We start from the raw sequence: 136,219 nt of genomic DNA on the forward strand, positions 1-136,219 counted from the left end.
ATTTCGGTGGCTGGTTAGCCCTTGCCGCAATTGGCGTTCACCGACCGTCCCAGCCCCGTAGGGCCAGGGAACTGCCCCTTAGAGTGTGGCATGCACCGCTCCGAGCACAATGAAAAGAAACGCGGGTTTGCGCGCCAAATAAAACTAGGGTAGGCCTAAACTCCACATTAAGGGGTATAACGCTACATCGCTATTGAGACCCGTCTACAGCTGTCCTTCCGAATAATCGTTTGCGTACATGCGCACAGGTACTCGCGTAATCACCAATTCATGATCCGTGCCTCTGTTATCTGACATACACAGGTAAGCTACCACACAGTGTGAAAGGTTGCTCGACGTAGCTATATATAAAAGAGCCCTTATAATCAAGCAGTTCCATTAAACTAGCGTGGCTTATTATTATAGCTTCTCTGACCCCGAATATATGAGTTCCGGTGCGTTGATTTCCCATTTTAAAGGAGCTACCCGAACTTACAGCTCCTGAAATGTTAGTAATAAGAGGATAGATCGTTGAGCTAATTGGCCAAACATGATAAAACCCATGCAGGACAGGCAACCCCACCGAAGAAACACACACACACACACAACCAGACAGCAGCGTCGTCCTTGTCTGTGTGTGTTTCTTCTGTGTCATTGTCTTCTCTAGCTGTGCGTGCTTCTATTATCCTACCATGTTATGCCGTGCCATGGCGTCACACAATTGGCTGACCAATCAGAGTCCGACCTTGTAACCGGCCAAATTGCACATGCTATAGCTATGCTCTTGGTTATTCGCTTACAACGCCTCTAATATCAATGCTGGATTTTCTGGAGAATGGGGCGCTAAACGTTGTAGCGTCAATATAGTTAACATCGAGTCGCTCTTGTGATGGCGTGCGGTGGCGGGTTTTTTCTGCAATATAATGTAGATGAGAGCGGCATCACTGTTATCACTCTCTCAGCTATCAACCGAGTTTTTGATCACGATTTTCAAATTGTATACAAATGGAGCAGATATTGGACTGACTCCACTACAGGTGCTTTAGCGAAGCTATATGTGCTTTTCTGTTTCCGTAATTTAGAACCATTTTTAGTTCCCCACTTAAATTGAAGCCAACATATTGCGCACTAGACTTCTTGCCGTTTGGGAAGATCAATAGAAAATTTATGTTACATACATGTATTTTCATAACTAATGATAATAATTATTGAAAAGCCTCAGCGAGTCAAGTGCAGACTAGCACTTACTTTCTTCGGGACCGTCAACCTCTTCAGCGAACACGATGGAGGCTGATGGCAGCCCGGAGCCTGTGGGGTAAAAGCGAGATCAGTACATGCTGTTCTTCAACGATGCATCAGGAAACTGAATCGATAGTGCACATTTGTCGTACATGTTCACGGCGTCATTGGGTAGATGAAAATAAATTGTACTCTTCACAGCATTACAAAAAAGGAATTTCGACTTGCTTTCAGGACGGCTTTCAATAACTACGTTTTTCAATAAGCGGGACTATTCATGTTTATGTACGGAACAGACAACGCGCAAGGTCAAAAGTGTTCAAGGAACTTTAATTTGGTAGCAACCTATGCTTAACTTTAACCTTTCTTTTTTGTAATCACGTACTTAAATATAAGAGCGAAAGAGTTCTAGCCAAACTATATCGCGCTCCATTTGTAGCCGATGCGTCCTGCGCACACCTGAATCACGAGACTTTAGAAGGCGTGTAATAATTTGTACTAGTGCCAGCCAGACACAGGTGCTGCTTTGTCTAAAGCGCGGAGCCTGATAGAAAAGGAGACTTTAGCTACGTGGAAAGGCAAAAAAAAAAAAAAAAAAAACAAATCTGTACTCGCACTTTGGTTTCAAATATAACGTGAAATGTATGCTAGCTTTCAGAAAAAAAAACAAAATTCCGGCTATATGCATGATGATGCACTTATCTTAATTCTCCTGATATTAATGCGCTGATAACGAACGAAATTATTCTGATGCTTTCAAGGCATGATTACCCATCCACACGCAAGATAAGGTTCATCTACGTAAAGCCGGTGCTTTTTAAAAGTAAAAATACCGGTTGCAGCAAAAATGCCTTCAGTATAGAGTGAAGCCCAGCATCCGTTCTCAGTTCTTGCAGCGATATTGTGAAGCTTACAAATTAAAGCGGGCATCGAGTGAATGCTAATTTTTTGCACTGATCATTCGGCTTACGTGCACGGTCAAGAAAGCAGGTGCATGAGTGCGCACAGGGACGCTAATAAAAGGATGCCTGAATTGCATCAAACAAGTATAATTTTCCAAGTTGCGAAATAACGAGCGCTTTCTTACGTTGAACTGCAGCAGCCACCTTCGTTGTTAATGTATATTTGTAGGACGCGAGGCAAGTTTCTAAAGTGCAAGCTTTTTAACTATATAGCAGAAAAAAATGCGAATGCAGTGTTCTCAAGTTGTTCTTAAGTCCCGGAATTCAAAATCTTTCACATTAGGCAGTTAGCAGCTTTGAACATTGTATTTGTAACAAAGTGGTTACAGAGACTGCTCCTCTTGTCGCCATTCAGTCGCACAAAACCCACATGATCTTAGTGACCGCTTGGTAGCACATGGACCATTGTCCCCATGGTGTAACACAGCATCATGTGCACTATGGTCACATGATTCCTGTTCATGCAGGAATCAATGCGCAAGTTTCCACCCTTCTACTGCGGCGACAATTAGCCAGGAGTCCACTACCGCTGCGCAGCTATTTCTGAATAAATTAGCTCTGTTATGACCTCGGGATTACAAATGGCATCTGAAAAGTTTTGCCTGACAGTAGAAGCAGCAACTGCCGCAATAAGAGCGCTGTTTTGAAGCGATAGCTCTACCCTCCCAAGTAAGAACCCAGAAAACGACTCGTGTCGTAAATCAGATGTTCAAACTAGCCAAGGTCAAACTCGTGACTTCGTCGTAGGGACAAGTCTAGCTTGGTATAGTGTCCTATGGTCAAGTGGGGCACGACCACATGGCTCACTGACCGTTTATGGCCCCATGATTTGCTGACAGCTTTGCTAAATTATGCGTCCTAATTAATTACTCTCAATTATTTATCGTGATTTAAAACCAAACTTTATGGTACATCACCTACTCATATTCGTTCAAAACATTAAGCTCTGAAAATTGCTGTAGTGGAGTAGTTGCAGGCATGAATTATTCGCAACTACGCAAAAACTGAACTTTATGCTACAGCATAAAGTCATATATATCATTGGAAAGCCTGCATCGTGCAAAATTGCAAAACACTAATTGTGGGCCTTTGTTTCGCCATATGGTGTTGAGAATCTGAACTGTACACATCAAGTCATATCGTTAGGCAGCTTATATAAACTACGATTTCACTACACTAATTGAAGATTAAATACTTACTGTTAATTATTAAGTGTGATTAAACTTTGAACTTTATTTTACAACGTTAGGCCATGTGTCGTTGAAAAGGTTGCGACTAGTATAGTCTGAAAATGTTAATATTCGTACAGCTGTCGCTCGATCTTGGCTGTAACAAAGGTTAAACCTCGAATAGGCGGGCCACCCGCAACTCCGAGAATTCCCATGCACTCAATAAAGTTTTCAATCAATCAATCAATCAATCAATCAATCAATCAATCAATCAATCAATCAATCAATCAATCAATCAATCAATCAATCAATCAATCCATGAGTATTTTTTCGCCTAGGCTGCCCAACATAACATATTAAAAAAGCCTAGCGCGTCAAGTCCTATGAATATGCAGAAAATAAAACTCCCTTGTCTCCGCAGTTGATATTCGGCGACTTGTTTGAGCGACAGACAGTTCGCAAAAACCTGCAACTTTGTCCCGTTGAAAAGCTTTTAATTGCACTTGACGATGTGCCTGTGTGATTTTATTTAAAGCGTGATAGGGACATGCCAAGCACCATAATCATACCGTCCAGCGCCTAGCAGCCTGGAGAGTTGTCGAAGCTGGCCACCGACGCCGTCTAACCAGCAAAGGCCTCTGATGGTGTTTTTGATGTGAAATTATTTGTTTTACCGTTGGCGAAATTACCGCAGAGGAACGACTTTTTGAAAGATTACTTCCAAAAGTGTAACTCACGTCTTTTGAAGAAGTTCGCAAAGCCGCTTTCCTGGACATCTACAAATCCGCCGCTGCTGTTCGCCACCGATGTCGCTGCATTGAAAGCACTGGGCACTGCAGACAACCGCTTAATATTCGTTAATTTGAGTTCGTTGAATCAATTCTCAAGAAAAGCTTTTAATGGCTTGGCGCTGGCTCATTGACCTTTCTTTTGTTTTTGTTTACACGGGCGCTTCTTAAACACACCTATATGTAATATGGTTTGGTTTGGTTTGCTGGGTTTAACGTCCCAAAGCAACTCAGGCTATGAGAGACGTCGTAGTGGAAGACTCCGGAAATTTCGACCACTTGGGGTTCTTTAACGTGCACTGGCATCGCACAGCACACGGGTGCCTTTGCTTTTCGCCTCCATCGAAAAGCGGCCGCCACACAGCCGGGATTCGATCCCGCATCCTTGGGGACAGTAGTCGAGCGCCGTATCCACTGCGCCACCCCGGTTCAATTACTTATTTGCATGAAGCTGATCTGCTGTCAAGCACGCTATTCGTTTTTAAGATTTTAACAAAAATTCTATTTTTTTTTGAAATGCAGAATGGCCACAACAAACTTATGCGAACAAAACGAGCAGTCGAGAAGCCCTGTTCCTAGAGATTGCATCTGATGCAATGAGAAATGTTTTGACACAATAATGAGCCAATAATAGAACGACGTCAACGTGCCTAATATTACCTAACTTTTTAATTCCGGAGCTCCTAGTCTGTCGGTGAACCCTTTTTAATTAAAAAGAAGAGCTTCCCGATAAACGTTTCAGAGAGATTTGATTTCTCCGTCCTCAAGCGTATTTGACGTGAGAAAATACAATGGCGCCCTCACTTGTCAACGGTCGTGTAAGGTGTGAAAGAGGATCACGCGTGCTTCCCTAATGCTGTCTGCCACAGAGCGTTTAGTTTTCCCATCTGAGGCTTTGTGGTGTGATTTATAACTATTAAGCTCATTTTGTTAGGCAACGAAGCGGTTCTCCGAGGGAACGGTCTATCTCAGTGTAACCCCATTAATTTTCTTCGCCCCTGAAATAGTAGAGAGAGCATCACTTGCTAGTCAGGGCACTCAGCACGTTACCGCTGTTCCGGACGACACAGGTGCTCTACCAATAGTTAGAGTTAACACATGAACCCGTTAGTGAATCCCTTTGTGAATATCTACTATACATCGCACATTAAATGCTGTGTGCCATGCCAAGTCATGCCAACGCCGTAGACATCAGATGCAGCCCTAGCGGCCTCGATTCGCGCCGGGAATTCAAGTAGGTGCACTACTTGCTTCTCTGAACTTTTTTTAGAGCAGGCGACTATAGTTATAAGAACGATGGCAAGTTTTAGATGGCACAAACCAATCTCTAAAAGGTTAACTTGTATACATGTGTTTCAGCCATCTCTATGGACGTCGGTTGCTGCTTAATTAACCGTTAAGGGGATCCTCAGGGAACGAAGTCTTGCTTTCTGAGATGTTTGTTTCACAAAAGTCAGTGTTCACTCTTCTTTCGTAATTCAAAAATTAAATAACCAGGAATTTTGCATGTTCTAAACTATCGTATCAAATCGGAGCGCTCATCAACCATTGTTGCATACATGTGGCAATAGGACCCTAAATAGGCAGTGGCACAAGCATAAATAGTATCACCCAGCACAATCAGCGATTCCACATTGCGATGATAACGTTGGCGTTACTGCACATGCGCAGATCTCCTTGAGTGCGCCAGATGGCGCCACGCTGTACAACGGCCCACACACCTGCCGCGTCGCGGGACCGTTTAGCACACGCGCACTGGAGGCGCCCTGTATCAAGTAGCCGTAGGAGATCGCAGATCTCACTATGGTGTAACTCTGTGAGAGCTGGGCTACCAACTCAAGCGATCGGCGTAGCGCGGCAGTAGCGACGTCTTACCCCCGTGACGCAGTGACGTCACACCCCACGTGACACAAAAGCGAGAGGAACTCTCAACTCAAGCGGTCGGCGTGGCGCGGTCGGAGCCGCGGCTCAGATGGCAGGAGCTGCCAACTTGGGTCTGTCGTTTCACATGGGATAGTTATGCCAGAATCAGCCTGCTAGGACCCTGGCATTCACGTTACCCCTATAGGCCACTAAGGCACGTTCATACGGCTTGATCAAAGCGGGGCTTTATATGTGAGCTGAGGAAGAAGAAAAAGAGAAGAGGAAGAACGCTCGGTCACCCGCAGCTAATGCTTTCGCTCAATATTTAGTTCAGCAGCGTTGAACTCATGCAACTTTTTTTTTTCTTGTAGTCCCCGCGAGCTGGCGCTACGGCGACGGAAAATGATCAAACTGCGTAAAGAATGAACTCGCTGTTACGGAAAAGCAATTAGAATTATGCGAACTATGTTTCAAGAAAGGGAAAGTCTTTCCTGTCACTTTTGTTCAGCCACCAAGAACAGTCCCATTATCCCGGATGCAGCACATGATAGACGCTAGCGCCATTAGCTGAAGTTGTGCAACTCGTGTACAGTGTCTAAAAAAAGCCAACATCTCAAACTATTACCACCTTAGTTTAATTCTTGCACTACTGAAATTTATGGTGAAACGGTTCCAGCAGTTAACTCTGCGATATTATCATTCGTCATTGATTAATTGAACGATCGAATAATTGATTACACACTACACAGTTACCAACGCCATGCTTATTTGTACGGCGACAAAGCGAGCAAAAAATCCTAAATACTGATTTTATCATACCTTCGTGAGACTGTGGTTTGTTCGGAGACACAGTGTTCGTTCTACCTCAATGACGACATATTCATTTTATCAAATTCCTTTTGTTATCAGAGCTGTTGTGCCCCTTTCCTTTGTGCCGTCAAGTGTGCTGTTAATATGGACCTAGGAAACTAACTTGCCCAAAACATTGTATTATGAAAAAATTCTGAAAAGGTTGATTATTATGGCCTTTGTGAGAGAATTTGTTATCCGGAGAGGCATAATTCATTCTAAACCTGGGTCCATTATATTTTCACGTTCGTTATACAGCTGCAATGCACCCTTCACAAAACTGAGCTCAGCTTCTATGACAAATATTTACCATCATTTCCTGTGGTGAGTACCAGTAGCAGTGTGGGCACCCATGACAGCTGCACTGGCGGCATTGCGCATACCAAGCGTCTCAGCGGAACACAACCAAGGTCTTGAGAATAGTCACAACTAACCCTTCCTTTGGAGCTAACTAAACGTTTTGTCAGATCCAGCACTACTAAACTTTATAAAATAAAGAAGGATTTTCCTAGCCCATAGCAACAAATTGAGGGCTGTTGCGAGTCTCTCTTCTCCTAGTCAGCAGCTTTTTATTTGCTTTCCAAAATTAATTAGCAAAGGAATATTAGCTGATTTTCAATTATTGGCACGCGGAAGAACGTGTGGACTCGTAAATTTTAGATAGCTTTGAAAACCACTGGATGCGATGGTTCAAGACACGCTTCCCCCACGTTTATTGACTCGACTGAAAAGAAATGCATCGCGACCAGCTGCTGGCGCATATCTCGCCCATTGCGCACAGAAATGCCCATTCGAGGACAGCACTCCAGAGAACAGAGGATCTTGTTATCTGAGATGTGTCCTGGGCAGCGCTACCATATGAAAGGTTTTTTTTATTGTACAGGTTACCGTTTAATAAATTCTATTTAAATGGCAAAGTTTTAATTTTTCCAAGATCGATCAGCGACTGGAATAGGCTGGCCGAAGAAATAGTATCAGTTATGTCCTGATCTTTTTCTGCTACTCTTTAGATATGCTATACACATGATGTACCACCTGTCGCGTTTACATTGTGTGTTTTTCTTGCTGCATATTTCTGACACAAATGATGTTATGCCCCCCCCCCCCCCCTGTAATGCCGCTTGCGGTGCTGTGGGTAATATAATAAAGAAATTAATTAAATATTTTAAACAGTCTATTTCAGTCAGGAGTTATTCAAATCTCTCTAAGCTTCTGCATGAACAATCCATTGATTAGAACAGTAGGTAACTAGATAACTCATTAGTCATTACTGGTCAAATTTTGGAGAATCTTCTCATAAAGGCGTGCTGCTTAGTTGGACACAAAGGAATTAGACAAACGCTGAGGTTGCGCTTAACCTCAGCGTTTGTCTAATTCTTTTGTCCGTGTCAAACTAAGCGGTGCAGCCTTTATGAGAAGATGTTCCAACTAGCCCAGTCCGAAGCACTTCATTTTGGAGAACAGAAAATACTGCAGACTAAGCCAGGCTCTCAACAGACCTCATTTGAATTGACAGGGCAGGCACTCTGCGTTTTCTTTAAAAAAAAAAAAAAGCTTGATTGCACTTAGTTCGGATAACCGGTATACATGAGAGGGAACGATAATCGATATAGTTTCCGTCTCGCACATACCGGATGTATATATGGTCATCGTCCGTCGAAGAGACGAGCTTTTATGTTTGTTGAAGGACAGGTGACTAATCTTCCTGGAAGAAATCTGCGAACGCGGCTTACTCAGATGTCCGAGGTGAGCACAACTTATTGCGATGTACAGGGTCATCCACTTTTAACGTGAACACACGCGCACGTGGCAGTTCTCTTCAGAGCGTCAGTGCCTCCCACCCGACTGTGCTTCGAAGCAAAGTGGCAGCCTATGCGAAGCACCACCTCCACGTCTGTATACCTGCTCTACTTTGCTGCGCAGTGTGGCAGCGTCGGACTCACTGACGATCTGAAGAGAGCGGCCTCGCGCACGAGTGTTCACCGTAAAAGTGGACGACCCTGCACTTATCAAGGTGCCTTGGTGAATTTGCGATCATATGATTGCGCTGATATGATGGACATGGGCGGGACATGTAGTGCGAAGAGAGGATAACCGATGGTCGCTTAGGGTAACAAACTGGATTCCAAGGGAAGGAAAGCGTAGCAGGGGGCGGCAAAAAGTTAGGTGGGCGGATGAGATTAAGAAGTTCGCTGGGGTCAAGTGGATGCACCTAGCACAGAACCGGGTTAAGTGGAGAAATATGGGAGAGGCCTTCGCCCTGCAGTGGGTATATTCAGGCTGATGATGATGATCTTTTAAAAGTGCCCATCAGCCACAATGTGCAAATATCTCTGTGACTCAGGTTAGGTGGGAGATTGTGTCCGGTTTTTATGTCTAACGGTCGTCGTTAACTCTACGGAGTCTCACATTCGCATACTGAGAACAACGATACGGACATGCATGCAACTGATGTTCGTGGGTACTTATAACCACCCAACAACCAAAGGGAACAAGTAAGTAAAAGCGCCAAACATAAAAAGTGTGTAAGGTATGGTCCCTTATTTTTATTCTGTTTTCGTGAATCGGCGTTAAACACCACCACTTCATCACGGAATCATAGACTTGAGCGAGAACAGACTGTCCTTTTTGCTTGGTGTTGACTAGTCGCGTCTCTTATTAAGCTTGTGTCCAATTGTCGCAGTACGCATTATGGTTACAAAAAACTGCGTGCTTAATTATTAGAGATTTCGGCTGTAGGGAAAAGAACACCTCAATAAACGATACTTGCACATACTGCAGTAAGTGCGCAGAGGACTCTTCATCCGGCTTTAAAAAACATCATACAGGTCCCTGTTGCCTCTGCGGCTGTAACGGCACACGAATACTTATTCCGCCAGCACAAGCTTCAGCTTCTTGTTTGTTCGTTTTTGCAGCTAAATGAATTAAGCACCTGTTCGTGTTTTATGTAACGAATGTGGTAGTAATAATGATAGTAGGGTAGTAGTTAAGAGCAGTAGTGACAGAGGGGTGTTAGCAGAAGTGCAGTTGTAGCGCTAACAATACGGATGTAGTGGTAGAAAAGTAGTAGCTAATAGTTGGAAAATAGTAATTTGTAGTGAAGTAGTGGTGGTGAAGTAGGGGTTAGTAGCAGTATAGTAACAGTACGCTGCAACACTTACATGCTCCCGTCGCTGAAGTCGTCGTGGCCACCGTCGTCGGCGCATCCGTTGCTGTTGATTAAAGGAAATGAATGAACGCTCTCTGCCATACAAAACAAACACAAGAGCAAAGCCATAGATACAGGGCTGTGAGTACCATCGTGTAAAAGGTGACACGAATTTAACTGCAGCACAAGAATACAAAGGTACATACAATTATTAAGCCTCAAACAATAGATCGGCGCACAATCGTGATTAGGTTGTATCAAATACGATCAATGTGAGGTTTTAGAAGAGTTGCCTCCCGCCAATGTATTGACACGGGGAGCCGTGTAAATATAACTGTGCACGCACCAGCAGGATTTATCCTACGTCATTTTTTTGCATTTTGTTTTTATTTAAGTATTGACCATTTGTTCACTTTTTTGCACGTTGCTTTGTGGTTGCTTAAATGATATATTTGTATTGGTCACGACACTATAGTTATGGAGGCTATTAGTCCAAATATTTCGTACAAAATGCATAAGAAAATAAAGTGTCTCTTGATTGAGTGATGAAATAAGAGAAGTCAGTCACGAACTTGGAGCGACGACGATCTTGTAGACGATGAAGGTGACTATGGCGACCACGGCCAAGACGAACAGCGAGAGGCCCCCGATGGTCATCAACATCTGCGCATGTTCGGCGGCTTCCGACACCTGCTGGGCCGCAATGCCCGCCGCCCTGCGCGCCCACGAAGCACATAGGGAGATTGTGAGCGGTTATGTGCTGTTGTTGCTTTCAAACGATTGCCGTTGAGTACAGTACGCGGATGCTAGTAGCGTTCTGAGCGCTTCATGTTGTACAATTCAATCGCAAATGGCCTGCCATGCGAACTGTCCTCGGTGCATTGTAGCAATTACGAGGCACCGTTCGTCACGGTTAGTTTACGCTTCAAGTACATTAATTAGCTTTGCTGATAATATTCCTCAGCCATCATTTTTTTGTTCACTTGGAGGCACAGAAACGCAAGAGAAACTCAAGAACCACGCCCCTCACAGCCTCCTTCCATCGTCCTTCCCCAATCTCCTCAGTTCACAGGTGCTTACATCATCATCATCATCATCATCAGCCTGACTATACCCACTGCAGGGCAAAGGCCTCTCCCATATTTCTCCAATTAACCCGGTTCTGCGGTAGCTGCATCCACTCGACCCCTGCGAACTTCTTAATCTCATCCGCCTACCTAACTTTCTGCCGCCCCCTGCTACGGTTTCCTTCCCTTGGAATCCAGTTTGCTACCCCCTAAGCGCGGTTATCCTCTCTTTGCACTACATGTCCAGCCCATGTCCATTTCTTCTTCTTAATTTCCACTAGAATGTCGGTAACTTGAGTTATTTCTCTGACCTACTCTGCATGCTTCCTATCTCTTAACGTTACCCCTTACACCAGGGGTTACCTTATATAACGTCTGCAGCCAAAACATAATAAATCACCCTGACCACACCCAAGTACAGATACATGGCTGCTACAGTGATCGTACGCAGACATCATATTAGAGATATTAAGGCGAAAGCTTTAATGGCTCATGCTGTCGTGAACAAAATGTGTCCCGCTTTTGCGGCGGCTCCGATTGGCCGAGGCGGGATGACGTCATAGGGGTCTTGACAAATCACAGACCGCAACCACAGTAAGCGTGAATGCGTGCCTTATATGGAAATATGCCAATCAATTATCAATTACTAATCGATGTCTAATTCTTAGGCACTAATTATAGCTAATTCATAAATGTCTAATTATTGACTAATGAATTCAGTACTTACCTAATTACCTACTTACTGACTGATTAATGAATTAATTTCTAATTAGTGCCAATTGTGTAGCGGGATGCGGCACTCAGGGATTCGCCTTTCACTACTTTAGTCGCTAAAGTCCCTCGTAATTTTTTCAGCATACAGGAGACGAACCGCAGACGTCTACTGTTTTGCCAGATGCAAGCTGTGAAGTGCATCTGCAGAGGTGGGGCAATGTGCGGCTACTGCGCATGCGCAGAAGGCGACCGCGGTTAACCGTTACGCGCTTACCATAGTATGTATTCGGTATGCTAAATACCTCTATTCCCATTTTCCACACGCCACCTGTGTCATCCCACTGACTCCGCACGTGTGCTGTTTGTGGAATGACTGTGGCGACCCTTATTGCCGTTTCACAATGCACAATTCTTGAACGGACGTGATGACCACTCTACCCAGCTATTTATATTGGTTTTTGTCGTAATTCGTATCTTCTCCTAACTTTGAAGAGTACTGACTTTGGGAAGAGTCTTAATGACCAGAAAGGCTGCGTGTCGTCAATGAGACCAACTTTTAGTTCACTTTTTTTTAGATCACAGTAAACAAGAAGTGAGAGAAAAGTGGAATTTGTTCTCTGCACAAACCGTGGCGATATCGAAGCCGTGAAATGCTATGCTTGACAAGTAAGTCAAAGCAACCCTCCAAGTTCATGTACTGTAAAGAAGTGCAAATAATTTGGTATTAGCGCGTTGATTTTCGATTATGCTCTTTGGACAAAATACTCTAGATTTCGTTTCGCGAAAAGCTTCCTTTTGGCAGCCTTAATTTCTGCTTCGCTGGCAAAAATAATTATCGTTATTGATTACAGATGATAGCTGAGCAAACACTAAAGAGAATTCAACGCGCAGTCAGGGGCATTTTGGTTCTTAACCATCATAATCAATTAACTGATGTGAATACAAGACTTCGATCCCAAGTACAGATGTCAATGGCTTTTATTTGCATGTTCCCTCTGCAGCAGTAGAAATGCAAAGTATGCCTGCGATGAAAAAGTTATTCTATTTCATCCTAGATTTCTGAATTCGTGCTTAGTGACGAAATAGCAGGCACAGAGAGGACAGGAAACAATTAAAAGGTGTTAGTCATGTCCCTTCCTGCAGCCATTTCGCTAGAAATAATAAATTAAGGAAACGAATAACGTCTATCTCGGCAGAACATTTTAATTTTTAATGCAGTTTGGCTCCTTTAAGGCTGCTCATTCTTTCTTTGTTCTTTTAACACACACACACACACAGACACACACACACACACGCACGCACGCACGCACGCACGCGCGCGCGCGCGCACACACACACACACACACACACACACACACACACACACACACACACACACACACACACACACACACACACACACACACACACACACACACACACACACACACACACACACACACACACACACACACACACACACACACACACACACACACACACACACACACACACACACATCATGAGGCACAGCAATAAATATTGTCGCTTGTGTACCCGGAGCGGCTGACGGACTTCCTCTGCACCATCATAGAGTCTGGCGGCTTCTTCTGCTTCCCCAGAGCGCCGTCCTTGTCTCCGCCTGCGTCGTCCTCTTCTTCCTCCTCGTCCTCCTTGTGCTCATCCTCTTTCTTTTCGTCGTCGTCCTCATCATCACCATCCTCATCCTTACTGTCGTCTTCTTCCTTCGACATCTACAGGACATGCATCAGCAACTCATCGGCGTTGACGTCATTATAAAACCGTTTAATTTCTACAGCATGATCTCAACATGCATTGGGGCTTTATAGCAAGTCTTTAAACATCAAACATTAAATAATTTAGCAGCTTCATTTGCCTCTTTTGATGATTATCATGGTGAAAGCAACCTCAGCCGCCAGTCGTCTGACACGTGCACGAATGAGAAAATGTAAATATTGCGGGGAGCAAGCAGGCCTTCACCACATGGTGTGGACCTGCCCACACAATCCTCCAGATGACCCGAATGCAGTGCCAACAATTGAGAGGTGGGAGGTTGCTCTATCTGGCTCTGGACTAGAGGCCCAACGGGCCCTCGTGACACGCGCGCGTATAGCAGCGGCAGCCGCTGGAGCCCCGGACTAGGGACCCCAGCTACACATCCCCCTCCATTATCTCTACTCTATAAAGCTTTTCACTCACTCACTCACTTCTCGGTAGGATCGACGGCCCTCTCCACTGTGAAGATGAGATCAGGCAGTTTGAATTTATTAAAACAAAGATGTCAGTGAACGTTAAACCCCAGGAAATCTTAATTATCTGGAGCCATCCAATACGGTATCGCTCAAATCCCTGCGTCGTTTTCGGGCATTGGAGAGAGGCTACGATGATTTTTAGAGCATTTTGAGTTGATAATCGCATCTGTTTGTCCTTTTCCGGTACAAAAAAGCTGTTTACCAAAATATCAACCACAAGTATTTAAAGAGATCAAGAACTTGGAATCTGAAACCGGAAGTAGGCTTCGACTATACTGTGACGTCACTGCCTGGCAAGTTATGACTTCCCGGATATGGCCACAAATTCTAGCGTATGCGCATTGATTACCTCAACTGACGGCTGGAGTCATTATTTGTCAGAAGTGACCGAAAGGCCAAACTTTTGTTCCGTAGCAAAGGCACACCGCATATAGGTGGCCGTGCATCAAGTGATGTCATTCAAGTGATGGTTGCGGGCACGGTGTACTTACACCGTGGTTGCGGGTGAAGTCTCCCGCTTGAGGCCACTAGCGTGGAAATATCGAAACTTTTACGCTGCAATAAAGCATACAAATGGTGCGAAACTTAGCACAGATTACCAGCAAACTGAGGAGAACGTACAGGGGAACTTTTAATACAATTCGGGGATTGAAAAAACGCGAGAGTTTAAACCCCGTAAAACTAAAAAATGTAATAACAAGGGAAACATACATCATGGTTTGAACCTATGGTCTTCTACAGGGCCAACAGACGAACGCTGTGATTGTACCACTTTCCTGAAAACCACGGAGGAAAAAAAAAAGAAACTAAGTAGGGAGCGCGCGGCAATACCCGTGAAGCCTAGTTAATCTTAAAAAAGAAAAAGGAACGAGGTGGTCCCCACGTGATTAAACCACGTGATAGCGTGCGGGGATCGCCGCCGTGTGGGGCCCGCCGCGCGCAGTAACCTATGCTCGCCACAGTAGACAGCCGCGCGTCGGCGCCACGGCAGACGCGCGCACTTAAACATACCGACATCAAAACATCACATTCACGGGTATTACCGCGCGCTTCCTCCTTAGTTTTTCTTTTTTCTTCATGGTTTTCAGGAAAGTTTCTAAAAGGACTTGGAGAAAACGTTCTCAAAGATCAGAACAAAAGGGTATAGGTTTTGTGCGGCATGGAACGCGATTACGCAATTTCCTTTGTCGGTTTTTCAGTCGGAAGATCGATAGGTTAGAAAACCTACGTGAAATTTGTGACGAAGGCGCTAAAATTTCGTGTTACCTATTGGTGGCGTAAAGATATGCTTTTTGTGCGTCAATTACGCATACATGTGTATATATCCAGCTCACGAAGAGTTTCTCATCAGGCCTTCCCAAAAGATTGCACAATTTATGACACTCCTAGAAGAAAATGCTAGCAATTCCATTGCAATGCACAGACATGTCATAAACCCTTGCTTCATGGCGGGTTAAGTATGGCCTTTTCTGTTTACGAACCAGGCTTACTGACTGCATAACCTTGATGTAGATAGACTGAAGATGTACCACATGTGCTGGAATTTCTAGCTAACGTTACCACGCTTACTTGCGCGGGCGATGAAATAACTGAAAGCAAATGAAAAGTGAGCTTTGTCTTCAGAGTTTCTTAGGGATAGATTGTTGCTGACAGATCTCACTTTCAGCGTTATGGGAAGGAAGCCTATGAATTAGCCTTTGGAGAATACGGCGCGCTCCCTTCTTTGCAGAGAGTCGAATGAAGTGCCTCTTGCACTAGATGCCCGTCTTCTACTCTTGTGCATCGTCGCAGTAATATACTGCTAAGGAAGCGAAGAAGATTGTCATTTTCTTTAATGAAAATGTTCATCGCTGCCAAAGGGAATATGAGCGTGATGAAAGTAACTGCAGGCTTTCATTTGAGAGTGGTAAATGTTCGACCGTAATAAATCGTCTCCTGGGCGACCACAAATTGGGCAGATCTCTAAACCAATACCTCGTCTTTAACAGAACCCCAGAGAATAGACTAAGGGCAGCTCCGCTGATACTTGCGGCAACGTCAGCCAAAATAGAGACAAAGGCGAGCTGCCTCATCCTTCTTACCTTTTCGTCTGGATGAGGCGACGAAGGAACTCGGCGCGACCGCAATGGCCCTTTTCGTTTGATCGCTGAAAAGCTCAGCGTAGCCAGCAGCTGTTGCAAGCTGGCAATCCTTCTTCCTCTTCTGAGAACGTGCTTTGCGAGGAGGGCACGAGACTTTTCTTCTGAAGCCTTCGTGTCACGTCTTAAAGACGAAGTTTTATTTCTCGTCTCTGTTTGGTTTGGTTTGGTTTGATTTGTTGGGTTTAACGTGCCGAAGCGACTGAGGCTATATTACAGACGCCGTAGTGGAGGACTCCGGAAATTTCTACCACCTGGGGTTCTTTACCGTGCACTGACATCGCACAGCACACGGGCGCCTGTATACATACGGCACGTACCCACAGTGGGGCAATGGCCAGGGTTCAGTGTAGGTGGAATTGAATTTTGCACTAACCGTGTACACTCCGGGCCAATGCTTCATCGCACACCATATTGCCGTCGCCACTGATAGTTTTTTTTAGTCGATATTTATTGCCTCAGGGCATCAGTAGGTTATGAGATGGATGAATAAATGATTAAATGAATGGAAAAAGGCTGGCTGATTGTATGAAGTCCAGAAGTGAGCGATGATGAGGTCCCTGCGTCCAAGTGACGTATGAGGCAGGATTGGTTGCTGAAAGGCCAGCTATGCTCAGGTGCCGGATTCGTGTTGGCTTGAGTGCTGGGCAGTCCCACAGCAAGTGGTGGATGTCGGCCTCGACATCTTCGTTGTTACAGATCGGGCATCCTGGGCGAGGATATAAGTGTTGGAAGTATGACCACGTCCTAGTTACAGCTGGTGTAAGGGCAACACCGACCCGGATCCTCCTAAGCGCAACATCCTCTGCACGGGTGAGACCGCGGGGAAGGGATATCGCACACGGAGGGATAAGTGCACGTGTGCGGCGCCGGAGGTGCTTTTTTCTTGACAAAAGGAGGGTAGCGTCATCGACTTCGAGAAGCCGTGGGATTGATGCGTCTTGGTTGACGAGGCAGGTTGCAAAATCAGCTTGACTTTGGGAAGGCAGCAGATCCCGTGGGACCCACTCAATGCGTATTGATTGTGGGATGCGCGCCGCAAGCTGGTGGATGTCCTGGCAAATTTTTGGGCAGCGGCTGACACGTCGGAGCAGACGTACTGCTTGAAGTACGTCAGTGCGGATGACAACGTGGGCTGTAGGGAGCATGGTTATAGAAGTCACGGAGCAGAGTGCCTCCTGAACTGCCACAAGCTCAGCGCAGAAAGATGTAAGTGGTTCCGAAAGCTGAAACGTAGTTGTCTGATTCAGGCTAGGTCTCCGTGGACAGTAGATTGCCGTTTTGGCTTCACAGCCTTGCAGGCTTCCATCTACGTACACTACTATGGAATCTTGAGGCAGGTTAGTATCTTGCTCTTCAAATCTCTGGCGTAGCAACGATGCAGAGTTGGCAGACGTCGGCCTGCGGATGTCAGTTGGCTTGTTGTCTCCTAACTGTATAAATTTCCAGGGAGGGAGAACTGGCGCAAGTGGCTGAAGAATGATGTGTGACGTTGCATACGCCCTCAGTGCTCTCGTGGAATGTGACAAAGTGGCCTTGAGTGCGAGCATCACGACGCTGCTGCACCAGTTCATCGATGGTGTTGAGCTGCGCATTCTCCTGTAACGCTACGACCGGTGTAATTCGTGGGAGGCATGTTATGGTCCTCATAGCTTCTCGATTTACGGTTTCAAGGCGATCCCATTGTGCCCTTGTAAGATGCTGGAACTGGGCCTGATAAACAATACGGGGCTGCAGAACCGCCCTCACTAACTGGCGTGCAACAGACGAGCCAGCGCCACCCGTTTTAGGTGCAATTCTCCTTATTAAACTTATAGTTTCAAGTGCTTGCTTTTTTGCCTGAGAGAGCCAAGCAGTCGCTGATCCTGATTGGTGAATTGTTAAGCCCAGAATTTTCAGGCTCGAACTTTCTTGTATTGGGGTGCCTGATAGAGAGAGACGAATTGGATTTGAGGCAAGTTTACGGAGTCCCCAGTGGTTGGCGACTGACGTGTATGAAGTTTTACACACAGAAAGTTGAAGGCCAATGGAGGATGCGTAATCAGAGGTTACGTCTAATGCTGACTGAAGGGCGGCCTCTTGAGTGAGAAGATCATGGTGAGTGCTCCATACCGTGATATCATCTGCGTACTGCAAAAACTTGATTTCAGGGATATCATGTAAGCGCCACGCCAATGGGATGAAAGTAATATTGAACAACGTCGGAGACGATACTGATCCCTGGGGCACGCCACGTAGTGAAACGAATGAACCAACAGTGTCACCGCTGAGGCGTATTGCAAATTTTCTTCCGTCCAAAAATGATGCGACAAAAGTGCGTACTCTCGGAGGGAGATGAAGCATGTCAATGGCATTCAGGATTGCAGCATGACTGATGTTGTCATATGCCTTTTCAACATCCATTGCTAATATGGTACGTACATTGCGGCTGCGGGTAGATGATAGAACTGCTGATGCCAAGACAGCCAACCCGTCCTCTGTACCTATGTATGGAAGAAATCCAATTTGAGCAGGGTGATAAAAACCGTGCTGTTCAAGCCACCAAGAAAGTCGTGTGGCTAGCATTTTCTCTGCGAGCTTGCAAAGCGTTGATGTTAAGGAGATCGGTCGTAAGTTGGCGAGGTCCGTTGGAGGCTTCCCAGGTTTGGGAATAGGGATCACGACAGCGGTTTTCCAGCTCTCGGGTACGACACCATCAAGCCACACTTTGTTTATGGTGTCTAGTAGTTGAGGAAGTGCAGCACTACTGAGGTTCTTGTAAACCTCATACTGAATTTTGTCCAGGCCGGGCGCTGTTTTCCGTTTCGCATCGTCAATTGCAGCCAGCAGCTCGCACATTGAAAAGGGGCTCGCAATTCCATCAGCGTCGGCAGCAGATGGTAGTTTCCATGCGTCTGCAGGGATACCTGCCAAATTAAGGTTTACAGCTGAAGGAGGCAGTATATCGTATTTTGGGAAAATTTTTCGAGCAGCTTCTTTGGCGAAATCGCCCGGCGACAGATTAGCCGCAAAGCATGCTGTTGCTGCTGCGTCAGTAGAACGACGACCGTGTTCCATTGCACGAAACGTTCGCCAGAGTGAGGCATTCGATGATTTATCAGAAAATTTTTCACACCATGCATGCCACTGGCGTCGCGAGAGATCGCGTTCATATCTCCGAGCCTTCGCGGTAAGATAATTCAGTCGTGTACGTGCCTGCCCCGAAGTAGGGTCTCGCATAGCACCCAGCTCAGCTTGACGGCGGGCTGCCCACAAGTTCAGCAGGCCGAGATCTGGTGCCGGTCGACCTACATCAATCCAGGTAGTAGTCGTAGCGCTGTTTAGTGCTCTCTGTATACGGTAAACAAGGAGTGACGGCGAATCTGAAGACATACTGTCGAGACATGAGCGAAAGCTGTCCCAGTTTATCACAGAACATTTGCGGCGTAAAGGGCGGAGACGGGAGGGATGGAGACCGATGAGGGTAAGGTGGTGATCACTTCCCCAGCAGTCCGGCTCCATGTGCCATGAGGGAGTTCCTGCGCCCAACCACCACGTCAAGTCTGGAGCATAGGCAGCACTACGTATGTGACGCACAGGCCGTGTTGCTGTCCCAGGGTGATTAAGCAGAACAAACAGGGCATCAGTGAAGGCGACCCGCACACGCCTACCACGAGGGCTTGCAGTCGGATACCCCCAATCTGGGTGAGGGGCGTTAAAGTCGCCTCCGACTAAAATTGGGCACCCGGGGTATTGCCGACGAACACTTAATAACCAGCCAAGATTAATACGGGAAGAGGCGCCTCCAGCTGGTCGAACGTAATAAGAAACAAGAACAACGGTTCCTTTCAGAAATTTCGCAGCAACTGCTACTACCTCTTGGTATGATGTGCACCAGTTTTCGAGAGAAAGGCGTACATGAGGAATACGCGTTTCAACATATATCGCCGCCTTTCCCGGGGGAGAAGCAGTCTGCACGCGACGGTCGGTCATTGAAGGAGACACGTAGCCGCTGATGCCAGGAATAGATGGCAAGGCGTTCGTTTCCTGAAGTAACATAGCCCACACCCGAAGTTTGTTGAATCGCAGTCGGGTCTTGAGCTCGGCCACCTTCGTGGAAATGCCTCTACAGTTCCACTGTAGTACACCAGGACGACCGGATTTCGCCATTTTTGCGTGCTAGTCCAAGCGCTGTAGTATCACGGATGTCAGGTTGGACAACTGGTTGACCATATAGCGGAGCAGCGATGTTGCAGAGTTATCATTGGGCGTTGTGGTACTCTGGGAAGAGGCAGCAAATGGCCCTGTTGCGCGGGATGAAGGCGGTTGTGTTGGGAAATTACTAGATTTGGCGGTTACTTCTGCAGCTCGCCGACGTCGAGCAAGCATTTCGCGGTGTTGTCGGAGCTTAGAGACTTCTGCTAAGAGACGATTGATTTGCTCATCCACTACAGCCATGTCGTCGTCTGGTAGATCAGTACGCTGCTCTATTGGCTGTTGTCGACGGCGTTTCTTGAGCACCGTATCATTAGACTTTGTCTTAGCTGGAGGTGCATTCGAAGCTGGCTCAGGAAGCTCTGGCCACTCGTCATCATCATACTGAAGAGCTGCAAAGCGATTGGATGTCTGCACCGGTGTCATGTCCTCTATTGGCCAACGCTTAGTGTTCTGAAGACGAGCCTTCTGCGTTGCCTTTTGCTTTGTCGGACAACTTGGAGATGTTATTTCGTGGTCGTCCGATTTGCAGAGGCCGCATCGGTACTTAACTTTTCCTTCAGACGCACCTTCATCGGCAGTAGCAAAGGGGCAAGATTTGCGCATGTGCCCTGCCCGAAAACAGTTATAACAGTAAACCACACTCGGTTTATACGGCCGTGGCCTTAATATGCAGCCATAGTAGTACAGACAGGCTGGGAGTGTCGGAGGGCCTTGCAAGGTGATCATGCAGGAACGCCCCTTTCCTATGTATCGGACCTGTATGACACGGTGCGTTGGGCAGTACAGCTCACGTTGAAGGGTGGTTTGATCTTCGTTTATGTCGACGTTGTAAACGACGCAACGCTGCAAGTCGGAGCCTTCAACTAGATACACTTGCACAGGCACTGAGATCTCACTTGTGACTGAAATATAACTAAGCGCTTGGACACGTTCCACCGCAGTAAGTGTTGGGAGCCACACAGCTATAGTGTTTGACTTCTTCCTTGCCGTGAAGTCCCGAAAACCTCTGGTTCCGAGACACGCGTCCAAGTTGGCCTGGATGATCCTGTTTGGTATATCGGTGAGGCTTTTGTTGGCTAGAGATTTAATCGCCACCTTATAAGATGACGATCCCGCTGTAGGTGCAACCTGGTTTTCGATACTTAAACAGGAGCGCTTTCCTTGATAGCCACCGCTTGCCGAGGACGAATTCGGTTGATTATCTTCCGAAGGACGCTTGTGAGGGGCACGGGTGCTCGTTGATACGGATGGTGGAGCCGATAGGTCCATTGGAGAGCTTGTCTCCTCAGGTCGCACTGTTGGATGTGCATCTCGTCGTGTTAGCTGAGTGGCCATAGCCGTGCTCCGCCCAGATAACAGTTCACTTACGGGCTGTTGTCCATTTTGGGAAGGCTGAATGCACGCTGGTGCTGAAGAACCGGGAGCACCAAGCTGGACCTGAGGCCGATGGTCAGGTTGAGGTGTCGACGGCAGGGAATTTCGTCCAGCTGAGCGACAACAAACCTACCGATCTTCATCGACCAACCTCATCTTATGCGGCATCGTTCCTTCTTAAAAGGATTACGGGAAAAGATAGCCAGCTGCCCCACGGCTCGATAATCGATGCCAGCATTGACGGATGTGAAACGACAGCTGCACTGTCTCTGCAAGCCTGCACTTAATGAGACATTCAGATATCATTACTCAAAACCTCTTTTCTGCGCTGAGCTGGTTGCTGTGCAAGACGCGCTTCGCTCCGTAGCAGCCATTATCTTGCTGTCTGCAGCCAAAATTCTCATCCGCCCCAACGCCTTTCAAGTAACACGCCTACACCGATGCTTTAGTCGCAGCCCAGAAATGTGCTAGAATATGAATCGTCTGGCGGCTCGCATCCCGCAAGCCATTCGAATTGCGTGGGTCCCACGTGACCTACTCAAGTTCACAAAGCTCTGTAGACTCTGCAACCCGCCAGGCGAATCAACCCTCTTCAATGCCACGGTTCCTCACTATGGATGATGTCAGCCTCCTGCTCAGAAGAAAGGAGTACCTCTGGCACGGCACACTTGCTCTTGTCCCTCCATGTGCGGCAACCCTCCCCAGCCGTATCGCAGAGGAGGGAGCGCTTCGGACGATCCGTGTCGGGGTTGCCCTCACACCAGCTGTGAAGCAGTACAGTGAGGCAGATATTAACCACCTATGGGTGTTCCCGGTGCTGAAGCCGACGAGAATTCGGCTCGTGACAGCAGCGGGTCTCTCGCCAAACAACCCTTCATCTTATATTGCTTGGACGCAGGGGTTCATCATCGTTCCCTCTTGAACCTAATTGGAGCAGCCAACCTTTTTTTCTTTTATTCCTTACCCTTCTTTTTCCTTTTACATATAACATTATGCCCTGAGGCAATAAAAAATGTTGTAGAAATTGAATACATTATCGCTGCTTAGACTATACCATATATAATTTATTAATTATAAATTTGTGTTGGAAAAAAAATGAAAAAATCTTGAGGTGGTAGGGATAGTAATATATAGAAGAAAAAAATAAAAAATGCAAATAAAAATTGTAAATATAATGAAGGCAGAGGTGCTCTAACAAATTTCTTCGGGTCGCCATATTATAGGTATGGAGTAACTCACACACAAGTTTTATGGCATGCCATTTGACGGTTGCATCGAAGGAGAGGAGAAAGGAATTGTAAACGGCAGTCCTAAGCGAGGAAGAGGAATTACCAAATAATTTATTCTCTGACGAGTATACCGCCGATAGTAGAGGATATAATGTTCAATAGTTTCCACGTCATCGCATAACGCAGAGACGAACTTCTTCAATTAAGCAAAGGGTTGACACAAAAAGAGTGCTTTGCGAGCAGGGCAAGAGATCTTTCTTCTGAAGCCGTGTTGTCACGTCATAACACGAATTACTTAAAATAGTCGAAGGAATGAAACAGTCATCGCAGGGATATGAAATGAATATATAAACATTTGCCAAGTACATTCAGAATTTAGTTTTCGGGTTGGGCATGTTCACTCATCGATCACAGTTTGGATGACCTTGTGATATGCATTTCACTATAACAATATTACAAACCAGTAATCGTGGCATTATTACTGGACACCGAAAGTGGATAAAGCACCGGAATTTACGAGAACCCGTATATCGAGTTGCGTTAATTGCTGAAGTGTGCTATCGTCCTGATATGTCTAGGGAATGCTCGCCGCCAGCGGTCAATGCGTTCCAGTTGGAGCTGGGAAGCCGCGGCGGCCCTTTCCCCAATAATAGATGAACGGAGCTCGACCAAATACATCAGGCGTATCGAAGGCCACAGTAAAGATTCGATATAAACCTCTTACTTTCTTCCGCTGTACCTAACACGTGTAATAAGCTATATACTTTTTTTACTGCAAAAACAACATATATACTAAATATATTAAGAGAACTTTGTTGCGAAGTATATATCGCGCAATGCCGCTAACATGCTAACGTCTATTCTGACACTCTGCTCGAATTTTCGTTCGCATTAATACATTTTTAGACAATGTGCCCAGATACGTATGGTTTATTGCACGTCTACTGGAAGCGCGTCGCCGCCAGTCTGCAGATCTATCTAGTATATTCTGCAGATCTATCTAGTATATTTGCCTACATAATAACCTAGGAACGATGTTGGCAGTAGTGAAGTGCCCGTTTGTAAAGTGTCTTAAGAAAGTTTTTCAAGGGCTGAATACAATCCTAGAGAATTGGAAATGCACTACATTACCATTTTCCGTTCGGAAAAGTGCCAGAGAGGGCGTTTCAAACCTGTCCGACTCCTTCGGCGAATGACTCTTGCCACCACACAACTTTCTTGTCGACTCTTCGTTCCTTAATCCAAGATTACAAACCTTGTAAGCCTTATACAATAAGCTATATCCAAAGATCAGACTGGAGCTGCTCTATTTCTTGCTTTACGGCTTGATGCAGGAAAAATCGCAACTACGTGTTCAATATTTCTTCTAAAGAGCGATGGGGAAAAATGACATATAGGCGACTCTCAAGAACATTCACTTGACACCGTATGTGTGTTGGGCACGCCGATTATTTACAAATTCTTGGCCGGCTTTTCACGTGTCGCCTAGTAAGGTCGATTCAAAGCAAATAATATTGCGAGGAATGGATAGAGTAGAACGGCCTAACGAAAATGTTTTTCTTTTTACTTTGATTCAAACAGTACAAACAAAAACAGTTGAATAGGATGGCCTTGAGTCACGAAACGAAAATTGCCGTGGTTTACCTCCGATTAAACCCAGTGCTTCGCGAAAGCTCGTACGCACGGTGCGCACATTTTTGTCGCTCACGTCCATCGTTCATCTGAAGAACGAACGCTTCTGATTTTCATTTACAAATGGTCAAGTAATGACGTCATATGCAGCTACGGTACCATTGTCAGATGGGAGGTTTGGCTCCAGAAGGCGCCGCACCTCAAGGTCTCACATAACCTATCTCCTCGTCATCATTCATACATCATCCCCGGCACGTCCACCTCCTCCCGGATGTCCGAGGGGCGGAGGTTTTTGTTTCGGGATGACGGTCATACCCTGGCAAGGGGGCAGTCGTGTGGTGACACGCACACAGCAGTTACACCAAACACTATGCCAACTGTGTTTATGGACCCCGCTGTGACAGCAGGCCGAACACAGGTAGACCGGACCTTCTGTGGACCTCGGATGTCCTGAAGGACAACTGTAACCCTAAAGTGCTTCATATTGACACTGTTATGGTACGCCCAGAAACCTCGCAAATAATCGGTGGCCTGCTCCACATGCCTATGAACTTTTGCTCGCTGAGGTGACGCTGCTCACGGCTTAGGTGAAACCTGCATGCGTGACGCGCAAAGCGAGCCTGTGGAGTCGACGGCGGCCGAGCGGCGCACTGTTCCACGCAGTTAGACTGCGGAGTTGGTGGCGGCAGCGGCAGCGGCGCAACTCTGACGTTACAGGCAGTGCACCTGTTGCTCGGCGGATGCGCAGTAGCGGCTCCAGTTCCACACGGCGACCTTGGTTTTACACGGCGTAGTGATGCATTCGCTTCAGTGCTGGGCGCGCACTGGGATATCTTCCTCTTGTGTACGCGCAAGGACTATGCTCTTCGTCCTGCAGCTCGCAAACCAAGAAACGGCGGCAGCCGCCATGCCCACGTACGTAGCCGGAACTGCGACTCACAAGCATAGACTTCAAAAGCAACTCTCCCTCCCACATGCTAGACACCCCTTCCCTTTCCTTCCGATCATGCATTTAAAGTAGCAATAGAAACGACCCCCTTTAATATCTGAAAAAGAGCCGGGCTGCATCCGAAACTTGAGCCTCTTCAAATGAAGAGGTCTTAGGGATGTCGCTCCGTTTACTATATTAAAATTGGCACTGCATGAATTTGCTTGAAAGGTGGTGTTGCTAACAGTGTTGCTAATAAATCATTATCAGCCTGACTATACCCACCGCAGGGCGAAGGCCTCTCCCATATTCCTCCAATTACCCCGATCCTGTGCTACCTGCATCCACTTGACCCCTGCGAACTTCTTAACCTCATCCGCCTCTCCTACGCTTTCCTTCCCTTGGAATCCAGTTTGTAACCCTAAGCGACCATCGGTTATCCTCTCTTCGCATTGCATGTCCTGCCCATGCCCATTTCTTCTTCTTGATTTCCACTAGAACGTCAGTACCTCATTGGATAAATTATTGGTTTACGCTATAAACAACAGTGGACCATCAACAGGGCCTTGTTGATGGTCCCAAGTATGTGATGCTACGGAGTGCACACCATGGCAGTGCGAAGGTATCACGCACGCAGTCATATATACGTAAGACAATTTCATAACGCTTTATTTACAAGAACATAACTTACAAAATCAGTCGACAAAATCGGTTCGACATTAAACCGCGCAACAGGAAGACGATTCTGTTCTAAGCATTTTTTTACAACTAAGCAATGTAAATAGTCGATCATTTAGCGGCGCACATTATGTCGCCAGAAAATTTTTGTTGCGAAATAATTTCTATTGACGGCTCATCACATGAACGCAACACGCTTCTTGATGACGTGGGCTTGCTAATAGATTCAATACCGCTGATAACAAACGGCTGCGTTACCGTACTGTTATCAGGCCGGGAAGACTCCATCAACATGTCGCAGATATGTACCCACAAGGCGCATACGTAGTCTCTTGAGCACATCATAAACAAGGAACGTGGTCGTTCAAGACAGGTCGCGTTACTTTCCATGATAAAAAAAAAAACACACAAATTAGGTGTCACCATCGCACAGTCTGCGAATACCACACAACGCTATACTTCTCCAGATGCCTTGCTTGCGCGCCTCCAGCCATAAAGTCTATGGCTCGCATCATGCGACACTGTGATGACGGTTGCGTTGAGGTAACACCTTGAATGAATTGTCAAAGACAGGCTAGTCAGATTGGCTCCCCGGAGGTGACTAGAGTGATTCGTACGACTCCATGGGTGGACAGCTGCAGATCAGGTTGGTATCGCCGTAGATGTCGTCGATGCGACCAACCGTCGGCCATATCTTTGTCTCGGGCGTAACGAACTTCTGCATGAAAGGATGCAAAAGGCAACATTGCACACAAACCCAGCACTGCAATTGCTGCAGAAACGCCGTCTCACCGAATGGCCAGATACAGAGTCAGATGGATGAATATATTAAAAAGGATTGGCCCCATCCCTGCTGCAGCAAGGAAGGTAGGGCAAGACTAAATGCGACGGACTATGGAATCCCAGTATTCTGCACCTATATCATATTTTACCGATTTATCTAGGCGATTTTCTAAGCTTACTACTACATAACGATTGTCTACCTCCTAACTACGTGGCCATGTCTGCTGTGAAGACCTCTCATGTCAAACATATTCGCTCAGCGATTCCTTCACTGTGTCACTGACGTAACTGGCGTCATATATGAAAGCACGTCGTATGAACGCGCCTAAAAAAAAGCGTTGTAAAAAAAGCTCTCACGTGAGCCTCTATGGCTGAGAATAGGCATTTTTTTATTTTATATGCATTAAATGTTACGAAGGCATGTTTCAAGAGAAAATTAATTTACTTCAAGTGCATTTCGTTGTGCAGGAAAGTAGGTTTGGGGTCTATCATCGACGTGCATTGCAAAAAAAGGCTTCTGAAGTACAGGTTCTCCAAAAATTAGCAAGAACCTAATGTTAAATATTCCAACGCAGCAGGTTTGGTTTGGTTTGTACGGTTTAACGTCCCAAAGCAACTCAGGCTTTGAGAGACGCCGTAGAGGAGGGCTCTAGAAATTTCGACCACCTAGGGTTCTTTAACGTGCACTGACATCGCACAGCACAAGGGCGCCTTGATTTTCGCCTCCATCGAACAGCGGCCACCGCGGCCGGGGTGACCGTCAGGCTGGCTCATACAATCATACCAAAAGGTGGCGCGAACGCGATGACAACGGAATTGTATGCATGCATTCATGACCACATCACTCACCGCTGGGAAGGCCGCCTGCTCCCGCGTGTAAGGAAGATCCCACTTGGAGCTGATGACAACTTTTTGGGGATGTGGCGCCATCTATATGTGCAGCGGCAAACAAACGAAAAAAAAAAAGCATCGTTAAACCGGCACTTTTGAAATCACGATGCATGTTCATAGCTAAAATTTCTTATTTATTGCGAAACTATGATGTGCACAGTCACCATGCTTCCTTGATTTATGGCGACAAGGGCAAATTTTGTAATCTTATGCTGTACTGTTTATATCTGAGAGTTTTACTAAACAACACGCTCACCTTGAGGGGGTTGGCCTTCATGTCAAATTTTCCGTTTTCAATGTCCTGAATTTCTTGCCGTATTACTGCAGAGAAGAGAAACAATAATTGGCTGTAAGAGCTTCGAATAGCTTATTGCCGACTGCCACGCATACTGCAATCTTTGTAGGCACGAAAGAGGAGCGACTTAGTAGCGATCACTGCACTTCATTTCACAGGGGTGACGCGACAACGCTGCATGCCTAAAGACAGCCTGAATTTAGAACTAATGTGGACCAAGCCTAACCTTTAAAATGTGTGTCTAGCTATCAGTGCCGACTACAGATTTGGATTCGTTTCCGCTGTGTATCATCTGTCTCGTTCCAGACACCAATGCTGCCATTCACATTTATTAAGCAGATTAATTGAGGCTTAAAGGCAAGCTGAAGAAGACATGTGTTGGGCCATTCAGGGTTTGCAACGCGTGTACCACAGGCAGCGCTTAACGGATTCTCGCACGTGCAAAAGGTCAAGTTGATTTATCCCCTTAAACTGATCCCCTGACCCTTTGACAAATTGCAAACTTCTAAATTTAAAATGTTATCCTTTGAGCGTTTCGCGCTTTCTTTGTGTAACATCACAATAGCCTAACACGGCGAAACAGCAGTTCAAGACGCTGACAGTGGATACTACAGGTTGCCAATACACAACTATACGAGATGTTCCAGGCTGTGCCTGTTATTCGCACTCCAGTGCACGCAGTCCAGAAACTAAACCCAATGAGCGCAGGCTGGTCCCATTGATAGTAAGTTCAAAATGCAAAAGTCATCACCAAGGCAAACTATGGCAAGGATTACGGAGGTCAGCATAGAAGAAGCAAAAGGTGTAAGGAAAGAATGCCCGATTACGTCTTTCCTCTCGGCGTTCTTTTTGTGTTCTGGTTCATGCTGGTCAGCGGTAGTTTCGAGTTGGGGCTGAATGCCGAGAAAAGTACTCACAGATCATGGCGTCGCAGAACCGGTCGAGCTCCTGCTTATCCTCAGATTCCGTAGGCTCTACCATTAGGCACCCGCTGACGGGGAAGGACACCGTAGGCGCGTGGAAGCCTTAGGAGAGGGAAAGACCGAGAAATTAGATTACCGAATGAAATAAACAGTTTCAGCTTTAAATAACAGTGATCATTAAGGTACAGGGTCAATCGGACTTATCGGGAACACGGACACGCGTGGTTGCGTACGTGCGCAGCACCATTGCGCCAAAGCTAGTAGCGAATTCACGTAAGGTGGCGGACGACACGAAGCACCACTTCGAGGCATCAGTACTCGTGCGCCACTCTGCATCGATTCGTGACTGGGTTATGTGCAGTGAGGCAAAGCACGTGCGTGGCCACGCGGAGCCGTGTTCCCGCTAAGTGTAATTGACTCTGTACGCTGGCTAAGGGAAGTACACAGCTGAAATCGCAAAAACGTATTTCGGAAAAGCATTGATCATGCTTTTAGCCATGCAAAAATAGAAACATTTCTTGGCTCACGGAACTCGACCTTCGTCGCACGAAAATAGTTCTAAAATCTGGTTATCCACCTCGGTGCTGGCATCAAAAATTTATAGCTTCAATTACTTAGAGTATTTGGAAGCCATCACAAAACTTCTAAACTGTCGTTCTCTAACTTGCTTCCTGACAAGGCGGCTATTTAAACAGCCCTAAATCATTAAGCATCAAGCCAGGTGGTGACTCCTGGTGGACTAAAAATAAACTATGTTCGGAAGAGCCCGAGAAAATACAAGAAGACTACGATGTAGCCCTTGCGTTTGTACTTTCTCGGTCAAAAGGTTTACCAACTCGCCCAATCGCTGTCATTATGGAACAAGGTACGCCATCTCTAAGCTGCGTCAAGCTTACCAACAACCTCCCCTATACTAAACGACACCTCTTGATACTCGCAATGCTTTTCCCTCTTCGTGGTACGCCTCTGTCACTAACAAAGCATTGGGCACATACCTTACACATTACACACGACGCGAAATTAATTTCATCCCCTTCTCTATACCGGCGGGAGTATCAACTCACGCCAGTTCCTTGACATGTGCTTTTCCCGTCGTGTTCGCACTGAACATATTTATTTCATTTGTATTTTGCTTACATTGCTCAGCACACTGCCCTGCATGTTAAGCACGAAATTATTATCAGAAAACAGAATGGCAGGACGAAGTGAAGCAGTCGAAAATCGAAACATTACCAATCATTCGTTATATTTCGTGCTGCTACTTTTGAGTTCTCGGTAAACATTCTTTTCTCACAATTCAAAGCAGCATTTTTTATGCAAATTTTGTTACTTGTGAGGCTTACTTTAGGTTTGGCTTTTCACCTTCGCCGTCTTCCAAGAGGAAACGCACATTTCTTTGCATACGGACGACTCAAAGCAGAGGTTGAGCCAGTGACTATTTGCTTGGATTACATGTTTTAGTATGTTCATAGGCCTGCTGTGCGAAAAGGTTCGGCATTTCGCATACCGCAGTCCTGTAACCTTTCATTTGCCACACACATATGTCATAGGCCTGCTATACGAAAAGATTCGGCATTCGCATACCGTAGTCCTGTAACCTCTTAGCGATGTCCATGGCTTCCACGCCGGTGGTTTTCTTAAAGTCCCGCATATCCAGGATGAACTCGTGAGCGACGAAGCCTTGGGTAGAAAAAGAAATGAAGAAAAAGGCATTTAGGAAGTGAAAAATAATATCCCTTATTTTTTAATAAAATGTTTTAGGTAATTTTCTGGCCCATGCACATCGCTGCCACTTAACCCTCTCATGTCGAATAATTGATATCTTCAAAAATAAAATGCCAACGCCGGGAGTGACACTATAAGAAACTTTAACCGGATATCAAACAGACGGGATGGAAAACATGTAGACCAATTCGCAACACTGCCATTCTCGACCACATGCTAAACAGATAAGGCAACAGTAAAAGCGTATAAGCTATCGCAAGAATGAATTATATGGCACCGACAAAAACGACGTTCAAAGCACTCAGCGCGGATAACTGTGTCACAACGCATTCATGCACTTTTGTGTCTGTCATCCCGCCTGTTTGACATTCTTGAATAGCTACAACTTTAAGGCTTTTGTAGCAGTAGCTGAATGACCGAACTTAAAGTAAATGCGGTCGCCATCGTCGTGTGGATTCGTAGCCAAGAGTTTCGCATCCAGGCTTCAGGCATGAATACCGTGTGGGGATAGCCTTCGTGCTACGCACAGCGCAGTGCTAAAGTGGTATACCCATGTCAAGCGCGCAAAATAAAGTGCACTTACGGCGAGTGTCACTTACGAAAAGTGCACTCTACCGCTGCTAAACAGCGTAACTTAAGTGCCCTTGCCAAAGTGTGCACTCAGGTCGGAGAGCGTTCACAAAACAGACTTCGAGGGCTGAGCGCGTAGCCTCGCCGGCAAAAATTTCTTCGTCACAAATGTATTATGTAATGAGATATGTATACAAGTTGATTTTACGTGTTTTGTGCGTATTTTCATTTGGTGAAATGTTTTATAATAGCGATGGGCAAAATATCAAATAACAAAAACGTTATGTAACCGAGTACGCAACTTCCACATTATGAGTGGTGCGCCACTGCGGCTACGCCATTTTCAGTTAGGGGGCGGTTGTTATTGTTCGTGGTGTTCGTATATAAGGGGTCTATGAATCATGGCCCGGTGTCAAATTTTAAGCATTTTTTAAATGCTTTACTACTTTAAAAAGCAGTTCCCTGAACTTCGCGCTTGGAGGTTCCAATTTCGTTTTTAAAGCATGTTTTTCAGTTGCTAGTTTCGTACCAACGAGTGCTTATGCGAGTGCACTTCGCTTTCCCGTTTAGCACTGCGTAGCGTAAAGTCTCTTTCAAGCTGCGAAGTGCACTCTCTTTCCCGTTTAGCACTGCGTAGCGTAAAGTCTCTTTCAAGCTGCGAAGTGCACTCCGCAGAAGTGCACTTTAACTTGCACGCTTGACTGGGGCATTAGATATGTGCCATTCCCTACCCTTTCATTGTTCCAATTCCAACACTTCAGGTTCAATTCCAACACTTGGCCACTTGTTTTCTTTCTTCCAGGGGAACCAATAAGTGCAGCGTCACGACTATGACACTTTCCTGTCAAGGTGCCAGCAAACACCGGGTTTTACGTCTTGAGAACTATCGCCTAAAATCCGCTGCGGTGTGGGAAGACCGAAATCAATGATAGAGACAAAAGACACATTTCCGGTTGGGTGGTACCAGGCGGACCAATCAACCTCGAAGTGAGTCGTTCTGGATTGCCAGGACTTGGATTTGAATAACACATTTAAACAAGAGTATTTGATTCGCGGAGGCTGAGAAAAAGTTGGCAGAGGCTTAGCTTGGTTAAGCCCAGTAGGTTGCGAAAGCATCCTTAGCAGTAGGCGGCATCGTAGTCATGCGCACCGCCGTCTCTCACGGACGGCGCGAGTCGGTCGCCGCTTTATACAGCTGTATAAGTCTAGGGGTGTGCGAATATTCGAAATTTTCGAATATCGAATCGAATATCATAATATTCGATTCGTTACACGAATCAAATAGTGGAAATTGAAAATTATTTGAAACTGTTCGAATATCTTCGCAAATTTTCGAATAATTTTCGAATACTTTTCGAATAACTGGCACGAATTAACGTCTAGGTTACCTTCGACCATTCTCGCGAAGGCAGCGTCAGCTCCGAGCAGGCACAGCTTGCTGCCGCAATAAACCTACGCGAGAAGCAGAGATCACCGTTTTAGGGAGCTTACATGATTCAGCGTGGCCGCGACATGGTCTATTCCCATGGAAACATTCTTAAAGATTGGACATATCACGAATCGCGGAGGCAACTTCTCGTAGTCGTGTCATAGTTCACACGTCTCTAATCTGCCGAGAAATTCGCTTTGTGAAATGCACTTTGTTTCACTGCATCTGCACTACTTCTAATGTTCCACCTTTTGGGATATCAAATTTTATCTTTGTGAATGGTCGTTTCTCATAACTGTTGCAACAAGTTTCAGTCCTAGTCATTAAAGGCTCAAATAAAAACTGCAGATTAATCTAGACATGTATCTGCATTTTCTGTGTGATTTCCCCGCAGTGTTAGAGCCTTAATCTAGTCAAGCATTTTAAAAATTTTTAATGACTAGTCTGACAAAGTCTTGTCCTAGTTGATGTGATGTTGTTTGACTGATGCCATGTTGACTGTACTCAATTTCTAGTCGTGCATTCTAGTAGTGCCAGGCTGTACTTCTAGCCAAGTTGCATCTAGTAATTTTATTAACTCCTGCCAACTCCACTTGACTTTACTGAGTGCTATTTTCTTTTGCTTATGGCTCTGTGCAATCTTTTTGCTTTTAAATATTTAGACTTTATCTCGCCTGTAGTCAAGGTTGACGCAGCTGTACATTGTTGTGAACTATATATCAAACAGCATTTTGAATAAAATTGAATTTCAGACACTTTTTAATGTTTTGTAATCAACGTACAAATGATATGAACATAGCTTGCAGAGTATTCAATTCGTATTCGATTCGCTGCTTTCACTATTCGATTCGTATTCGATTCGCTTTTTAGCTACATTATTCGTATTCGATTCGATAGCAAGAGTGCACTATTCGTATTCGATTCGGTTTGGAAAAAGTACTATTCGCACACCCCTAACTGTATAACATCACAAGACCTGTGGAGCTCCTGGCGGAGAGAGCGGGAGTTAGGCCGCCGTTCATGCGCACCGCCGTCTCTCACGGACGGCGCGAGTTAGTCGCCCAGCTTTGAGGCGTGACGTCATAACACCTGTGGCGCTCCTGGCGGAGAGAGCGGGAGTTAGGCCGCCGTTCATGCGCACCGCCGTCTCTGACGGACGGTGCGAGTTGGTCGCCCAGCTTTGCGGCGTGACGTCACACAGAGGTCATGCGAAAGGTAATTTCATGTGCACCGCCGTCGCACCGCAAAGGCTTGAAAGTGAAAGTAGTATTGCTTTCGCAATAAAAACGCTCTCAAGATCGCCGCTTGGGACGTGCTGCATGCTTGCACTGCCGCGGCCGCCCAGTACTACCACCATGCGCAGCGTCGGGGATAACTTACCGTTCTTTCCAAGGTACAACACCTTGTAGTGCTGCTCTAGCCTCTTGCGCATGTAGTTGGCGTTGAGCATGGCCACTTCGGTTGCCTTCCGCAGCCCCTCGGCGCCCATCATCTTGATGTATGCCCACGAGATGGGCAGGATCGCCGACGAGCCCCAAGGGGCAGCGCAAACGGCTCCGAAAGAGCTCTGGCCAGCACCCCCCAAAGACCAAGGGTCCACCACAGGGTGAGAGGGTAGGAATGGAGCCAGGTGAGCCTTCCTGCGAACAATAAGTGAGACGGTGTTTATTGCGAAAGCAATACTACGCCAGGTCCAACCGCTCGTCGCGGGGTCCGTGGCCCGTGGACCCCCCTGCTTAGAAGGAGAAGAAAAAGAGGAAGAAGAACGTCCAGTCACCTGCAGCTAATGCTTTCACTCTATATTCAGTTCAGCAGCGTTAAACCCTTCTCATTTTTTCTACTGGCTGTGCTGTGAATCATACATACATGCCGTTGAAGAATATTATGGACGACACAACCAATGGCATCCATACTTGTAGGATTATCATGTCACTTAAAACACAAGGCGCACAAACTCAGTGAACAAGACGAATACAAAGCACAAGTAGCGACCACGGCAAAGAAGCTCGTGGTTTATTTTCTTTTTTCTTGCACGTTTTGTTCATTCGCTGTGCTTTCGATAAAAAAGCAACTAAATCAAATTTTACTACTCATACAGCTCTAAGATAATCAGCACATGCAGGGACGCACAGAAAAAAAAAGAATGAAATGATATTCGATAACTACCTGCTCCACGCCTGTTTACATGCTCCACACGTTGTAGAGTACTTATCAAACTAGGGATTATTCGCGCCCTTCGTCTATGCAGGGCAGTCTAAAATGTGGGCTGGGTCGGCAGTGAGAAAAAGCACGTGACTATGTGGCTGTTGGCAACGGCGTGGTTTAATTTTTGTTGGAGAGTTTAAGGCTGCTGCGCTTTCTGGGAAAGCGGGTCACTCTTTCCTATGATGCGTGCTCGCACCGTTCAGACAATGCATGACATGGCCTTGTGCTCACTTTCGAGTCGAACGTCACTGTACTAAATGCCGCTACAGTTACCCTATCTAGTTTTAAATAGTATGTGTGAGCGCAGCGTATTTTTTAAAAATCACATTCGGCGGAATAGAGTGACACCGACAGGCGTTAGGTGTGCTCTTATAAAAACACTCAGAGTTCTACAATTGAACATGGACTGCCAGAATACCAGCAATGCTGACGCATGACACGACTTGCCTATGCCTGAGCATATAGCGTGTTGATGACGCCAAATATGATGCGGCTGAGTACCTCTGAGCCGAATAGATGCATATATTCATCGAAGCTATCGGTAACAAAACGAACATGTAGATTTCCATCTCTCCTTCGCCCTTCTGGCATTTTCTCAAAAATACTGCTACATTTCCACCGGATAAAGCGCGGGTCTTTAGTTTGACGTTCTGTTCTCAGCTTCAGGAAAGCTGACCGGCAGATGACACCTTGCTTAGAACAAACATTTGTTTTATCCAAAGTCGTCACAGCCGCCACTCGGTTTGGAGTTCAGGCTCAAAGTCCGAAATGATTCCGAAAAAAAAAAGCCTGCTCACTCACACTCCGATGGGCCCCATACCGGGCCCTCCACCGCCGTGCGGTATGCAGAAGGTCTTGTGCAAGTTCAGATGGGAGACGTCCGAACCGTAGTCTCCTGGCCGGCAGACGCCCACCTGGGCGTTCATGTTTGCCCCATCAAGGTACACTTGGGCGCCTGCCCCGTGCACCAGGTCGCACACGTCGCTATAATGAAAAAGAAAAGGTAAAAAAATGTAATGTTCCCGCTTCATGCACACAGGACTCGCACTTCCGTCTTCACTGTATCAATTAGCATGGTGTAGCTCGATCTTTGGAAAGATAGCTGCTGTTCGAATATTGTGACCATGCTGAGAAAAAGCAAGAGGAAAGGCTGGGGGACACTTATCGATATAGATCGTCTTCGTAGTGTGTATATAAAAACAAAAAACGCGCACGGAGAGCGAGAGCAGACATCACGACGTTCGTGGTAACGCACGTGTTGATCGCCCTCTCTTCGCCCCTAGTGCTTTTGCGCGGTAAAGAGATGTCCATTACGCTGTTCAGAACCAATGTAGCAGCTGTCCACGCTTAGGAGACATTTAGGCCCACCCTTAAGGGACATCGTTATTGGTTCTCGCCTGCGGTTTCCCTTGCAGATTCTCGTTCACGTTAGTGCGCGTCATAACTAGCTTAATCACAACTTGCTCACCAAGGAGTGTTATGAAATTGGTTATGCTACCTTCCTGCGGAGAAAGCGCAAATTGAATGTGACGTGGAGCGCTTCATTCGGCTTACGGTGGACGCACTTTCATGGTCTCAGCTTCTCCGCGTGAACACAGTGGAGAGATGTGAAGGTTGACTTAAATTTTTGTAGTGGTCTTTTGCAGAGGGCCACGAAATTCGGTTTATAGGATTACAAACGATGCCTGTGGGGTACTATTACCCCACTGGTTTACTGTCCTCTTTTCAGTTCTTGTTGATGGTGTCACCAAAATGCTGTTATAATTTTTCTTTATTTTTAGAGCTATATCTATCCGCAACGCAAAAATAGAGTTGCAATTCGTGCCGGCCATTTCACTTTTGTTTAACCTCACGGTCACACCTTCAAAGTCAAACCACAGTAACATCAATTTTTACCCATACCGTTTATATTTGACACTGACCTTTGGCACTGTCCTTCGAACTTGACATTTTTCTTCAACTTCTGACCTTGAGTGACGTCATCTACAAAAACGCTACGTCAAATACTCGCGAGAATCATGACGTCACGTGATCGCATGGTCACTTCGCATAGAGAGGCTGCTGAGCTTCTGCATCGCCAGTCATAGATAAGAAGCCGAACACGTTGGATCGAGACGTTAGCAACGTAGCCAGCTCATGGTGGAATCACAAACACGATGAGCTATCGCTCGACCTTCGTTCAACCAATTTGAACCACGTTTTTCCAACGTTACTCGTTTTTTGTTTGTTCGGAACCTTCGATAAATAATTTGACCACCTACAAAGTTTTCTTCTATTTCGACGCTATAATGGTAAATAACGAAGTCAAACGTAGCGCACATGCAAATAACTAAGAGGCAAAGAAACGCATAGAACCCTGTAGCTTCAACTATTTAGCGTAGCGCAGCTCATAACTCGCGAGCGCCGAGACGTGTGAATTTCAGATTTCGCACCAGATAGTTTCCTCGTAGATCCCATTCGTGGACGGGTAAGTGATCATGATGCAGGCGACCTTGTCTCCATGTTGGTCCAGCTGAAAAGTATGACAACACAGTCTAAGTGCGATGGCCGTTCAAACCGTTTCCGTTTCAAGATGTTTCTTGCGAAGCTAAATAAACAAATCATAAGTAAACAGAACTTGTGATGGTATGGGAGGCAAGAGGTCCAGAAATTTCATTTTACTTCATGCGAAATTGGTAACACTACAGTATTTCTTCAATATTCAAGTGTACATGACAGGTAGCTTCAGCGCTATAGACGCGAGCTCGTGATATTTTGCTTTCATCCGCATAACGCACTAGATACACGGACGAGATTTGAATCTGACAGCGTGCGCGGATCCCTCCTCGTGAAACTCCCTAGCGATCCGCGTTAGCGAGCAATTATATATTGTCTATAACCCTTCTAACTTTAGCCAATAACATCTAATCGCCTCTCTCTGCCGTGGCGTATTGACACCAGAGGTGATGAAACGCTTCCACATCCATCATGCTACATATGTCGTGCTCCATTCGACACATGCGTCGGCCTCTAGTCGCTCGCTTTTTAGCTACTGCAGGTATGGCTCTCCACAGTGGATAGGCAGCGCGCTCACTTCATGGCACAGGAGCCCAAAGTTCTACCCCCAAACGTTCCTCTAATTTACCATTTTTTTTCCCCATCGAAAGTTATTTGCTTCTTTAACGCTTATAATGAATTATTTTCAGTTTTGTCACCTTAAACCTAGCCCGCCTGGAGATTTATTTAAATATAATTTGGCGTTACTCTCTGGGGTGCCCAAATCTATCTCGCTTAAGACAACGCTTGTCTTGAGGCACCAGTGTACACATACTGTCTCTATCGCCGCCTATAGCGCTGGTTTGACCAGCAGCGCAGGCTTGGTAGACACAAATTTGCTTTGCGACTGCCGCATATCGCGACAGTGTTCAAAGTATCTCCATTCTTCCATCCCTCCTCATAATAAAACCTTAATATCACCGTTATCATTACTGCTTGATTACGTTGGGGCCGCAGTCTGTACAGATCAGCAAGGAAACTGCGCTGCGTGCGTTTACATGTTGTGCCCCTTCAGCGTGGAATCCCGCCCGCTAACACACGACGACATTCGGACAGTAATTAAAATGTGAGCAAATTATTATTGTCATGCAATGGAGCTGAAAACAAAATGTCCCTTTTCAGGAGCGGAAACGACGTAAGTTCACTCAAGTCATCATCAAACATGCTATGATCACATAAACGCAGTGCAGCTTTGCAGGGAAATGGGGCTTAGTGGCCCTGGCTTATTTTATTTGATTATTCAACACTCCATTGTGGTACCATACTTCATGACCTCTTGGTGCAGTGGCTGACTAACAGAAATGAAATTAACTGCAGACGACTTAAACCCAATCTGTCGCGAGGATTTTGGCACTTCCCAACAAAGGCCTCCTTAGGGTGACTTTGATGTAATGGTGCAACGACTGCCTCACAAGAGAGCAGCTTGGCTAACATGTCTGGTCTGCTCGATGTGAGCTAGAAAGCTCATCACAGGCACTGCACTGCAAAGAACAGCACCCGGCCAGAAGAAAGCCTGCAACATTGGGGAAAGCCTGTTACTGGGAATGCCCGGTAACCTTAAGGATCAGAACTTGCAGCTGCCTCGCACAATGTGGATTCGCAAGCTACTGCGCTCGGGTAGTCTTCTTTTTCGCTTCTTTTGAGGGACCTAGTCCACGCGTTTTCTATACGACGCCTTTAAGCTGCACCTCGTAATATTCTCTGCAGTCAAAGAGCGATGGAGAAAAAAGTTGCCAGTCTAGCATGAACGTGCTCATACCTTGGCCTTGAGGTGGGCAACGTCTACGCTGCCGTCCTTCTTGATGTTCACCGGGTCGACGGCCATGCCGGCCATGTGAGCGCTCGCCGGATTGGTGCCGTGCGCAGACATGGGAATCAGGCACACCTGAGTGACAGGGACAAAGGTGGAAAAGAAGACAACTCAGTCGGGGCGTCAGACTGCAGACACAGTTGGAACTATAAATAAGCGGAGAAATATTTCGTACTGTGCCGCTGCCACGACATCCTCACTGTTTTACGTACAAGGGTTGTTAAATGCGTCCTTTAAGAACCTCTATCAGGGGGTGGGAACTGTGAGAGCAAGATGCGGCTTCTGCAATCACGTTATTCTCAAGCGTTCTGAAGTCAACCACACAGGCCTAGAAGGCGTCGCCTTTGTCTCGTAGGTTTCACCACTGGCTACGGGCACTTGTTACCTGCTTATAGCACCAGTAAAACTGGTTTGGTTTTGTTTGGTTTGTGGGGTTTAACGTCCCAAATCGACTAAGGCTATGAGAGACGCCGTAGTGGAGGACTACGGAAATTTCGACCACCTGGGGTTCTTCAACGTGCACTGACATCGCACAGCACACGGGCGCCTTGCTTTTCGCCTCCATCGAATAGCTGCCGCCAAGGCCGGGGTTCGATCCCGCATCCTTGGGAACAGTAATCGAGCGCAGTAACCACTGCGCTACCCCGGCGGGGCACCACTAAAACTAAACGGATTGTACTTCAGCTAGCGCGACTCGCGCTTATCATATTCCGTTTCAGTGCCGCAGGCGTGCTTGCCGTTAAGTGCGAGAGTTCGGGCTCGCCCAACGCCCCCCGCTGATGCAGGTAGCGTTGTCAACCATAGCTTTCTTTTCTATGCGAAGAGCGGAATAAAATAACAACGACATATTGCTTATAGTTTGTATCAGAACCCACAACACCAGTGACTTTCCCAAGGCCGGACATAGCGGTCTCGCTCACCTTCCTCTGCTTTTCTCCCTTGAAAGCAAAATACGAAGAGATGACCCTGAGCCCGGCGTACTCCCCTTGCGCGCCACTGCAAGAATAAGAAGAGAAAATAGTAACTTCCGCGGAAGCCAGAAAGAGGTTTACGCACACCCGCATGCAAAGGTGTGTACTTAAAGGCTACATGACATATACTCGGTCAAGACCTTGTTAGCTCGCTGTGGCACCATATACAGAGGGTCTGAGCGCTTAACGTGAAGGGGAAGAGATGCAAACTGCTTGCAACGATAATTTCAGCTTCACCACAGATAAATCAGCCGGGAGCATGGCTTCAGTTTTGGAAGGGCTGTATGGACACACTGCAACGGAGCATCAGCGTTGGTGCCGAATCGCGTCATCGTACACGGACACAGCGCCTAAGCGAGTAAATAAACTGGAGGGTTCCCAGTAGTGTCCCAGTATATGCGAGAAAAGAAGAGTGGCGAACAGCTGGTATGCAATAAGGCATGTGGTAGTACAAAATTGTGAGGAGTTCGACGGCCCAGTGTTGAGTCATGCGAATTCGCCACTAGAGGTTCTCAAACCCAGTTAAGTTACTGTTGGAAAGCGCCACTTTGATGTACTGGGGCCTGCTTCTGACAACTCTGAGCAGTGGAAATGGCAGAGCAGAATGCAAGATGTAGAATCGTGTGAGCTACGAAAATGGATGCACGTAGAGTAGATGTCTTGAATACGCTCGGTGGTGATTGTGAAATCTCATTTGAGATATATGCTACGTAAGGTATTGTCTGTTACTATAGTGTACAGAAGAAGCTGAGTGTGCAGTTATTACCAAAAGTAACCGAACAGCTACGCTGGCCTGAGCAAGCTCGCAGCCGATCAGCTCCCGGTGCCGGCCCGTGGTCTCTGGTTGCGAGCGTAAACCGGGTGACGTAAGCCTCCCCTCTCGCTCTTCCTTCCTTGAAAGTTTATTTAGCGCATAGCATGACAGCCGAAAGATTTAGGGCCTTCGAAGCTCATTCGAGGGCTTATGATTACTTTGGCCAATCTATACTCGTAACCAGACTACACAGGGAAGCGCTAGAGGCGCGAAGCTTCTCTATAGTCGGCTTCTAGTCGGCTTCTCCTCGGCTTCTAGTTGGCTTTGGCCGCTGAAGCGGTTACTTGATATATTTTGCGGAATGCCTGAAAAACTTCATTTCAGAGGTGCTATTGATCACAGCTGATCGATTATAAACAGACAACGGAGAGAAAAAAATACACTCCTTGCTACTCTTTTCCGCAGTGTTGGATTCACTGGATTAACATGTCTATTAAACTGGGCCACGAAGCGCGTATGAACAGGTTGTATGATGTCAAGTTGTAGTCCTTTTCACAAAGGTGCAGAAACGTGCCTAACGAAGCGGATATGGAAGAGAGCTATTCGTAAGCGCTAGGAATAGTTGACGTCCAACGCTCTCGAGCGCTCTACCCAAAGATAAAAAACCAGCTGCCCCGAGGGCCGCGATACGACGTAATAAGCCCTCCAGAAACGATGCGCGAGTTCGCGTTCGCGTATGGCGGGCGAAGCGAATTTCGTGTCGCTCATCAATATGAAGCCAGTCCGGAGGTTGAGCGCAGACCTGTTGGGCTGCAGCGACACCTTGTCGTAGCCGGTGATCTCGCAGAGGTCCCGCTCGAGCTCCTCGAACAGCTGGTGGTAGCCCTTGGCCTGCTCCAGGGGCACGAAAGGGTGGATGTTTGCGAACTCCGGCATCGAGCACGGCTGCATGACGACATAGAGAGGAAAGAAAAAATGATTTGATGCTTGAAACAACAAAGAACAATTAAGGAAGAATTGTTTCATATACCTTTGTGGGACGAAAGAAAAAACTATGTATGTTAAGTATAAATTTTGTTCTTCTGTTGAACTTCCTTTTTATTCATTTCCACCAACGTAACTAATTATTCTTACCAATATTACTTGCTTCTTTACTAAATTTATGGTATATCGCTAATTAATAACATAACGTTTGCCACCGTACCTCTTTGAAAAATGGATGACGGCTTTTATTTTGAACCTGAATTAAGCTGATCTGCTGCAGGTTTGCAAATGGAGCAAGTTGAACATCTTATGAACGAAAAATTTTAAGAAAACGCGCTCGCTTTATCCAAAGAATTTCACACGGACTCTTAGAAAAATGTAAAATCGTACTTCTAACTCTACTTTCATAATACAGCTGCTCCTTTTCCCCATTTATATGGTCCCTGGGATTGCAAGATACATGAAGAAGGCGTCATGGTACTGCACAAAGCGTCTTTGTAACGGTTTATCGGCCACTGAACTCGTTAAATTAAGCACCGCCCAATTTTACTAATGGCATCATATTAAACATACTGTAAAAACTAAGTGCCCTGAGCGCGGCATCGCATCAAATGGGAAGGTCCCCGCATTGGCCCCCACAGACAAATCCCTAACACGGCGATCAAAGCGTGCTCACCATCATTTCTACCGTGCTGTTGAGTTTCATGGTGCAAGAGCCCTGCAAAGAAGAAATGAGAGAGCAAATGTTATAACCACTTATCTCCCTACATGGCCTCAGAGATGGACAATGTTTTAAGAAGCGGTGACGATAGCTTCGTCACAGATGACTCTGTTCTTTCCAGCGTCAATGCACCACCCCCCTAACCGACGCGAATCACATCAAGACAGATGGAAGATTTTCAAAAGCGCCTATTGCCTGGCCCGCATGGTCTTTGTGATTAGGAGCCGCAGGCAACGTTACTTGCGGCAAGAGTTGACTGCACGGTAAGTGCTGAGCGGTTGGTAAACTGTGGCTGGAGATTTCTGTTACGATGTGCGATGGCAACGCAAAACGTTAATTTTTAGTATATGCCACATACGGATGGCGTTGCACAAGAGCGTGATGTGTTTTTTTAAGGCGAAAGCCTTTAACGGCTCATGCTGTCGTGGACAAAATGTGTCCCGCTTTTGCGGCGGCTCTGATTGGCCGAGGCGGGATGATGTCATAGAGATATCGACCAATCACAGAGTACCACCACAGTATGCGCGAATGCGTGCCTTATATGGCCATATGCCAATCAATTACTAATTAATAACTAAATAAGTAATTTATTATTACTAATAAGATACTAATCAATAAACTAATTATTCAATAACCTACTTAATGACTAACTAATCAATTATTTAATGACTAATTTATTACTAATTAGTGTCAGTTGCGTAGCGGAATGCGGCACTCAAGCTTTCGCCTTTGACTACTCTAGTCGCTATAGTCCCTCGTCATTTTTTTAAAGCTGACTGATGCATGCGCAGAAATATACTAGCTTCATAACGGACAAACGTCCATCCTTAAACTTGGGTACCACATTTAGCACCTCATTTAGCACCTCATTTAGCACTCGACGTGTAACACTGGCGAAATATAGTCGCAATTAAAAGATGCTTGCAAGATTATGCAGATTGTTCGGAAAAGGACACTTTTCAAGCATTTTCAATTACCTGCTCTCTTTTCTGTGCTAACAAGAAAAAGAAAACGAAAACCCAGACTCCTATTGATGCAGTGCCTTCCTTCGTGATCAGGATGGACTACACGAAGATATTGGCTTCGAATTTTCAATTTTTTCGCTAAAGTTGGAGCAGCATCAAACAAATTTCGTGATCGCGCTCCATTTTCTACTCTTCCGTCATTTTCGTTCAATTTCGCATAAGGCGACTAACGCAACCATTGGCTTGAACATAGAGAGATACGTTTGACCGCTCTCAGGAAAGAATTCACAGCCCTGCACGAAGGAAGAATGCGAGGCAGGCGTCCTCACCAGGGGGATCATGGAGTGGACGAGAGAAATGTCTTTGTTCTCCAGCTGCTTCATGAAGCGCACGATCTGCGTCTCCGAGTGGTACCTGAAGAAAATAGCGAAAGAAACGAGACAACATTGTGGTTCCCTCGCAGCAGCGGATGGCGCTACTGTTGCTACACACTGTCCTAGGATGCTTTGCTTCTCGCAACCCGTAGTCTGCGCGTTAATAAAAACGAAGTGGGGATAATCATTTGAAAATTAAAAGGAAAAAACAGGGAAAATTAGAGTTGGCATGTATCTTTATAGCACGTGTTCTAATGACGAAGGGGATTCTTATATTCTCCGTATCCGCCAGAAAATACCAAAACGTCTGACAGGACGGTTAAGCTCTGCGAGATCTGTTGTTGGGGTGCTGTCGTTTAAGATATATCGAGGCAATTAAATAACCAGAAAGCAACATATATATAAGTACTGTTATAGAACGTTTAATTTAGCTGTCCGCACATGCCCATTCTTCGACCAAACCTCCTAACTTGGCTGGATAGGGAGTGGCACCCCACTACAGAGACATTCCTAGGGTTACACGTTTATTAGTAACCACCACCGATTGGTAGTGCTATACTCCCCAGAGTACTCTACTTCACGTTTAGTATTCTTTGGATAGTGCTCGTGACAGCACCCTCAGTTCGGCTATTCCGTGAACTCGCCTGCACCTACCTCCTCCCCATGGAAATTTCATCCTCCTATTTTTAGCGCAACCATGCCGCTTACGATCGTGCATTCGTCCGCTCTCATCATCATCATCAACCTGACTATACCCAGTACAGGGCGAAGGCCTCTACCATATTTCTCCACTTAACCCGGTTCTGTGCTAGTTGCATCCACTTGACTCCTGAGAACTTCTTGACCTCATCCGCCCACATAACTTTCTGCCGCCCCCTACTATGCTTTCCTTCTCTTGGAATCCAGTTTGTTACCTTAAGCGACCATCGGTTATCCTCTCTTCGCACTACATGTCCTGCCCATGCCCATTTATTCTTAATTTTCACTGAAATGAAAGTAACTTGAGTTATTTCTCTGACTCACTCTGCACGCTTCCTATCTCTTAATGTTACCCCTACCATTTTTCGTTTCATTGCCCTCTGCTCTCATCATACACTCCTTTTTTCATAATAACTATCCTCTGGTCGGGGATTTCTCCACTATCGCTATACTATCTTCCTTCCAGACTAACCACGGTCCGGCTACGTATTCTTTCGTTATCACCGAACGCTCCTGCTTCCACGGTAACAAACCACACAGGGGTTAGCGTGGCAGCCACGCCCCGGTTGCTACGACGTGCAACCAGGAACCAACGGTCAACAGATCTAGCTGCACAAAATAATCAGGACGATAACGGAACCAGTTGTGCAAAAAAGATGCTATAACGTTTGGATCTATCCCCGATGATTAATTCCATGTCACGCTCTATTGAACGCGTTTACTAAGTGGGTGACGGCGGGGCGATTTCGTTGACGAGTGGTGCTTGCAGGTGGCAGCTAGCTTGCCCACTGTGTTCTCAAACAGGATTCCGATATGACATTTTCTTTGCGCTGCTACAGAATGACGTTCACCCACATGAAACAGTAGGTGGAGGTCATGTGCAGGGCACATTTTCGTGGGTATGGTGGGCGCGGCGCTTGTAAAGGGCAGTGTTAGGTGGGAGCACTGTTCGGAAGGCGGCGAACGTGGTGGAGCTGTCGGTCAAGAACGTCAGTGGGTAGGCGGGTAGGAATCCCTTCAGTTTGGGCGAAAGGTTGTGGAGGGAAAGTCGTCGGTGGGTGGAGCGTTAGAAGGGCAGTGGCTTACAACCAATAAGACTTCACAAAAATATTTTCGGTATTTTCACCAAGTCGCACGCAAAATTGAATTAAACATAACATAGCCTGTATAGAAAGAGGAGGTTGTCCTCAGAACTGACGTGTTGAAGACGGGGTGCGTGAGAAATGGAGTGTTCCTCTTGTGCTCTCCGTACAGCAAGCTCTCCTTGGGCTGCTCGGGCACGTCACTGGCGAGCTGCGCCTGCGTGGACGGATTTCAGAAGCACGTGATTCCTTAAACAATTCCCGTTCATCCACATCAAATAACAGCCCATCATTTTGGTGCAGTCCGCTCCTTTGGTTTGAGTTCGTTGAGCAGAAAAACCGCGGCAAGGTGGAAACAGAGTCCAGATCATATGTATAAGGAAGGAGTTCTATGCCGTCAACAAATAAAAAGAAAAACGAAACAAGGGTTTAACGGAACGCCATCTGGTCGGGTAGTGGCTTAGTAGAAACAGTATTTTTTTGGGTCACTAACCAATTCTCGAAACCTTTAGTTGATGTTTCGCAATCTCTACGCGTTGCTTGTTCACACTGAAGAACCCGCCGAGTAAGATGCAGCATTAAGTAGCTTTGACAAGTCATCGTAACGACTTTGCAACTGTGAAAGTTCAGTGTGAACAAGGAATTGCGGAGGTTTCAGAACATCAGGTAATGTTTTTGACCATTGGTATGTGATTAGGACTCGCTCTGCGAATGGAACAGCTCAGTTGCAAGCACAGAAGATGGCAAGAGCTTGACTTCAGCTTAACACGAACAGAGACTGTTTTACATAGGGAAATAAAATGTGTCCAAGTAAGAAAAGTATATCTGAAGTGCGACAAATGTGCGTCTATCTGCACTTAGCCGGGATATTTCTCATTGAGCCTGTAAGGCAGTTTATCCCTTCATAGGTAACGGGGGCACCAGAGGTACACGCGTTCGTACAGGAAATCGGGCCGCCGCGGTGGATTATATACTGTACAGTGGGTTTCTCAAAAAACAAATAGACATGTTTGTTCAAGAGACACTGCAACTCTTTATTTATCATCCACTGACACGATTTATAATTCTAATGATGGCGCTATTGAGGCCCCAGCTTTCGTTCTTGGTACATTTGGCTGAGGTGATCAAAATAAGTTCTTTTGTATGCAACGCCAGGATGTCGTTAGGTTGTAAAAGAAATCAACAACGCCATGTTGCAGCCTAGGCCTATGCGTGGTAATGTGCCCTAAATGGCCAGTGGCTAAGGCGAGGCTAGCATTAGTGCACACCAACAGGCTAGTGTCCTATAGAAGAGCATATAGCACTGCCCTAATGCTACCATTAGCGCTTTACCTGCTACCATATGTGCTCTATATAATAGAAGGTGACTCAACAGCACAGCAGGCTTCACAAAGAAGCTACAGACCTTAGAGGCATCGTCATCCACTCCCAGAACGTTTCTAAAGATGAAGGCGCGTGTGTTGCGACAGGAGATAAATGAATGACGAATTTTTATTGCGAAAGCAATACTACACCAAGTCTAACCGCTGATCGCTGTGTGCCGTGTCCGTGCCCGTGTAACGTGTCCGGGGTCTCCTGGCAGGAGCTGCCAACTTGGGTCTCACAATTCACATGAGACGGTTATGTCAGAATTAGCCTGCTAGGACCCTGGCATTCACGTTACCCCTTTAGGCCACTAAGGCACGTTCATACTGCTTGGTTAAAGCGGGATTTTATATATAGGCTGGAGGAGGAGGAGGAGGAGGAGGAGCTGAAGAAGAAGGTTTGGTCACCCGCAGCTAATGTTTTCGCTCCATATTCGGTTCAGCAGCATTGGACCCTTCTAATTTTTTTCACTTACCGCCGTCTTCTTGCTGCCGAATATCCAGAGGAGGTCGTCGAGATCCTTCTCCGTCACGGTCTCATCGAGGGAGACACCGACCTGAAACACGGGTGACTAGCAGTGACGCAGCAGTAATGCTGGAAATTCGGCCGAGTGTTCACGTTATGCCGCATTTATGTAGCCTTGCTCCTCGAGAATAATAAGCCATGAGTCGCGACAGTACTGATACACTAGAGGCAAAGGTTCCTAGCAATCATGTTTTGCATTTGCATTAACTCCCCAAGGATCTTACTTCCGAAAGAATGCGGAAATTTGAAGCTTACTGTGCGTTACATTTTCGCCCGTTTGTCACAAAGAACACGATATCGGAATACATAGACACAGCTTAAGCAAAACAGAAATTTGACCTAGTTGGCCCAGCATCATGTAAAAGAAACTCCACACACAAGACATCGGGAAAGAAACACTTGATGCGCCTTGTACAGGGTTTTGAATATTTGGGGGCTGGGATTTAAAACATTCCTATGCAAAATCTACTACACCATTCGAGCTGAAATAACGTTCACAAAGTAGCAAAATATCGTGCACGTTATCTGATAAGTGATTCAACATCGGTACTTGCCTAGATTTTCCGAAATCGAGAAAAAACTGCTTTCGGCGGCGTGCACAATTTTCGCAGAAGAGAGTCGAAAAGCTATTTTAACATGGTGCGTCATCTGTCGGGTAGCGAGGCAAGCGCGCCAACGGCCGGGATGGAGCTTGTCTCACTGCTCGATAGATGACGCATCATGTTAAATTAGCTTTTCAACTCTCTTCTGCGAAAATTGTGCACGCCACCTAGAGCAGTTTTTTCTCGATTTCGAGAAATATAGGCAAGTACCGATGTTGAATCACTTATCAGATAACGTAGACTATATTTTGCTACTTTGTGAACGTTATTTCAGCTCGAATGGGTTAGTAGATTTTGCATAGGAATTTTTTAAATCCCAGCCCCCAAATATTCAAGACCCTGTATTCCTTGTCTTCTCTGCGCTGTTTCTTTCCTAGAGAACAGGACTTCTAGATCATCAATTCTGGACGCACATAAGCCAGGAATCGGAACAAAAAAGCGGCTTGCGAGACGTCACTTGAAGCTTGCGTAATGCGATATTCTGGATATGCGTCAAGCAAAACGCTTAGTAAAAAGACTTTTCGCGAATTCGCAACGATCTGTGACGGAGATTTACGAGCACTGGAGCCGAAAGTGTCAGCGTTGGTCAACGAGCAGGGCACGCCTTTATCAGCGATAAGTTAGGATAAGCATCTTCCCGCGAGTCAACATAAATTCGTGATGCTCTTACCAAAAAGAAGAGATTGTGACCACTTTGCGGTGACTGGAGCTGTAAAGGTACCTCCGAGATCCGCGCAAGACAAAATCGCTGTTGACGCATGTGTTTTGCTTTAGAAATCGGCCGCTGACGGCAACCTGTGTATTTAGGTTTCGGTCTCAATTTAGGTGATCTTGCGTACGAAAACTTTTTGTTTGGTCAGGCTCTCTCGTTGATTCAAACGCGCCACCTTATCATAGAGGGCAATGTTTATCTGGCCCCCGCAGGGAAGCATACCGTGCCATCGACGAAGTACCGCAGGTTGATCTCTTTCTCATCCGCATTCTTCTTGATAGCGTCTTGGGAGCTAGATGGTTTTATTTTGAGGGTGTCGAAGAACCTCGGGTGCTGGACGTGATGACCGGCGCTTGTCACTCCTGGAAAGACACACAGTTTTTTAGGCTAGGCAGATGGCTTTACCAGACAGCAGCGTCGACAATAGAATAAATGGCTCAGCACGGAGTAAAAAACCGCTCCCGAATAAAGCGCGATAGGCATGAAATACCCGTTTTCTTTGCAACAATGCTTAATATATCAGTAGGCTTTATTCGGGGCGTGAAATTCGCATGCGTCAAGTAAATATTTGACGACTGAATGTTTTTTTTCTCGAGTCCTTTCAATACCGGCTTCAGAAACAGAAGAGTGGCTGATGCCACAGAAAAGTGATAGACTGAGCCGAGAAGGCTGCCGTACATTCATATCAAGTACGGATGCACACTTAACTGTGATATACCACAGAAACCATTCGGCTTTTGGAATAGAAACAAAGTGGTAGAAAATAATAATAAGCTATTTTCGAGGCGCTGCCGAATCTCCCGTAGGGATTCACGTAGATAAGTGTCATAAGCATAATATTTAAGCAAATTAGAACACAAACAAAATAAATAAGCCAGTCAACAGGCGACGTTTTGGACACTTCTTGACAAGGCGCCAGCATAGATGTTTAGTCATCTCATCGTCTTTCAGATTTGATCATAATCATCATCAGCCTTCTTGACAAGGCGCCAGAATAGATGTTTAGTCATCTCATCTTCTTTCAGATTTGATCATCATCATAATCATCATCATCATCATCATCATCATCATCAGCCTGACTATACCCACTGCAGGGCGAAGGCATCTCTCATATTCCTCCAATTGACCCGGTCCTGTGCTAGCTGATACTTTAGAACAGATTTGATACTTTTGAACAAAACTGCCATCAACGACAACACTAGCCGTCACACTGTTCCACATCAATGTCGATTTCAAAAAATGCAACAATTCCTGGCAGGTCTTCAGTGCCACTCCACACATCAGCATAGGGAGCGATTTCTATGTATCCCAAAAGACACTGAAAAAGTGAATGGACGGAATGAAGTAGGCAATAAGGCGCACCCCTGGCGAGCAGTACGGTGGCATTGTGCACCCTGGTGGCGATGTCTCGCAGCCCGTGTGGTCCATGGTAGATCGCGTAGAGCGCCGACATGTTAGCAAGCAGCGCTTGCGCAGTGCAGATGTTGCTGGTGGCCTTGTCTCGGCGGATGTGCTGCTCGCGGGTCTGTAGCGCCAAGCGGTAGGCACGACCCCCCGTCGCGTCCCTGAGAAAAGCGCACGGGCACGGGGAAGCACGTTGATAGCGCACTGCCTGGCAATGCCTTTTGCATGCAGGTAAACTATAGGAACACTGAAACCTCGCACTAAAACATGAAAGTTGGAAAAAAAATGCAAGGTGAGCCACCTGGTTCAATTTTCTTTGCCTTGTTTGATTTACCGGCTTCCATTTACGACTCCTCGCTTGCTCTACAATATACACATGCTGAGGTGTTTGCTAAGCCCCGCCAAGTTTACTGGATGATGGCATGCAGTCGTACTGTTCTAAGCCTTCGAAACACTCATATGGTAAGGCCTATGGCTATTTCCAACGCAGCGACCCGCATGAATACGAAAGTGACAACTGTCTAGCGAAGAAGTACATTCGTCGATACAGGCAAAACGGGGACACTTGAGTCTCGCTACAACGAACTCGGTTCCAGACGCGTCAGGAATGAAAACAAAAGTAGTTTCACAGAACCCCTGATATTTGCAGTTGTGTTCTGATTACTGTTGCAACGACGAAGGTCCTCAGCAATCCGTTTCTCGCTATCTCTCATTTTCCGTATAACGTTCTATAGCTATGCTGACGGTCGTAAAGTGTGAGTAAACCAGAAAGTTGATTAAATAGCCGACCCTCCAAGCACTCTACGCAAGGTTATAGAATCAGTGGGCGAGGTTTAAGCAGTGCCTACCTAATGCGACATTGAACACACCATGCAAGAAAAGAGACAAACATTTCTGCTCCGACGACCACGTGTTAAAGCATGCATCAAAACGCATGAGCATGCTTGTTCAAATTACGCCCCCGCCCTGGTGCAGGTGTGCCTCTCGCGCCTTTAAGAACGGAAGCAAATGAACTGCCCAGTGACCGCGCATATAGTTGCTTTTCCTGTCTCTGTACCATCTGTACCTTCCAAAGCTGCGCAGGGACATAGCTCTACAAGTCATGCAGAGATTGACGTGCATCCAATCCGACGTTAGCGGGTGACGTATTCCACTGCACTCGCCTGGTGACGCCCACTACTCGTCCCGGCATGAGGCGCATGAGAGAGTTCCGCACCGCGAAGAAGCCCGCGTGCGGCCCTCCGTAGTTGAGCGGCACGCCCAGTCGCTGGCTGGTGCCGATGGCGATGTCGGCACCCAGCTCGCCCGGAGGCCGCATCACCGTCATCGCCAGCAGATCCGTGGCGCACACCACCAGCGCCTGCGATGAGATAGGTGATTACCGTGCGGCCGGGTACACCTCGAGCCTTCACTTAAACTCCGCCCACACTCATGACCGGCACATATTGTTCCTTCGGTAGAAGGAAGCAGTCCGTTACCAAAGACTCTTAGAACGTGAGATTATCTGGCTACCCGAACAAAAAGCTATCAGAAGAAAACTTATAAGGGTGACAATTTTGGAAACATTACGATGAGGTTACTTAAGACTCTTTAAGAAGGAATGTCCTAGCAATGGTGTTTGCATCTGCATTTCCGTTGAGCATTTGCTTCACTTCCGTTGCTGCATTCAACACATCACTTCACACTCATCAGTGGTTGAGGTAGGCCACAAAAGGTTTTGTGTAAGCCAAAGGGCCACCTTTTAATTTTTCTCTTGTGAGTGGTGCATTGTCTGTCATGCTTCATGGTCATGTGACCCCTGTGAAGTAATAGTTTTATTGACCAATCAGCGAATTTAGTCTCTCACGGCGATGGGTTCCGCCTCTAACCAATAATATGGTGATTATAGCCAGCCCTGTCGGTCAATCAACACTTCCAGTTTAGTGGAAGTCATTGACAGTGACGTCATGACCCTGTCGACATCACAATTTTTGGTCATGTCCGACGACACCGAATTTTCCGCGACAAGAGACCTTTAAAGCTGTCGGGTTAATACGGCCTCTGCAGCTGTGATTAAAGGTCGTTTTGCTGTGCTTCGATTAGGTGCTACACTTCACAGCATTTGTTGTTTTCACTCGCCTGGAGCGCAGAAATTTGAAATGTAATACAGAACGCGACATCAAGATCATACGTTGTGAAGAACAGCGGTCTTGCTTGCTGGGAAAATAACGAAACATTGTGTCGAAAACAACGAAATGTCTTTTGAGGACTTTTCTCTGTGGTACAGTTTTGCTCTCTGTGTGAAATGTATGACGTTTAAATTAACGTAAACTGTACAGAAAGCATCCTGCTATAAAGGAGTACAATACATTTCAACAAGTGACTTGTATCCCTGGAGCAAGGTTTGGGAAGCAGGTGTGATACAAGTTGAAAAAGTGCGTAAACTCTCATTGCTAAGTTTCTCAAGTTTTATGGCCGAGATTAGGGAGTCAAGCGTGCACTTACTACGCAACACACATGACTTCCGTTATGCTTAGATTCGCCTCTAATCGAATGAAGTTTGTTGCTTAGCTCATTCACCCATTAAGACAGCTATTTAGCTCCAAGCTCACGATGTACAATCTTCAAGCAATCTGTGAACGATACATTACTTTTTATTTTGCGACTGGGGTTTTCTCCATCAGGCCGATTACGACATGGCTAGGGGCTTAGCAGAAATTTATTACCTGTCCCTGCACATCTACTCTTCGTGCGTTGCGTATGGTGTATGCGTGTGAAGAAGCGGAATGACAGACATGGAAGCCTTATAACCTCACTGAAAGTGTTGAAAATGCTATGCTGAAAGCGGTTCAAAATAAAAGACGTGATGAACGACCAGATAGCGACGTGCGAAGTGGTATTGCTGTTTAAGACCTAGCCAAAATGAAAATTTTGCATCAGTCGCTGCTAATTCAAGGAGAGGCGGGTCCCAGGCTACCAATATTAGTTTTATTGTTTTGTTTTGTTTTTATTTGCTGGGGTTTAAGTCTCGATGCGATTCAGTCTATGAGAGGCGCCGCAGTGGAGGGCTCTGAAACTTTCCCCCAATTGGGGATCTTCGACGTAGTCTGACATCACACAGCCCACTGGAGGATAGCTTTTCGCCTCCATCGAAAAGTGGCCGCAGCGGCTGGTATCTGATCCCGCATCCTTAGGCCAGCAGTCGAGTGCTCTAACCACTGCATACCGTATGTTTTGTCTTACGTTTCAAGAGAAAAAAAAAAGCGAAAGTTAAAGCTGAGAAAAGTGTTCATGCGTATAGGCGAAGGAAGGGGATAATTAAATAAAGGTTTATAACGCATGTTTAAACAAATTACAAGATTGCACTTAGCTTCACTTAAGAGCTTAACGGCGAGAACCTTCCTCCTCCTCTTCTTCCTCTTCTGTCTCCCTCTTCTCTTCTTCCTCTATCTTGCGTGTTCGTGTACTTATTAAAATCTCATTACTTTCTTTTTCTTTCTTTCTCTTTGTCGTTAGAACCTATTGCGAAGTCCATACCGGGGAAATTATGTTGACGTCTTGCTGGCCCATTTCGAGGGGTCTCGCCGAATCTCACTGACACATCTCGCGAAAACACCTCGTGGAATCTCGCCGATACATCTCGCAGACGCGAGATATTCACCATGAGCCTACAGAAAGGTTTTCGCCTCAATAAAGGGGTTATCACTCTACCGGTGTCAGCCTCAAGTGCGTGCATGTGGTAATGGTCCATGTAGTGGTTAACAGGACACCTGATACTCGTCGTCGACATGGCCGACGGTACAAACGATCAATTACGACGCCTCTCCAGAAGCACAGAAATTCAGCCATGCTGGCAAGACACAATGGGAACTACAAATAGTCCGAAGAGGCATGAACGAATGCAGAAAAAACACTCATAAAACTACCATTACCTTTCAAGAAAACCGCAGAGAACCATACTTATGCTGGCTGCAGCCTTGCGCCTGCCCTCAACAATTTCCTTTGCGCCAATTAGTTTCTTTTTGTTCTTTGAAACTCAGCGCTCATCGTCTCCGTCTAGCTGCACGTACACTTGGTTCTTCGCGGTGTCTACTATGATGAGGTCACTGATGTTGGCTAAATGATGATTGCGGCATTTTGTGAGAACGACGCCATGTGCGAAAATCAGTTTTAACTGCCGATGCTATATTACTTGCTACCGGCTTACCTTTGCGTCGTGACATGCCTTGGCGATGTCCTTGAAGTCCTCCACCGAGCCCTCGGTGTCCGGATATTGGTAAAGGACGCCACATACGTCGCCCTTGGAGAAGTCCATGCTGGCACAGTCGGACACCACCACGTTGATGTCCAGGGCACTGGGAAAGGGACGAAAGACTTTGAAGTCGCGCGTCTCATTCTGCTCCTAGGCTATCTGCAAGTAAGTGCGAACAGTGCTCTTAAGATCGATCACTCCTTGAATTCCCAGTAGTCTATCGACGAATATATTAGGAGGTACCAACTAGCAGCGTTAAGGCAAAATAGATTCCATGGAAAGGTGATTTTTTTTTGTTTACTAGCGCAACCTACTGGACAGTTACGCAGTGTGTGCAGCAGCATCTATGTTTTCGTTTCTTGACTTCTCTGGAAAGGATACGTTAACAACGCACAACACAAACTTTCATTATTCGATTAACTCAAGGAAATTCGCTACACTACCCTGAATTTTTCGTTCATGACATTTCTGCAGTATTATGCGTATTCACCTTACGGCAGTACGGAAAGGTTGTCAGGGCGTATCGACAGACTTACTCTGCTCGAGTCTGAACCACAGCGAGAGTCTGCGGATGTACTTTGTCCGAGATGAGCATCGTCTTCTTCTTGGTGAACCTGCACAGGAAGAGAGAGAACAAGTCGCATAGTTCACAGCTATTTTATCATATCTAGTTATTTAAGTTTGCTACTGTGGCTATATTCACTGTGGCCGTTTCATGGAGGTTAACTGACCATGGCGCCACCTATGAGTCGTGCTGTCCGACGGCTGAGACGAGCCGCCGCAACATGCATTTTCCCGCTGCGTTTATATTACAAGTAATAATGTTAATCGGTTCACAGGAAGGGAAAGGCAGCGGTATCTGTCACACTTGTTTCTGCGGACACCTGAACCCGCGCCATAAGGAAAGGGAGGAAGGTGGGAGTGAAAGGGAAAAGGGAGAAAGAGGAGCCGTAATGGAGGGCTACTGAGCAATTTCGACCGCCTCAACTACTGAGCAGTTCGCTTGACCACCGACAGTAGCCTGACGCTCTGCTAACCTATCAGCTTAGGCACAAACTGGGCGCAGGATCACGGAGCCAATAGTAGCCTTGACGTATTGACGTAGACATCGCCACAAATTAATATCAAGTGGTGAGCAATAGTTTCAATTTTCAACTTCAAATTTCGCAGCTATCAGCAACGCCCTATGCCAGTGAACGGAAGTCAGCAGAGCTGCAAGAAGCCGAGAACCCAGTTTTACTTTTCAAATGTCTGGTGCAGTTGCCTCTAGAGTAATTTAGGACGATGAAAGACTCGCCATTTTCAGACACAAACTCACTTGTAAAGTTAGAAAAAGGCCGGACTTTACACCGCAAAGGCAGCGATACCCTGAAATACATCTGACAGTGATAAAATTCTATTCGAGCCACAAGTGTAGCGGCATCTTATCAATATCAGAGAGTAGCTGTAACCATTTGAATACACAGATCCTGTCTGCAACGTGGATGGAAAAACACGCTTTGAGGAACGCAACCGGCATAGTAACGGTCGCCCTTCTGCGCCCATCTCAGCCGCGCCGTTAGAGAAGGGAGGGCGGAGTAAGTATGAAGAGAAGGGGAGTACTGAAGGGATCCGGAATAATCTCTACCACCTCTGGTCTGACTGAGGTTGCAAAGCGCAGGTGTGGCTCTTTCAAGCCACCCCATAGAATAGCAGCCTCTGACATAGGTGGACGTAAATCGAGAGTAGAAGGCTGTGCTAATTTCATGCAGCGCAATCATGACACTGTCAACAACGCTTTTGCAGTTTCATGCTTTTACACTCTCGTGAGAAGACAAAATTCTCTAATTACACCTGCTTCGACAGGCGCTGAAATATGTTCTTTGGGAATGTTTTTCTCTTTCTCTTTTTGGAGCGGCCGTCATGAAAGACACAAAAATAACATGTTCTTTATATCATCAACACAGAGACGACCCGAAACCAACAGACGTCTCTTAATTATCTGCCACCACTCTTAGCAAGCACATGGAGATCTCCATAACCGTGCTGCTGCTGTTTCCTCTCTACATTGAGCACGAAGTCAGCGCTCGCTTGGACGGTGATTTTCTTTTTTTATTCTAGACGTATGTAATCAGGCATAGTGAAAAAAAAGAGCGGGAAGTATGAGAAAGTTAGAAGAAGGAGTGTAAATAGGTCTTTCTTAAGAATTCTCATAAGTTGCCGATAAATTTATTGTCTGGCGTCCACTTGCGGTATTGATAGTCAGGGTCCCACCCCAGGCTATACTTTCCTTAGGTAGCCCTGTCTCACGGATGCCGTAGCTGGCCAGGTCCATAGCAGATGCTTCACATCCCACAGTTCAGCAGCGATGTGTGGCAGCGTGCGCATTCTAGTTGGTCTGCTTGGATCTACCAACGCACATTGGGAGGTGGCCCTTCCTGGCCCCCAGCGGCGGGGAACCTAGGGACTTTCGTCGGTTGTATAGCGGAGTTCCATGCCACAGAGGTATCTGTTATTAAAGTAGTCGCTCTATTCATTGCTTCAATAAAAGACAACTACTGTTGCGACACTCGTCTCCTCTTTTAATCTTGCTCTTCGCTATTCTTTCAACTATCCTCTTCCCGCACGAGGCAGCGAAAGTATTCCAGCCGGAGCCTGCTGGCAGTCCCACGCATTCCCTTTCTTTTCTCAAACAACACACAATGAGTAAACATGCTTGTTCGCCGCGGCCACGTGAAATCATTGAGCATGGACACTTCATATAAAACAGAGCAAAGTTAACCAATGTGCCCTTAAGATAGTGGAACTGATGCTCAGATAAGGCAAGTGCAGCAAAGGGTAGCAGTGAGTCAGGTGGGCGAACAAGATTCTGAAATTCGAAAAGAAGGAGGGTGAGGAAGCCGTAGTCTAAAGGCAATGCTACCTGGCTGATAATGACAGTACGTTAAGGCATTAGCGCCTGTGGTTCCTTTGACAATCAACAAGATAAAACAGAAGCCCACCTTGCGCAGAGGCCCATAGCCTCAGCGGCAGCCGTGCCTTCGTCCAGGAGCGAGGCGTTGGCAAGGTCTAGGCCCGTTAGGTCCGCCACCATGGTCTGGTAGTTGAGCAAATTCTCGAGGCGTCCCTGGGCGATCTCGGCCTGGTAGGGCGTGTACTGCGTCGTCCAGCCCGGGTTCTCGAAAACGTTGCGCACGATGGTGGCTGGCGGCAGGCAGCCATAGTAACCCATGCCGATGTATGAGCGCCACATGGCGTTGCGCGAAGCCAGCTCGCGGGCGCGCTCCAGCAGCTCTTCCTCGCCTGCGCGAGCACCACGTCAGAACGCTGACGAGAGTCGCTCCAGGCTCGAAATTAATCCTACGTCACACTTAATTCGAAGTCTTAAAGCGAAAGCACTTACAGGCTCGTAAGTGTGGACAGAATTTTTGTGCCCGCGGAGGGTGTCACACCGTCATTGTCTGCTGAGAAATGAATTGATTGACGAGTAAAGAATGGATGCCTGGCGCAGAGCGTGGAAAACTGTGTGTGTACAAAGTTTTTTAACAAGGTTGTATAATTAGTCAATTGAGCCATGGACGTTGAAATCGTGCAACATGCGCCAAAGTTGTGCAGAAAAACGTGAGAATTAATGAGTTGTCAGGGCTTGTCATTGTGTTACCGCATTGCACAGTCAGTCAAGAATAAAAGGGGAAAACGTAGTAAATGAGAAAAAAGAATAAAAACGGTAAAAAGAGAAGAAAGAGCCCAAAGAGAATAAATTAGAAAAAGTAAACAAGAAAAAAGGGGGCGAAAAGAAACAAAAGAAGCAAATTATTGCAATGAGTCGCAAGAAAGGCTTTCGTATTACCGCGCTTAAGAGAGATAGATCTATGTAACTCCAACGAAGCCTTCGTACAATGCGGAAGTACTAAAGCCAGTTATAACATAAGCACACACAATCTCAGGTGCAACTCAATCGCGCAGTGGGAAATGGGGTGAAGGAGGAGTGGAAGTCGAAAAAAATGAGTGCATATATAGTGGAAGGTTCCCGAATAGAATCGATCAGCTGGAGGAGGAGGAGGAATCAACATTTTTTAGGCCCGAAATAAATCAGTGGTGCATGCAGGCACCAGACGGGGTGGTTCCCTATTTGCGGGACCCATATATTCCCAGAATCTCTTGGTCCCTGCCCGTCAGTGCGAGCTGAATCGATAGGGCGGGGCTGGATAACAAGGTCTCCCATCGCTCAAAGGGTTGGGTATTGCAGGTATTGGCGGGAAGGGAGGAGGAGACTCTTGAGTTCTGTGAATTCTGCCAAAACGTGCGGCAAGGTGCCCTTACACGTGCGCTGACACCCCACAATACAGATGTGGTTTTGGGTTTCGCTCTCCTCGAAACGCAGTCGGGTTTGAATCCGGGTATCCGGGCCAGTAGCTGAGTGCCCTAACCAGTCAGCCACAGAGGTGGGTTGTTATCTAACGCGATACGGACAAATGAAGGCTATCATTAAATGGTTTCCCTTAATGCCGAAGACGACACTTAAGGCCAAAGACGATGATGGGGCTTTTAATGCCATTGAACTAAAATTAGGGGGATATTTGATTAAGCTCCGTCTTAAGGGATTGATGCGATAGCAGCCTATGCACTGTGCTCATAGTCAATTAGGTTATAATCAACGTCCTTGCTTACTCGAAGTGCACTTTTCGTGCGCCATCTGCTGGTTCAATGGCATAGATTAGGTCGTAGGAGTGCCGGTGACCGCCGCACGCCGGTGCCACTTCAAGAAAAATGAGATACAGTATTATGCAATTGCTGCTCAGCTAATAGCTACTTGCTTGACCTCTAACTAAACGCATAATCATTAGCGTACATTCATAATGTAAACTTTAAGCATATAACGAAGCCCGCTTGCTTAAAACACATACACGAGTGTCATGCATAGCTCAGCGGATAGCATGTCTTAGACCAAGGGTCATGAATTGGAATCCGGCATGATTACTTATATTTTTTTTTGTAAGCGAACTTTATTTCTGTTAAAAGTCTAAGGATTTTAGACAAAGAGATATTTATTTTGTATTACAGATCACGTTTTCATCTCTTGAACTCCATACGTGGCGTCATTTTTAAACTGAGTGTTGATGGTAGTTTGAAGTTCCAGCGCAGGTCATGTGGCTGCCACATTAACATCTTGTCGACCAAAAATAATTATTCACTCAAGGCCAGCAATACCAAACCCAACGATGCTGTTTTTTTTTTCTGCGACATATAATCCCCAAGCCATCGCACAAAACGTACGCGAGTCCAAAATAGGTCGCTACTTTCCTAACCTACCGAGACGAGCATATGGTTACCACTCGCGGCTGCTGAAGGCCATACTCCGTCTCAAAGTTTTTCTTTCTCCTGATAGACATGAAGCTATGGAGACAGTACGCAAAACATGCCAGGACAATTCGAGATGTCAGTGCACGTTAAATATCTCCGAGTAGATAGATAGGCATTCGGTATTATCTATCCTTCAAACAGCGACTACGTCAACCCTTTTTGTCCTGTCTAGTTTTATCACTTGCCTCATGGTAACATTGAGACCACTGAGAAATGGAGCAGAATTCTGTGGACTTTTGCACCCAGAGTTTCACTCTATGTATCAGCAACGGAACGATACGTTGAGATACTATAATGCACCACATTTATACCGTGATGGACAGAGATCGTCTTGGAAGATGTCACTGAGGGCAATCGCTCATTGCTCGTTATGTTTCTCCCGAGTTCCAGCAAACCAACAAAATGTTAGTAGCGCTACAGCGACAAACCTTGGAGCCATAGGCACTGCAACCATTAAATTATATGTTTTCTTTGTTGCCTGGATTCAGCGTAGCACGACGTTGCCCTTTGTTTCAAAGCAGAGTGATCTGAAAGCCGATATCACTGATGGCGTCACTGATATGGCGTCACTGCTGACGTCTTATCGCGTGGAGTCGGTAAGGAAGTGTCAGGGCATGTTCGTTCGCGGTTAACTCTAGTCTTAGTTCCTACCACCATAGTTTCTACCACCAGATCTGGTGGCAGAACCTATGCGATGAAGATGAAACCAGTGAAAAAAGTGAGAAGAAAAAAAAAGCTGCTGAGGCTTTTTTCACCCATGCCTTGACAATTTATCAGGGAGCTCCCCAGCAGACTCGTGGCTTCCTTGTGGCAATAAAGATAAAGAAGCAAAGAGGTGATGCTGACTCGCCACCACTCCTCTCATTCCTGATAAGAGGACCACAAAGTGACGGCGTGACTCTCGTCCTTATCATGCGACCCCTTAAAGAGAAAGGGGTCAACCGCCTCCAGTGGGAACACACAAGGAGGGGGGCTCAAGCAAACACGCACGTAAGCGGACACACCTGCTTCCGTCTAGTGTGGTGTGAGGCATACCCCGTGGTTAGATTAGCTGCAAGTCCAGCGCGCCAAGGGATAAGATAAACGCGTTGGCCTCGACCCGTTTTCATGGGCTCATTAGGAGTTACACATTGATGATAGTACCCAGGTTCGTTGACTAGCGGCGAATTGGTGCGTACATTACCACGTCTGAAAGCGTTAGGGCTGGGTGTACCCGAAGAGCAACAAAGGTTCTGCACCATCGCCGCCGGAAAGATTGACACTTGAAAATCTGTGAAGGTGCTCCAGCGACGCCTTTTGTCGCTGGTGACTGTACTTTTTACTTTTGTCAACGAACGATAGTACTGCACCGTTGAAACCTGTATAATGGAGTATTAAAAGAGGTGGGCAAATGGGGACCATGCACTGTACAGAACTATCCGGATATCATGTGGTGGGCTCTTTCATCATGCTTTTTTGCCATACCCTTTCGGGTGCCTGTTAACATGTTGAGAACCTAGAGGGCCCTGATCCGAAGTAATCTTGACACCCATTTCCAACCGCCATCTATATGGCTGCCTACCCTATCCCCAACCCCACCCGAGAGAACTGAAAGGCGACCCTGTCCGGCTACTGTACACTACAGGCCCAAAATGTCTTAACACAGCGCGCCCGGGCTGCGGCAAACTCCAATGGAGTGCCTATCTAGGCATCCCACCTAGTGTATATACCTCTCTGTAATATAATAAATGTTTTCACCACCACCCCCGTAACTGCATCAAAGGACGAATATGTCCCCAGGCTGCCATAATATTGAAAAATCGTGGATACCCCGAACAAGACAAATGCCTCCTATGGACACCGATACATCAAGGCGTGGAAGGGAACGAGTGCGCCTATGTCGATGCCCGAGCTCTCCTCCCCCGGGACTCGACCCCTCCATCCTCCAAACCCCCTATCCCGGCCCTCTGGCGACGTATGCGGAGAGGTTACAGCAGTGCAGACTCTCTCACAGAAAATATCCACCCCCAGCAAGCGGAAGAAGTTAGACGGCGACGCCTACAGACCGGTGCATATAACACACCAGCCCATTTAAACACAATACACCCCGGGTTCTGCGACCCCAAATGAAAATATTGCGGGGAGAAAGCAGGCCTGCACCATATGATGTGGACCATGCCCACACAATCCTCCGGATAACCCGAATGCAGTGCCAACAATTGAGGGGTGGGAGACTGCCCTATCCAGCTCTGCACTAGAGGCCCAACGGGCCCTCGTGACACGTGCGCGGGTAGCAGCGGCAGCCACTGGAGTCCCGGACTAGGCACCCAACCTACACACCCCACTCCCTCAATAAAGCTTTTCATTCACTGTCACCTATTTCCAAAAATCAAGAAAAGTTAAATAAAAATTGAAATTTTACACGAAGTATCTTCCGGAAGGATTCATTCTTCGGACCACTTTCTCAGGGGCCTCTTGGCGATTTTGCCTACACCAGTCACGAGGAGACTGAGCGGCCTAGCTTTCTTGACGCCCTTTATTAATTCAAATACCTCCGAGCATTTACCGCCGCCTGAATAACGGGAGTGTGAATGCGCGTTTAAATACTGCGCATGGCCGAATGAAGCACCGCTTTCTTCTATACTGTGTATACATTATACAAATGAGCGTTCCTTAATTTCTACCGTTCCTAAAAAACGGGGCGCACTATACGTAAGCTGCTACTCAAGGAGCCAATTGGTGTGAGGTAGTCATGACCAAGTACCACACATAAATGGCTTAACAAATGGCTTAACATAAATGGCTTAAAGTGGAGAGAGAGAAAGGGGAGCCGTAGTGGAGGGTTACGGAGTAATTTCGACCCCCTGGGGATCTTTAACGTGCGCTGACATTGCACAGCACACGGACGCCACTTCGTTTCGCTTCTATCGAAACGCAGCCGCCACAGTTACCGACTGCGGCGGCTGCGTTGCGATGGAGGCGAAACGAAGAGGCGTCCGTGTGCTGTGCGATGTCAGCGCACGTTAAAGGTCCCCGGGTGGTCGAAATTGCTCAGTAGTCCTCTAAAAACAGTTTTAAAGCGAAAGCCGGCTCACCAGTGTCCGTCCGCGAGAAGAGATTTCTTTGGGAGATTGTGACGTCAGCACCTTGTGACGTCATCGACCATGGCCACGCGTGACGTCACGACCAAAGGTTACGTCATTATGACGTCACATTCGATCATGCATAATAACCGGACTGATGCCATAATGTCACGTCCGGTCATAACCGATAATATCACCAGACGATTGACGCATAACGAAGCTGACCCCGCCGGGCTTCCGATCCATGTCTTTCGTGCTACGCCTTTCATTACGCGTTTCCTCGAACGCAGCACCACATAGATTACACAAGCAAGCGTAGTTAAGAAGGAATCAGCAGCGTTTCAAAGGCTTTCATCCCATCGCACTTTAGTGATCGAAAGTGGAGTTTCAATTTTTCTGTTTGGATGCCCCGCATACAATGTGAACAAAAAGTAAAGGGTCTGCTCACTTTAGTCATCCTGCTACGCAGTCATCCCTGTGCCCTAATGTGTCTAGTACCCCTAGTAAGCGTTACTTATGACAAGGGAAGAGGTGTGTCACCCAGTACTCACGCAGAGGTGGGTCAATTTTCATCTCCCTGTTCAGGAGGATACCGGATGGAACAGTCTTGTCGATCAACTCGCCGATGTTCTGCGAAAGGAGAGAGAGAGAGAAAGGCAAGCATCAACTGTAACTCACTAGTCATGAGCAATTTACAGTTTCGAAATTTTCCGTTCTAAATGTGCAGTTCCAAAGTTAGGTTTGGTTTAGTTTATAGGCTTTAACGTCCCGAAGCGACTCGGGCTATGAACGACGACGCAGAGAAGGGCTCCGGAAGTTTCGACCATCTGGGGTTCTTTAACGCCCACTGAGACCTTACAGTATACGGGCGCCTTGCTTTTCGCCTCCATCGAAAAGCGGCCGCAGCGGTAAGGATTCGATCACATGTCCTAACACAAAACAGATCAGGAACAAAAGATGTTGAACGCCTACTCCTTGGGTTGGGCTTCGTTGTCGGTGCCGACGACTTTCGTGCTCTGGACGGAGCTGCATATTTCGGTCCCATATATTGTCCGTTTCTCAACGTTATTACACCTTCCACTACTGTAACAACCTCCCAAAACACATACATACACCTTGCTTTTTGAATTCACATCCAAAGCCTTGAAAGTGTCACTTCTCAGGCCATAAAGCGTGATTTATGTTTCTCACGTATGTTCGCAAAAAAAGAAATAGTTTGCACACACATGCGCATCTGTCTGAAGTTCATTCAGCGCATATATATTGCGAAATGAATTTGTCTCAGCAGATATCGTCAAGTCTCGCTTTATACAGTGATAAAAGTTCAGTTACTTTTTTCTGTTTGCTGTTATCTAGCGACAGCCCTTTCTGTTCAATAACCTGCCCTTGATGTCATGCTCGGTGATGACGGACATAAAGGCAACGCGCCTGCTGAGACTCTTCCCTACAAAACCTTCTATATAAATTTCAGATACTGTCTGCGGATTGTGGACTGTCGGGAGGGCATCTAAATTTTTTGCCAGGGCAGCAACTAGCACGTGTTTTTTGTATACGTGATTACCCGAAGGGGAAAAAAGCAGCAGATCTTGCATGACCAGCGTGGCGCTAGTTGGAGGAAGGAGAGGTCAGGTACGCCTCAGGTAGCACAGCTCAAAGATGGTAGCTTATAAAGACATCTCCCGTCCGATACCCAGCTATTTTTAACAGAAACGTGGACTCCCATGAGCCGCCATTTGTCCTGCTACGGAGTGTTTTGCGGACACTGCCCAATCGGACTAAGATCGTGGTCTAATGTCCCGCCAAGTGGTGCTAAGTAATCTGTTCCTTACTGTGACGTGACTTGGGTGATCGTAGACAGACTATTGAGTATTGGCAGATACAGGCAACGTTTTGATCTGCCCATCTTAATTGAAATATAGAAAACTCTTAGTGCGGAGTGACGGCATCAGTGAAAAAGTGCTTTATCGTTTTCTAGTCTCCTCAACTCAGGCAGGCCCAGGGCCTTGGGGCAGCGTGGTGGTGGTTACACATATTTTGTCTGATTCGCTCAAAAATGCAGTTAAGGTCCACTTCAAAGCAGCCAGAAGCAGTAAACAAACTCGTGCGCCTTTAATGTTATATTAAAAATGGCTATGCCACGCATGACTACGTCACTTTTCACAAGAACGCCACCATCACTGCTTGCGCTCCTCAAAGTGACGGCCACAGTATGCGCGTATTGCAGCTCCGATGAGTACACCGTCTCTCGATAAAACGAGCAGCAGCTCGATAAGCCGACGAGTGCCCATTTACAGGGTCTAGATCGCACGATGGGACGATACATCGCCTCCTGATTCCTGGCGCAGGACTCCCCTTAAACGATTTACTACAACGGGCGAACTGAGTATCTCGGCACACCAGGAGTCGCCGTTTAACGGTTTGACTCCGCCAATGCCAACATCGGCGTCATTTCTCAGATTGCTACTCATACGGTGCACATAAAGAAAGTGTGGCGCGAGCTGTGGCGGTAAAGGCACGAAAAAAATATCGGACATTTCTGCAGTATTTGTCCATTACCGAGCAGTCGTTATTCCTTGGCGCACTCTGGTCGTGTTGTCTTACAATCCTAAACGAGACCATAGCCCTACCAGTGATGACAGCGGATTAAAAATCACGAGGGACTTCAGCGACTAAATTAGTGAAAGGCGAAAGTCTGAGTGCCACATTATGCACGTAACTGACACTAATTAATAATTATATAGTAAATAATTTTTCACGCTATAACTATAATGATTAGTTTAAGTGTGCAATTATTAGGTCCTTAATTAATTAGTCATAAATTAGTAATTACCTAAATACTTCATTGCCGAGTAATTATAATTATCAATACCTTACTTAATTACTCCTTAATTAGTAGTTTATCCTTGATTGGCACATGGCCATATAAGGCACGCATTCACGCATACTGTGGTGGTTCTCTGTGATTGGTCGATACCTCTATGACGTCATCCCGTCTCGGCGAGAGGAAAAAAAGCCAAGCCTTGGCGGACATCCAAATGTGGGAGTTGAGAAAACTGAGCGCAATATGAACGGTGCGTTTGAACTTGATTCGTATTGGCTTGTCCAAGAGACAAGCTTCTTGTTTAACAGTCAGAGTGTTGGAAGAACCATAAAGAAGGGACGGAAGAACAAGCTGTCGCCAGCAGATTAACTTTTGGAAAGTTTTGAGAGAGGATTTCGAGATAAGATCGAGTAGAGCAGTAGCTTTCTCTGACTCAACTGTAGGACATTTGTTAACCAAAAGGAAGAGACCGAGGTATTTAATAGGTTGATTCGGCTGTTGGCTATGGATCGTATAGTTGTTTATAGAAATTTCTCGAATGTTGTACTAAAACCATTTCTTTTGATGGTCAATACGCCAACCAAAACGCTGAGGACATTGGAGAGATACTGGGATGTGTGGTTAATGAGTGCTTTGAGGCCCTCTAGGATATCAGACATCAACCACAGATCGTCGGCGAAGGCTAAGGCAGAGAGAGAGGTGTCGTCCAAATGGACTTCCGCTGGGATAGAACTGGAGGGTCGAGAACCAGGTTAAAAAGAAAGGGCGAGAGGGTATTGCATTACTTAAGACCTCTTCTTAGGGGAACTTTCACGTTATCGGTATGACCTGGACACCAATATTTTGTAGAGCAGTTTTCGCACATTTCCAAGAGAAAGAGCTGAACATTAAATGAAACCTGCTTGGAGACTAAGGCGGTAATGATGGCATGATGAGAGACGGAGTCATATGCTTTTCTGAGGTCAAGACTGACTGCAAAGAAGGGACGCTTTGCTTTTTAGATGTGCTTCGTTAAAGCCTATAATCGCAGATTAGTTGAGGTTGATCGATCTTTTGAAAAGCAAGACTGAAAAGAATTGAAGGAATTAGAAGCTTCCAGAAGAACTAAGAGAAGTTTAGAAAAAAATCTATAAAAGGCAGGTGAAACAGCAATAGGTTTAAGGTCGGAAGGGCCTCTGTGTCGGAGACACTTTGGAATGAAAACTGTGCGGATCTCCTTAAACTCTAGAGGGAGAGTTTTGAATAAGAACCAGTTATTGAGGATCGCGGCTAGAACAGGAATAAGCATTTTAGAAATTTAGAAAGGGATGAAGGTGGGAGTGAAAGTGGAAAGAGAGAAAGGGGAGCCGTAGTGGAGAGCTACGGAGTAATTTCGACAACCTGGGGATCTTTAACGTGCGCTGACATCGCACAGCACACGGACGCCACTTCGTTTCGCCTCCATCGAAACGCAGCCGCCGAGGTCGGGTTCGAACCCGGGAACTCCGGACAGTAGTCGGGCGTCTTACCACTGTACCACCCCGGCGGGGCCCCCCTTAGATTTCAATCACAGACATTTGAAAACTATTCAACGTTCTGCTTCATTTTCCTCTCCTGTTTGAGCAAGCGAAATTGTCACAATCATCGCCGTGTTCATGGTCATGCCTTTGGAAATAGCCGCCGACTAAAAAGCGCCCCATACAACAGTGTTTTTAGTACGTGGCCAGATTTACGAATGGCTACCCTTTATTTGACCGTGTTTGTACGTTCCCGTAGTCTGTGGGTGAGGCGTCAGACGTTTCGTAATCTCAGAACGAGTGTTCTGGGTCGCGACAAGCCATATCGTAATCTCTGAATAAGAGATTACGAGAACCCATTCGCCCGTTGCAGCGGCCCCTACATGATTGGGGCAAGATTTCAACAGCTCGGCAGAACATACAGCGTAGAGAAGTTTTTACCCAGTGCAGTGTTGCGTTTGCTTTCTGCATTTATTTCAGGAGCGCTGAAAACGAACCTGTAAGGTATAGGATCCTGAAGGACCTGGTATAGGACCTGGTAGGACCTGTACAATATAGGATCCTGCAGGATAGGATCTTGCAGGACCCGTAATCCGGGTCTGTGTCGTTATCGAAAGTGTTGCTATCTCACGTGACTTCAAGTCATCTGATTGGTCGAAATGCCAGAACCGGGTATTCCCTCTACGGAATCGGAAGAGGTGGCAATATGTTCTGGCGTTTACACCAATCAGATGACTCGAGGTAACGTGAGATAGGAACACTTCGGTAACGACGCAAACTCGGAATACGGGCCCTGTTTTCTCCACGCAATCGTGTAAGAGACCTCTTGGCCAATTTGAAACGGCCGTGTATTATTTGCTTACAGCGTTATGTCTAAAGAAGGTACTCGGACTGGAAATGGAGGTTTAAGAATGTACAAAATATAGGTTGGTTGGTTTGTTGGGTTTAACGTCCCAAAGCGACTCAGGCTATGAGAGACGCCGTAGTGGAGGACTCCGGAAATTTCGACCACCTGGGGTTCTTTAACGTGCACTGACATCGCACAGCACACGGGCGCCTTGCTTTTCGCCTCCATCGAAAAGCGGCCGCCGAGGCCGGGATTCGATCCCGCGTCCTTGGGAACGGTAGTCGAGCGCCGTAACCACTGCGCCACCCCGGCGGGGCAATGTACAAAATATAAGTGGCGGTCACGAGCCGCCCCTGACCGGAAATATTTTAAGGGAATTATGATTGCGTAACGAATTTTCGTTTGTTTTCATCTCTGAGGCTAAGTTACAACTGCACATTCATACAGCGATGCGTTTTTTTTTTCCTTACGATTACATGTCTCTGTCGTGTGCAGCGAGGAATGAAAAGCTCCATTTTTCAAACCAATTCTCGGTAGTATGCTTATTTCTCTGCCTACGGCGCGCTTAGCATATGACTTGCAACGTGAAAGCATGCGGGCGCAGCGCTTTCCGGACGCAGGGAGGCGTCGACAACAGCATGATAACGAAGTGAACGGATTCCACTTAGGAATGGGTCGCTCCGGAGTGATCCGGATCTTCGGAGCCGCTCCTTTCAAAGAGCGGGTGAGCCCCCCCCCCCCCCCCCCACACACACACACACACACAAAGGAGCATCTCAAGGAGCTGCCCGAGATAGACAGCTCCCGAAAACTCGGTCATGTCACGTGTTTTCGCGACGCCACAACGTGCAGATCAATCAGCTGCCAGCCATGTCACCTGCCAGAGGCATGCTGTTGATTTTTCGCTCACAACGTTGAGAAACTCGACGGCGACAACACTGGATTTTGTTGAGAAGGGGGTCTTCTTGTAACACTTCCGCGGTAAAATTGGCTGAATTTGCCCTAGTGCGCTTTCAAGGACGGCAAAAGACATTCGAAAAAAGCAGCCGAGAACACTAGCAACAACGCCGACTGTCAATACCTCTTAAAGTGTAATCTCATTTGTCGTCCGCAGCAAGACAACAAGTTCCCACTGACAAAGGAATCGCTGCGGTGGATTGCTAGTGCATGACTACAAGCTTCAGCTTTCATTTGACGTCGTACGAGTCCGTACTCAATCCCTCACTGTTCAGTTTGCGTAGCCACTTAGCCGTCATCTTACATGCACTCGAGGGAGGACCGGCGATGAAGATAACAAGCGCACATGTCGTCACATCCTTTTTAAGCATCTACCCAGGGGGATATGAAAGACGTGTAATATGCCAGCATTTTCATTTTGTGCAGTCTAGACAAATCACAAATGCTTGCCCTTGGACTGAAACTGCGTCTGGGGGCTGTGTCTGCAGGAGTTCTCATGACTGCTCTTTCTCGGCCGTCAGGAAGACCGGAATGCTTCGACACAGCATTAAGGACGGGTAGCGTTCTGCTATCTAACCTCCTCACTTTCGCGCCAGGGAGCCAGCACCAACAAGTCTGGGCAAGAAGGGCCGATTCCCGTGCTCGTCACTGATTTAAAATCAGTCACCGCGGCAGTGCGACCTTATACACATGCGTATCGAAAGGACGTCAGCGTTTCTACACGCGTCCAAAGCGGGCTGTACTCACCAAGTGTCATTCAACTGCGATAGGCATGTTTGCGCGAAAACCTGCCCTTATCGCGTCCCTTAGAGAAGCGTCAATTTATGACTGGCATAGAATCAGCAGTTTTTCAGAAGTGCGAAAACATTTCTTTGTTACCAACATGCATTTCTGGCATCTGCTTTCACTGTTTGCTTCACGTAGAATGAGAGAGAAGATCAATCGGAAACGAAAAAGTAGCAGCGAAAGAAGCAAGCTAAAATAAAGCACTGCGAAAGGCAATGCTTGAGGTTACAACTTCAAGCTGAATTTTTCCTTCAAGGTTTTCGTTCACAAGCTTTTATCTAAAATGTTTAGCTAATCCAAAACAACTAGTGCAAGAGTGCAACTATGCGACGTTTCAGTTAAAAAGTGTTCATCCAAAGCTTTTTTTGCATTAAAACAATTCGGGCTAGAACGTTTCCGTTCAGTCACTGTCCCAAAGTTTTCGGCACTAACGTTCTCACTCAGTATCTTTACTTCCGCGTCATGCCCATTCATAGTTTTAATAAACTTTCTTTGAACTTTCATAAAACTTAGTGATTGCAACGATCACAAATCTACCAAGTACTGACTATTTCCCGGAAGAAAGAAAGTGATTGAACTTTCTACCTCCTTCTTTGCGGAGCAGTATAATACATACGTGATAATTGGACTTAGTGCACTTTGTTAACTTTGTCGGAATGAATAGCAAGAAAATATTTTGGACTAGCTGAACTTTCAGTATCCGCTACTGCAGACGTCGCTGGATAGGAGGAAAGCTTTGGCAGACCTTCCTCTTTGTATCATAGTCGCCTTCACTCAGCAGCAAGCAGGTATTATCAAAACCGCATGTGATCACGGCAAGAAGGCCAAATTATGCAGTACAGGCAACGCGTTACGTGCCCGTTTAGACATACATACGCCAGGAAGGAATGGCTGATTTTTTTTTCTTTGCGTGAATCACCCGTGAAAGCAACTTATTTAGTTTGTGTCAAAACGCTCGCAAGGCTCTCTTCTTTCGTCTGAAGAAACAAGGCAATTTTGGCATTCCTGCTCCAAATATGCACATAATTACCCCCCGCCCTCCCCCTCTATCTCTAATCTTTTTTTTTCCGGGAGTGGGGTGGGGGAGTAAAGCCCGATTTTTGTAGTTTCACATCCGAGAGATCACACGGACCGCAAATTTGGTTCAATAATCACGGCGTTTGGATGCCAAGCATAGGCTAGGTCATGGATCCAACCCCAATAAGGTAGTCGTATTTGGGCACAGGCGAAATTGTAGTAAGAAGGCAGTGTGCGTCAAAGAATACCACGTGTTCAAATTTATCCTAACGCCTCCTCCGGCGACGCGATCTCTCCACACGCTTTCGCCTCCTCCTCAAGCCGCGGGTTAGGTTATGACTTTGAACGAGTCAGCACGCGCGATTTTCCTTCGCTTATGGCCAATAGTTGAACCGAGAGCACAGAGCCCTGCATACTGAGGTTTCGCAATCACTTACCTTAAGGCCTAGATAGTCGAGCATCGCTTTCTGGTCCTTGTTACGGGGCCCTAGATGGCGGCTGCAGAAGTCGTCGTGAATCGGTAGAAGGCGATCCAGTGCTGGACTCGACGACTTGGCGCGACGCACTAGCAGTCGAGAACGGTTAACCGCCTTGGTGGCACCTTCGGTGCGCCCGGCAGCCTTGAGGAAGCCATGAGCCGCGCAAGACGCCGATATCCTGGGCAGCCGCTGCATCTCGCTTTCTTCTCTGATGTGGTTAACTGGTTTCTAAATCAATTGGCGCACTCGGGACTTCTCCGGGATGACGGAGGGCTTTTTGGGGAGGCCGCAGGTGCCGGTAGAGGCTCGACGCACGCGGTCGCTTCCTGACCGACGGCGGTGGCTGCTGCCGCGACAACAAGGGGTCGACGCGAGACGGCGATACGATAAGATGGACGAGAGCTAATCAGCAGACAGCTGCGTAAAGGCTGGAGGCAGCCAAGAGCAGACGAAACGCGCTCGACAGAGCGGACGGCAGCCAGTGATGCAGACCGAAGAAGACAGCACGACCGTCTTTGAAGGCGAGGATGACGCAGCGATTTCCATGTTTTCAAGACGTGGGCGTTTCTGAACATACAGTAAAAAGGGCCCGATCAAGCCGAGCAGACTTAGGAGCGAACGTTAAAAACCTACACTGTAAGAATGTGCAAACAAGTTAGCGTGTCAGTCACAATGCAGAAGCAGGAATTCGCGTCACTGGTGTGTGCTCGAGAACGCAATTATTAGGCTCGTATGAAGAACGGCTGAGCAACCAACGCTTACTTTGAAATATGCTAGCTACCGTTGATGCTGAGCTAGCATTGAGGTGACGTTAGGAATAGCTGGGCACCTGGCAATGTTAGGCAGAAGGAACAAGACGTGCGGTGTGCAGCAAAAATATGAAAGTATTACTGATATCGTCCCGTTAATTTATTGCCAAAATTTCGTGACTGCACGCAGAAAGTGAGCAGGTTCTCAAAAGGTTTCGAAACCGTAGCGAGACAATCACATGTCCAAACGGCAGCGCGCACGAATACCAAAAATGTAGCCCCTGATAATTCCTGAACGAAGTACACAGGGTGGGTGCTGCAGTGTATGACTGAGAGACAACACGAAACAGAAGACACGTGGCAAGCGCGTCCTTCAATGTATGGGGATACCAAGATAAAGAGCCGCATTTAAGGAGCAATTCGAATTTGACGACTTAAATTCATGAATTTATTGTCTACAGAAGGAGATGGAATATCTGTCAGCATTGAACAATAACCATAAATCAAGGAACATTTGAAGCACCAGTAGGTATGTGAACCTCAGCGACACCAGTCTCCTGTGACTCCCATTTCGCAGGCCACATGCAAGGTTGTGCGCAAGGCTAGCTGCAGACCACGGTGAAAGAGTATTATTGCACCGTGCTGTGGACGCGTCTTTGAAAACGGCGCAGCGGGATACGGTGGCAAGTGCAGCCCTTGTCCCCACCCCAGTCTAGACGTTCCTTGGACTGAAACTCGCGGAAGTACTCACACCATCTCGACGCGCCGTCATGAAGCGCAATCGAAAAGCTGCCACGATCAAGAGCGTCGGAAAACGCCCACCTTGGAAAACGGATAGTATTCGCAACATTCGGCAGTAACACTACCGCAGCCGCGGTGCAGTTCAACCCATTGCGACACGCTTCGGCGTCGAGATAAGAGTATTGAAAAAATTTTCAACGCTACAGCTTCGAAACCATGCATCAAAAGCATATCGTCCTTTGCGATAAACTTGCCGGGGGAACTACATAATGTCGGCGTCCTTTGTGGCCTTGGAGAGATTAACATTCGATATTTTCGCAACATCCGCTTGAGTAAGAGAAGTTCTCCGATTCAACCACAGGTGACGCTGCAAAAAGTCAATGAAAATTTAGTGACTGTTGCTATATTGTCTATGACTTCAGAGCGACGCATAAATTCGCACCAACTGCAATTTATGACGCTATGTTGCTGGAACGTTTTCCGCTTCTCCGCCAAATTCAGACATTTGCCGCGACTTATATATCGCAAAAGCAGATCGATTCTTTACGAAACCTGCAGGGACACACGAAGTTCACGACGGTTTCCTCAGCAACATGCAATGAAAGAAGGTGTATTTGACATCATTACAAGGAAATCAGCTAATGGCGAGACATATTTCCAGTATTTGCGAGATTTCATCCTCTTATTCCCGAGCCCATGTTGTGAAATATTTCTCATGTAATCTCATGCACAGATAAAAGTGATTAAAATAATTTTGTGACGATTCACGAAGACTATTAAATTAGCAATCAAAGCAGGGAGGATGTTTAATAGATGGCCGGGATTCCCTAGGCCCCGGCGACCTCCGCGGTCCATACCACTCCAGGGCTGCACATCAGTGCTCCCTTTGCCCAGGGGTGCGGGCATTAAAGCTTTAGGTCAATACCACAATCCTGGGCTCAAACATAGCACCTACGCCGACAATAGCGATTTGAAAATATCCTCTCCAGGCAGGCATCGGCGTCGTCCATGAATATGCCTGGTACCTCTCGTACTTGAAAGCAGCTGAAGTGTTCAGATTGGATTGTATCACTTTGAAAACAAAATTCCTACAAACCCGCATCTTGTAAGTATTTGCTGCTTACAGTATTATATTTGTTTCATGTGGTAGCGTACGGGCCCTGTGTCGCGAAAAAGCCCGCCTCGGCCTTGCTGTAGTCGTAAAACGGAAATTAGCACAAAAAAAAAAAATTAGAAGGATTAACGCTGCTGAACCCGCATTAGCTGCGGGGGGCCGAGTGTTCCTCTTCTTCTTTTTCTTTTCTTATTCTTCTCCTTATTCTTTTTCTTCTTATTCTTATCCTTAATTTTCTTCTTCTCCTTCTTCTTCTTCTTCTCGTTCTTCCACGGACACGGCACAGAGCGACGAGCGGTTAGACCTGGGGTAGTATTGCGTTCGCAATAAAATTAGAAGGGTTCAACGCTGCTGAACCGAATATGGAGCGAGAACATTAGCTGCGGGTGACCGGGCGTTTCTTCTTCTTCTTCTTCTTCTTCTTCTTCTTCTTCTTCTTCTTCTTCTTCTTCTTCTTCTTCTTCTTCTTCTTCTTCTTCTCCTTCTTCTTCTTCTTCTTCTTCTTCTTCTTCTTCTTCTTCTTCTTCTTCTTCTTCTTCTTCTTCTTCTTCTTCTTCTTCTTCTTCTTCTTCTTTCTCTTCTTCTTCTTCTTCTGTTCGGCTCAGCGCCGGCTCGGGCACACAGCGACAAGCGGTTAGACCTGGCTTAGTATTGATTTCGCAATAAAAAACATTCAGATCTTTGGAATCGATTTCGTGTTAAAATACGCCACCGTTGTTTGTTCATCGTGGAGGTATAATTGTTTCGAGTAAAACAGCGCTAGGGGAGACGGGACACGTGAGCTACAGACACATACTCGATTCTTAAGCATGTACAGTCTTTGTCAAAAATATACAGCCCAAGGGGTTCGCTTCTAAGCCCTGTAACGAGGCTCCTGGAAGCAATACTGGAATGTATGGGTAAACTAGAGAAGAGAAAGAATGAAATTTGTCATATACGTGGTTTCGAACATTGCAGATGCCCAACGACCTCTGTTACGGTGCTTAGAAGCAAAACTCTTGGGCTGTATATTTTTGACAAAGGCTGTACTAACCAACCCGTATTTGCACTCTTCTGGAATTTATAATTGTTTATTTAGGAAAGGAAAGGCGCTGTATCTGTCGCATCTTTTATTAGGACTCCTGAACTGGACTGTAAGGGAAGGGAGGAAGGTTGGAGGGAACGCGGAAAGAGAGAAAGAGGTGCCGTAGTTGAGGGTTAAGAACTAATTTCGACCAACTGGTGATCTTAACATCTACTAACGTCGCCGGGCACTCAGAAGCTTGTCCGTTTCGCCTCTACGGAAACGCCGTAGAGGAAACCAATTTCTTGTGGACCAATTTAAATTAATCCCTATCAAGCTCAATTCTTTTCCAGGCAAAGGACATCTACTCATCCACATCCAGTACTAACAATTTAATGCACATGGACACATTGTTATAGTAAAATTGTCATAAGAAAGTAAATGAGCAGTACCCGTCACACTTCTTGGCGGTCACCTGAACCGCGCCTTCCGGGAAGGAAGGTGGGAGTGAAATAAGCAAGAGAGGAAGAGGTGTCGTAGTGGGGGGCTTGGGATTAATTTGACCCCCTCGGGATCTTTAACGTGCACTGACGTCGCACAGCACGCGGACGCCCTGATTTTCCCTCCATCGAAACGCGACTAGCACGGTCGGGTTCGAACCCGGGGTACTCCGGGTCACTAGCCGAGCGTATGAGTACTATATGCCACAATGGCGGGTCACTTCGTTATAGCATTTGTTTTTCAGAATAGCACAAACTAACGCGAAATTGGTCAATCATGATGATGACAAGCACAGTGACAAAATTTGCGAACTCTAGACGTGTTCAATTGTGGGGCAACTTATATTCATACAGCGCAATTTGCACATGCCTGTGGGTCAGGTGCCAGTGCTTCCTGATATGGTGTGATCTAATATTAGAGCACCACCTTTCAAGCGCATTTGCCTGCCAAAGCACTCAAAGCATGACATGATGGGGCTACCAGGGTCTATCGAGTGCCTGAACGCTTTAGTAGGGGCTCCTTCCATGTATACACGCTTTAATGTAGCACCAGGACCGGTGATCCAGAACACAGTATCCTGTTTTCTCTTGTGGGGCGGAACTTCACGGTTGAAGAAAACAACTTGTGGCGATGCAAGATATGGGAAGCGATTTCCGAAAAGTAACAATATTGGCAGAAAGATAGCGACATTGTTTAAAAAAAATGTTACACGCACCTGAGCGGCTACACGGGTTCTTGTAAGAAACGAGCTGGTCTGCACGTCATCGCGTATAGCGAATGTTATTCATCCTAGCAGATTAAAAAGAAAATGACTTGGCAAGATAATTTCAAGCGTAGAAGTGATAAACAATTGCGTGTGACAGAATGGCTATGAACGAAATGCGAGCGCAGCCCAGGCTTAGTTAAGAATGCGTTTGAGCTTTGCGGAGATAAGAGAGCCGTGGCTGGCGCATGGCCGAGATAACTGGAGATTAATGCAAATGATCTGCTCCATGAGACGTATATAACATGGCTGATAAGGATGGCGACACGAGAACTTAGGGTGTTGAGATGTATTCATTGCACAATCCCTACAGCGATATTTTATGCATTTCCCTTGACTTTCTCGGAGAAAACGCGAACTCCATTTGGGGCTGAAAGGCGGATTGCGAAAGTGTTGAAACGGGGTCACGCTAGAATCCCACTATGATGCAATCAGGGGGTCCGGAGTTGTTTTGAAACTGTAGAGCCGAGCAATCTTGCCGCAAACGAGCTTCCAAGGACGCAAAGTCACATGCACAGAAGGCTTGGCACGCTGCTAGCGGATATCATCTCGCGGAGTGTTCCGTCGTCAGTAAAGCCAGACAAGCTCATCGCACACACAGACAAAAACAGATACACACAAGCAAGCTGCATGCATTCGCAGTAGATGCCATAGGACAATAGCAACCAAAGTGGCGCGATTCTTTGTTCCAGGTAGGTGTCGCTACTGTACTGATTACTGCATGTGGCTCTCCCTAGTTATTGTCTATTCAGCAGTATAAAAGCAAGTCCCCGAAGATAACGGCGAGATAGAAACTTCTTGTGGTATTTCTTTATTCCCTTCAGCATGTCTACTGACCATGTGTCCTGATATACGGGCCGTAAATGGCTGAAATTAGTTCTTTTTGTATTTTAATGTTTGTGCGTATTATTTGCAACCAGACAGTCTTTCACATACCGACGCACAAAACTGAATGGATTCCTTTTGAACTGCATTATAAGCGTTGTTATCGTGCCTTGTAATTCAGCCTGCCTTTTGAATCTTTCAACTTTCTTCAAAAGTTCTTTCGACTGCCTTTCGAACGGGCTCTTGCTGCGTTGTAAGGGCGTTAATTGACGTGAAAGGGTGGTGGCGTTCTTGCAGGGCCGCTTCTTCGTCAGCCGAGAGAGCTAGCTGCGGCTAACCAACCTTACACTACGTCACCATTACGTGACCAACAAACAGCACGTTCACTGTTTGTGGCGTAAAACGTAAAGAGCACAGCAGAAACTGCATTGGAGTAATGTGAAAGCACGGATGCTGCTGTTGGTTGCTTCTGGTTGCTCAATTCACTTCTTGTTTGTAAGTGAGTGAGCGAGTGAGTGAGGAGACCTTATTTACACCGACATGGATCTCGGGGCAGGGGCTCAGCCAGGGGGAGGGTCTCCTTGGCAGCTCTCCTGCGTCGTGGCCGCAGAGAAGGTCTTGGAGTAAGCCTCCTCCGCCAGGCGTAGCACGATCTTTTGTTCATCCACATTTGGGCTGCGGATGTAGGACTCCCAGGTAATTTGATCAAGGGGATCAGTTTCTTTAGCTCCCGGAAAATCGGGGCATTGCCAGATTAGTTTACCAATGTCTTTGGTACTTTCCAATTTCGCGCCAATTCCTTCCTATGCCCTTTTTCAGCTCTACTTCCGATCGCGTGACGTCAGATCCACTACGGTAACCCTTTCTCTCTTTCCGCCCATAGAAAACAACTGAGACAGTTACCGCGGCCCCGCCGGGGTGGTGCTGTGGTAAGACGCCCGACTACTCTGCCGGAGTACCCGGTTTCGAACCCGACCTCGGCGGCTGCGTTTCGATGGAGGCGAAACGAAGAGGCGTCCGTGATGCTGTGCGATGTCAGCGCACGTTAAAGATCCCCAGGTGGTCGAAATTACTCCGTAGCCCTCAACTACGGCTCCTCTTTCTCTCTTTCCACTTTCACTCCCACCTTCCTCCCTTCCCTTACGGCGCGGTTGCGGTGTCCACAGAAAACAAGTGAGACAGTTACCTCGCCTTTCCCTTCCTATAAATCAATCTGTGGGACAAGTGGGACAAGAATCAAGTGGGACAGATACTGCGCCTTTCCTTTCCTGTGAGCCAGTTATTCTAATAAATTATTTAATTAAGTTATTGACCTAATTAATTTTTCGGACACTACATTACGTTCCCCTCTATCTATTGACACCACTCATTAATTCTCAATTACTCGCAGCTGCTGCGGACACGTTAAGCGGTCAGAAATTTGGGAACATAGCGTAGTTAATGCTCTCGCATTTATAATAGCGTGGTACGCAAATGACGCGACCTCCGTTCAACCTTTGAAAGCTAACTCCATAAAAGCTTTCGCGGTGGAGCCGTGATCAAAGCGGTCGTCTGTTGAACCGATGGACGCGGGTTCAAATATCGGCCTCGGCAGCCGATTTTCGGTGGAAGCGAGAAGCAATGCGCCAGTGTGCTGGACGATGTCAGTTGACGTTAAAGAATCCCGGGCGGTCAAAATTTCCAGAGTCCTCCACTACGGCGTCTCTCATAGCCTGAGTCGCTATGTGACATTGAAGCCTAAAAAAGAGAAAAAAAAAAAAAGCTGCAGAACAGCCAGCTGTAACAGCTTGTTGGCAGTAATTTCGGCTCATTTAGCTTCTAAAAAAAAAGCTATGAAAAGTAGCATTTTATAGATGTGCACCTTTGTTCAAACGTTTAGATCGCACGAGGTTTGTCATGTAGAGGCAGGATTGGTGAACGTCATAACCATTGGCGGGGCCTTATCTCTTGGAGATTTGCAACACTAGAGGTGCTTTGCAGTCCACCCAGTGTGCCACAGAGGCAAATCGTTTCAAAAAGAGAGCTGTTTTTTATTACTGTTTTACGCCAAACGTTTGTATTGCATTTGAAGGAATAAATTATATTATAACGAAGTTGTTGTTGTTGTTGTTGTTGTGGCTGTAGGAAGAAAGAAAAGAAAATGCACAGGCCATGCTACTGGCTCTGTAACTGAGCCAGAGCCAGTAGCAGGCCCGTGCATTTTCTTTCTTCAACCCATACGTGTTGTGCAAAATTTACCCGGACATTCAGCCGCAGTGTAAATGGTGTCAGGAATTGGCAACCTATGACCACATATTATGGAGCTGCAGCATAGCACCGCCACCGGCGGATATTATGCGTGATCCTTCCCTCGAGCAGTGGGAGACCGTGTTGACCAGCTCAGACCCGGTCGTCCAGACCAGGGCCGTGGAGTAGGCCACTCAGGTCACCGTCAGCGATGGGTTGATGGCCATCTAACACGGAATCGTCCACACATGCTCTCTGACGAAAATAAAGTTTTTCCATCCATCCATGTAACTGAGCCACCTCCACTGCCTCGTCCGGACAGAAGAGGAAATAGAGAAGAAAGACGAAGAAGAGGAAGAGAAAGACGCGCATCGCAAAAGCCATCTATCCACTACTGAAGCGGTGGCGGGTGCAATGATGGCCTACAACAGTTAAACAGTCGGTGACAGGCTAGCCCCCACCGCAAGCGGCGTTGACATACTAGTCCCCGCCCCGTAGGGCCAGGAACAGCCACCCTCCCTCTCCTTATAACGAAGTTCAGGCCACAGTCCTTATAGCGAAGTTCGGACCACAGTTGAGGGTGTTGGGTTACGATAAAGACAGTTCACTCTTTCTTATTCCACGTGTTCTTTCTCGACCAAAGCAGCTGCATTTTGATGGAGGCAAAATAAAAAAAAAAACGTTCTTATAATGTACGATGTTAGCGCACGTTAAACATGCCCGGGTGATATGAATTAATCCTAAGCCATCCAGTATATCCCACGTACCGCTTCGTGTCGTTGAAACAACACAGCAGAAACCTTGCTCTCTGCAACGCGGACTGACTGCAGATGACAAATTTAGATAGCGCACGTTCCGACTCCGCAATTCGCTTACGCAGCGAAAGGTGTGAGACCCAACCTGGCATCTCCATGCCATCGGCGCACGAGTGATTGGTGTCTCGCTGAACACCCAATTATAGCTTTAGCTTGACCTGAGCGTATCGCTCAAGAGGAAATTATGAGTTGCACCTTACCGGTACTCACCTATGGAGCTGATATGTGGAGGCTTACGAAATAGGTTTTACTTAAGTTGAGGATCTTTTTGTTAGCGGTAAAAACACGGACACAAAGAACACGATACACGAGAAACACCCGCTGTTCTTTGTGTCCATGTTTTTACCACTAACAAAATGATTCCAACAAGAAATTACCAACTAGTCCAGCTTGAAGTTTTAATTAAGTTGAGGACAACGCAGACAGATATGGAACGGAAAACGGTAGGCATAACGTTAAAAGTTCTGGAGTGTGATGAGTGGATCAGAGAAATAAGTCGAGTTCATGACATCCTAGTTTAAATCAAGAAGAAGAAATGGGCATGGGCATGACATGCAGTGCAAAAAGAGGATAACCGATGGTCGCTTGGGGTAAAAAATTTGATTCCATGGGAAAGAAAGCGTAGCAGGTGGCGGCAGAAAGTTAGGTGAGCGGATGAGGTTAAGAAGTTCGCAGGGGTCAAGTGGATGCAGCTGGCTCAGGACCGGGTTGATTGAAGGAATATAGAAGAGGTCATCGCCCTGCAGTGGGTATATAGTCCGGCTGATGATGACGGTGAACTGTGAGTGTAGATTCTTTTATCGCTGACCATTTCGGTGCCCAATCCCTTAAAGGGGCCGGGTGGTGCATTACAAAAGAGGGGGTGGAAGTAACATGTAAAAATAACACAAATTGAAAGCCTAAACAGAGGCATAAAAGTCAGAGCCTCAAGTACAAACACTTCAACTGATGAGGCGCTGCAATAAAAGGAAAAGGAAGCAATAAGCTATGACGCAAGATGACATACCAGACGTTCAGGAAGCTGGTTTCATTCTTGAAACTGTTAGAAAAGATTTGTTAAAGGCGTTAGCAGGCCCATGTAAGCGTCGGATGCTCATGGAGTTGAGCAGAAGAGATGATGTGCGCACTGATGAAACTAGTATTGAATCGCAGAGATGATGGCAGTTGTGGTAAAGTGTACAGAACAGGCACAGACAAGAAATGTTGCCTCTTAGGGCTTGTCGGATGATACCGAGATATACCTTAAAATGCTGATGCTGAATCGAAAGTCACAATTTAAAGATATATAAAACAGACGGCGCGATTCTGGATGGATTCAATTTCGTTAAGTATGGCTGACGAGGGAACCACATTTCGGATGCGTGTTCGAGCTTCGGGCGAATGAAAGTTTCGTACTTAAGTTTACGAATGGGGGATGGTGAAAGTGAAAATGACCTCCTAATGAAGCCCAGAGTCATTTAAGTGTCAGCAGCTAGTTTTGTGATATGCTCATTCCATGTTAGTTTATTGCCGATTAGGATGCCGATATACTTGTAAGATTCAACCTGTGATATGCGAGTTTACTTTAGTGAATATGCATAGGGAATGTTGGAACGCTTACGTGAGGTGCATGAGTATATATCGATTACGTTCGGTCCCACCATCCAGTCATCATCTTGCCTTGAGGAAGACAAGCCCCTTCCGAAACATTGGTTCGGCTTCTGAACTGAGGCTACCCCTCAGCCCTTGTTCAAAACCTCTTTTATACTGTGTAGTCATCTTCTCTCTCTCATTTCACCTTAGAGAAGTCCAGAAATATTACATGGATTTGAAGGTGAGTCAAGGGTAAAGTGAAGGTCAGTAGTGAATTCAAAGAGTTGGGTGTAACATGAAAGACCGGGGCGGAAACCATGCTAATTTGCAAAAAAAAAAAAGAGTTATTATAAGGTGGTTTCCAAGGCTATGCAATTTAATCAAATGGGGTGATATGTAGATGGATCAGGGTGGTTTCCTGATTCGACCACTGGGTATACTCTTAGTTTATATTCATCTCGAATCGAACTGCGAACTAAGGACTATAGGTGAATCATCTGTAAGATAAGGTCGAAACTAACTCTCGTGGACTTGAGTACTTTCGCAAGGATCTTGTCAGGGCTGGGGCTCCTTGACAGTTTTAAGTAATTTATCAGTTTTGTGACTCCGAGCTATCAATACAGATAAGGCATTTGAGCAAAGTTTAAATGCGGTAGGGTGGGTTAGTTCAGGGCAGGTTCACATGTGAAAATAGACGAGAAGTATGGATTCATGGCAACGGCTGACGCTGATCAGTCGGCAAAGGAAATGTCGTGGCTTTTCTACGCGTTGGAGTAAGTTATCATCGAAAGAATTAGGGATACGCATTCATTTATCCAGTGTACTATACACGTTGCTTTACATATTTCACTCACTCAATCATCAGCTACTACTTCTGTTCACTTCATCGCTCCAATCGCACTACACTGGCGCCACCGAGCCTCTTCTTTGGCGTTGGTTTGGTTTGGCTCATGGGGTTTAACGTACCTATTCGACTCAGGCAATAAGAGATGCCGTAGTGGAGGACTGCGGAAATTTCGACCGCCTGCGGTTCTTTACCGTGCGCTAACATCGCACAGCACACGGGCGCCTTGCTTTTGTCCTCCATCGAAAAGCTGCCGCCGCGATCAGGATTCGAACCCGCCTCATCGGGCACAGCAGTCGAGCTCCTCAACCACTGCACCATCACGGCGAAGTTCTTGGGCGTTGTGTGTAGCAGTAGATGCCACAGACAGAGCGCACCACATTTATCCACTTTTGTCATAACAACCCTTCAAACCATCTCCTTTCTTCCTCAACAGTGGCTACCACAACCACGCCAGCCACCAGTATATGCGAAAAAATCCTGCTGAGCTCACTTCTATAGTTGCGTCGTCAATGCCAGCACTCGACCCAAGAAACGGGCGCCTGTAACAGCTGCGCTGCAAGACTTGCACAGTATCACTCTTACGCATTCTTCTGATTTCACACAGTGCATGCTCTGTAGCTTTTGTTACTATGTCAAAACAGTAAGCGTGTTATCTCACTGCCGCCAAAGGGGATGGTAAAAGTCTCTCCGAGTTCGCCAGCTGCCCTGGTCTAATCGCTCGGTTATCTACCGACTCGCTGGCCTTGGCACGAAGTAGCGTCTTGCTCGTACGATCGCGCCAGTTGACATTGTTTACGGCAGGGCATGGCCGACACGTAGATAAGGTCAAGAGCTCCGTCAAGAGACAGCGCCGCAGACAGGTCGAGGCTGTTGGAGGAAGCAACCGGAGCACGAATGCCTTTGTTCCTCCGCTGCGCTCTTGGGCATAGCGTCAGATTGTCTTAACAAGATTAGGCTGCCAAGATAGTAGCAGAACTGAAGGTAAATACAGTAATTATAATTGTAAGACAGCGCGAACAACGGTACACAAGAACGAGAAAGGCACGGGACCAGCGCTGACACTCAACTAAGGTTTTAATGTTGTTGTTGTTGTGGCTGTAGGAAGAAGGGAAAGAAAATGCACGGGTTGCTACTGGCTCTGCAGCTGAGCCACCTCCACTGCCTCGTGCAGACAGAAGATAAAATAGAGACGAAAGAAACGGAAGAGGGAGAGAAAGACGCGCGCTGCAACAACAGCCGTCGTCCACCACGGAAGTGGTGGCGGGTGCAATGACGGCCTACAACAGATAAAAATTCGGTGGCAGGCTAGCCCCCGCCGCAAGCGGCGGTGACCTACCTCTCCCAGCCCCATTAGGGGAGTACCTGCCCCGGGGTGCCAACACTTGGCGCTTTTAAAGGAAAGACAGTACATTCTACGTCACACTGAAGTCGATAAAACCAAAACCAAAAGGCAGAGACACGTGCGACACTCAAAGGTCACCAATGAAAGCTATCTCTTTGTCATTTAGAGTGACATATGGTTTGCTCATACATTTTGAGTCTAGGTTGCTATGGAAGGCTTCCATTATTTCCCGCGTTGTCTGATTGCAGTGCTTGTAAATTATATTTGTTCTTCGCCATAAGGCGGTGCAAATTCCCTTCTTTTTCATTGTTTCACACTTTTTGCAGTGGCTTACCGGATAAAATAGTTCCTTGTTATTGTCTAGATTATTTTTGTGCTCGAGCAACCTTTTTATTTATGCAGCGTCCCATCTGCCTAATGTACCGGGCTCCGCAGGAGAGGGGAATCCTGTAAACAACTCCTTTGCGACAGGCGACGAACTTGTCCTTGTGCGCGATGCCACACCCTTTCCTTTTTTCTGACCGCTCCTTCTCCTTTTGGATTGCCGGACATACCTGTTTAAGTTTGATGGGAGCTGATATGGCTACATTCACATCGTACCGGCCTGCCACATTTTTTAGCACTTGGGTGATGCGATGCAGGTATGAAAGAATACCTTTTTTCTCCTTTCCCCTCGATGTTCAGGAGTTTGCTGAGTATCGTGCTGTTTCACCCACTTGAACAAACGAGAGCAGGCCTCCGTGACCGTAAACATTGGATACCCGGCAAGCTTTATTCTGGAGAGTTGTGAATGAAAACTATCGCTGATACCGTGTTGGCAGAATTTTGTCAAATTCCGCAGGCAAGAACCTACAATGCCGTTTTTAACTATTTTTGAATGACCCGAGTGGGAACTTAGGAGCGTTTTTGTTGATCTAGGGTTATACTTTCAGCAAATATGCCCGGGACCGAATCGTAATTGTATGTTCAAGAAATGCAACTCGTCGTTAGATGCTGCCTCGAAGGTGAATTCAAGGCCTGAACCTCAAAGTCTAAAGACCTTCAAAATGTCATCCATGCGCGCTGTCAAACCACAACGGTCCGTAAACACCCAGTTGTCGTCCAAAAACCTCATGGTCCACAAACCTCAGTTCCAGCGGTGAAATTTTGAAGTTCTTCAAGACCGCTGCTAACGCTTTTTCTTGGAACTGCTCTTCAGAAAAGACAGCAAAACCGCCTTCTTTATCTGATAGAATCACCCTCAGGTCATGTGAACACATCCACTTTGCAATGGTATGTACCGGACTGGGCTTTTAATAATAATAATAATATGCTAAAGCACGGATGCCGCTGTTGGTTGCTTCTGGTTGCTTCTGATTGCTTCTAGTTGCTTAATTCACTCTTGTTTTCCCATTTTAGTCTGGTACTTTCAAATTGCGCGCCAATCCCTTCCTATGCCCTTTCTCGGCTCTCCTTCTGGTGGCGTGACGTCACATCCTCTACCTCACATTATTTCACTTCTCCGAACTACTGGCTGTCTACATAGTCTCGCTAACGTTAACACCACTCATTAAACTAGGCCCTGAACTTGCAGATTCACCCGCATCAAGACGTGTTGACCGGCGCGCTCGCCAGGCTGCTGCATGCGCACGTTGTCTAGCTCGCCGTTGTTCCCGTTCTTCTGTTTCTTCAGCACGGAGCCGCCGCTTGGCTGCAGCAGATCGTTATCCGACATACCGTAAGGCTGCGCCGCGACTACTGCGAGGATCTGAGCCACAGCCTCATTTATTGATTGATTGATTGAATAAAACTTTAATTTCCATCGATTTAGGAGGACCCCTACTCCCCGCTCCTGGCACGCAGGCCTGAGGAACGGGGGCTGGAACCTCCGCGACTAAGGAATGGCGAATATACATTGGTTATTCGCGGCCTCAGCCGCCAGGCGGATGGTTTTTTGCTTGTTAGCGGGGACGTTGCTTCGCAGCAGGGTTACCCAGGCTTCTCTACTTTTAATGTTGTCCCTAGCGCCCGGAGACTTAGGGCATTCCCAAAGTATATGGTCGAGGGTCCCCCTCACTTCGCAGGCTTTAAATTTACCTTTTTTTTTCTCTCATCTATCGGGGTGTGAAACAACCAGACAGGGTTTGGGAAACTTCCGGCTTGTAATCGCCGCCAAGCTATGGCCTCTTTATTATTTAAGCCAGGATCCGGTGGCGGCATCGGACGTCTTCCTAATCTATAATTTTCGATTATTTCTTTATAGGCTTGCAAACGTTCGTCCATCGCCTGGCAGTGGGGCGGCTCCGCGTTTGCCCAGAAGCAGAGATCTCGGGCTAAATCATGGGCCGCCTCGTTGCCGGGGACGGACGTGTGTGCTGGGACCCAAATTAGGGTGATTTTGCGATCGATTTTAGCTACAACTGTTAGAATTCGGGCGGCTTCTTGCGAGACCCAGGTTTTTCCGATATTCCAGATGGTCGATGGTACCGGCGCACCAGCCGTCTCCGCCACCATCCGAAGCAGAAACATCATCATCATCATCATCATCACGATCGGCCTGACTATACTCACTGCAGGGCGAAGGCCTCTCCCATATTTCTCCACTTAACCCGGTTCTGTGCTAGTTACATCCACTTGACCCCTGCGAACTTCTTAATCTCATCCGCCTACCTAACTTTCTGCCGCCCCCTGCTACGCTTTCCTTCCCTTGGAATCCAGTTTGTTACTCTCAGCGACCATCGGTTATCCTCTCTTCGCACTACATGTCCTGCCCATGCCCATTTCTTCTTAATTTCCAGTAGAATGTCGGTAACTTGAGTTATTTTTCTGACCCACTGTGCACGCTTCCTATCTCTTAATGTTACCCCTACCATTTTTCGTTCCATAGCCCTCTGGGTTGTCCTCAAATTAAGTAGAACTGTCTTGGTTAGTGTCCACGTTTCAGCCCCATAGGTGAGTACAGGCAAAATGGAACTGTTGTATACTTTCCTCTTGAGCGATATAGGTAAGCTGGAGTTGGAGTTGGAGTTGAAGTTTATTTTCTTTCTTTCTTTTACAAGAAAGGGGAAGCCAAGGCAAAAGGCGGCAAGCCTGACTGGGCCTTGGCTCCCAAAACAGATAACAACAGACAACAGCACACACCTCTAGTGTATACAAAATTAAAAAAACAACATTATGCAAGACTTATATACGATATGTAAAATATATGCATACATGCAGTATTCATTGGATATATACAAATCAACAGATCACGCTGTCAATAACATAAATATTTACACTAAAAGCAAAAAATATTTACACAAAAAAGATTACATATGAGAAAAATACAGTTACTACCACCATTGCAATTATAGGGGATATTCATTTAAATATTGTTTTAAGTTCTTTTTAAATACCCTAGGTGCCAATGAAAATTCCACATTTGGTGCGTTGTTGATTAGGGATGGCACCTGAAAAGTTAATTTCTGTTTTCCATAGTTGGTTCGGGTAATAGGTACAAGTTTTTTTCGTGTTCGCAGGTCATAAGTTACTGTAGATCTATCAGGTAGAGTAGTATACAGCCTATTATGGTGAATGTACTGCAGAAGACGAAAGTAGTAAATCTGACTGGCGGCTAATATGGCATATTTTTTAAATAAGGGTTCTGTAGGCAAGTCGCGCGGTATACCGTAAAAACCTTCAATAGCTCGAAGAACTTTTTTTTGAAGAACAAGCAACTTATTAATATTTGTAGAAGTTGTGGTTCCCCACATGAGAATACAGTATGTTAGTTTGGAATAAAAAAGAGCATAATAAATTGAAATTTTTAACCAAACGGGTACCAAATTAGAAATTCTGTAAAGACATCCTACAATTCTACTCAAGTATTTTACTAAATTTAAAATGTGCGTATTCCATGAAAGGTTTTCATTGAACCAAACGCCTAGAAACTTGTGATTCGTAACTTGCTTTATAACGTTGCTGTTATATTTAATTACTATACTACATTGAAGAGTGGTGTTGATTGGCCTAAATATAATGTAGGTAGTCTTATTAAGATTCAAACTGAGTTTATTTGCCATCAACCAAATCTCTAAATTGTTTAAATATTCATTGACCGTAGTTTCTAATCTAGAAAAGGCACAGTCGGTAAAAAAAATATTGGTATCATCCGCGTACATGATCAAATCAGGTGAGTTAGGAATATTTGTGATATCATTAATATATGCTATAAATAACAATGGTCCCAAAATTGATCCTTGGGGAACACCTTGCCGTATAACCATGTTAGTAGAGCAGCAGTTATTAACTCGTACAAACTGTAGCCTGTTCCACAGATAACTTCTTAATAAATCTAGTGGCACACCACGGACTCCATAATCAGCCAATTTACTTAATAAAATATCATGTTGTACACAATCAAATGCTTTTCGAAAATCCAGGAATAAGCCAAGGGTATATTTCCGACATTCAATGTTATCAATTATTTTTTCTTTTATGGTTAACAATGCTTGTTCAGCGCACCTTTGCTTCACAAACCCATACTGAGAGCTGGTTATAATGCTGTATTTGTGAAAGAACTTTTCGAGCCTAGTATTGATTACTCCCTCGAACACTTTGGATAATACAGGCAATATGGAAATTGGACGATAATTAGAAATTTCATTCTTATTTCCACCTTTATGTACCGGGCATACTCTAGCTATCTTTAACTGATTAGGGAACGTTCCAGTTTGAAGCATTAGGTTAATGATATACGTCAGGACATCACATATAAGCATTGATACGTGTTTTAGTGGCGATGCTTTGATATCATCATGCCCTGCCGATGCGTTATCTTTCAAGTTTTTAATTAAATCATTGACTTCTTTTGTAGTTGCAGAATAAAAGTTAACAAAATTTGGTAATGGATTAATTAAATTTGAGTACGTTGTACATGAGACTGGATTATTGAAAGCTGCGCTGCCAACGTTAACAAAGAACTCATTCATAGCTGTGGCTAAGTCGGTGCCAGCCATTATCCCATTACTGGTAGTTACTTCTAAGTAATCGGAGCGCGTTTTTCTATTGAGTAAATTATTTACTTGATGCCACAATTTTCTTGCATCATTACGCAGCTGTGAAAAGCGATCAACATAGTAAATGGATTTGGCACTTTTTAGCTCCTTATTTAATTTATTCCTGTATTTCTTGTATTCAGTAAAAATATCAGCATTTTTAGTCTCAATAAATCTATGGTACATCTTATTTTTTATCTTAATTTTCTCGTATAGCGCTTTAGTAATCCATGGTTTTCTAAACTTCTTACTTTTCACCTTTTTGTCTTTCAGCGGAAATGCTTCGTCATAATATGCAAGAAATTTGTGAATGAAGCCTTCGTATGCCTCATTTACATCGCTCATCTCATATATATTATCCCAAGAAGCACCCTCGATGAGTAATTTGAATTTATCGAGAGATCTTTCATTTATATCTCTTACCTTATAAGAAAACGCGGAAATGTTTTGCTTATGCATTCTAAGAGGAACAAAGCAAAAAACAGGTAGATGGTCGCTGATGTCATTAGTCAACACACCAAACATGGCTTCAGAAACTAACACATTTGTAACGCAGATATCTAGCAAGGTAGAAGTAGTTGGAGTTATTCTTGTCGGTAAGGTTATGTTGTTAGAACACGCATATGTATGAATGATACTGTTTAGTTCCCGTGAAATGTTATCATCGGAACTTATATTTATGTTAACATCACCCATAAGAGCAAAAGGAAGCTTGGTGGAACTCAGGAATTCCATTAGATTTTCCAAGAACCGGAAAAAGTGGGATCTGCTGCCAGCAGGTGGTCTGTATATTGTAGCAATCATAATGTGGGGCAATGCTATTACCAAACATTCAACATTTGGCGTCATAATTGAAAAATCTTCTATTATGCTGTGCGCATAACAGTTTTTTACATAAATTGCAACACCACCGCCTCTGCCATTTGGCCTATGTAAACCGTTGTAATTATGACCAGGAAACGAAACATGATCGTCATTACAAGTCAGCCAGGTCTCAGTAAACAAAAGTGCATCAAAGTTTACTTTTAAAGATTCCAAAAACAACGTGAGGCAATCGCTTTTATTCTTCATACTACGAGCATTGATATGAATTGCAGAAAATCTAGTTTTGTCTGGGCGAAACAGTAGGTTGAAAGCATCATTATTATAATACTGACATGAGGGTTCAAAGTCCATGGAAAAATATCAACAACGATATATCTCTACAGATGCACAGATTATTCAGTCATCTTCTCCAAATCAGACAGTTCACGGATCCTCAGCACATCCCCCGTCTCATTCTGGCGCGCAAGAACCTTACATCCAGAGGTCCAAACAAATTTCCATCCTACTTGCCTTTTGCGCGCAATAGCAGCTCCGAGCAACTTTTTGTTGGCTTGTGTGAGGTGCTCATTAACAAACACTGGCTCTTTCCCAGAAAAACCAAGTTTATCGTTTGAAATCCTTTGTTTCCTGGCTTTGTAGAGAAAGGCATGTCGCTTGTCCCTTTTCACAAATCGAACCAGAATATTGGTCTCGGAACTTTGTGTCGGAACCGTGTGGCACGTGTCGATGTCCGCTTCAGAGACAGGCTCGTCAATTAGTTCCCCAATTTTCATTACAATGTCCACTGGGCTTTCATCTGAGTCCACACCTTTTATCTCCAAGTTGTTCAGGCGGCTATATTGTTCAAGCTCATTTACTCTTTCGGTCAAGCGCTTGTTTTCCTTTCTGAGGTCTTCATTACATTTCAAAAGCTCAGCAATTTCTTTTCTGAGTGCTTTAACGTCTGTGCTAATTACTTTTGTTTCATCACACGTATCGCTACAGAACTTGACACTATCCTTGACACTGCGCAGTTCATGCCTCATTTCTCGTTTAAAATCCTCAAGTGCTTTCATGAACTCTTTAGACATGTTTGAAGATTTCACTTCACTGTACAAGACTCAGAAAAGGTTCAAGTTTGGCAGTAGCGCGCAGAAAGCAGCATGAAAAGGCGCTATAAATGAATAACTCGCTTACCTGCAAAGCAGTAAAAGTTAGGTGTGATGCATGCAACGTGCGCACCACTGCCAAACTGAAGAGCAGATCGATGCGGTGTCCGTTTTAAAGGCAGCTGACAGCGGAAGTCCCACGCAGACAGGTCCTCGCAGCCAGAACTGTGGTACGCTTATCACTGAGGTGACACGGTGGTGCCCACCCGTAGACGATATACCGGTCTCGATCTTGTTCCACGATGTAGGAGCAGCGTCGTAACAATGCGAAGTTAGGTGTGATGCATGCAACGTGCGCACTGCTGCCAAACTGAAGAGCAGATCGATGCGGTGTCCGTTTTAAAGGCAGCTGACAGCGGAAGTCCCACGCAGACAGGTCGTCGCAGCCAGAACTGTGGTACGCTTATCACTGCGGTGACACGGTGGTGCCCACCCGTAGACGATATACCGGTCTCGATCTTGTTCCACGATGTAGGAGCAGCGTCGTAACAATGCGAAGTTAGGTGTGATGCATGCAACGTGCGCACTGCTGCCAAACTGCTAGCTGCTAGTCATAATCTGCGAGTACTTGCCAAATGCGCTCCATCCCAATCTTATTCTTAGCAGAAACATAGACAAGGCTGAAGAGGTCGCAATAGCGCTCGCTTGCGTCGGAGCTGGAGCCCTGTCTCTCGGTCTGGCATGACATCATACAGTCACGTGGAAATGGCGTGACGTCAGCGCTGTGGCTCCTATAAGGACTCACCGCCGCCATCCGATGGCGCGCGCGAGCTGGGGCCCCGTCTCTCGGTCTGACGTGACGTCACACGGTCACGTGAAAGATTATGCATGGAGGCGCCACGACACACCAAAGGATCGAAGTGCTAGCAGTATTGCTTTCGCAATAATATTTATTTGGATTCACGCCGCCAAATCTTTGTGCGTCATGTAATGATGTGGAAACAATTTAACATTATATCCTCACTTGCCGCAGGTATGCTACTCAAGGAAGAAATTTAGAAAACCACACAAGAACACTGCCAGTCTAGGCCTCTACAAGCGAGCTCGAGCAACGCAGCGGCACTTCGTCGTTCTTCTCCTCGTCTTTGTGACATCCTCGCCTTGTTCATCCTCGTCTTCATAATATATTCGCAGAGTTCACTACAATTTCCCCCGGAGCGAAGAGGAGCCGTCCTGGCGACTTATGGTGAGGGCAAGAGGAGCGGATCGTATGTTTGAGGCGGCTCACGTGCACAGTTTCGCGGCCGCGATGACGCATGTCCGAAGAGGGAGTGAGTGACTCCACGATGTAATTCACAGGGGAGGTTTGGCGGACAATGCGGTAGGGGCCGCGGTACTCGGTTAGAAATTTTGATGACAATCCCGGTGGGGCGCCAGTAACCCAGAGCCAAACAAGGGATCCTGTAGGGAAAACGTGTGGCGTCTGATCTTTGTCGTGACGGTACTTTTGGCGGCCTTGCGATTCCGATGTTAAACGGCGGGCTAGCTGGCGACATTCTTCCGCATGTTTGGCAACGTCTGAAAGGAGAGTCCACTCGGAGGTGTCGGGACGATATAGTAAAATAGTGTCCATCGTGGACGATGCCTCATGCCCATAAAGCAGGAAGAAAGGACTAAATCCAGTGGTTGACTGCATGGCGGTATGGTATGCGTACGTCAAGAAAGGAAGAACAGCGTCCCAGTTGGTCTGATCAGCGGCAACAGTCAGCCCGTTAGTTTGAGGGTGGTAGGCTGTTGTGGTCCGATGTATGATGCGACATTCGGCCAGTAGAGCTTCAACGACATTCGAAAGGAAGACTCGGCCTCTGTCACTGAGAAGCTCACGCGGCGCGCCGTGGCGAAGAACAAAATGATGTAGCAAGAACAGGGCAACTTCACGGGCAGTACAGTAGCGGCGGGTAAAGCGGCGGTCTCGGCATACCGGGTGAGGTGGTCGATGCCGACGATAATCCACCGGTTCCCAGAGACCGTGCAGGGAAGTGGCCCGTAAAGGTTAACGCCAACGCGATCAAAAGGGCGGGCCGGACATAGAAGTGGTTGTAAGGGGCCAGAAGCACGAGGTGTGGGTGACTTGCGGCGCTGACAGGCGATGCAGGAGCGGACGTATTTGCGAATATAGCCGTACATGCCGCGCCAATAGTAGCGTTGAGAAATTCTCTGGAACGTCTTGACTACACCAGGATGGGCACACTGAGGGTCGGCATGGAAAGAGGCGCAAATTTCTTGTCGTAAATGGCGGGGAATGACGAGCAGCCACCGTCGACCATCAGGCATATAATTGCGGCGGTAGAGAAGACCGTCTCGTAGGGCAAAGTGTGGTGCTTGACGGCGTAAAGTCCGAGAAGGCGCAGCGTTTGGAGAAGTCTACAAGATGTCGATAAGAGATGCGAGCCACGGGTCTTTTCGCTGCTCCACAGGCATATCAGCGATTGTTAGAGACGAGAGGACGGGATCAGCCGCCGAGGAGCAAACAGGTTCGATGGATAGGGGAGAACGAGACAGAGCGTCGGCGTCCATGTGTTTACGGCCAGAGCGATGTATAACGCGGATGTCAAATTCCTGAAGGCGGAGAGCCCATCGTGCGAGGCGGCCTGACGGGTCTTTAAGAGAGGACAGCCAACATAACGCGTGGTGGTCCGTGACGACGTCAAACTGGCGACCGTACAGGTAGGGTCGGCATTTCGTTAGTGCCCAAACAATGGCCAAACACTCCTTTTCCGTAACTGAGTAGTTGCATTCAGCTTTGGAGAGGACGCGACTCGCGTACGCGACGACGTATTCTTGAAAGCCATTTTTCCGTTGAGCCAAAACCGCTCCGAGGCCAACGCCACTCGCATCAGTATGGACCTCGGTAGGTGCTGTGGGGTCGTAGTGGCGAAGGATTGGTGGCGAAGTCAAAAGACGGCGCAATGCGGTGAACGCTTCGTCGCATTCGACCGACCACGCAGTTAAGTCACTGTTTCCCCCTAGTAGCTTCGTAAGGGGTGCAATTATAGAAGCGAAATTCCGCACGAAGCGCCGAAAATAGTAGCATAGACCAATGAAGCTTCGAAGTTGCTTGAGCGAGACCGGCTTAGGAAACTCCGCCACTGCGCGCAGCTTGGCCGGATCAGGGCGAACACAATCCTTAGAGACGATGTGCCCCAAATTGGTCAACTCCCGGGCACCGAAGTGACACTTCTTGAGATTTAGTTGTAGGTCGGCGTCAGTAAGACAAACCAAAACTTGCCGCAAGCGCTCTAGGTGCGTGGCGAAGTCGGTGGAAAAGACAACAATGTCGTCCAGGTAGCAGAGGCAGATGTGCCACTTGAACTTCCGCAAGATGTTATCCATCATCCTCTCGAATGTGGCGGGTGCGTTGCACAAACCGAAGGGCATTACATTAAATTCATAGAGGCCATCCGGGGTCACAAATGCGGTCTTCTCTCTGTCACAGGGGGCCATTGGTACTTGCCAGTAACCGGAACGTAAATCAAGAGACGAAAAGTACTCGGCACCTTGGAGGCAATCAAGAGCGTCATCTATACGCCGCTGGGGGTAATTGTCCTTGTGGGTAATTTTGTTCAGGCGCCGGTAATCGACACAAAAGCGAACTGAGCCATCTTTCTTCTTTACTAGCACCACTGGTGAAGACCAGGGGCTTTGAGACGGGCGGATTACACCACGTTGTAGCATGTCCTCAACTTGCTCACTGATGACGCGACTCTTTGCCGCTGACACACGATAGGGTCGCTGTCGAAAAGGCGAGTTACAGCCGGTCTGAATGTGATGCGCGACTGTGGAAGTGCGGCCGAGAGGTGTGTGGGCGGCGTCAAAAGTGGAGCGAAACGTCTGTAGAAGGGCCACAAGCTGCGTCCGAAAGGTGGAAGGAAGAGCGTCATCTATGGCGTTTCGGAAGAAGTCATCTGGCAACGAATCAGGCGTGGAATCGGACTGCAGAGTCTCGATGTAGTTACTACGGTAGGTCTCGGAGGCGCCTAGGTCAGAGAGAAGGTTGGCTGGTTGAACAGAACCGGGAGATCCTCCACGTAGCAGAGTAATCGGGCGCGGAGACGGATTGTAGATGAGTAGCATCGAGAAGCCACCGTAAACATCGAGAACAGCAGACGGCAGCGGCAGGTGCTTGCGGTGGATGAAGGATGCAGACGGCGTAAATAAACCACTAACGGCTGACACGGCAGGACACGATAAAGGCACAAGGGCACAAGCCTCTGGTGCTACGTCTACATCTTCAGCGATGGTAAGCTTTTGAGGACACACTGAACTGTTGTCGTCGGGCAGTGCGTCGCACAGTGCAGAAAATTCCACTTCAGCTTGGGCGCAATCCATCACGGCGTTGTTTTAGACAAGAAGTCCCATCCGAGGATCACGTCGTGGGAGCAAGACGACAAAACTACGAACTCAACACTGTACAAAACACCTTCAATGACGACACGTGCTGTACATGCTGCTAAAGGTGCAATCCTCTCTTCACTGGCAGTGCGGAGTGACAAGCCATCAAATGATGTCGTAACTTTGTGTAATCGTCGGCAGAGTCGCTCATAAATCACTGACACTGCAGCACCCGTATCGACCAGCGCATATACGGACAGACCATCGATAGAGATCACTATAACGTTCGTGGGCAAAATTTGAGGCCTTGAGCTTTTCGCAGAGCACGCAGTTCTTGCCTCAGGAACCGCGGAGCTTAGTTTCCCTCGTCAGCAGGTGGTGGTCGCCGGCGCATTGGTGACAGTGACCGGCGCCGCGGAGAAGGAGAACGACGGGTTGTATACGAACGCTGTTCTGTGGCGTACGCAGGCGGAGAGTGGGCAGAATGAAGCAGCGGCAGGGAGTAATCAGAAGACGCAAGCTCGAGAGGCGCGGCCATGCGACGACGACACCTACGAGCCACATGTCCAGCGAAACCACAGTAGTAGCAAATTGGGCAATTGTCCAAAGTACGCCAAGGGTTGTAATAGCCCGCGGAGTGGAAGGATGAAGCGGAGCCGTTTGAGGAAGCGGTGCAGGGCGCATGACAGGCTGCATGGGTAGTGATGGCTCAGGCGGTGGCCGCGCAGCCACAGCCGCGTAGGTCAAAGGGGCTGGAACAGCAGGTTGACTATACTGGACTGGTGCTCCGACGTATGTCAAAGGAACAACAGAAGAAGCTTCAGGAAGCGTGGGAAGTGCTTATGCGACTTGTTCGCGGATGACTTGTTGCAACTTCGGCACCAAAGGAGATGGAGCGTCAGGACGTTGGTGAACGAGTGATAGTTGACGGGCAACTTCTTCTCGAACAAACTGTTTTATTTGTGGCAGCAAGGACGACTGGTCTGTGTCAGGTGTTAAAGCTGCAAGAGGTTCCTGGTGTGAGAGCGAAGACCGAGTGATGTTGCGGCGCTTGCGTAATTCATCAAAGTTTTGGCATGCATTGATAACATCGACGACGGTTGCTGGATTTCTGGCCAGAAGCATCTGGAAGCGTCATCATCAATCCCTTGCATAATGTGACCAATCTTGGCATGGTCTGGCATTGAAGCATCCACGCGCTTGCAAAGGTCTACAACATCTTCAATATAACTGGTAAAATTTTCGCCAGGAAGCTGTGCACGGCCGGGCAGGCGTTGCTCAGCACGCAGCTTGCGCACGGCAGGTCGGCCGAAGATATCGGCAAAACTGGTCTTGAAAGACCACGAAGTGATGTCGGCCTCGTGGTTGCGGAACCACAGGTTGGCCACGTCATATTACATTATTGAATTTTCGGGCGTCGTCCCATTGATTGTGAGTACTAACCCGCTCATATGAAGCCAGCCAGTCTTCCACGTCATGGTCGCCGGTTCCGCTGAATATAGGAGGATCCCGCTGGCGCAAAGCTCCAGCGCAGAAGACGGCGGACAAGGGCCCGGTTGGACTAGGGGTGCTGGCGTCGGTCATGACTGTTGTCGGGAGTGTGCGGCTTCGAAGCTCCAGGACGGCAGGAAATCCTCCAAGTGAAAGGGGGTGTTTAATGTCTTTTAACAGGGATAATAGCCCTCTCCAAGTTGCACAGAGAACAACACAAGAACACAGCCAGTCTAGGCCTCTACAAGCGAGCTCGAGCAGCGCAGCGGCACTTCGTCGTTCTTCTCCTCGTCTTTGTGACATCCTCGCCTAGTTCATCCTCGACTTCATAATATCTTCGCAGGGTTCACTACAATTTATTGAATAAGATCATTGGTCATCAGTTAGTAATTAAATCATTTATTAGGCATTAATTAGTATTCGACCATTGACTGACATATGGCCATATAAGGCGCGCATTCGCGCATACTGTGGTGGTGCTCTGCGATTGGTCGATACCGCTATGACGTCATCACGCCTCGGCCAATGAGTCGCCGCAAAGACAGCATGAGCCATTAAGGGCTTTCGCCTTAAAATTATATATCGTGCAGTATAAATTCAAATTATGAGTGCTATTCTTGCAATTGCTATAAACTCTTCTAGCAAGAGAAGACACTACTTCCACGATCATTACATTTGCTCTCGATACCATCGTTTTCATGCGAAGGAAGTTATTTTCGGCGACACGTTAGCAGCTAATGGTAGCGTGCAAGAATACGGTCCGGCACCGCATCCGCGGAAGGCTGTAAGCAAAACCTACCATCGTAAGGCTCAACTTTTCTCAAAAAGCATTTAATTTTTAAATTCCCTTTTTTCAGGGCCTAAAATTATTACGAAAAATTTGAGGGTTTCAACGCTGCTGAATCAAATGTGGAGCGAAAGCTCCAGGCGACCGAGCGTTGCATCGAACTCAACCAGCGTTCCGTTGAACGCATCAGAGTTGGGCGGCGTTCTAGGCAGAGTACCCGGCCTCGAACCCGACCGCCCGCGGCTGCGTTACGATGGAGGCAAAATGGAGAGGCGTCCGTGTGCTGGGTGAAGTCTGTGCACGTCAAAGATCTCCAGGTGGTCGAAATTACTCCGTAGCCCTCCACTGTGGTAGGGTGGCTAGAAAAAACTGATTGATTCATAGGAAGGGAAAGGCACGGTAACTGTCTCACTTGTTTCCTGTGGACACCTTAACCGCGCCGTAAGAGAATTGAGGAAGGTGGGAATGAAAGAGGAAAGGGAGAAAGAGGAGCCGTAGTGGAGGGCTGCGGAGTAATTTCGACCACCTGGGGATCTTTAACGTGCGCTGACATCGCACAGCACATGGACGCCTCTTCGTTTCGCCTCCATCGAAACGCAGCCGCCGAGGTAGGGTTCCAACCCAGATACTCCAGCACAGTAGTCGGGCGTCTTACCACTGCACCACAATGCAGGGGCCTGATGATGATGATAAGCTCTTTATTAACTCCCAAAGAAGGGGAACCCGAAAGACTGGTTGCACTGCTTAGAGAAGGTCAGCAGGGATCTCTTGGGATTCTGCGGCCTCCAATGCGCGCAGAATGAGCTGGCGCTGTTGGGCGAGCTCGGTGGTACGCAGGAGGGACTCCCACGCATCCACTGTAGCTGTATTGTCTGCGTTGTGTCGTGTACATGTCCACACCATGTTAATGAATGTGGCCGGTTGTGAGCAGTGTTTGCAGCTAGGTGCAATAAAAGTTGGGAAAATTTTGCTATATAGCCATGGGTTTGGAAAGGTTCCTGCTTGTATTTTGCGCCAATGGATGGCCTAGCGCCGGGATAGTTCCCGGTGTGCAGGGGAGTATACACACCGTTCGAGCCGATAATGCTGGAGGATGTCCGTGTATGTAACAAAGCATAAATGAGTACCTTGGGGAGTGTCAGAGGAAGCGGAAGGCTGATGAGGGTGCTCCACCCGGTAGCTGAGTTCTTGGGCTAGAGCATGCGCATGTGCGTTCTCGCTGAGCGCCTCATGGGCTGGGGCCCATATGAGAAGACGAGGTGTAGACGGTAAGGGGAGAGATCGGAGGATTGTGTGCGCCTGTCGGGATATGCGACCTGCATCGAAGTTACGAATTGCCTGTTGGGAATCGCTAACGACTACTTTATTGGAAGGGTAGGTCAGAGCTAACGCGATGGCAACCTCTTCCGCGGTGGTAACAGTTGCGGCGTTGAGGACGCTGCAGGCATTGTGCCAGTTTCGGTGCGGTGCCAATGCAACCGCAACCATAGCGGGGCGAAGGGGGTGGTGGGAGGCATCTGTGTATGTAACGTCGGGGCGACCGGTAAAATGTTTGTGGAGTTGCCGGGCTCGGGCGGCTCTGCGCTCTGTATGATACTCTGGATGCATAAGTTTGGGAAGCGGATGTGTACGAAGACTGAGTCTCTGCTCAGGCGTGAGGTCCATATACGTAGAAGTCGCCCTCAGAGGGCTGATTCCTACCTGGCTCAGTACTGCACGGCCCGCATGTGTCAGCGAAAGGCGCTCATATTGGGAAGTTAGAGTCGCTTGAATCAGCTCGTCGACAGTGTTGGAGATCCCGAGGGTCATGTTTGGTGGTGGAAGTGGACATGGGTAGACCCAATGCTGTCTTGTATGCCTTGCGTATAGTGATGCATCCAGTCGCTCCCGATCTGTTCGCGTAAGGTGTAGGTAAGGGGCAACGTAGGCAATGCGCGTACAAACGAAGGCTTGTACGAGGCGCAAAAGGTTGGATTCGCGCATGCCCTTATGCTTGTTGGCGACTCTCTTGAGCAGGCGGCTGATCTGGATTACAGATTGATCTATTCGCTGAAGAGTAGTGCCGTTTCCTCCATTATTTTGTAGATGAAGGCCCAGGATACGGATGCGGTCGGTACGGGGTATGGGGGTGCCCTGTACTTGCAGATTGAAGGATGCCGCAGGTGATCTGGGGCTTCTACTCTGGGTCTGCTACTGGCTGTGTAGCAGAGCCACTTCCGCTGCCTCATGCGGACAGAAGAGAAAAAAGACAAGAAAGAGAAAGAAATGGAATCGAAAGACACATGTCGCAACAGCCGTCGTCCACCCTTTCCTCTAGCGCCGGCCTCTCAGTAGCTGGATTGCAGGGTCACGCCACAATCATTTGTTGTTGTTGTTGTGGCTGTAGGAAATCAGGAAAAGAAAATGCACGGGCTTGCTACTGGCTCTGTTGCTTAGCCACCTCCGTTGCCTCGTGCGGACAGAAGAGAAAATAGAGAAAGGAAAAGAAGAGGGAGAAAATGACGCGCGCCACAACAGCAGCCGTCGTCCACCACCTAAGTGGTGGCGGGTGCCATGACGGCCTGCAACAGAAAAATACGGTGGCTGGCTAGCCCCCGCCGCAAGCGGCGTTGACCTACCGCCCCAGCTAAGCCCCAGCCCCGTAGGGCCAGGAACTGCCACCCTTCACCGCCTCAATCATTCGAGTGCTGTGCGATGTCGGTGCTCTTTAATGATCCCCAGCAAGTTGAATATATTCTGCAGCCCTCCACCTCTCTCTTTCCACTTTCACTCCGCCTTCCTCCGTTCTCTGTGAACAATTGCTGCACTTAAAAGTGAACAGATACTGCGCTTTTACTTTCGAATAAATTCAAATAGTTTTGAAAAAAGGAGATGCGCAGTATCTGACACACCTCTTTCTATGGGCTCCTGAACTGAGCCATAAGGGAAGGGAGGAAGGTGGGAGTGAAAGAGGATAGAAACAGGCGCCATAGTGGAGGGCTACTAAGTATTTCGGCCACCTTAGTATCTTTAACGTGCAGTGGACTCACGGACGTCTCTCCGTTTCACCTTCATCGAAACACAGCCGCCTGCGGTCGGGTTTGAAGCCGGGTACACCAGCACAGTAGTCGGAAATAACCACTGCGCCCCCGCGGGGGGGGGGGGGGGGCAATAAGTGTGACAGCCTTTCCTATAAATAAATTTGCATTTGTATACGTCGCGAGCGGGATTCTCATTCCTATGGTAGTAGATAATTGCCACGCGACATGGAGATCCACTGATTGTTCAGTGGGTTGTGTGATGTTAAAAGGCCACGTGACATGGCCGAGTTTGCGATAACTTTTTAATGGCGGCTGAGAATGCGAATCGAACATGGAACCCTTCCCGATGTCAGAGCAGACAGGTACGTACGTTGCATGATTTGCTTAGAACGGGGCTTTATGTTGACGTCTTTCCCACAATGTTGTAGCTTACGTCTGTATGCTAATAAGCATATCTGAAAGAACAAAGCCAGAAATTAAGAGACTAAGGAAGTAGCAGGATGAATCTATGCGACTTATGAGCCCCAAGGGGAGGTGGCAGGCAGGAGCCTTTAACGGTGTCCCCTCAAAGCCTTAAAAGCGGAGTTATTAAGCGACCCAAGATCTTATTAAAGGACGATACTAAAGGCAACACCCTGAAACGAGGCATGGGTTATAAGGTATGCAGTAATTAACGGCTGCAAATTTGGACCCCCTGTCGTCATTCAACATGCGCATTGCAGACAACAGAACAGTTCTGCCGACATGTCAGTAACAGCGGCACTAAGTCAAAATACCAGCAGTCTCTCTGCGACACCTCGGTGAGTAATGAAGCCTGCCCCTTCAGAAGCGCTATCCGCCTTTCACCTTTCCACCGAACACGCCTAGTTAGCCAAATGATCACCATTTGCCGACGCCTTCGACTCGCCTACGCATCTACCTTCGCCCTCCATAAGCCTCATCTACCTCCGAACCACCTAGCCTTACTCTCCAGGAAGGCCACCTACCACTGATTCAACCCACCTCCATCTTTCATAGGACGTTCACCGAGTCGAAAAAAAGCTACACATCTAGGTAAAAATACGACAGAAATAGTCTATACTTCGTCGTAGCGTCAGAATTTTACTTCTGTAGAATATTTTTATGGGAATTCTTTTCTGTACCACTCTTATGTAGTCTCCAGTTGTGTAGTACTTTCCCGTTGCAGCTACACACAATTCTGATTTTACTACAAGATTTCCCGTTGTCGCAACAGATTCCCTATCAAGGACCATATAGAAATTTTGTTTGAGAGAACAGATATTATTGTGTAGTTTTAACGATAGCCTCGTTCGTCCGAAAATCCGCTATCAACGTTGTTAACGAAACATCATGGGTATGGCGCTGGCGGATGTTAGCTGGCAGCTAGCATGGCCGAGCACTGGTTCTGTGATGGTTTATGCGACTTAACGAAACCACGTTATATCAGAAAGTTAGCTGGAGCTGCCGACTCTGGTTGCTCATTTGACGGGAGAAGGTGGACGAAGAATCGACCTTCCAGTGTTCTTGTATACCGAGTGCATGTACAGTGTCAATAACACTTTGTGGGGGCACGGATGGATGAGCACGTGCAGAGCATCACTGCACCCAAACCAGTAACAAATTCACGTAAAAAAATTACGACGGACTTTAGCGACTAAAGTAGTGAAAGGCGAAATCCTGAGTGCAGCACTCTACTGCGCAACTGGCACTGATAAGTAATTAATTATTCATTAAACATGTAATTAAATAATCACTTAATTATTTAACTAATTAGTCAATTAGCTATTTTTATTAGTACTTAATTATTCATTAATTCGTAACTGATCATTGATTGACATATGGCTCTATAAGGCACGCATTCCCGCATACTGTGGTGGTGCTCTGTGACTGGTCGAGACCTCTATGGCGTCATCCCGCCTCGGCCAATCAGAGCTGCCGCAAAAGCGGGACACATTTTGTCCATGACAGCATGAGCCATTAAAGGGTTTCGTCTTAAAATAGCGGACGACACCAAGCATCGCTTCGAGGTTCTCGTACTCATGAGCTAACTGTATCGATCCGTGACCGCGTTATGTGCAATGGCGCAAAGCACGTGTCTGGCCACGCGGAGCAGTATTCACGCTAAGTGTGATTGGCACTATACTTAAGCGAGGAACTGTTTTCGCGACATACATTTAAAGATGGAGTTGAAGTTCCCTATAGTTTTGTTTTTCACCTAGGCGCCCACTAGAAGCCTACGCAGCAGGATAATTGGAATAGGCGACGGTGAACCCGAATTCATAGACGAGAGTGTCACCTATTATTCGCATCCCCACACCAGTAGCAAAGGACCGGCTCATTCACAGTCATCTTCGACACACCTTCAACCTCCAGAAAAGTAATGTCGGATGTGCAAAGCCTCACCTTGTGGAAAAAACGTTCATTACAATGAAAGCACCGAAGTAACTGTGGTGGGTATATGAAGCTGATGTACGGCCTTCGAGAGCAATGGACGTGAAAACTATTCACGAACACCATCTCACCAATTATGGTTGCCAGAAGACACGTTAGCAGGCTCCATCGCGCTCCAGCCAACGCAGCTCTTGATAAAGACAGGAGAAACAAAATAGGCAGAATTTCTATATTGTATCTAGCCGCCCAAACTAAATGTCAATGACCGCCTTTTTTTCTCCTCCGTTCCCTTAGCTCGTCCTGTAGGTGCCAAGAAATCCCGTGAGAATGTCATCTGCGTTGAGCGAGTCCTTTTTATCAGACGCAAACACAGACCGACACAGATAACTGGCCACCGCGTGGTTCGCGATGTTCGACCTTGGCGGCGATTCTCCGCCTCGAACGCATTGTGCAAGTCATGCCACGCTGTCTGATCCAGGCTACGAGAACGCGATAAGGATAAGCAATCGGGGTGGAGGAAAGAAGATTGCGTCCTATAGTGGCTCCCACGCTCGACTTAATCGCGCTCATTGCGACGTGCTTAGTACTCACGGAGGAGAATGGGGCAGTTGTGCCTCACGATTTTCATGAAGAGAGCCCTCCCGCCTCGTGATGGGCGTAGATAACGGCGTCAGGTGACCACTCTAGGCTCTCCGATTGTCGCCTCTGCAGGCCGCGATCGGCGGTCCTTTATTCCGGGCATTCTCAGGGTGCCTCTATAAAAGAACCGCATTCGTTCCGCGCGGTACTGAACTATAAACGGTGGTACTGAACGCGTACCTCAATGCCAGCAAGAAATGGTTTGTTGCCAGACCGGTACGTTGAATGCTGTTTGACTTTGTGGTTAAACAGCTGTCCAGCATGTGCGCCATACAAGCACTGGAGGTTTACAGACCGAGGAAAGTTATGGATATATGCTGCTCGACTGTCAAGCAGTCAGCGCTCATATATAGTCTGGAGCAAGTGAACATAGTCTTTCGCGATTTCAAGGTCATCGCGTTCGCCTTAGAACGTAGTAATTTTTTCCTGCGTGACGGTTACTTAGAAACTATTAATATCGCGCAGAGCAGAGGAACCAATCGGCCAGCTAAGCTCATGTGTACATTGCAGCCCTCTTGACTAAATTAACTGTGTCAGAGCGGTTTAATTCGAATAGGGTAAGCCTGAAGTTATCACTTTCAAATCGCGTTAGACTATGTTACGAGCAACCGATCCCGGACTCCAGTACCTGTTCTTCAGTGCATGTGTTCGTCGCACGTACCCTCACAAATTTGTTTCATTAGTAACATGATATCCCCACCTTTATTTGTTGGCACTGCATGTGTGCGTGTCCTTGTCATGAAGGGGGTTGAAGGAGAATATTAAGCTGAGAGAAACTGTGTGTGTAGGGCTTCTTCCTTAAACTGCCTCCATTTTCTATAGCAACCCCTTTTCGCAAAATTGCAGGTGTGATTGCACAGCCAAGAAATATTACTAGATAGTAATGTCATTTTTTAGATAGTCAAATATGTTTGTAAAACTTACGCAATGTGTTGTACAAATAAAAACGATATTTCTAACATATTCCCCCATACTATTCCCACTCTTTCTGTTACCCACTCTAATATACATGCCTGGTCTTGACGGCTATATAAATTATTTTAAAACAGCACTAGTACACGGACAGATAGAGCCACACAGGCACATTGCTCTGGACTGACAACTGAATTTTTATTCATGAAGCATTTCTTTTTATACACAGCCGCTGATAAAAAGTCTGCATACAGTCCCGTCGCATATCATAAGATCCCTCTCCCTTCCAAAAGAGCACTTCCCTTCGCTTGAAGTGTTAGGGAAGTGCTGCTTACATATTGTTACGGTGTAATAAGAAGGGGTGCTTATTTACAGTGCTGATGTAGCGGAACAAGATGAAGCCTACTAGCGCCCAGAAACCAACGCTTCTTCCTCCTCTTCTGCCGCACCATCACAACCCTCCATCGTTGTCAGTAGCGTGACATTTCCCCCCTACTCAGACGAAGCCCTCTGGGCGTGTTCGTTAGTCGTGCGAGGCTGACACGGCTTCAAGCGGGCAACACTTTTGGCAGAACGGCGACCCGATGCTGTCAGGCGGGCTATTGCATAAGTTAAATCACTAATGCGTTTGACAACCACATATGGGCCGTCATAGTGGGCCAAGAGTTTTTGATGTAGGCTACGGCGCCGAATTGGACGCCATAGCCAGACTAAATCACCTACAGAGTATGTGACCCGTCGGTGACTGGCATCGTATCGCACTTTAGAACGTTCTTGTGAAGCACCAGACCCTAATCGGGCGGTTCTCCGAGCTTCTTCGGCGAGACAGAGGGTCTCAGCCAGGCAGGGGTCTTCACAGCTTGTGAAGGGCAGGATAGTATCCAGGGAATAGCGTGGTGGTCTGGCATAGAGCAGGAAAAATGAACTGTACCCAGTCGTCTCATGCGTGGCGGAATTAAAAGCATACGTGATGAAGGGTAGTATGGTGTCCCAGTTCTTATGCTCTGCGTCCACATACATGGCTAGCATGTTGATAAGCGTTCTGTTAACGCGCTCAGTCAAGCCATTTGTCCGGGGATGGTATGGCGTCGATTGTCGGAAAGTTACGGCGCATAAACGCATGAGCTTTTTAACATCAGCCGTGAACTGTTGGCCCCGATCAGTGATGACAATTCGTGGCGGCCCGTGTCGTAAGATCCTCCTCTTCTTCCTCCTCTTCTGCCACACCATCACAATCCTTCATCGTCGTCAGTAGCGTGACAATATGTTTATTTGCAATCTATGTTTACTGCCTCAGAAATTAAAAAGCACTGCAGAATCTGCATTGGAGTCATGCGAAAACACGGATGCTGCTGTTGGTTGCTTCTGATTGCTTCTAGTTGCTTAATTCGCTTCTTGTTTTTACCCATTTTAGTCTTTGGTATTTTCAAATTTCGCGCCAATCCCTTCCTATGCCCTTTTCCGGCTCTACTTCCAGTTGCGTGATGTCACATTGATTCACTTGTTTACCCATTTTAGTTTTCGGTACTTTCAAACTGCGTGCCAATCTCATCCTATGTCTTTTTTCGGCTCTACTTCCGGCTGTGTGACGTCACATCTTTAACGTCACTCTAATTGACTGCCTTAATTAACTACTTTAGTCTTTGGTACTTTCAAATTGTGCGACAATCCCTTCCTATGTCTATTTTTGGCTCGGCTTCAGGTTGCGTAACGTCACATCCTTGAAGTCACCTTAATTGACCGATTTTAATTAACTATTGTAGTATCAAATGTGGTGTCATGCCATTAGTTAATGAGACCATTTTTCGCCATTTACATATTTTGCCTGTAATTACCTAATACGTATTGACCTAATGCTTTTTCACTATGCGAGATCACCCCTCAAATTTTTAGGCCCAGAACAGCCTCGCTCAGCCCCACCTTACAGAATTCAGGCAGCATATAGAAAACTGATGATATTTATTGCATCCTGCGTAGTATCACTCCAATATGGGATCTTTAACCTGTGCAGTGCAATGTCAGTCTCTGTAGCCCTACAATACTCCAAAAAATGCATTTTTTGGCTAGTACTATCAAACTCAATAGACTGCTTAGTCTTGGGTCTGGATGCAAGTTATATCAAAATAAGAGATGAAATAAAGCGTTTCACAGGATGAAAACAAAAAATTGTAGTAAATTGCAAGGTTTACAATTAATATGATTTCTATTACCAATGATGCACATTATCATATCAGATGCAAACATGCACACACAGAGACAGACAGATTCCAAGTGTTGGCAAAATTGTTTTGCGTTTATTTCAGTTGGTATTTGATTACATACCTTCAAGCAAATTCAGTGTTTCCATACACATTATAATTAGGGGAAAGGTTGAAAATTCCACCGCTAACACTTTGGGTTGAACATAATATAGAGGAATATTTACAAAGGGAAAGGATCCCTGTATTTTACAATGCTATTGACATAGACATAAATAAGTAGTCTCAATTTTATGAAATGGTGTAACAGTTATGATTCAGTACTTATGAAAAATATGAGGATACGAATAAGTATTTATAAGAATATTAAATACGAAATTTGTGATTAGCACACAGATCACACAGACAGTGCCAGCTGCAGCTCAAAAGAAAACCTTGTTTGCAACGCTGTATGCATGCTGGGTCAAGGAGCACTTCCATCACCATGACTGCCTTTAGCATCATCCACACAACCCCGCGCTTTGGCTACAAAGCGCGACAGTTTCTCTGGGTTAAACACATCTCGAACACTGGTTGCTACCTTTTCCATTTCTTCTCGCAGGAGTTGCATCGTTCTCTCATTCTCGGAAATATATTCATCATGCTCTTTCTGAAGTCTGTCAATTTCTTCGTAAACACTTCGTGTAGCTGCTTCCATCTCTGCAACCTGTAAAGACATGAAAGTTAACATATTCAATAAGGCTGTGTCAAGCTGTGTCAATATGGTAGAAGCTTCAATATGGCTATGTCAAACTATTTCACAATTTTTTTACCCACTTCCTTAAGGGGTATTCACGTTGACGTCAGCGTGCGACCGACGCCATCTTGGTTGACTAGTGTGGTTGGCGGTTGAGCTACTTGTGTGTTTGTTTTCTTTGTTACTCTATTTCATGCTAGCACTGATGCAATGAACACTAAATCGCATCATGAGTGGCAGTTCGAACTATCTGGACAGTCTGCGCGACGTGGACAGATTGAAAAGAAAGAGATGAGCAGCACCAATCCATTTGCAATTGATGTGCACAGTCAATACACACGACTGCGCAGTCAGCATCAACCTGTGGCCGCACATAAATATCTGTGACATTCATTATTTCTTGGTGCTACGGACGAAATTTGTCACAACAAATCAACTGAAAGCCGATGCATCATTCAAAGGATGCTATTTGAGCAAAATGCAAGCAGCAAGAAAAAAAAAGAAAAAGGACAGACATCTCCCTCTTCCTCAGACAGCAATACTTTAGGCATATGCCATCTTAGAAGAAACGTCAAAGCCATATAAACTTCTGCTATCGAACTAAATCCTTTTCAAACCAAAAGAATACTAAACTTATTTCAATAATGAAAACAATTTGCCAGGTTGTAAAAGAAAAAAACAACTATATGCTGGCAGTTATTCACAGCTTGAGAAGACCCACTAAGAACATATGCCATGACATATGCTCAGTTAAAGATGCACAAACGTCCACGAGCCAAAAAACAAAAATGCGCATCACAAATTAAACTCAAAAGTTGGCATTTTTCGTGCAGGAAGATGCAAGATGAGCATACCTGCCACACATGCAAAACTAAACTGCAGGAAACAATCGCAAAAGCAATGTAAACGGTACCTCTGGATTTTTAACAGCTAAGGTAGCGTTGTAAGCCTCTGTGAGCTCCTTTAACTTGGCCCGTGCTTCCTTGTTCCGCTGCTCACGAGACTCAATGGCTGCATCTTGTGGCTGTCCGAGTGACTTATGGCGCGCGAGATGTTTTTCCTCCTCGTACATGAGCTCCAGCTTTTTTTTCAGCGTGTGTTTTGCGTGCTCCGCTTCAGCCCTGCAAATGCAGATAAGTATGGCATGGTTGGTATGGTTTATAAGGTTTAGTCAAAAGAGAGACCACGGTACAGGGCCCCAGATAATTTGATCATATGGGCTTGTCGAACATGCGCCGACATCGCGCAGTACGCAGGCAACGTTGCTTCGATCAGAACGCAGCTGCTGCGGCCAAGATCAAACCTGCGTCCTCGGGCTCAGCAGTCAAGAGCCCCAACCACCAAGTCGCTCCAGCAGGGCAGTAGGCATGAAGCACCAGCAAGCACCTCGACCCACATTTATGTACATGTCCTGTCGATGCTCTTTTGCGCTAAATATGTGGCCACAAAAGACAGCCAACTACCAAGCAGTGCATTCGTACTGGCAGAAGAATGTAGACGGAATGCATTGGAGAGCAGTGTTCTTACCAGGCATCCTAAAGGTGAGTGCTTTTCATCAGTTCGCTGCATTCTCACAGCACATAACCACCAAAAGAAGGCTTTGCAATCCAATTTAAATCAAACTACAGAAAAGGTTAATAAAGAAACTATTCCCACTAGGCAGGAGATCTACACTCACCGCTTCTTTTCTTGGGCTTCTTTGGTCTCCTGCAGCTCCGTTAGCTCAGCAATTTTGGCTTCAAACTCGTCTGCAGTTGCAACAATTTTGTTGTAGGCGTCGCTCATTTCAGGTACTGAATCAAGCTTGTCCTGAATGCCAGACAGCTTGGTTTGAAAGTCCTCGATGGCTGACGTAAGGCCAGCCAAAGTTTCTGTTCCAGCAGCGATGCTCTCCTTTCGAGCAACTGGATCCCTGGAATCAGATTGAATCACATCTTACAGTTTACTTTCCCAGAATAAAAAGAACACGCTTGTGCAGAAGAAATTGAACCACATGGGGCTTGAGCTTCAGCCAAGCCTGCATTACATGAAATATGACTCAAGCCAAAGTAGCGACTGAAACTCGAAGCTCTGAAAAGTATGTTTAACCACGCAACACTCACTTACATACACCAAGTATTCCTGACAAGTACAAAAAAAAAACATGGTTGCAGTGAAGACAGTTGTAACAAAACAGCAAGATTTGCTTAAAATTAAGAGCCTCAATACCCGTAATACATTACCCAACCATCACAGCCCCAATTATATACAACTTGCTCCAAGTATATGAGGGCTAAATAGCATCCAGGTGCTAATCTAAGGAGTTTCAATGTTTAAAGAAAAAAAAAAACACTAAATGAACTAATTATGCAAACCCAGAGTTTTCTTGCACTAATATAAATGCTTCTGTCAATCACAAGGATAATACTTCCCAGAATACTGATGATGTATATACTGGCACTTTTTTCATACAAGGCATCAAGGCATGAATCAAGATTTAGGTTGTTTAAATGAAAGCACTCTTCGAGACAAAAAGGAAGTTATTTGGAGTGATGTAAAGAACTGGCTAGTATTTTTTTCTGCTCTCTCGAGCAATTAGGTGGCACTAACTACTCAAGATTTTAAATATAGCCATAAACGTTTAACTGTGAATAACAAAGTTGTTGCGTGCCATCGAGTTGGTGCGTTCGACGAGGTAGACTTACCCACAGCGCTTTCTATTCAGCAAAAACTAAAGCATGTAACAGTATGAGGCAAAATGTCCCCCGATTACAGCGCTTTTATCTGCGACTTGGTAAAGTGAAGGCTGATTTGCGCTGCTGCTGGTCCTACGATAACCACCAGTGATTGCGGCCAATGTGCCCAAAAAGCATTTAAAGCCACATTTAAAAACTTTGTTAATTTGAATTAATCAAGCAGGCAGAATGACAGGAAAGCTGGCCAATAATTTACATAAATCCTAACAAGATTTATTTGTTTTCAAGCTGGAAGAACACAAAGCTTTTTTTTTTTTTGACCTTGGCCCATCTTATCCGAGACAAGCGTGGCCAATCAAGATGGTCAGCACGCAATTCACGGAGGGTGTTACCTAAATTTAATCAATCTCTTTAGAAAACTGGCCTTCCCAGCCTAGTTAAACCAACAGCAGACTGCCGAGGGTCACATGGGCTAGCTTGCAGTATTCTTTTAGTTCCCCGAGGTTAATTACTAAAGCATAATTAGCATTTTTTTAGTTATTTGCATTAGGAAAAAAAGTCAATAAACAAGTTGTGGACCACCTTGGAAAACAGCTGAATAAAATATTCGCACCAAGGTATTGTTTAGGTGCTCTTTACTAACCTACGGCCAGACTTGAGAGATGACGGCGGCGCAATCTCGTGCAGCCTGCACACTGGCCACAGATACAATAAGAGGTATTCTAAGCGAGTTGTGTCCTCTGTCGCCGCTAGGCGCGTGGCGGACCTACCCCACTCTGGTTGTTCGCTTCGGTGGTGGCGGCTGGTTTGCGCCTGGCTTCTTGTCTTAAACTGCTAATTTATGAGATACAGGGTGCCGAAATAAAGGCAAAACAATGTGAAGGGTTCGCATACTTCATGAAACTCAAACATAACATTTTCTTTATAAAGTTGGCTACTAAAACTACAAACAGGAGAATTGACCCTCCCGTTTCATAAAATAGGCAGAGTATATAATATTCATTGAGGCCTTAAATGGAGAAGCTGTACTTATTTTGTAAGCTGATCCTTCGCAGAAAGTAGACTGAACGCGAATGTGGGCTCATGCCGGAATTAAAAAGCTTCAAAAGCAAGCTGGAGTGAACGTGACCATCGATAAATACACACTCAACAGGTGAGAACTTTGGCTTCCTCTCTAGCAGCGTACGTGCAGACTTTCTGCATTAATATTATAGGCTGCCAACAGCCCATAATAGTAACGATGAATGCCCTAACAAGTAATATAACCCCTTCAGGCACCAATTAAATTTTCTGAAAGGAAATTTTTTTTTTTGCACTATGCATGATCAGTAGGCCAGGCAGAATTCAAATATAAAAGATTATGCCAAAATGTTTATATTTTATTTTGCATCCACATATGTGGACATGCGCCTCAAAGCTGCTACATGAATGAAAACACTGCAACATTTTCTGCATTTTCTAAGGAATCATTAGGCATGAATAAATGTTTTACTTTGAAAATACCTTGACGCCTTCAAGATTGGGACAACTGCACGCAATCAGTGTATTACATACTGCTCTTGACCAAAATAACGAAACGCCACGGACAGAATGTACCACTTTAACAATTAAGACGCCGTGTCCACATTTGTGAACGTGAAGCTCTGAAAGTCCGCTGAAGCACATTTCCTACGTCTAAGATAATGAAATCTTGCATGCAACATCTACATTCCCTTATCGACACATTCATTACAATAAATAGTATTAGGCATCGTAGGCATGCAAAAATAAGAGCTACTGATTCGTCCTGCCGTAAAATGCTGCGACGCCCATCTTTACTTGCTGCTTACATACACATTTCGCTGTAGCAACAAGGGATGGCACCACATACTCAATAAGGCGGGTCCAAATGTTATGGGTGCCAGACTCAAAGGTAGAAATTCGCACTCCGTGGAAAGATATAGGAAAATTTGGGTCGCATCCACATGTGGACGCAGCGCTTGAAGGAGATGGCGAGTTAATTCTTCTAGCACAGCCAAAGATTAGCATGCAAATGTTTTTGATACATGACTAATACGAATCACCAGTGGTTTAACTAAACATGAATTCCCTAAGCCATGGAAATGGAGTCACTGACATCCCCAGTTTACTGCATGTAGTTCTCATTTTTATACTGATGTCAAAGCTGTTGAGACAATGATCAGGTATCAGTATAGTTTTGTGTTATTTCTAATGGGCATCACCTATTCTAAAACGAAATCTCAAAACCAATTCTCTGTCACATCGTTTGCGCGTTGCAAACAGCCAATTAGCAGCGTACTAAGCTTAAGGTTGAGCCCAGTTATGTTGTATACGGAGCAAATGCGTTGTCTGCCGCTTTTTTTTTCGTTCATTGTTAGATGCAGGGCGTTACATTCTGCCAGCCAGTTTCAATTAGTGGTTGAGCGAGGCAGAGTACCAGTTTCACCTCTGTGCCGAGTGGCACACATTCCATCTTCGAACCAGTTACTGTTTGCTTGTGTACGTGTCCCACAATATCGAGCACCTCCCCATACTTTCACAGAGTCAGGGCAGTTATTGACCTGCTATAGGTTCTGTTACGCGGCTTAATAAGCTGCACTTTCAGTGTACCTTTAGAGGCATGTTATCCATAGCCTGTCTTTCTTTCCTGAGGCATGTGCTTCTCCTCGGGGCAGCAGATGGCGTTCATTACCATCCTCACACATGGATCACAACTGCGTAATGCACGCATAAAGTATGTGCAAGCCTGCAGCTACAGGCTTGACCAACCTGTATATTTTAAGCCAGTCTGTAGCACACCAGAACGCAATCCCAGAGCAAAAGCGTCAAGGTGCTTTGTGAACCAGCGGCCATTCCTTCCACCAAAGAACGGTAGGGCAGCAGCGCCACGATCGTGTGGTGGCAGAAGACAAAAAAACACCCCCAGTGCACAGGCCATGTAAAGCATGTGGCCACACCGCGTTTCCGCAGAAACTACTCGGGCACGGACTGAGCGCGTAGTGATACGCCTGCTCTTTTTTTTCCTTCCGGACTACTTGCGTAGCTTTCGCTGCGTTGCACCTGATGTATGAAACGGAGTATAATAACGGTTTTCTAATTAATTTTGGGAAGCAAAACATTTTTCAAAAATAGTGCAATCTAGGTCACACTACTCTCAACAGCTGACAGGTTCTCTCTAAGAGCCAAGATGCTTCCTGAATACAATGTGGCATTCCACTCGCTCCTGCCATTGCTCCTCAGGGCAGCGGGCTCCTGGAACGAATTTCTTTAAACAAGACCATCAACACTAAATGGGTTGTGCCCCATTGCCTGGCAAGGCAGCATAAGAAACTCACACCGAATGATGTGATAGGACACTAATCCAACATCTATTTTTGAAATCTTGGCTACGCTGAACTGGGACACTGCATGTTTTAAATGCTCAGCAATATTAGTAAACGTTTGAGCTCAAAGTTCCCTGAGCTCCAAAAATTTATGGTCCCTCAGTTTTCTACATCTAATAAAAATTCACATTTTGTATTTTTTTGCAGCAGCAGCACAGAGTGCTAATAAAACAAAGAGAATGTGGCAGTTAATGATGTTGTGAACATCAGTTGGAATGATAGAACGACAGCCCTGTTTTAACAATTTCAATTCTCTTCAAAGCACGTGAGTGAGCTACGAGCACAGTGACTCGGGGAATGTACACGCACCCTTGTATGGGTAGAATAAAGATATCAATTCATCTCAAAATTTAAAAAAATATCAGTTGAAAAAACTGCTTTAAATTCTGAATAACTCTCAGAACCTATTATGGAGTCTTCGTCGTGTTGCCAGCACCGGGCCACCTGAGAAGGAAAAGTAATGGCAGTAAGGTGCCAAACTCTTGTACGGCCGAGTCCCACTTGCCGGCATGGCCATAAGTGCGCACCAGGGCATTACAGAGGTCGATCAGTCGCTTTAGAAGCATTGCATTGAACAAATGCCTACCTTCAAGGGATCACCAAGCACTAACAACGCTGGATTGTAAAAGGCACTTTCAATTTCAACGAAGGTAGGTACATTTAGAGTGTGCGAATATGAAAAGATAAACTTTAACATTCATTTCTTCTGTGTTAGACTTCCTGGGGATATTTTAAGTTTTCGGGGTTTATATTCAAGAAATTTTAAATGCTCCACCCTTGCCTCACATCATCATCATCGGCCTGACAATACCCACTGCAGGGTCTATCCCATATTTCTCCAATTAACCCGGTCCTGTGCTAGCTGCATACACTTGACCCCTGCAAACTTCTTAACCTCATCCACCCACCAGACCTGGCTTTCTGCCGCCCCCTGGCATGCTTTCCTTTTTCTTGGAATCCAATTTGTTACCCTAAGCGACCATCGGTTATCCTTTTTTCGCACTACATGCCCTGGCCATGCCCATTTATTCTTGGTTTCCACTAGATTTCCACCCACTGCCTTGCCTCCGAACTGCCCTCATAAGAGCCCACGTTACTTGACTGAGAGATCGTGCTACTCATGATGCCAACAAGTTACTTACAAGCCACATTACTTTCCACTTTCCCTTAACCTTTACACGCAGAAGTTCTTGCACAAACTATAACTAAATTCAAGAAAAAAGTTAGGATAAAGCTCCGACCGACTTTAGATGACTTGGGGTAGGATTTAAACATACATTTTCACAGCATTTTTCCAGACCTTATGCTTCAATGCAGTGTAATTAAGTTCCTGCGCATCTGTCACTCAATGTACTTACACGCTCACGCTTTGAATATGTTCAGTTGTTAGCGCTCGCGTTGTCTACTTCCTTATGTCCCATCTTTTGCGTTATTTCCTGCTACCATGATCAGTCACTAACTCGCCCAGCAATACACTTTGATACTGCACTTCTTCAAGCAATGAGAGATGCCGTAGTAGAGGGCTCTGGAAATTTCGACCCCCAGGGGATCTTTAACACGCACTGACAACGCGCAGTACAGGGACGCGTTGAAAACTGCGAGTAACTTGTAAATTGGTATATGAGAAAGGAAGATCTTTCGCACTTTTTGCTGGAGACCTGAGCGCATATATGCAAAGGAAAGAAGGTAGGACAGAAAGAGGAAGAAGCACTGTAACGGAGGGCTGAGGGATAATTTCCACCACCTAGGGATATTTACGTGCACTGACATCACTGTGCCAATTTCTCAATGCTAAATCGCCAAGCAAAACCACGCCAAGCCACGCTTTCGCATGTCTTAGACAGTATAGGCGAAGCTAAACCCCGGCTCATTTTTTCCTAGCCTGACACACTTTCAACTCTTCTACTCCGGTGCACGCTTTCTCTTTTCCACTTTTCCTTTGTTTCTTTTCTCCTACTGTTCTTTCTCTACCTAGTGCATGCTGCCCTTCTCCGTTTCCCCACTACATTTGCACACCTTCCCCTGTCTTTCTCCACTTGTAATAATTCCCCTCTGTTGCATGTGCTCTCTCTCCACTTCTCATTCCTTCTTGCAACCTCACGATAATACCATGTTTTATTGACATAGCTCCTGTAAAGTATTGCACAAAGAATTGCACACAGCATTCCTATTTGACCTACTAGCCACAGATGTTAACATTCAATTCTCCGTACCTGCACACAGCGGCTTGCTTTTCTTCGATGGCTTCCTTAAGTTCCAAGATGTCCAATTCTGCCCTTCGTATCGCCTCGGTAGAATCATAGAGGGTTGTCTTCAGCATTTGGTAGTCTGACATAATGGCAGCTTTACGCTTCCTGTATACTGCAAGAGTCTGCTCGCAGTCAGAACGTTCTTTTTCAATCTGCTCTGCTTCCTCGGAAGCCTTGCCAAGCAAAGCGGCGAGCTTGTTTGCCTCCTCCGTCTTGGCGGTGAGTGCAATTGCAATCTTATTCGCTTCTATCTTGGCCTGCAGCTGCTTATTTTCCTTCTCCTAGGAGGGATAAATAACAGTCAATTGGATGATGAGTGACACAAGCTGTGCATAAGTCCAGCATCATGCAAAAAAAAAAGGAAAGCAAGAACTGACAGACTCATATGCCTAGGTATAAACCAAAACGACAACCTGTGACAAAACATGAATGCCTATAATTAAAGGGTTGGGACACTACAGTTTTCCTCCAGTGTTTTTGTTTTGGAACAATGTGTATAACATTAGCAAAAAGAATCACCCCCTGGAATTCACAAGCGTTTAAAGGGCCATTGTCCACGCTCAGGTCAAAAATATTTTTTTCCCCGGTGACTGTGAGGCTTCGCCCCCAGAACGCAAGGCCAAAAAAATGTTTTTGAAACGAGTAATTAATAACGCAGTTACAGCCACCGCAATCACCTGATTCTGTCCGTGTTCCTCTCCTCTCTTTCCTTCGTAAAGGCTTTTCACTCTCCTGCCCAGTCGTCTAGCCTCTGCAAGCCAAATTCCCCTTCCTCCTCCGCATTTGTCGAGAAGGGGTGTGGCCCTCTGCGTGCGTGAAAACGAAACAGGCGAGGGAGTGCACCCCGCTGCATTCATTGCATTCAGCCCAGCCGTGGCGAGGAAAAAGTGTGCAGCGAGCGGCACGCACAATTAGTCGTGTACGCCATTCTTCACCCGTCAATCAGCGAGACGGACCAATGGATGTCGCAGCCTTCCGACGTCAGCCTAGCGGCCCGACGGGCCAGAGTAGAGAACGGGGAAGCTGGTTTCGCAGAGGGGAGAATGACAGAGCTTTGATTTGTATTTTTGCTGCTGTGCGGCGTGTATATTGCTGTAGCATTTTGCAGAGACTACCTCCGGTACCTAATCGAAGCATTGGGCTACTTTGCTTAAAAAGTCCTACCCTGGACAATGGCCCTTTAATAAATAATTTGTGGCTGAATATTTTTATTCTGTACTTTCAATTTTTGATTTCAAGTTGCCAAATAGTGGTTGCTAAGTCACAAGTGAGTATGAAAACACACGAGGCATACAAAAAGCTGCAATTTAATCACCACTTTTTGATATAACCTCATACCAACTCTTAAATTAGCGTAAAAGTCATCTGCGGGTTAACCGCGTTTTCACCATGCAGCACGGTAGAAGTGTTTCATCAGCAAAATATCCTGCAATTTCGGAAGACTCGTTTCCTTGAGCATCAACCGCCGCTCCCATGCACCTTCGCTCCCCGGTGGAGAGCCCCGGATAGATCCCTACAGCGACGCTTCTCAAGGGTAGCCTCTTGGACCCACCTCTATCAACATCACGCCGCCGCGATCTCATCCTCCACCATCTACCACATTTCGCACAAAGGGGCCCCTATCATCTTTGCATCGGAGGCCTTGCGCACCGCTCAGCATTGGAGCCGGACAGCGCGTATTTGACAATGCGCAAGAAGAGAGTCTGTCGGACTACTCCCGCAATGGGAGCCCACCAACCACAAGTGTCTCGAACGGCTTTTCAGAGACTACTCGGAAACCGGGAGGACGAAGCCCCGAAAGAACCTCAAGGCCGCGAATGCGTTCGAGTGCGGGATTATAACCCCGTCGTCCTTTTTGGTCCCGATGTCTCCTTTCGCGCCATCGGCGCAGCGCCTAATATCGCGCTCGTCGTGCAAGCGTCAGACTTTCAACACGCCATGAACGAAGCAAACGGCATCCAGAGCCAGCGAGCTGCGGTTCCTCTCGTACTTCGCAGCAGCGCCACCGTTCCCTTGGCAGCGGGCAGGCCTTTCCCTTGGCCCGCGCTACCGACTCGAAAGCAAAAAGTTTTGCAGCAGAGTTAGCGAGCAGCGTTTCCTTTCGTACTTCACAGCAGCGCCGCCGTTCCCTTGGTGGCGCGCAGGCCTTTCACTCGGCCCGCGCTACCGACTCTGACGCATTTTTCAACTCTTTGCAAAAGAGCCAGCGAGCAGCGTTTCCTCTCGTACTTTGCAGCAGCGCCACCGTTCCCTTGGCGGCTCGCAGGCCTTCCCCTGAGCCTGCGCTGCTGACTCGAATGCAAAAGAAGTTTCGCAGCAGAGTTAGCGAGCCACGTTTCCTCTCGTGCTTCGCAGCAGCGCTGCCGTTCCTTTGGCGGCGGGCAGGCCTTTCCCTCAGCCCGCACTACAGACTCCGTGCATCACTACAAAAGCGGATGAGTTCTTCGATAACCGAAAGCCCACCATCACAGGTGCGTTACGCCGTTCGTACCCGCTGAAGCCGACCGCCCGACAATTCTTTGGTGACGGAGCTCCGCTGGGCGTAACAATTTGTGCAGAGAAGCGGCTTCAGAATCTCGCAACTCCGCGGTTAAACGCCATCCCTCGCTTATAAGTGGGGGCGGCGCCGGGCATGACAAGCCCAGTTCGGTAATGATCCTTCCGCAGGTTCACCTATGGAAACCTTGTTACGACTTTGGTCATCTTGGTCAAGTTTGGTCATCTTTCCAACAAACTGGCGCAACCGAAAGGCCACGCTGGCCATCGGTCCGAAGACCTCACTAAATCATTCAATCGGTAGTAGCGACGGGCGGTGTGTACAAAGGGCAGGGACGTAATTAACGCAAGCTTATGACTCGCGCTTAAACTCCGAACAAGTGCCCTCCTCTAACTTCACTGCTAATTTCACATTTCCGTGCCATTCCAGGAGCCCCCTCTCTCTAATCATGCACCACGCCCATGCAACACTGGTACCTCCAATGCACTCCAAGAACCAAATCCAATGCTGCCTTGCAGCTCCATTAGAGGCATGGTTAAATTGGAAGTGATTAGAGAAGTGCGCCGCGCCAGTTTTGATCGGTGGGATGTGGTGGTCGTGTCTAGTACATACGCTGTCTGGGCATCTCGGATGACCACCGCAAGCGAGACATCCCACGCGCATGCTAAAGAGCAGATGGCCGCTTTTTAGGAGAGAGCATTTGAATGGTGTGCTGAGAAAAAACGGTGGCGGCGTAGGGATAACACTCTATTGTGGTGCACAGACGTCTGTCCGTAGCATATCTCCAAGCCCAATAAGAAATAAACAAAAATAAATCCGTGTGCACTGAGGTCCTATTTTTTGTTTTGTTAAAAAAAAATTTGTTATCGCCATCTTGAATTTCCCTGCCATTCCGGAACAATGCCCGCTCTCACTTTGCCGGTAATTTCAACCTGAGTGGATTATGACTGACTGATTAACCTTTATTGACTGAAATATGGTAGCGGATTAGGAAAGAGTTGGTCTCAGTTGCGGCTCTAGATCACTGTACCAACATGAGCTAGCTAATGCTGTGTGTGCTTGTCGTGTAGAAGGTCCTGCTACAGCTCAAAACAAGGGCTATCTATTTTAGGCATTATGGGGCTAGCCCTGCATCCCCATGTTGCGTGGTATAATGCAGCGGTGTCACCACATCAGACATATTCGCTTTTGTATCATGTGGGCCATATCTTATGGTACAGTGCTCTGCTTGGATAAGTGTGTTTGTAGACGCCTAAGTGTATGTAGTAGCTTGCTTTCGGATTAGTCTGTCACATGGAAGTGCGTACCTTCTACGCCTCTCCCTCCACGCCCGTATTGTTTCCCCATATTTCTGGTGGTGGTAGCGGAACCTGCATGGAGGGAGGCGCTAGCTCGGAATCATAAGGGTAACTGTTCCAGAAGCCAGAATGGCAATGACTGGATGAAGGACAATTATACTGCAGCGAGCCTCACTTGGTCTTGTATTCACTTGTGATACTGCAATCCTTCAGCTACTGAAACCACACAGTATGAGAGAAGAAATTCGTGTTGGCAAGATGACTAGCACAACACATTGTTAACCTGAATTACACTAATAAAATTTTGGGTCCTCTAACCTTTAAACTGCATTGCAGTAGTCGTGAAACTACAGGTTAACTGCGATCATGGATAGCTACAATTGAGAAATTTGAAGTTTTCAACATCAATCGCGATTTCCAAAGGCACTTAGAAAGACATTATAAGCAGCAAGCCCCAAAACGGGGCAACATACCTTGTACTTGCTGTAGGTGGCAGTAATGCGCAGCCAATTGTTTGCCAGAATCTTCAGAAGCTTCCGAGTGCGTTGTGGTTTTGGGTTCATTAGATCGGACAAGCCGATATCGGCGACGCCCAAGGGATGAAATACAGCTTGCATCAGCTTCAGATAGTGAATAACTGGCACTGTGTTCTCAATGTACGATGTCTCGAATGGCAACACGAAAAGGGGTGCATCCATCACTCCCTCGTTCAAGCCAAATCGGGCCAAGGCGTCACACAATGCATTGAGTATGAGGCGAGGGGTGGGGGCATCCAGTTCCTTTGGTGTGGTTCGAATGTTGAGGCTCCTTTCCAACAAGTCCACCAGGGGGTCAGGCTCACTATTGGCTGACTTGGCTGCTGATGCTTGCTATGAATGAACATCACCACAAAACATGGTCAGTTCACTGTACTTGACTCTAAAGCATGCAGTTGTGCAAATACGCAGTGCTGAACTCTCTAGCCAATTTGTCAATGCTGCTGAAACCATTCAAGTAAACAAATACTCCGAGCAGTACAGATTACTTTGGTCACCACTGTTATTCCCTTCAAATTCAATAAAAATCCGACCATGGCTTCACTTAATTAAATCAGTCCAAATGGTCACAAGTCACTACTGTGGGTACTTGTCTATCATTTCTGTAAATTAACAGAATGCAATGGCACGCAAAAACTACAAAACAAATATCTTTATTTTTTTAACCTGGCAATTCACCAATAGCTGCACGAAAAATGTACTAGAAATACACACCCCAGACTAAGCTCAATATTGTAGTGCATTAAGCTGGATTCCACATTTTAATAGCAGGAACCAGTTTTCTTCCACAAGCCATCAAAATTTGTATTAAGAGAATAAACACATTTTTTTTTAAAGAACAAGACAGATAAATATGCAATTACGCACCAGTGGATGACTTGCCATCTTCTTTAAAAATGAACCTGCTGCAAAAGTGGTGGAGAAAAATGAAGTTCGTAAATATTCAACACACCCAAACTACACTGAAAGCTATCAGTAGCGCAACAGTTTAAAGCTCGAGACTAGCTTCAACCATCGAAAGTTCTTTGCTACCTTGAGCACTGCTGCTGTAAGCTGCAAACTACTTTTGTATTTCAGAAAGCGAAATCCGGCCTAATAGAAACCTATCTCAAATAACAGCCCATCCAGGAAGTCATGAAGATATGAATCCTATGCCTGTGGCCCGAGAGCTCCCTCAGAATAAGCTCACTCTTCACACTCTAAACACAGCCACCGAGCAGCTCGCATGGATGATTGGGTGTATCACCAGGAGAAGGAAGGGGGTGAGAGAAGATACATTCCTCCTCAGTCAAGCATTGGCTATCAGTAGGATTGCCCACAGTTTACCCTACTACAGGCTCAAATTTGGTGGCAGTGGACTTCAGTGGGCTTTGCCACCGACCTCATCGCCAGCACAGCTGCACATTCCTCATTGGAAGGCAGGTCATCGACAGCGGTGGCAGCACGGCTGCTTTTCCAAGATGCGTGCAATATGTGCTATATCAAAGCAAACCTGGAGAGCCGCTATCACCAAACTAATACTTGGACGTCAATGAAACCGCACCTCTGTGGTAATATAAACAGCCTCTCCACAGCTGGCAACTTCAGTGGACTTGCTGGCACCGATCAGAGACCACTGCTCAAACTCTTCATTTCTGTCGTGTAGGTTGGTGGCAAATACTCGGTTTCTTCAGTTAGAGACGATGGTGCAACTCTGACGATGCTACAGAGTCCACAATTTCTCCTAAGCATGTTCTGTGACCGTTACAGTGTCATTAGGCTTTTACGGCTGGCGTCTGGTGACACTGAACTCAATCCAGGACCTAGCTCAAAATCACTCTTGATAGTCATCCTAACAACGAACTACTGAAAAAGACTCTGAAGAAACATACAGAAAAACTTTGAAAGAGGTAGTTATAAACTTGAAGCATGTTGAGAAAACATTGATAGTATGAAGTTGAGAACTGAAACAATTGAAAATTAATTGGGACAACTGAAAAAATGCAAAGACTTGATAAAAGTGAAAAACTATGCAAAAGCACGAACAAACACATTCAGGGTATAACAGCAAAAATAGTTGGCCTTAGAAAACCGAAGCCGGCACAACAGTTTAGTGCTTTATGGTGTGATCGAAAGCCACAGGAAGATGCTAGATCACTTGAGGAAGAGCATGTTAAGCAAGAAATCTTAAGAGACAAACTGGAAATGGAAGTAAAATCAGCTGGAAGAATTGGATAGGTAACCGTAGGAGGAAAACACCACATCCAGTCACAGTTCGGTTTTTTCAATTCAGCAGACAAAATGGATATTACATCAGCTGTTTCAAAGTTCTGTAATGTTTCCATCTGAAGATCGTTCAAAAAGGGCATGAGACTTGCACACTAAGCTATGGCGCTCATCGGAATGCAAGAAGGTGAATGGGGCAGGTGTTTTTCTTTAACACTCTAAACGTAAATCGCAGGATTTTCATTTGGGATGAAAACCAACAAACCAGAGTTGAAATATCAAGAGCGGCCGACAACGAAAGGCACACCCAGTCCTTTTCTACTCCACAAGCAGTAAGCTCGAACAGCAATCATTACTGACCAACCAAAATCAAAGCACTAAGAATTTTGTTTTATATACAATAAATAAAGTCACCTCGAGAAGCTAAGTCTGGCACAACATCCTCACATTATAATTGTAACGGAAACATGGTTACATGCAGAAATATGTGGTTCCGAAGTCCCATCAACATGTAAACTGCTCACAAGGGGTTGTTAGCTATAGCTATTAAAAATAACAAAATATAAAAATAACAAAATATTCAGTCTTGAGTATTGATGAACACAAAATAACATATTCCAGTAGACGTATACTAGTAGGAGGCATGTATCAACCTCCAAATGCCCCTTCAGCTTACCTGGAAAAAATGCCTAAAAAATTGGACACTAATTCAAGATCTAAGTTAATTGTATCAGGGGAGCTTTCTTCTGCCAGGGATAAAGAGCAGACTTTTCACATGACCGAAAAAATGACCAAAGCACACAACCACTTTTATCAATTTGCAGCTTGTGTTTGTTAACGATATTGGACGTTACTTTTTCAGTTCTTCTTTAGAATCAGATTTATGCATAGGGATTAGCTTGTCACAGCATCTGTTATTTGGTTTAGATCAGCTGATTAATGACAATACCCGAGTTCTGCGGACTTCCCCGTCACTTCTTGATGTAATGTTTGTTGGTAATACACTTCCAAGATGTTCAATGCGCATCGAAGATAGCACATTTGACCACAAACTTCTAGTACTGTCGCGCCATACCAGTCACATGTAAAAAAAGACATCGCCAATCTTTGTCAAGGAGCATGAACGTGCAGATAATTCAACTTAAAAGAAATTAAATCGTGGCAAAAAAAAAAGAAAACGAGAATGACATTGGAAGTCTTGTCAGCTGTTTACAAAGCAAGATTCACGAAGCCGCTTCTTTGATACAATGGCCCACAACCCACAAGTCTTGGTGGTACTTATCGGAACAACAGTCAACAGTTTCCATCATTACAGATTTCGGTGAAACCATAAATGAACTTGCCGATATCGTAAATGAATTCAATATGTTTTTCTAGTTTGTTTTCACTAGCCTCCTACGCTTCACTATCCACTTACACAATCAAGGAACTGATGACATAACTAACCGTAAGTGAAGCTGGAATCCTTTTTCTTTTACAAAGGCTTGACAAAAAAATCTCTGGGTCCTGATTCTGTCTCAAACACATTTTTAATCAAATGCTCTGACTGGGAGTCTAAATATTTGTATATATTTTACATAAGGTATTTACAAACACTTCCAACACCAGGTGACTAGTGCTGTGACAAGCTAATCTCTATGCATAATTCTGGTTCTAAAGAAGAACTGAAAAACTATCGTCCAATATCGCTAACAAACACAAGCTGCAAACTGATGAAGCACATCAATTTTAAAGCCATTATTTCATGTCTAGAAAATAATAACCTCATTTACGAAACACAACATGTTTTCAGAACAGGGCTGTCGACTGTAGCACAGCTTGCTGAAATTACTCATGACATCACTAATACAACCAATGAAGGCGGCCAAATGTTACATTCTTGGACTTTTAAAGTGTTTGATTTTGTTCCTCATGATGACCTCGTAACAAAAATAAGTGTTTAGTATTGACGTTGACACTGTGTCATGGTTTTCCTGGTATCTACGGAATAGGAAACAATGTGTGAAAATAGGTGGACATGTCCCACAGAACCTGGAAGTGTATTCGGGTGTAACCCAGGGCTCCGTACTTGCGCCTCTTATTTCTCATTGACATAAATTACATTTATTTCTGAGTAAGTTCAACAGCCGAACTTTGCCTTTCTGCACACGATTGTGTCATATACATTGCCGTGAAAAAATGAGAAGACCAAATTTTCCTTAGCAATTTCCTGTAATCAACCCAGGCTTGGTGTATGGCTTGGGGAATGCAACTAGATGCAGAAAATACCAGTCATCCCATTCACTACCAAAAAGCAACCTCTAAAGTTTGCGTACACACATGGTGGCACACAGGTTAAAAAAAAAACATGATCAGGTGAAGTATCTGGGACTCATTCTAACATCTAACTTTCATGGGGAACCCTACATCAATAAATTAAATTATTTACGGAGAAAGCTGTGTAACACCTTGGCCCATATTAATCTCAATGTTTACAAAACTCTTATCAAACCTACCCTAGAATGTGCAAATATAGTCTGGAGCCTCCATCAAAAAAACCTTAATCGACAAATTAGAGTGCATCCAAAAACTAGCAGTAAGGTTTTGAGTATAGTGCTACCAGTCTTATTTAACAACTCGAGCTAATTTACAAAACCCTGTCACAGCGAAGGATAATTCCAAGACCTAGACTTGACTTTGACTTCACCGCCATCACTCAGCTGTTGAAACCAAAACAGGTGAGAAAAAAAAATTAATTACAAACTACTCAGCAGTAGCTGGCAAATATTCCAAGGTGATCTGTGTACAGTAATGTCTTAACATCATTACAAAGGATAAAACATGAACCCTAAAATTAGACGTTTATACTCCTTTACGACTTCTTGGAATTCTGAATCCTGAATAAGCAGTCAGTTGGAATCTCTATGAAGTGAATTAAGTCAACATTCATAAAATTAACTGTGCACCCAAAACTTTTAGAGGTAATTGGTATGCATAGAAGGTAAGATGTTGTTAAGGAAGTCAACCTTGCTGTAGGGGTTGTGGAACAAGTGGCTTTTCTTGTTAGACAGTTTTAGGTGAGGGTTGTACCAAGGTGCATTCGAGTTAACAGAAATTATTCGTAAGGAGATGTGCTTGGCAATGACTCTATATACTTTGGTACTGAAAATGCTGCAGTTAGTATTTACTGACTATGCCTGACTCCCTGCTACACTTTCCTTCCAATGGAAGGAAAGCTCGTAGCAGGGGGCAGCAGAAAATTAGGTGGGCGGATGAGGCTAAGAAGTTCGCAGGGGTCAAGTGGATGCAGCTAGCACAGGGCCGAGTTATGTGGAGGCGTATGGGAAAGGCCTTTGCCCTGCAGTGGTTGTATTCCGGCTGCCGCTGATGATGATGAGTGACTTTTGAAACCACGCAAGAAAATTTCAAGGGATAGGTAAAGCTCGTCGTTAATAGCCTTGAAGTTTGCTCTACTGCAGTCTCTGATAACTTTCGTTATCCTATTAGTTTCCTGGAATGGGGTACATAATTGAAAATAAAGAGCTAAATAGCCATTTATACCGGGTAGATATGTTACATATGAGACTAGTTAGGGGAATGATCCATTTCATCGTGGCTGCTGCCATTATGTGTAGGTGGTGCCATTAAGAGCTAAGTTAAAAACAACTGCAATTGTGGTATATGCAGTTGCATCATTAGAACAGAAGACAAGTAGCGCGCATCGGCATTTCGGAGCTTTTGCATCCAAATTTTTGTGTTCTGAAAGAACCTAACCAAAAGGAAAAAGCTTTTAAGCAGCAGTGAAGTCGTTCGGTCAGAAATGGCCGGAAATCATGCGCCTGATTGAGTCGGCCAGGAACTACAAGCCTTATTACAATTTGCATATAACTTTCATGTGGTACAAGGAGGCGGTGGTGTACCAGTGGCAGCGAGGCCGGTGAAGCAAGCAATGCAGGGCAGGTTTCGATGCACTTTTTATCCTCAAATGCTTCTAGAGATGTGCTGCGATAACAGTTCGAGCAGTGAAAGCAAGCAAACGCAGCCTTTTCTAGAAATTTGGGAAGCAATGCTAATCTTGCTACATCTTCAATCTCTCTATAAAAAACGGAATTTTGATCATTATGGACTAGTGACCTTATGGAGTAATGTCCCATATGACCTCAGCAAAAGTTGGTATTATAAACAAATACTTTATAGTCCATTTGTTGTCATCAAACGTGCTTATTTTAAGAATCTTCTGTTGTTGTGTTGTTGTTGTTTTTTCCAGCATTATAGCTGTCCAGAGCCTTTGTCTGCACTTGTGAAATGCCTTCCTTAGCTGCTTGCTGTGCATGCCTCTTTGTAGAGGCTCCAGCCTGTCGAACACTTTGGTTAGTGTTCAAAGGTTTCGTGCTGCGTTCAATCCAATCCAATCCAAGCTTCTATTTCGGTATACTAGCCAATCTGCTGTTGCCGCAGCCCAAAATTTGCCTTCTCTTTCCGTTTTTCTTTTTTAGCTGTCTGCTGTTCTCTCGATAGCAGGTCCTTTTGGCTAGAGAGCATGAGAAACAAGCATTCTAACTTGCAGATACACTCCGCATTCACTTATTTGCCTGCTATGCGGCTGCATCTTGAAATCAGCGTTCATAGGCGCTTTCGGTGTTGAGTGAAAACCACCTCGCAAAAAAAATGTAATAATTTTAATTTCTACCGCGCAGATGACAACCAAACTTAGAAGTTTCTTGAATACATGTACAACCCATAAGAACAAAAATTTACAAACACCATTTTGTTTATGAATAGTGCGACTTCAGCCCTGCATCCTCCTTAAAAAAGACTTTGCTAACCACATAAGTTGTTAGCACCTAGTTTACGACCCGCAGAAACCAAACACACAAGGAGGAGATTGAGAGAGGAAGGGAAGACCGGGACAAAAGGAAGAAAGAACAGGGGTAGGGTATGTGAAAAGGCGTACAAATTTTAAAAACTGTAAAGATAGCGCATTGCCTGCTTGCTGTTGTGGTGTCAGCTGAGCAGCTTAGACACTTTTCGGCTATTCAAGAGGCTTTGTGTGCAAAAGACTGCATAGCGCTTACGCTTTCTGTGTAGTATACTCTGGCTGCCCCCCCCCCCCCCCCCCCCCTTGCTGCCACCGCATCCCCACAGACCAGGGAGGAACAGTGGCGCTGTGCACTCAGAGGCCGCGGCTATTTTCCTCCTTGCCACAAAAACGATCTATAGAACACAAGTTTAAAGAAAAAAAGAAAACAGAAGTTGCTAACAATATGCAATCGTTCCTGGCATGTGTATTACTCCAAAGAACAGCAAATGGAACCAGTGTTTGATATCTGACTACACTAAACCCAGATGAACGAAATTCTCGAGCTTATAATACAGTCTGATGGTTACCTTTTTATCTACGTAACTAGAGAAGCCTTAACAGCTGACTTCTTTCTGTCAAAGAGGAACTATGTGTGGCAGTTACTGAGGACTTGAGTTGTATTCGACTACAGAATTAAAGGGTTTAAGGTTAATTTCCTTAGTTATCATTTGTATCACCACTACAGTAATGATTAAAAACAATAACATTACACAAATAATTGCCCCACCGGGGTGGCGCAGTGGTATAACGCCTGACCTCTGTGCCGGAGTTCCCGGGTTCGAACCCCACCACGGCGGCTGCGTTTCGATGGGGGCGAAACGAAGTGGCGTCCGTGTGCTGTGTGATGTTAGCACACATTAAAGATCCCCAGGTGGTCGGAATTATTCCGTAGCCCTCCACTACGGCTCCCCTTTCTCTCTTTCCACTTTCTCTCCCACCTTCCTCCCTTCCCTTACGCATGGTTCAGGTGTCCACAGAGCAAGTGTGACAGATACTGAGCCTTTCCCTTCCTGTGGACCAACCAACCAACCAACAAAAATATGTAACTAGCATTAGTTGGTTTCAGGAGGAGAGAACAATGAAGGTAGTATACAAGCTTGAAGAAAAAATGTTTCAGTGGACATAATATTGTTTTGTGTCCCTTGTTCCTGCTGGTAGTGTTCCTTTGGTTTGTGCCGTGCAAGCTTGCCTGAACATGCATTTGCCCCCTTCAGTTGGGAGTCAGCAGCTAATCTTCTAATGAGCCAGGTACGCTACAGTGTCAGCAGTAGATGCAACGCCATCTGGGAACTACAGTGTAAAAAAGTGGTTGTTTGGAACTGACGTTGCCGGTACCAGCTATGCTGTGCACTTATCACATCCTGGCTTTGCCAAGGAACAGACGAAAAATGCCTTGTGAATCACGCAACTACATTTACTGTCGCATTATAGCAAGAGCAACGCTGTTAAAAAGCTGCCCAAGATCAATTTTTTTCTATCTTTATGGAACCATACAAGATCGGAATGAGACAGCACTGAGCCAGAGCAGTACAGTGCGCAAGGCCACTGTTTTGTGTATAATGTATTCACGTAGCAAGAAAGCAGCGTTAAGAACGGGGACAGAGAGGATAACGACACAAGTCTGACTGGCCCAAAATGGCACTCTGCATCTCTTTGCCTATATTCACATCTTGTATCTGCTTCATTTCAGACAGGAGCCGCATTGGCAACATCAAAAACTGGATTACAAGCGCTGTGAAGAAACGAGACATAAATGAATGAACCTCAATTCCAACCTGCGGAACCACGCATTTCCTCAAAATATCAGAGGGTACTGCCTCAAAGAAAACTTATTCACCCATATTATACATGTCCTTGAGCCTATGTCCTTTGCATCTGCACACTAACCTGTTGTTTTTAAAACGTATAAACATTTCCAGTAGTCCAAAAATGACATAGCAGCACACACTGAAGAGCTTGCCCAGCCATGCATGCCCTGCGCTGTTTTTTAATCTTTTTCGGAGACTGTACTGAAGTGCCAGCCCTTCTTTTGGACCGAGCCAGCAGCATAGAAAATGAACGGTGATGGACGTGGGCCTTGCTGGTGGATTCCTATGGAGCTCAGAGCAATATTGCCGCATGTGCTCATGTATGGACCCGACACCAGAAGCAGATCTGATATAATCATTACTACGAATGCGTGGTCTTGCTTCCACGGAAGAGTTTATTTCAAACAGCTTTCCCGGTGACAGCTGCCCTCTATGCTAGCTATGGGGAGGGGTCTAGCTTGTCGCTATACCGCCACTGACCGCAAAGCCCAGTGAACACTTGCTTTTGCTTTGTACATTATTTATCACCTTCCATTCAGTGTGGCCAAGTGCCGCCATCGAATGCACTCGTGCGTATAGGCTCCGCACGCCCCCAAAACGAGAAGCCCTCCCAGCTGAATACGAGTAGTGGCTTTAGGTGCTTTGGTTTTCCTGTATTTTGCAACACACAAACGGTGTGTGCATATATATGTATGGTGCAATGAAGAGCAGCAGCAGAAAGAATCTCTGTTCTAAGACAGTGACACTATCTAAAACCAACATCTCATTGCTCCTTCCATTGTCTCACACGAGAAGCAAAACTTTCTCTCGCGTGAGCCACGCATCAGGTGGTACCACCTGTTCAGGAGCAGTGACGCCTGCTTACGAGCACACCAGGCCCATAGGCTCCAAATGACAAATCCAATCTAATTATTCCATTTGGTTCAAAACACATTTCCATTCAAACTGGCATAGAAATGGTTCCAAGACATGGATGGGAATTTTTCTGGCAAAATTAGACTCAATGGTCTAATTTCACCAGGGTACCAAATAATTTCTACTTAATTTTTAGCACAAATTTACGACAGCTTTTCTTTACTTAAAAATTTAAGCGTGCACCCAGACAAGGAGAGGAGACAGCATTAAAAGTCGTGCCTTGACATAAAGCAAGAGCAGCCACCCGAAATAGAAAACACTAGTACTGATATTAGAATAACAGAGGGCTTAGACGGGTCCTCGAACGGTCCTCCACGTAACCGATCCTTTCTTTGGTTTTCCTTTTATATTAATGAAAGTCCACCTCTTCAAATAACACCTCCAGATCGAAAAAGCAATGGGTCTTTCGTTAGCAGTGAACATGAGACAGGGACCCCTACCCCCCCCTATTCTAAAACTGTTATTTGACTATCGCTGCCTGAAACGATATACGATCGCCTCGTATACCTCAGAAGTAATCAATCCACTAGCCTTCAAAAAAAAAAAAAAAAATCTTCTGCACGATAACTAGCGAGGTTGCGTCAGCTAGACAGCTCTTACCACGGTGACGGTCAAGCTGGCTTCGGGTCCGTTGTCTGTATCAGGCTTCCTCAGTGCTGTTGACGCTGTTAACCATGCAGCCAACGCTGTCGGACGGGTTCCGGCGCTCCGTTGGTACTGTTGGACCGTTGGTACCGTTAGACCATTAGTTCCCGAGTAGCGCGAGGCGCGAGTCCGAGGCGCGAGCAGCGGAGCAGCGCGATTGTTATTTTTTTTTTTCGCGCGCTCACGCACTCGTGAGATATAATCAATATAATGATGATGATCCTCCACACTTTGCACCAATACAAAGAAAAACAAGCGAGTAGGTGACAACGAAGGCATTTTCACGATTTTCACAAACTTACAGCCCTGTAACAAATTTGAAAATCAGTGACCTGCCGGCTCAGCTGCGAAAACCTGATACAGCAGGCGACGGAGAAAACGAAAAATCTACGTCACTCGGTTCTGGAGACCATTAAAGAAAAATCAAACTACTTGCAAAATAAAACACTTGCATCGGTCTACTATAATATCAACCAATGTTCACTTTGGTTGTCAATTCATTTCTATTTTTATTTTTGACGCACTACGCTTTGCCTGCGCTTTGCCTTACGGTGCTACAGTGTAGCGGCTTTTGTATTAGCTCTATGGTAGCGGTGCACTATAAATGCGGTAACACTGTTTTGTGCTGCGATGTCAGCGCAAGTTAAAGACAGGTGGTCGAAATTATTCCGTAGCCTCCACTACGGCTCCCCTTTCTTTCCACTTTCACTCCAACCTTCATCCCTTCCCTTACGGCGCGGTTCAGGTGTCCACAGAGTAAGTGTGACAGATAGTGCGCCTTTCCCTTGCTGTGAACCAATTATTATTATTATTATTATTATTATTATTATTATTATTATTATTATTATTATTATTATTTGTGCTGCTTTATTTTATGGCATCTTGTTAACTGACTCTTGGTTGGTTGGTTGGTTGGTTGGTCGGGCAACTTTTATTTCCGTCGGAAATGGGCGTCCTTTTCCCTGCCCCCGGTACTGTATCCCATTCCACGGCACGCGTGCCTGGCAGGGATGTTTCACGTCAGATCTATGGAGGAAGAAAAGTTTTTTTGCTTCCTTCATGGTCAGATCCGACCGGCGACTGCCGTCAAAACCTCAGATACAGTGCTCTAGAAGATTCTAGAGCACTCTACATCAGAGTTGATTAAAAATGCTGACACGTCTCACTCACGTGACCTGTGTATTTTGAATTATGGTGGCTATTTGAACGTCATCATAAACTAAGCAAAAGGGGGAAAAAATAATCGCAACAGGAAATAAAACATATAAGGTTATTGCTTATGTTAAAAATTAAAGAGCACTGTAGAATCTGCACTGGAGTAATGCGAAATCACGGATGCTGCTGTTGGTTGCTTCTATGCTTAATTCACTTCTTGTTTACCCATTTTAGTCCTTGGTGCAGTGGTAAGACGTCCGACTACTGTGCCGGAATACCTGGGTTCGATCCCGACCTCGGCGGCTGCGTTCCGATGGAGGCGAAACGAAGAGGTGTCCGTGTGCTGTGCGATGTCAGCGCACGTTAAAGATCTCCAGGTGGTCGAAATTACTCCATAGCCCTCCACTAGCGCGTGTCCGTGTTGTCTTCCTTCCGTCCTTGTCCAAGTCGCGCTGTTCTTCAGAAAAGAGTTCTAACAACCTCCACTACGGCTCCTCTTTTTCTCTATCCACTTTCACCACCTTCCTACCTACCATTACGGCGCGGTTCAGGTGTCCACAGAAACAAGTGTGACAGATACTGCACCTTTCCCTTCTTGAGAACCAATTATTCTTATTATTATTACTTTCAAATTGCGCGCCAATCCCTTCCTATGCCCTTTTCACCGTGGCCCTTTTCGGCCCTTCTTTTTTTTTGCCTTTTTCGGCTCTATTTGCGGTTGCTTGACGTCACATCCTTTACATCACATTATTTTCACTTCTTAATAATTTATCGTTTTTTCTATCGTCCATCTGGACATAATATATGCCCAGACCGGGTTTACAAAGTTCCCAGCTTGCGATGCGACTGCCTCCCCATTGTTTAAACTTTTATCTGTGGGGAGAGAGGGACCCTGGACCATATAATCTGGGAATGTGCTAGCTCCCCAGGGACTAAAAAAATATAAATTGTAGATTGATTGATTGAATGTCCTTTATTGAACGGGAAGGCTCATGGCCATGGATGGGGATAAAGGGGAGTAGTAACCAGGCCACTAAGCGAGCCATACTTGGCAAATATCCTATGTGTTAGCATCAGTTTCTAGAAGGGAACGGTAGTTCAGGCGGTAGGGTTTGATCTCGGAGCGTCCAGTATAAAAGCAGGGCAATCCCAGAGTAGATGAGATATGCTGCCGCGAGTTAGAGTCGTACAGTGGGGGCACGTAATCATTTCCTCTGTATACTGACGCCAGCGGGCCATAATACGTGGCGTGTAAGCCGCATGCATGGGCGATGAGCTTATTCAAAAAGACTTCCCCAAGCAACCACCGACATCCATCGGACGGCCACTGGCCATCCGTTTCGGATGTTCCGGATGGCCGATGGACGTCCGCGAACAGCCAGTGGACGTCCGTCGGCCGTCCGATGGGCGCCCAAATGGACATGTTTGTCTGGCCAATGGACGTCCATTTCGGACGTCCGTTCCCGGATCTTTCTCGCATATTCGCATATATGCTGCATGCATGCTTTTTTCGCTCCCACGAGGCAATAAAATAGAAAAGCAGCTTAAAGTACAACAGGCTTATTTTATAGTAAAATGTCTACTTCATCAATATGACGTAAAACTTGAAGCGCACATCTTCCGTGATGAAGTGGAAGCAACCAGCTTTCTGCAAAAAGAAAAAAAGAAACAGGTTAGTAAATAGCCTGTAGCTCATGCACAGCATAATCCTCGACTCGAGGTTTTCTGGAGACCAATAACAAGAAAATTGAGTATTTCTCATATTGTACCTGCCCTACAACACTTGTTACAAGCAGTCTCAAATATCAGCGAGGTTCTGCCCTCCTTTCCCTTAGTTCACGCCAGTTATATCGCACCCGCTATCTTTCGAATATCACATAGATTCATCTGCAATGCTTCAAGGATAAAGCTAAATAAGCTAAACAGTTCAGAAGGCAGTATCATACAGGCCATACCTAAATTAAAATAAGCTGATAACGCGCTTCAATAATTTCAAGCACAGAAAAGGCCACTCGCTATCTGAAATGCTTTTTTTTTTTTTTGTAGTGGTGCACAACTTTCAAGCTCGCGAGCTTGGGCGATTATCGCTTATCGCATTGTACAGGAGCTGTTATGCATTTTATCACTGTAATGCACTGCAGCGCAGACTGTGCCCTCGCAACCTGCAACTTGCATTGAAAAATGCAGAGCATGCCACTTGCGAAGGCAAGCATATTAAAAAAAAAAAAAAAAAAATTCTTTGACGACCGACTGTTTACCCAGCGCCTTGGTTGACGAAAACAAGGAGGTTGGTTATAAGCTTCGCAAGATTGCAAGAGTGGAACGCGATAGCACCTCCAGCAATTTCCTAGTTTGCGTAGAGGAGAGGGAGAGCCAACTCACTCGACATACACGGACGCCACCGCGCCGATTACTCCTGGTTTTCGGTGTAACTAGCTCCTTAATGCTCTCGCGTTGAAATGTGTCAGTAGGTTCACTGCGCTGTTACACATTCATACAATTTTCGCTCCGCAGATTTTCACGAAGCTCGATCGCAGTACTCACTTTCAAACGCGGTCGCTTTCGCCGGAGTCGTCCGTCCTGATGTGTTATCGTCGTGAGCCACTGTTGCTCCAAGGGGATAATCCTTTCACACTGGAAACTGGCACAACTGCGCAATCGTTGTCCTTGCAGCGCACGCGGATGGGTGAAGGCATAAGAGCATAGTTGCGTGCACCCGCACAGAACGAAAAAAAAAAAACTGCTGCCGCGAGCCGCGGCAGTAGGACGACAGCCGGCAATGGCGGCACAGAAACACGTGGTACGAAACTACGGCAGAAACATTCATGCGCTGAAATGAATTGGCCGTAATAAGTTAACACTATATTTTTACTGAATATTGTTAGTTTCTTTAAATAGGTACCCTTTCTTGTGAGGATATTCAAGCGAAACCTACCATTCCCCCCCCTCCCACACACACACACACACACACACACACACACACACACACACACACACACACACACACACACACACACACACACACACACACACACACACACACACACACACACACACACACACACACACACACACACACACACACACACACACACACACACACACTGCGATGAAATACGCAACTTTCAACCAAACAGTACGGCCGCCGGCCGGCGGGGACTGGCGGGGATTTCAAGCAGCAAAAAAACTATTTTTGTAAAGACCCACAGTGCAAGGTAATCCGGCGCTTTCGTTCGCCAAGACGTGGTCGTGGACCATCGTGGATGGCGAAGCCGCGCAGGTGGTACATGTAGTACATACGTTAAGGCTCAACTAGAGCAACAATTGAAGATCACGACCGCCGCTACCAACGGATACAACGAATTGCGGCATGAAAGCTGATAAATTAATGACAATCGCCCCATGCTGTGTATGCGCCAGAGTTTTTTAGGCCAACCAGCTAATCATTTGGTATATAATACAATTCGCTATCTCAGGGGCCGAATGGAAGTTGCAAACCTAATTGGATTTCCTATTGGAATTTTGAGTACCATTTGGAAAATCCGAATGGAATTTTACACGCAATTGGAACATTTGGAATGCCCAATTGGTATTTGCAGAACCATTTGGTTAATCCAACTGGAATAATCCATTGGAGATGTGGTGTCCAATATTGGGTCCAGATGTAACCATTTGCAGGTCCCAATTGGCCCCAATGTTTTTTCTTTTTTTTTTTGACCAGGCAGGACACATCTCGAGCATTGAAGACAAGTGTGAATGTTGAAACAGAATTTTGTCAGCAAGGAAATATATGTCCTGGAAACATACTCGTCCGTACGTACATCGGACGTACACCTCGTCTCTCATGCGGATATACAAAAACGGACTTAGTCTGTACCTCCGACGGACGTACGAATACGGATGTCCGAAACCGGAGGTTGTACGTATGTCCGACGGACGTACAATTTCGGAAAAGGACGTTCGGCTCTAGTTCGGACGTACAACGGACGTCGGTGGTTGCTTGGGTCTTGACTTCGAGTAAGCTAGGATGAAGCAAGGGCGGGAGGGGGGGGGGGAGTAAATGGACATCCCACCTGCCAAGGCAGCCGCGGCGTGTGCCGCCGCATTGCCCCCTGATTCGTCCGAGTGACCTGGGGTCCAGTGAATAGCGACAGTCGCGAGTTGGTGGCGTTTAAGAAGGCGCCGTATGGCCGTAGCTGTTGCATCTTGTGAACCCGAGTAGCGATTTCTTTGTAAGCTTCATAGGAATCAGTAAGAATATACATATTGAACCAATTCCGGTGCAATTAGGCACTCCTGATAAGGCTCCCCAAATCGCGAGGAGTTCAGCATGAAGAGGGGTACCTTGAGAAGCGCCTGAAAGGGAAGAGTTGTCATCGCATACCCAGTCCATATATGCAAATTCGCTTGTAATCGATGCGTCGGTGTATATATCAGTGGTATCGATTCGCT

At 46.2% G+C, this 136,219-nt stretch overlaps 2 protein-coding genes across 2 annotated transcripts; both read right to left on the bottom strand.

The window, feature by feature from the left end:
• Positions 1 to 26,170: 26,170 nt before the first annotated feature.
• On the bottom strand, positions 26,171 to 73,235 carry LOC146181333 (glycine dehydrogenase (decarboxylating), mitochondrial). Its single transcript, XM_084576389.1, has 23 exons — positions 71,528 to 73,235; positions 63,718 to 63,796; positions 57,743 to 58,043; positions 55,298 to 55,375; positions 54,717 to 54,864; positions 51,694 to 51,890; positions 50,489 to 50,691; positions 49,349 to 49,488; positions 47,763 to 47,843; positions 46,039 to 46,139; positions 44,097 to 44,181; positions 42,758 to 42,799; positions 41,900 to 42,042; positions 40,293 to 40,368; positions 39,322 to 39,447; positions 37,460 to 37,539; positions 35,829 to 36,011; positions 34,203 to 34,462; positions 30,683 to 30,778; positions 29,093 to 29,200; positions 28,137 to 28,201; positions 27,839 to 27,919; positions 26,171 to 26,924 (listed from the first exon to the last, which is right to left on the bottom strand). Exons 1-23 carry the CDS (start codon positions 71,762 to 71,764, stop codon positions 26,808 to 26,810), a joined length of 3,027 nt encoding a protein of 1,008 aa, XP_084432515.1. The 5' UTR covers positions 71,765 to 73,235; the 3' UTR covers positions 26,171 to 26,807.
• Positions 73,236 to 106,909: 33,674 nt separating this feature from the next.
• On the bottom strand, positions 106,910 to 121,145 carry LOC146181334 (uncharacterized). Its single transcript, XM_084577878.1, has 6 exons — positions 121,067 to 121,145; positions 120,137 to 120,532; positions 115,833 to 116,149; positions 109,240 to 109,473; positions 108,475 to 108,682; positions 106,910 to 107,531 (listed from the first exon to the last, which is right to left on the bottom strand). The coding sequence occupies exons 1-6, from the start codon at positions 121,082 to 121,084 to the stop codon at positions 107,289 to 107,291; spliced, it is 1,416 nt and encodes a 471-aa protein (XP_084434004.1). The 5' UTR covers positions 121,085 to 121,145; the 3' UTR covers positions 106,910 to 107,288.
• Between the last annotated feature and the right edge of the window lie 15,074 nt (positions 121,146 to 136,219).

The sequence above is a fragment of the Amblyomma maculatum genome, chromosome 8, assembly GCF_055883805.1.
Source record: "Amblyomma maculatum isolate TAMU_Amacu chromosome 8, ASM5588380v1, whole genome shotgun sequence".
In the NCBI taxonomy this organism is placed as follows: Eukaryota; Metazoa; Arthropoda; class Arachnida; order Ixodida; family Ixodidae; genus Amblyomma; species Amblyomma maculatum.

Excerpts from the sequence above, each read along its gene's own strand:
- LOC146181334 (XM_084577878.1), bottom strand. Across the intron at positions 108,683-109,239 it reads GAAGCCCAAGAAAAGAAGCG|GGCTGAAGCGGAGCACGCAA; the intron begins GTGAGTGTAGAT and ends CTGCATTTGCAG. Across the intron at positions 107,532-108,474 it reads TAGCTGTTAAAAATCCAGAG|GTTGCAGAGATGGAAGCAGC; the intron begins GTACCGTTTACA and ends ATGTCTTTACAG.
- LOC146181333 (XM_084576389.1), bottom strand. The coding sequence starts at position 71,764 with ATGCAGCGGCTGCCCAGGATATCGGCGTCTTGCGCGGCTCATGGCTTC. Across the intron at positions 50,692-51,693 it reads CGAGTAGTGGGCGTCACCAG|GGACGCGACGGGGGGTCGTG; the intron begins GCGAGTGCAGTG and ends CGCTTTTCTCAG. Across the intron at positions 47,844-49,348 it reads GGTACTTCGTCGATGGCACG|GTCGGTGTCTCCCTCGATGA; the intron begins GTATGCTTCCCT and ends CCCGTGTTTCAG.